General features: G+C 39.3%; 10 protein-coding genes across 20 annotated transcripts; 4 read left to right on the top strand and 6 right to left on the bottom strand.

Annotated features, from left to right (window-relative positions):
- Nucleotides 1–2,287: 2,287 nt before the first annotated feature.
- Nucleotides 2,288–25,337, bottom strand: usp53b (ubiquitin specific peptidase 53b). Of its 4 annotated transcripts, none has more exons than XM_026171133.2 (18): nucleotides 24,872–25,337; nucleotides 23,720–23,909; nucleotides 23,017–23,177; nucleotides 22,816–22,908; nucleotides 22,539–22,673; nucleotides 22,111–22,224; nucleotides 21,802–21,884; nucleotides 18,534–18,639; nucleotides 17,219–17,365; nucleotides 16,769–16,918; nucleotides 16,499–16,667; nucleotides 9,069–9,191; nucleotides 8,205–8,928; nucleotides 5,775–5,836; nucleotides 4,451–4,529; nucleotides 2,840–3,681; nucleotides 2,627–2,713; nucleotides 2,288–2,420 (listed from the first exon to the last, which is right to left on the bottom strand). In XM_026171133.2, the coding sequence occupies exons 2-17, from the start codon at nucleotides 23,811–23,813 to the stop codon at nucleotides 2,637–2,639; spliced, it is 3,159 nt and encodes a 1,052-aa protein (XP_026026918.2). In that variant the 5' UTR covers nucleotides 23,814–23,909; nucleotides 24,872–25,337; the 3' UTR covers nucleotides 2,288–2,420; nucleotides 2,627–2,636. The 4 variants fall into 4 exon arrangements, with proteins under 4 accessions (XP_026026918.2, XP_080158603.1, XP_026026917.2 ...); XM_080302477.1 differs by having other exon boundaries at nucleotides 2,861–3,681; XM_026171132.2 differs by lacking the exon at nucleotides 2,288–2,420 and having other exon boundaries at nucleotides 2,481–2,713.
- Nucleotides 25,338–28,817: 3,480 nt separating this feature from the next.
- myoz2b (myozenin 2b) lies at nucleotides 28,818–33,045 on the bottom strand. Of its 2 annotated transcripts, XM_026171129.2 has the most exons (6): nucleotides 32,758–33,042; nucleotides 31,671–31,787; nucleotides 30,632–30,798; nucleotides 30,212–30,305; nucleotides 29,391–29,553; nucleotides 28,818–29,308 (listed from the first exon to the last, which is right to left on the bottom strand). In XM_026171129.2, the coding sequence occupies exons 2-6, from the start codon at nucleotides 31,750–31,752 to the stop codon at nucleotides 29,083–29,085; spliced, it is 732 nt and encodes a 243-aa protein (XP_026026914.2). In that variant the 5' UTR covers nucleotides 31,753–31,787; nucleotides 32,758–33,042; the 3' UTR covers nucleotides 28,818–29,082. The 2 variants fall into 2 exon arrangements, with proteins under 2 accessions (XP_026026914.2, XP_026026915.2); XM_026171130.2 differs by lacking the exon at nucleotides 31,671–31,787 and having other exon boundaries at nucleotides 32,758–33,045.
- Nucleotides 33,046–34,425: 1,380 nt separating this feature from the next.
- On the bottom strand, nucleotides 34,426–46,852 carry synpo2b (synaptopodin 2b). Of its 3 annotated transcripts, none has more exons than XM_026171128.2 (4): nucleotides 46,750–46,852; nucleotides 42,149–42,861; nucleotides 39,218–41,298; nucleotides 34,426–35,082 (listed from the first exon to the last, which is right to left on the bottom strand). In XM_026171128.2, the coding sequence occupies exons 2-4, from the start codon at nucleotides 42,816–42,818 to the stop codon at nucleotides 34,573–34,575; spliced, it is 3,261 nt and encodes a 1,086-aa protein (XP_026026913.2). In that variant the 5' UTR covers nucleotides 42,819–42,861; nucleotides 46,750–46,852; the 3' UTR covers nucleotides 34,426–34,572. The 3 variants fall into 3 exon arrangements, with proteins under 3 accessions (XP_026026913.2, XP_080158602.1, XP_080158601.1); XM_080302476.1 differs by having other exon boundaries at nucleotides 39,953–41,298; XM_080302475.1 differs by lacking the exon at nucleotides 34,426–35,082 and having other exon boundaries at nucleotides 38,769–41,298.
- Nucleotides 46,853–48,783: 1,931 nt separating this feature from the next.
- LOC113023300 (solute carrier family 22 member 7-like) lies at nucleotides 48,784–54,055 on the top strand. The gene is made up of 10 exons (XM_026169324.2): nucleotides 48,784–49,306; nucleotides 49,552–49,655; nucleotides 51,474–51,628; nucleotides 51,781–51,949; nucleotides 52,041–52,164; nucleotides 52,284–52,393; nucleotides 52,870–53,084; nucleotides 53,268–53,376; nucleotides 53,463–53,669; nucleotides 53,883–54,055. The coding sequence occupies exons 1-10, from the start codon at nucleotides 48,926–48,928 to the stop codon at nucleotides 53,911–53,913; spliced, it is 1,605 nt and encodes a 534-aa protein (XP_026025109.2). The 5' UTR covers nucleotides 48,784–48,925; the 3' UTR covers nucleotides 53,914–54,055.
- Nucleotides 54,056–57,431: 3,376 nt separating this feature from the next.
- Nucleotides 57,432–65,650, top strand: LOC113023299 (solute carrier family 22 member 7-like). The gene is made up of 10 exons (XM_026169323.2): nucleotides 57,432–57,886; nucleotides 57,978–58,081; nucleotides 61,735–61,889; nucleotides 62,067–62,235; nucleotides 62,347–62,470; nucleotides 62,562–62,671; nucleotides 63,894–64,108; nucleotides 64,646–64,754; nucleotides 64,843–65,049; nucleotides 65,160–65,650. Exons 1-10 carry the CDS (start codon nucleotides 57,506–57,508, stop codon nucleotides 65,233–65,235), a joined length of 1,650 nt encoding a protein of 549 aa, XP_026025108.1. The 5' UTR covers nucleotides 57,432–57,505; the 3' UTR covers nucleotides 65,236–65,650.
- Nucleotides 65,651–68,537: 2,887 nt separating this feature from the next.
- LOC113024242 (solute carrier family 22 member 7-like) lies at nucleotides 68,538–75,381 on the top strand. The gene is made up of 9 exons (XM_026171127.2): nucleotides 68,538–69,067; nucleotides 69,184–69,287; nucleotides 69,362–69,516; nucleotides 72,475–72,643; nucleotides 73,590–73,713; nucleotides 73,923–74,032; nucleotides 74,131–74,345; nucleotides 74,652–74,760; nucleotides 74,868–75,381. Exons 1-9 carry the CDS (start codon nucleotides 68,687–68,689, stop codon nucleotides 75,076–75,078), a joined length of 1,578 nt encoding a protein of 525 aa, XP_026026912.2. The 5' UTR covers nucleotides 68,538–68,686; the 3' UTR covers nucleotides 75,079–75,381.
- Nucleotides 75,382–75,634: 253 nt separating this feature from the next.
- LOC113024241 (ATP-dependent RNA helicase DHX15) lies at nucleotides 75,635–88,702 on the bottom strand. The gene is made up of 14 exons (XM_026171126.2): nucleotides 88,515–88,702; nucleotides 86,256–86,598; nucleotides 84,496–84,689; nucleotides 84,236–84,395; nucleotides 83,121–83,339; nucleotides 82,836–83,003; nucleotides 82,184–82,270; nucleotides 81,858–82,007; nucleotides 81,056–81,164; nucleotides 80,770–80,961; nucleotides 77,682–77,804; nucleotides 76,767–76,957; nucleotides 76,218–76,387; nucleotides 75,635–76,115 (listed from the first exon to the last, which is right to left on the bottom strand). The coding sequence occupies exons 1-14, from the start codon at nucleotides 88,577–88,579 to the stop codon at nucleotides 75,998–76,000; spliced, it is 2,289 nt and encodes a 762-aa protein (XP_026026911.1). The 5' UTR covers nucleotides 88,580–88,702; the 3' UTR covers nucleotides 75,635–75,997.
- Nucleotides 88,703–90,715: 2,013 nt separating this feature from the next.
- On the top strand, nucleotides 90,716–92,890 carry LOC113023298 (extracellular superoxide dismutase [Cu-Zn]). Its single transcript, XM_026169322.2, has 2 exons — nucleotides 90,716–90,871; nucleotides 91,417–92,890. Exons 1-2 carry the CDS (start codon nucleotides 90,858–90,860, stop codon nucleotides 92,048–92,050), a joined length of 648 nt encoding a protein of 215 aa, XP_026025107.1. The 5' UTR covers nucleotides 90,716–90,857; the 3' UTR covers nucleotides 92,051–92,890.
- Nucleotides 92,891–93,880: 990 nt separating this feature from the next.
- On the bottom strand, nucleotides 93,881–101,787 carry LOC113024240 (coiled-coil domain-containing protein 149-like). 5 transcript variants are annotated; one of them, XM_026171122.2, is made up of 13 exons: nucleotides 101,603–101,787; nucleotides 100,247–100,408; nucleotides 100,094–100,132; nucleotides 98,854–98,961; nucleotides 98,521–98,637; nucleotides 97,226–97,398; nucleotides 96,553–96,628; nucleotides 96,356–96,440; nucleotides 96,062–96,209; nucleotides 95,515–95,591; nucleotides 95,358–95,393; nucleotides 95,118–95,192; nucleotides 93,881–95,022 (listed from the first exon to the last, which is right to left on the bottom strand). In XM_026171122.2, the coding sequence occupies exons 1-13, from the start codon at nucleotides 101,651–101,653 to the stop codon at nucleotides 94,484–94,486; spliced, it is 1,686 nt and encodes a 561-aa protein (XP_026026907.2). In that variant the 5' UTR covers nucleotides 101,654–101,787; the 3' UTR covers nucleotides 93,881–94,483. The 5 variants fall into 5 exon arrangements, with proteins under 5 accessions (XP_026026907.2, XP_026026908.2, XP_026026909.2 ...); XM_026171123.2 differs by having other exon boundaries at nucleotides 96,556–96,628; XM_026171124.2 differs by lacking the exon at nucleotides 95,358–95,393.
- A 4,818-nt stretch (nucleotides 101,788–106,605) lies between these two features.
- On the bottom strand, nucleotides 106,606–111,024 carry LOC113024239 (leucine-rich repeat LGI family member 2-like). Its single transcript, XM_026171121.2, has 8 exons — nucleotides 110,702–111,024; nucleotides 110,461–110,532; nucleotides 110,185–110,256; nucleotides 109,907–109,978; nucleotides 109,696–109,767; nucleotides 109,151–109,320; nucleotides 108,473–108,637; nucleotides 106,606–107,629 (listed from the first exon to the last, which is right to left on the bottom strand). Exons 1-8 carry the CDS (start codon nucleotides 110,872–110,874, stop codon nucleotides 106,794–106,796), a joined length of 1,632 nt encoding a protein of 543 aa, XP_026026906.1. The 5' UTR covers nucleotides 110,875–111,024; the 3' UTR covers nucleotides 106,606–106,793.
- Nucleotides 111,025–114,370: the final 3,346 nt, after the last annotated feature.

Here is a 114,370-nt window from a genome sequence, read left to right as displayed (position 1 = left end):
TAAGTGACACAGGAGAAAACCAGTCTCATCAAGCAGGCCTCGAGAGCAAATTCAAACTTTAACTGAAGACTACAAACTGTGAATGCAAGACATAATCGTATTTGCACAATTGGATTAAGTACTGTTAGTTTAACAGAGGGAATAGTTTTTGAACTGCTGAGTTTGCTGCCTGCAGCTGTGATTGTTACATCGAAGCCTGAAGGAGCCACTAAGAACCCCAATCCAACCTATAAATAACATTTTCACATACAGGAGTGTCAAATACGTCACCGGTAGCATTGCCTGCTCCAAATTTAATCGCAACATCGTCTATTTCCCTTCATTCATCATTTTTATTCTCTAAATGTGGTTCACCAACAAAGAACAAAACAACAACAAAAAATGAATTCACTGAAAGTGTCAAGGCACTGTTGATACAACTGAAGACACAATGTTCAGAATGTAAAATTAAACTTGTGAGGAAAAGAGAAGAGTTTTTTAAGATGAAGGAAAAAAAAACAAACCCACAATCATTATGAAGAAAAAACACTTCACATGTGAATCAACGTTAAGGTAATCTGGTTATTATTCGTGGACTGAGCTTCAGTTTATCGGTAATTTAGTTATTTAGTTACTTTTTCCATTAAATATATAGGAAGTCTTCAAAAAATAGCAGGGATTTATAATTACTACAGCACAATCAAGTTGTTTAAAGGCAGTCTAGTGTATATCATCGTGTACTGTATCAGTGAGCGATAGACTGGACTGCCTGTGAAGTCCAAGTCTTGTTTTTCTTATATTTAAACAGTGTAAGTAAACCATGACAAATACAAGTAGAAACACCCAAAAAAACGAAATGACCAACACAAATTTCAAATGTCTGTCGGGTCAAACACGGCATACATACACAGCTAAATGTGTTCAGTAGGAGTAAATACCTGGACAAAGGTTGATGTGATAAAAATGTAAGGTGAAAAAAAATATGTGTATATGGCATGATGGTTATAAAGAGACTTGGCAATCTAGTGAGTTGAAAAAAATATATATATATTGAGATTTGAAAAATGTGCATATAAAAAAAAGGATCTAAAAACACCAAAACCTGCTCTTAAAGTAATTATTTTTTAAAGTGAATGCATAGTATGCCTCTGACAGTTTGTTTTCCAACACATTGTTTGCATTATACATTTAGATTCAAAAATGTAAGCATAACATAATATTATGTATTCTAGTGTGAGCAAGAGAACATTCAAGTGTTTAAAAGGTTACAAATTGCTATTTGATGACTTTGTTTTATTACAATTGAATAAAATCAAACAGAATGTTATGTTTGCTGGAGTCAGTCCAGGATTATCATGCTCATGCTCAGGCTGTACAAACAGCTAGTATGACTCTGTAAAGGCCACATGCAGGTTTCAGAATATTAGTCTTACTATGAACAAGGATACTTGTGTGTTATGTTAAGTAGTATGGTTAATAGTTATGTCAGTTATATCAATTACATTGGCATTATTATGAAAATACCTGGAAATACAGACCTGCATTTAAATCTGCCTACTTTAAGAGGAAGACTGGGGAAAAATGGTTTCGACATCACTGGGAATTACAAAAAAAAGGTTACAAGAATCAGCACTGAAGACAAGAAAACACAAAAAGGTTGCACGACTGTGTATGGCGGTTACTAAATAGCCTGAAGGCTGCCCTGTGACATTGCCAATAAAACCAACCAATAAAACAAGTTACACATTTTTTTTCAAGGATGACATAAAATTGACCTTTACTGGGGGTGGTTTTCTCAAGTAAATGAACAATCGATCATCTTTTTCTTTTTTTTACATCAAAAGACTGACTGGTATGGGGCAGCCCACAGTCATTCATTAACAGAATAATGTTGTAAAATAACTGATAACTGATAACACTTAGAACACCTCAGTAAATAAATAAGACTCACTGTTACAGCGTCTGTCCTCTGGTGACCTAAAGCCTCCAAAATGTGCATAAAACTCGTAAGGTGCTCAGAAATCATGAATACTTTTCCGATCTTACTCCTTTGACAGGGGTAATTAGATTAACTGCCTTTAACCTGCTATCGATGAGGCCAACCTTTGATGTTATTATGTTGTGTAGAATGACATCATAATCAGATAATGTATCTTTAGCATATCTTTTCATGATAGCATGCTCTTATTTGTGATCACACTCAATTCTTTTACCATACAGACCACAGCACATCATCTGTGATTCACCTTAATCTCTTTTGCCTTACCCTAAGTATAGTTTAATTTCTGCAGCACTAGTGCACAAATAAAATATGTGCACTAAAATACAAATATTTTAAAACAGACATACGGTGATAAAAAAGAACGATCTAACCCTAAAAAAACTTCTTAGTGCAAACTGAAAACAGGGTTTTGTTGAAACGAAATCTTCGTGCAGCAACGCTACAAAACAAATGAAGATACACGTGAACGTTGATAATCCGTCAAGTCATACACAACAGCATTTAGAAATAGGTTTTATTTATGTGACAGGCTTGCATAAATAAGTTCGTCTCGGTTTGGAGGTGCCGTGGCTTCCTGACATATTTCCATTCTGTAAACTCTTTGGCATCCAGTTAATACTGCCCATCCATGTAAACAAAACTTACCAAGTTACACTCATAAAAAACCACGTTCATCCAGTCCTTTGGCTGTCACTGGGTTCCATTTTGCAGTGGGTTTATTGCTATTATGGCCTGTGAAGGAAAAAAAAAGAGTTTCCTTTAAAAAAAAACCCTTGTTTTTACAACAGTCACGTGTCACTGACACAGCAACAAAGAAAACAATACGATATTGTCATTTTGTCCTTTCCAGTAACTTACTGGTTTTGTTTGGAGGCTTACTTGTTTCCAGTCTGGCTTTTGGCACATCTTGTGAATGTGTATCACTGTTATCTCTCCGCTCACTTGCAACCGTTGTCCGTGGCACCGTGGCAGAGAGGACAAGAGGCCTCTGGTTGTGGTACTTGAGACGGTATGTTTCCGTCATGCAGTTATCCACATTGAAGTATGTTGTCAGAGAAACCTCTTGAGCAGGCACTGCCTGTTCCATCCTGCATCCAGCTGCTCTTTCCTCACTTTCACACGATGATGGGGTACTCCTTTCTGGGTCAGACCCTGACTTGGAGCTTGCATCTGAGAAGGTTCGGAGGCCCGACATGTCGGGCTTTCTGTGAGGACTGACGTAAGATGTAGACGAAAGACGAGGACTTGATGGAAAAGGTTCTTGGAGCATCCTGGGACGAAACACTGGGTGGCCTGTTTCCCCTTGGTGAGGAGTCCGTTGGCTGGGTCGAAGGTGAGGCAACCCTGTTGTACCAAGCTGACGCTGGCTGTTCAGTTGAAGAGGTTCTGCCGTCACATTGCTGGGAGGGTGGTATGGCAGGCTTATATGGGGACACTGAGAATCAGAGGCTGTGGCCTCACTGTTACTGGAGAGGTAAGTGCTTTCTCTATCCTCTGGCTCAGAGAGAGCAAGATCATCAGAGCTGTTCCATTCTGAGCTGCTGGTTTTTGTAATGTGCCTCAGGTTTGTACTTTCTCCAGTGTGCCCTCTACAGCTTGTCATCTCCTGCTGCTCACTCTGCCTGCTGTCCGAGCCAGACGAGATCCTCTCAGAAGACCCTGCTTTTCTGGAGGTACTAGACGTGTACTTTGATTTCCGTCTACAGAAAAAGAGGAAATTAATTAAGATGTAAAAACTTAAAATTCATGTATATTGTCTTAAAGCATTTTGCTATATATTATTGCTATATTACATTTCAGTGTAATAACTTGGATTTATGCAAAACAACACATTTTGGGGTGCAAACTGAAGCAGCGCAAGTTTCCGACAACTTTTCAAACATCCAAGATCTACAACTTGCTGGCTGGCCTAATCACCGTAATCCAAACTACTCTGACATGTCACATGTATTTTTTTAAAGATATATTATACAACTGTACTTTTTCTCAGGTATCACTGATTTTCAATGAATGAAATGTCCAGAAATGTTCAGGAAGGAAGCTCAGCATCTGGTCTGGTTTGCTTTTTTTGTCAGCTGAAGTTTGGGGAGGAGAAACTAAAGTTTCCATGACAGCAGTGCTACAAAAATCTCTTCTAGTAGTTATGCACACATCTATTTTTGATGTGGAGGGCATTGATTGTAGGAACATAACAAGTTTCCAGAGGTAAACTGAGTTTTAGAATCACAGTGTTGACTTTCTGGCTCCATCCTTTAGGTCTCCTCTTCCATTTCATTTAGCTCTCTGTCTGTGTTCTCAGTTTATACTAATTATGCGATTTGTTAATTTATCCAATATGACCCATTACACACTATAACCACAGTGCAAGTCATCCCTATATATACAGGTGGATTAAGTCCATCAACTTGAACTATTTTTTAAAAACTAAAGCCATTTTTATGTAATTCAAGAGAAACAACAAGAAACAACCTCGAACATGGACTGCCCTTTTGATGTGAATGTGAAACTTGATCATGGTTCTTTCCCTGAGGTTTGGGTTGATGTTTGCCTATAAAACAAAACAAAACAAAAAAACAGGATCAAAACAAAGCAGTAAACTGAATAAAACAGGAAACATCCAAAAAAGATAAATCCATCTTTTTATAAGGTTTATTATTACTATTATTACACAAGAAGAGCAAAACAAATAGTAAGACATGGAAAATCACAGGCTAATCAAAAGTCTAAACTAAGAAGGCAGCTGGGAGAAAATCATCTGTCTGACATCAAGGCTGTTGCCCTCTCAGGACACAAGGTGGCAGCAGCAGCAAGTTAATCTCACAAGACTTTCACACAGCTGGATGAATCAGTCAGCAAGCTCCCTCCATGCACCAGCGCAGCAAGAGGCAGTGTGGTGCTGAATTCCTTCCCTTTAAAAATAGATGTGTTATTTTTTTCTTCGCTGTTGCCCTGGAGAGGTCCATGCAAGGATAAAAGCTCTAGCTGTTGGTTGGAAACACTGGCTCTGAATGCACATAGCCTTGATTAAGTATTGAGTGCAGCACACTCCTAAGTACAGCATGCAACAGAAAGATATTTATGACAATGCCGGCAGCCACGTCCAGCTGTGCTATCTGAACAAGCTTTGTGGGATTATCATCAGATTAATGCCTGTGCAGGACTGACTGGGTGAAGAGGTTAAATAAGCCAGTCCAAACTCAACATAGCCTATACAAGACAGGTTGAAGAAGATAGAACTTTATTAATCCCTCGGGTGGGTTCCTCTGGGAAATTCGGTTAAAGAAAGAAAGAAAGAAAGAAAGATGAACTTTTGAAAGATCTAATCTAAGTTTCTTTTTTCCTTGTAAATCTTTTCATGTAAGTATTGCAAATATTTTAAAACATATAACTGAGACCAAAGTCCTGTTTCAAACGTCACATTATATTACTTTAATTTTTTTTTTTTTTTTACATGTTATCCTTTTTTTGCTTCTTTTATGGCAAAATCTACATTTAAAACATCCACATCGTGTTTTTAAAGCAGATATGACTTTGTTTGTGGAGGGATAATTACATCCACCCACAACGTATGTTTCCATGCATACCTGTTATATAAAGTGGACTTGTTACATAGAATAAGGCTGTTACATACAAGTACATGCATGTTAACATTTTACCAAAAACTGAAAATTACTAATAGCAGGTTACAATTACGCACTGCGCTGTGGTTACTTCACACACTACATTTATTACCAGCTAATTATTTTACTGTGCCACGAAAACCTCAGGAAGCCTATAAAATCGTGGAACTTACCATTGTGTGGAGGTGAGGACATTATACTAGATTTTGCATCGCCTCCTTTTTGGTGCTGCTGGCTGAAAATAAAAGACAGCAACTGAGTGTGTTTCCAAGTTTAATACAGAGCCAGCATAAAAAAAACCCTGAAGCATCAAACTTTTACTCTTTTTCTGGCAATAAATACTGCACATCAATCCAGATAATACCAGTAGTATGGCAGCACCAAAGACATATTCAAGGTCTACTGAGACTCTAATGACTAGAATTGACTTTAGATGGAATTGACTGTATAACAGTTGTTTTGAATCTTGTCTAGTTGACCCAATATATTGTCGAGCCTGTAAAAACGTATGATTGCTTTTAATTCTTACATTACATTCAAACTTTCATGTAGTTCTCTAGCTATACCATATATTGTTCAACAAAATGACAAAAATGTGCATAAAAAGGCTGAAAACAGTAGTAGTCCATGGTACTCTTTCATTTAAAGTATTTTTATTTTCAAAAGACATCTAAGGTAAATAACCAACCACTGAAAATATCTATCGTTATTACCAAGTTAAAACTGATTATTAATTGCTACATTCCTTCAGACCATTACAAAAATAATGCTTTGATGAGTACCATCATCAATAACATTCATGATATTTCAAGGATACCTTTGTAATATGATAGTGACTAAATGCAGTACTCAATAGGCTGTAAAAAAATGCAGTTTTTATTAAATAATTATTATTCCTAAAGGTGCTTATTATATTATGAATCCTCTCTAAAATGTACCTGTGTGTATCGGTACTCTCTGTTTATAAACCATACTCACTGACAAAGACTTACAAACTGCAAATTGAACAATTATGGAGAAATTTTATTAAATTTTTCATAATATTAATTTACAAAAAACAGATGATTTCCTACCTTAAATACCTTTTACTCAATATAATTACATACTTAAATACAAGTACTTTAATAGTTTGCTTTTACTTGCATGAGGCACGTTCATATTTTAATATCTCCGTGTACAGACTGCAAATTTAGAGAGCATTTACACATGCATTTCTTTTTAAACTTTAAAGTCCTTTTTAACCATTCAATTTTGGGTTGAATGTGACCTTTAAACAATCAATATTCATGTCAAATAAAGTCATTAACTGATGGGTGATTTGGAGCCTTGGTGAACACAAACAAATTTAGGACCAAATTCTCACAGTGTGACTGCTTCTCCACACACACACAAAACAACCAATCAAAACATACTGAGTAATGAAAAGTGCCATCTGAACAAGATTTAGACTGAAAACCACTCAAATATGGCTTTCAGTGATTAATAATTCCTTGTTAAATATACAGCCAAAACTGTTTTATAGCTTCCAGGTCTGCTTATGTATTGTAGATATATGTGCATTTCTGTGTCTGCTGCTGGCGTCCTCCACACACTCACCCTTTAAAGTGTACATGGGAATAGAGTATTAAAATAAACCTCCCTTTTTTAGCTTCTGGGAAACTTTTATAAATATAAAATGTCAGAGAATAAAAAAATAATGGAAAAATATCCTGTGTCCTATCAAAGGTTTTTAAGGTGTCCCTTTTATAATTATGGCGCTCACTGTGGATCCAAATGGATTTAGCCAGACCTACTCCAGCTGGACTCAGTCCAGGTACACTGCAGTGAGCGGAGTCCATCTCAGTCTATGGAGAAAAAGCTTTTTTGTCCACAACACAAAACGTGACCAGTGGATAAGTGGAAAAAATTAGCAAGTGGCAGAATATATCCAGCTCTCTTAAAATAACCATAGTCGCAAAAGGAAAACAAGAGTGCGCGTGACTATGAAACTAAAATGTGCAGAGCAGCATTTTTAAAACACATAAGCTAAAAAGATGGACAACACAAGTTTGTTTGTTTTTTTCTGTTTACATTGTAACGCAAATAGAAATGCTAGTTATTGTCATTGACAAGAACTTGACATATTCTCAACATGTTTATTAATGAAGGTTTTTATCCATAGTGTATTAATGCCATGGTAACGAGCTGAATCAAGAAGAAATTGTCTTCTTAGATTCACACATAGTACACATTTCACAGTGCAGGATGAGTCATAAACCTCTTTTGGTTTTCCAGGAAAAGATAGGCCTTAAAATACATTTTGAACATATACAAAACTATTTTTTGTCATTGTTAACACAGGCTTATTGGTGCTTTTAGAAAAAGATATCTGAAAATGTGATTTCTGGGCCAAAGTGTTCTGGGTCATCAAAATGTCCTTTTGTCACATGTACTATTTTAATGAGAAAATTCATAACAAAAGATTCACTTAAATCTTACTCTATTTCTAGAGATCTTATGATGTTGCCTATTAAATAAACTATTTATGAACACAGCATGCTGGCGATTTGCCGCAGGTAAAATTAAAATGACAGTATCTGTCATAGTCATCAGCTGAGTCTTACCTTTGCAGCGGTACCTCCGCTGTTGATCTCTGGTCTTTAACAGCAAAGCCATCGACCCCAGGAGAATCAGGATTGGTGGAGCCACTGCTGAGTCTATCACTGCTCTCATAGCCAGACTCTGTCCTTTGAATGGTCCAGGTATCACTACGTAGAAGAGTCTTTGGGCCCCCCTTTAGTTTGCTGCCCCTCTGGTAATTTGCTCGGCTTTCTGACTCTACAGAGCTGTGGCTCTCAGTCTCAAGCCGCTGCTCGTCCTCATAAATTGTCATTAAACATTTCTGTTTCCGATCCTCTCTGGTTCGGACATATTCCCGCTCGCGATCTCGGTTTTGTTCTGGGTGCACCCTCTCGTGTGATGGAGGCTTACTACACCGCGGGCTGTCATGTTGCTGCTGACGCCGCTGCTCTAGTTCATTCAATACCGTGTCCACATTTAACACCTCCCGAATAGGTCTCCAAGTACACTTAGACTTATTGCGACTTCCTCCACTCCCACCTTTTTCCCATTGGTCATGGGTGCCATCCTGGTCATTGTGACCTGGGAAATTATTAGTTTTCCGACTATGTCCACCACTCTGTGCACTAAAGGACTGTCCATGTGGCTCCTGAGATCCTCTGCTTGAATGGTTTGACGGCTTCTCATTACGTGGATAGCTTTTTGATTTTTCCACAGGAGGCCCTGGACCATTCTCTGGTGGAGATGAAGGTCTTGCATGCGTCATATCTAAGAACAGTGAACACAGATTATTTGCAGAATATCGCATGTAGAGCCCATGCAGTCTGCAAATTTGTCTTTCTCCTCCCAGATTTACACTGCTACCCTTATAACTAGAGAACATGTGCTATATGCACACAGCCCTCTACCTTTGTTTTGTGATGGTTCAGTTCTTCGATGACCTCTGTCTTTTTTTGATGTTTCACCTGGCCTCTGCAAATTCTCCATGAAAGTTTCCTGAAATTTGTTAGGACTGCCAAGAGGATGTTTTACTGTTGGGGAAAATAAATTAATCAAATGACAGGACTGTGGTTTCTCTACAACACAGAAATTATACTGTTTTTGACAAAGAATTTGGAATATTTCTGGCTCTCGAACAACTAAATGAGTACTAAATATTTACTTTGAGCCATAAACTACCTTTAGCAGGGTTAGTTCCCATGGCCCAAATTTAAGAAAAGAAAGAAAGAAAGAAATAACAAGTAAAATGAAAAACTCTAAAGATTTGTATATATTTTAACTCAAGACTACAGTCTATACAAAAGACATTATTGTGCTTTTGACCAACATTATGTATGACGTAACCACAACTCTCCAGCATCACAAATATTTTGGCAAAGAGACAATAAGAGCACACACTCAAATGTGCATTCTAACTTTGAGTAATGTACTCTATCTTTTTATTTCTGCCAGGACGCTGGGGATGTAGCCAGTGGCCAGTGACTACAGATGTTTCTCATTTGACATCATGGTCACATTGATCGAACGTCCATATTGGTTGTAAAACAACCACCGACAGCGGGAGAAAAGTGTAAATCCCGGAACTGGTTAGCAAGTGGTTTCTGGATTTTGTCGGCTATTACTAGGTGAAACTGGTCGCAAGAGAGTGCTGCTTGTCAGTGGTTTGATTGTTACCAAATGGCTACAGTCGCCTGTGGAAAATGTCTGCATTGTCTGCAAGCACTCACAATCTACTAATCTACTGCAGTCTACATGTTCCAGAAGATGCAACATTGATTTTGAAAGCAAATGTTTCAATACAGCTCGAAGAGTAGCCGGGGAACATCTGCCGGTGTGTCAGTGTGCTCAATGCAAACTATGGGTAACCAAAGCAATCTTAAAGAGGTTTTTGCCAATTACTCAGGAAATACACATGGTTGCTAGGACCAGTTTTTAGGCCTGCATGATTTAGCCCTCTGGGCTATTCACTTAATCTATGATCGTCATCATGACTGTCACATGTCCAAAGTGGGCAGACAAGTCAACATGACGTAGTTAGCAGTCATGAATCTCACAAAACCTCAATATCATTTTTTGATCCATAAGATGTGAAATCCTGTGCAAACACTTATTCAACAGCAATTGGAAACTTTGTCTGGTTAAGCAAAAACTGGTTGCCTTGTGGTCTTGTTACACCCTGAATCTCATGATAAGACAGCAGTGTTAATCTGTTTGCAAAATTAGTGGCTGTAAATTCATCCATGGGCTATGATTTACTCTTAGAGTGACTCCTTTTGCATTTTTTCCTGTGCCATATACTTATAAGAATTAGTTATGAATCAAGTAAACGGTATTGCATGAGAAAATGTTAGAAGGGCTACTTTCATTATTAAATCATAGTCCATATAAAGTACACAGTAGATGCACCATTCTGCCGTTGCTTCTTGCCAACGGGGAAAGAGACAAAACAAGGAACATATGCTGCATCATTAACTTTGGTAAAATACACAATTGCTGCCATGGCTGCCCACCCTGTGGTGTTTCTTTGCCTTTTGTAGCAAACGGGTCACTGTGAGAAACAGTGCTGATGTGAACTGTGAACATCTGGCTTTTTAATGACCATGATCACCTTCCACTGTCTTTTACTTTTGTAACTCAGCTCTTCTCTTAGTTACTTTGCTTTTTGCAGAACTGTCTCTTTCTTTGTATGTGTACTGCGCTTTAAGCAGAGGTTTCATTTTTACTTTTTAAAAAGTAAAAACGGAGAAGCTGCATTCAGCTTTTATGCTCCTTATATCTGGAACAAACTCCCAGAAAGCCTCAGATCAGCTGAAACACTCAGTTTATTTAAATCCAGGTTGAAGACTCACCTGTTCTCAGCTGCATTTGAATAAAGCACCAAATCCACACTTTTAAGCTTAAACTTCAAAACTTACATTTTAACTACTGATTTTATCTATTGCTCTGATTTTATCTGTTTTGATTTTACATACTGTTTTGTTTGTTTGCTTGCTTGTTTGTTTGTTTGTTTGTTTGTTTGTTTGTTATTTAGTTTGTTTGTTTGTTTGTTTGCTTGTTTTAATCAATTTTAAATCATGCTTTTTATTTGTTTTTGTTTCTAATGTCTCTGTAAAGCACTTTGAACCACCTTGTTGTTGAATAGTGCTATACAAATAAACTTGCCTTGCCTTGCCTTGCCTTTTATTATAAGATCTACATTAAAACATAATACAATTATTACACTACAAATATTTATATGGCAGTGAAGGAAATATTGTGAGGATTATCTGAAACATGAGGTGAAATATTGTATAATGCTGTGTGTATGCAAAGCTGGATGTTACAAAAGTGGTGAGTAAGAGCAGTGAGTAAACTGTCATATACTGTTCATGCAGCCCAATGTTGGCATTGAAGGACATCGACTGTTCCAAGCATACTAAACAGTATATGCAGCAAAGTGCTGTTTAATTTAATAAAGCAAATTTTATCTTGTGTCTTGAAATGATAGAGCAAATTTGTAACGAAAGCATTAAACCACAAAACATTTCTTGGTTTGCTGCTTTAGTTTGAATGAGCATAAAGTACTGTACAGGACTGAAAACTCACTCCTAAAAACTGCACATCAAATTAACAGGACAACAGGCAAAATATGATTACATTCAATGAAAGGATAATAAATAAAAAACTGAGCCATCTGAGTGTGAAGCAAATGCATCAACGACTTACTTTGAATGTCATAAAAACAAAAATCCTGTCCCATGCCAAAGTATCTGGGCTCCACATTAAAGCAAAACAATCCATCTAAACAGGAAAGGTGCCATTGCCAAAACCCCAAGCTTAGAAATTAATGGAGGCAAATGTCAGAAATGTCCAGGGGAGGAGTGAGAACTGTGGAGCAGGGGCATGAGTGCGTTTGGCCACAGGAGCGGGGATTAGGGAGCAAGGCGTGGGTGGTAATCTGTGTGCAACAGAGGCATCATCCTCATGTCAAGTTCAAGCCAGCACATAGAGGACAATCTTTCCGCCTGAGGTTTAACGGCATCACCCTGACGGAAACCATAACTGTAATTTGTGATTGACTGAAATCACCACTGTCATACTATTGTCATACTGTTAAATTTTACCTGATGATACTTTCACAAAGACAATTCAAATGCTGAAACAGACTGGGCTTTTTGGAAAAGAAATTACTAGACAAATTGGAATGGATCAGCATTCTGATCCCTATCATGCTCTCTTATGTCGCAGCTTCATTTCACTTTAAGTTCCCGGACAAGCCAAGGATAATCTCTGTGATTGCAGCCTGGTGGACACTAAACCCTATTGTTGCACAAAACTCATTGTGTAAGTGTAAGGTTTGCTTAGATAAATCATACGCACACAGTAAAAAACACACAGTACTTTTTTAATCTAAGCTAACAGAGAGAGCACACTGCATCTTACTCTGAAAAGAACACTGAGCCCAACATTATGTAACTAAAGCAAAATTCAAAGAAACAAAATTCCTTTAGCTGGCTAAAATTATTATGTATTACTATGTCAGAGGATTATTTTACTCCTTGCTGTATGTCCAGGTAGCTTTTAGAACGCTAATGTTAGCTGTCTGTTAGCAAGCTACTGCAGTTACCGTAGTTAAGGCATTTGTAAACGTAATAACATGAATCATTGTTTTTTTTTAAATAATCCAGGGTCCACTATTATAGAGTTACATATGTGTTACCTTACTTTAAAAAAATAGCCTCACACTGGCATTTGAATATCACTGATAAAATACAAGATGCTAAAATATACACAGATCACATCAAGTGTCAGGATCCCACAATTTTTCTATTCTTTCTCCTCTTGTTTATACAAAAAAAACTGTGCATCCCACTCCACAGCATGTATTAGGCACTTATTACATTAATCAGATAGAGTTGATATGGAGGCATCTTTACACAATCAGAAGTCAGAGCCATGAATTGTTGTCTCCTGTGTGAGTGGGAATTAACTTCACTCTATGCTATATGAGAGAACATTTGAGTTTGTGAATGTGTGCGCACATGTGTGAAATTTCACATACCCCATTTTATAGTGTGAAGAATCAGTTAAGACTCATCCAGATATTAGCTGCCTAATATTACCTCATTCTTTTCACACTAGTGTTTCAGTAAAACCACCATTCCTTTTTGGAAAGTTTGTATGTCCAATCTGAAGTCACAAAAAGTTTTATGGTCATTTATCATGAATCTCCTGTGCTTTACTAGATTGAGATCTGGTGACTGTGGAGGCCATTTGAGTATAGTGAACTTAATTTACTGTTCAAGAAGCCAGTTTTCAGTGATTTGAGCTTTGGGACATGGAATGTAGCGGAGGTAGCCATAAGAGGATGGGTACAGTGATGGGTACATTTGGTGCTAAGGGGTCCAAAAAGTGTGCCACATAATATCCCCTACACTATTACACCACCACAATGATGGTTCACTGCTTTCATGTCATTTACATCAAATTCTGAGCCTACCATCTGAATGTTGCAGCCAAAATCAAGACTCGTTAGATCAGGCAAAATGTCCAATTTTGGTGAGCCTGCGCAAACTGAACCCTTGAGCTCCTGTTCTTAGATTTTTAGATACTTTTCTGCCTTGGATGAAATTTGTGATTATTTCATCGACTAATGTCTTCCTGTTAGCTTGAAACAGTCCTCTGACCTCTGATATCAACAGGGCAATTTGTCCCACAGAAGTGCTGCTCACTGTGAATTTTCTTTTATTTGTCTTTTTATGTAAACAGCAGTTTTGCACTTGAGGAAGTAAAACATAAACATTTAATGCTTTGAATAATTACAGGTAGTAATCAGGACTTAACTGTAGATTATCCCTAATCTGACTCGGGGTAGGCCATTATTTAATCTCATGGATTTATTGACAGTATTTGCCAACAATCCAATAATCATTAATACATTATTTACTTTCTCAAGTTAGTAAATGCAGGATAACTGATTTTTGGCATTAATGTATAACCAAACGATCTTGATGTAGAAAAATGAAGGAATGAACAGAAAGTAGGTCTATACTATTCAAACCATAAATACAAGCATTTCTGAGGCAGAGTTGAACATGTTTAGAGTGGGAAAATATAGTTCACAGTAAAAAGACATCACACCTGATATATATTGTGGATTATCGCCTTTATATATATGTGTGTATATATTAAATATACGCATATATATATATATATATATGAGAAGTTATCTTTTGTCTCATCCTGGACTGTGGTGCTGACACTCACCAGTCCCCGGCCCCCTTCCTTCCGCTTAGCGTACAGCCTCAGGGTGCTGGACTTGGGGTGAAACCCTCCATACATGGTAAGGAGCTTTCTTGTCTTTATGTCAGTGGCTTCTATCTCCTCCTTTGGCCAACTTATTATACCAGCTGGGTACCTGATAACGGGGAGGGCGTACGTGTTGATAGCCCGGATCTTGTTCTTACAGTTCAGCTGACTCCACAGGACTTGCCTGACCCTCTGCAGGTACTTGGTGGTTGCAGCTTTCCTAGCTGCCTCTTCATGGTTCCCATTCGCCTGCGGGATCCCCAGGTACTTGTAACTGTTTTGCGCCTCTGGTATTCTTGCCAATTCCTTTCTGTGTCCCGCTCATGTATTGACCCATGTGCCTGTTCATCTTAGCCGATATGATGCCTGACAGGAGCTTCCATGTAGTACTGAGGCAGGTTATTGGTCGGTAGTTGGAGGGGGCCGGTCCCTTCTTGGGGTCCTTGGGGATCAGGACCGTCCGACCTTCGGTTAGCCATTCTCTCTCGTCAACTAGCAGCTGGTTCATTTGTGCTGCCAGACGCTCGTGGAGTGCAGTCAGCTTCTTCAGCCAGTAGGCGTGAACCATGTTGTGGCCTGGTCCAACTCTTCATACTAGAGACCCTTGCTTGGATGTCTGCCACTGTGATGGTTACTGGACCCTGTTCAGGGAGGTTGCTATGGTCTGCCCTCAGATCCACTAGCCACTGAGCATTGCCGTTATGGGTTGCGTCCTTCTCCCATATGCTCTTCCAGTATTGCTCCTTCTCCAGCCTTGGTGGTGCTGTTCTCTTATTGTTCCCTTGCCACTGAGAGTACACCTTTGCTGGTTCTGTGGAGAAAAGCTGGTTTATTCTCCTGCCTTCTATCTCTCTGGTGTACCTCCTCAAGCGGCTGGCCAAGGCTGTGAGTCTTTGCTTGGCAGTTTCCAAGGCCTCAGGTATGGACAGCTTGCTGTATTTTTTATGCACCTTCTTTGTCGCACCTTTCTCCAACTCAGTTAGTTGGCTAACCTCCCTCCGTACTACTTTGATCTTGCCCTCTAGCCTCCTTCTCCATGGAGGGTACTGCTCCTTGTGGCTGTTCAACTTATAGACTGCTGCCGTATTGTAGATCAGCTTATGATGGCCCCAACTGACTGAGTGCTCAGTGAATACCTCAGGCAGCAAAAACCCAAGAAAGAGGAGGGAGACGAGGAACCATCATGGAAGGACAGGCCCCTGCACGGTATGTACCACCGGCAGATAGAGAAGGTGGCTGATATCCAGAAATCCTACCAGTGGCTGGACAAAGCTGGACTGAAAGACAGCACAGAGGCACTAATCATGGCAGCACAAGAACAAGCTCTGAGTACAAGATCCATTGAGGCTGGGGTCTATCACACCAAGCAAGACCCCAGGTGCAGGCTGTGTAAAGATGCCCCAGAGACAATCCACCACATAACATCAGGGTGCAAGATGCTAGCAGGCAAGGCATACATGGAACGCCATAACCAAGTGACCGGCATAGTGTACAGGAACATCTGTGCCGAGTATGGCCTGGAAGTCCCGAGGTCAAAATGGGAGATGCCCCCAAGGGTGGTGGAGAATGACCGAGCTAAGATCTTGTGGGACTTCCAGATACAGACGGACAAAATGGTGGTGGCTAACCAACCGGACATAGTGGTGGTAGACAAACAGAAGAAGACGGCCGTAGTGATCGATGTAGCGGTTCCGAATGACAGCAATATCAGGAAGAAGGAACACGAGAAGCTGGAGAAATACCAAGGGCTCAGAGAAGAGCTCGAGAAGATGTGGAGGGTGAAGGTAACGGTGGTCCCCGTGGTAATCGGAGCACTAGGTGCGGTGACTCCCAAGCTAGGCGAGTGGCTCCAGCAGATCCCGGGAACAACATCGGAGATCTCTGTCCAGAAGAGCACAGTCCTGGGAACAGCTAAGATACTGCGCAGGACCCTCAAGCTCCCAGGCCTCTGGTAGAGGACCCGAGCTTGAAGCATAAACCGCCTGCAGGGGTGAGCTGGGTGTTTTGTTTTGTTTTTTGAGAAGTTATAATAAGTGGAAGGCTGTCTTACCGTTCATGTCACCGTTTACTTGGGCTTTGTAGCGGGGACACATGGTGGTCTGCCTTGGTGCATCTTCATTAGATACAGGACTTCCCTCGGGGTTGGTGTAAAATAAAAGAAGCGGCTGGAAATGTCCTCTAATACATTTAGAAGCAACATCTTTCCATTTGGACCCAATCTGAAAAAAAGGTGAAAATAACTGAGTTAGAGCATGTAACACAGTAGTAGGTAATACACTTTTGAAAAGGGGTAAGGCGGATTAATGGCAGACATCCTAACCTCTTTCACAGTAGCATCGTCGAAAAACATCCACTTTGAAGATTTGGTGTGATAGGCAAAAGCTGAGTAATGTTTACTCGCAAAACAGATCATCCCCACCAGATGTAGCTCACTCCGTTTAGCATTTTCATCAGTGACTCGGTTGAAAAGCTGAAAGAGATCAAATTGAAGTTTGATGGTTTTGTGCCAGATTCTAAATCCTATGAAAATATCAGTTATTTGTGTGACTTCCGTGGCCAGTTTAAAGATTACAGCATGCTGACCTTCATATATATGATATTAAATGATAAAATTGACAAATATCTTTCGATATGTACATTTGTAACAAGTCTTTTAACACACTGAACAAAAGTGCAAAAAGTACAATGTTTTTTATCTATAATAATCTAATGGAATTCCATTTGTTATCAGGTTACTGGTGACTCAATTCAGCCTTTCACTTGGTCTTACCCCACACAGGTTCAAACGGGGGCTAAGGGACTTAATAACATCATCTGTAAGATCAGACTGCTCGGCGTCCCATACAAATCCAATCGTCACAATCTCTGGACAGTTCATTAGGACGCGACGGATCTTGATGCTCTGACCACAGTTACTCTGCATAACAAATAATGCATTTAAGGATAAAAACAACTGGGCATAGCAATTTTTAATTGTCCAGTAAAGTCCAGTAAAACTATATAATCTTTCTATTTGAAAAAAAAAATTATGTTTGCCTTTAAGTTATGCAGTAATGGGAAATGTGCCTTTCTAATGGGCTACTAGTTTAGGCAAATATGCTGTCTTTTCTAACTCTGAGAAAAACCCACTCTGTTGGATGTTTTGTAATTAGTTTTTTAGTGATAAAGTTGTTTATAAAACACTTTACCGAATTTGCAAAATACTTTAAAACAACAACCAATAAAAACAAAGAAGCAGACACTGGTAAGGAAAATGGCAAAGTTCTTCACTCAAAGTAATAAAGGCATTAAATAAACAAGACAACAATGAATAAACAAGACGCACAATAAAACAATGAAATGACCGTGTGTAAATAAAACACTTACAATGTGGTTGAAAGTTTTGAATTGTTTTACAATTTGATTGAGGCTAGCTGTTCTGCTTATATAACTCTCACTGAACCAATCTCACTGTTGGAAACACAGATTTAAAAAAAGCAAACGTGAACTTTTCTTACTAACTTCTTTTAAGCAAATTTCCCCAAATGTCAGAGTCATAGGTTGTGTCTTTTTGAGGTATAAACAAAAAGATGAAATAAACTGAAAGGAAATTAAAGTGACTTAAATATCATCATCAGAATATTGCAAAGGCATAAAGCAGCCAGAGAGCATGGGAAGAGTACGGGTTTAAGGGAACACAGCACTGTGCCTTAACTGATGCACACTGAAAAGAAGACAGCGGTAGCAAATACAGATGAGAGAAAAACAGTGGATAAGCCCTTACCGCTATTTATATCCTAACACTAGTCTGGCATCGTCTCCTTCCGGTCGCTTCAAGTGCAGTGTCGCAGCAGAAAGCACAGAGTGTACTCTGCACAGTTGCAACAGTCATTTTTGTGTCCATTTTAAAGTATCATACTAACTGTTAAACTGAATGCCTAAATTATTCATTTATAGCTGCGTCAAACAAATCAGCATTTGCTAAAGGTTAAATTCAGACAGATGTTCTTACTAAATAGCAAAACAGGGAAAAGGTAGTGAGCCACCGATTTTCTAAGAAATATTACCAGAGGAAAAGGAAAAGTGACAGCAAATATGGAACATACCGGGCAGCTTCGGAGGTCACCTGTGTTGTTTGCTGCCTGCAGCAACTCTCCAAACATGTCTGACCTTAGCCGCTCGCTCTTCCCCAACATGCGATCAACCTGTTGGCTGGGTACAAAAACAGAAAATGCATCAACTAATATTTTGTTCCCATTCGATGTGTAACATTAAAAAAAAGTGTGAATCAGAAAATATGATCCAAACAATAAATCTGATATAAATTTAAGCAGATAATAATAATAATTTATGCTATTTATTATTGAGGTTGTGCATTTTTATTATTTTTTGTCTTTGTAAGGTAGAGTGTGCAAAGCCCAGGAAACACCTACTGATAAAATCCAATAATAATAACAGACTACAGCTAAAAATCCCCGCTGGACACCTTTAAAGAAATATAAAAACACTTTTCCATTAAAAAACTTTGCAAACTGTGCAATTATTTAGCAGGTAACAAAGCATCTAATACATCTCTGAAAGAGTAATTGACTCTGCAAACAATTCAAAAATTCACAAATCCTGCATGAATGTACACACATCTCATACTTACATAGAGTAGAAAGAGAATGTAAAAATATCTTTCCATTAAACTGTTTATGAAGGTGTTTTGTTTTTTAACACACAAAGTGAAGGTTAAATATACAAAGGAAATCACAATAGCAACCATAGTAGGTGACACTGGACTGGACTGGAAAATGTTGAGGTCGTTACGATATTGGAATTTCAAACTTCATAGCAATAGCCAGCAAAATACTGGATACCACTTTTTTACCATTAAAAAGAAATACAAAATTAATCAATGACAACACTATTCTTAGGTTGTCTGAAACAGGACAAAAGTATATGAGGATAAAAATTACAGATATTTTAAGACTTTCGTTGGTAGTGCAAAAAAGGAAAAAACATATTTTTAAATTGTCTGAAGTAGTGCTGTGCTTCAGGTGACGGCACTATATACTGCTGATCAGGGGGGCTTTGTAAGGTAGGCTGCCAATGTTTCTATGTAACTGATGTAGACTTCTCTCAGTTTCAAATTGTGATTTTTTGTCAAATTCGTTTTTAGTGTTATCCTGATAATTAAGGTTGCCTATTAATAATAAACATAGGCAGGACTGATAAGGTTCGCTTCCTCGCTCCCACATGAATATTGCTGTTTTATCTTTAACCACAGCCGCTAGCTGCTGCCTTAGTGGTTATTGGGGGATTGCTAATAGTTAAACAGCTAACATTAATGTGTACGTTGGTTAAGTTAACAGTTATGATAACTGTTTAATATTTAATGTTGTTGAAATGGGAGCTTCACCAACCTCTGAAAGTGAGTAAAGCAAATATGGATCAAGACATATTCAGTTTTGTTATCATTAGTATATTAGTACTGATTTTAGACAAGATCAGTCACTACTAAACATTTTTTATCTTTATGGTACAACAGTTTGTAGTGGCCAGCATTAGAGTTGTGGCCACTAGGTGTATATATTCATTCACTAGGTGTATATAATTAGCAGGGTGTTATTTAGCATCCATTTTGGGGTTCTTAAGAAACAAAAAGATTAACACAGAAAATTTCAAACAGGGATAAACTGATTGTAAAAATTCTTGGGCAATGTTTGAAATTTAGCTAATATCAAGTTAATGCAGATGTCGATATCTATACGTTTTTATGCACTTATTCCCCCATTGGTGGAAAAGAAGCAAATTCATTTTCTAAACAACTATTACTTTAATAAATAACAATTTTAAGCCGTTCAGCTTTTCACCTCACTATCTTTTAAAATTAATGTGGCAATATGAGTGAGCAAAGCTGTTCAACCTTTATTGCTATATGTCTTCTATCCATCACGTTTTGTTCCATAATGATTTAAAAGCACAAAAACATTTATAATCTATTAATTTCAATTTAATAACGCTAGCTTGGAAATAAATGAAGCCAAATGGTAAATGGCCTGCATTTGTATAGCGCTTTACTCAGTCCCTAAGGACCCCAAAGCGCTTTACACTACATTCAGTCATTCACCCATTCACACACAGGCAATGGCAAGCTACATTGTAGCCACAGCTGCCCTGGGGCGCACTGACAGAGGCGAGGTTGCCGGACACTGGCGCCATCGGGCCCTCTGACCACCACCAGTAGGCAAACATGGGGTTAGTATCTTGCCCAAGGATATTTGGCATGCAGCCAGGAGGCAGCCTGGGATCGAACCACCGACCTTCTGATTAGTGGCTGACCTGCTCTGCCACCTGAGCTACAGCCAAGTCTAGTCTAGTCTAGTCTTGGAGCATAGCTGAGCCACTGTGTGAGAGCTGAGCAGCGAAAGGAAATTAAGTGAGGAGCCGGCTCTTGCTCAATGGGAGTCGACTCTTCTGATTCACTACAAAGCACTCTCTAAGCACGGCTCTTAGAGCTGATACTTTTGCGCGTGACACGTTATCAAACGTTACGTTGTGTGTCATGGATACTGTTGACTCCAAATCTCCCGAGAGACCAACACAAGACCGAGACCAAAGTACGTCAAGACCAAGACAAGACCAGTCCAAGACCACGTTAAAGTGGTCTCGAGACCGGTCTCAAGACCAGTTTTGAGACATCCAACTCTAGCAAAGACACTATTATTGATTTCTCACATCATTAAGATTGTGTGAAAAATTGATGGAAGTTTGTTTCTGCCACTGAAATGCTTCTTTTTGGCTGTCAAAGTCAAACTTTTTGGTTATTGTCTTTAAATTTCAACTTAATAATTTGAAATTATGGTTAGGTCTGAGACTCACTAATTCAAAATATTGAAAACATATGAAAAAAAATACGTTTCAATTTAGAGATAATACGCTGGATCTCCAAAAGTTGATTCTGTTCATCTGGACATAGCGTTTTGTGGGAGAAACGTTTTGTCACTCATCCAAGTGACTTCTTCAGTCTCAGCTGACTGCAGGTTTCCACAATCTTATAAACAGTACATTTGCATAATGACTGAAACCAGCCCACTGAAGGATAATAATACGCTGGAATTTCTTTTTTGTCAGGTGCAGGTGAAAAAAGTCAGAAACAATCTTGCACATATTTGAACTAAAAATTGTGACTACAATAAACCACAATAGACCTGCTGATAATAACCAGCCTTGGATTTGTAATGTGATGACTTGATTAAAACTAGTAACCACCATAGTTATTTTAGCATTGGTAGTATTTTGACATTTAAATTGGGTTTACTGCTTTGGCCTGATTTTTTTAATTTTTAATCAACCAATATCAATATTTTTTATCAATCGAGTACTTACCATAAAGCAGTAGTGGAGACATAATGTACTAATTCTGTGAATGGGTGTGGGTCTGAAGATGCACCACAACAGCGACACACGAACTGCAAAACAAAGGCTGTGCATTATTCTACTGTTTCAAGTTTACAGTCTAGCGTGTTAGATGCATATTTCTAACAAGCAACCAGCTATATGACTCTTTTTATTATTTCAATTTATTAATTGAAAAAACTGACCAACTTAAAATTATGCCCTTCTTTTGCACAAGACAACGCTATTGTGTAGTTTTTTTTTTAATAACACATAGTGGTTTTTTACAAGATTACTCACTTGTTCATAAAGCATCATTGCAAACTTCTGATGGGTGATGCAGGATTTGGATGAGCATGAATCAGTCGCCGTGTCTGAAAGTATGTGTAAATGAATTCGCTCCAAGATGTTCTCCTATTATGTGTGAGAGGAGATACAGAGGCAACGATCAAAACAAAGAACACAGCACAGGTGCGTAATTGTAAACACAAAAGTTGACGCAGTAAATGAGAACCACTGAGTAACACTTCACGTAAGCGTGTATTTAATACTCCTCAAAAACGTAACTATGGTGATCATGTACCAACATTTGTACAGTCTTTTAATGTTCCTATTTCTTCTTTCTTTTCTTCAGTAACACAGTAATACTCTGTAACACTCAGTTAGTGTGGAAAGGCGAGCTGAAGATTATTTTTGATTGTAAAGCAAAAGGCACGGTGTCAACATACAAAGCACTCAGCAGCATCATCCATCAGCCCAAGCTGGAAGCGTTGCTCATCCTTAAAAGTTTCAGCAAGGGCGTTACGCAAGCTGTCGGAGGGAAGCACCCGCTCTCTGCTCTGCTGAAACTGGCTGAATATACTCTGAAAAAGACATAATTAGTTGCATAATTAATTATTAGTTTGCGATGCAGATATTGCATGTATGATCAGACAAGAATTTAATCCTGGACAAAACTAATTTTAAAAAAAGAAGAATGACTTAATGAATTAACACTAAATGTACCTTTAAAGCGCAAAAAATGCAGGCATCACCGAGACAAAAGTGACCTGAGAGCTGCCTCAGACTTCTCCTGAAAATGTCCAGCTGCCAAAGCACCTGTGGGGGTCCAATCAACCACACACATGTGTTCACACAAGGACATAATCTAAAAAAGAGTGTTAGAGTTACCCAGAAATCTAAACCTATTTAAAACATGGTGCACACCTGAACAGCGCTGTTTAAGAAGCAGCTATTCTGGCCGGGCTCATTCAGCAGGCCTTTGGTGAGTGCGAGGGACAGCATGCTCCCAGGCTGGTAGGATTTCTTCAGGCCTCCTCCAGGTTTTTTGAACATCTTCACCCATGCCATGGAATTATTGCCTGCAGCTAAAGGAAAAGAATAACTTTTTAAATTAGAACTTCCCAAAGTTATTCTCTCTACACAAATCAACTTTTGACTTACTTTTTGTTCTTATTACCAAGTAATGATGCAACTCTAAACCATACTTTTTAATAGGTAATCAGTAATTAACAAAATACTAGATCAATTTAGCACCATACACATTCTTATCTCCTTATACTTTGTTCATCTGCCTTTGTCCCATGTACTTATAGTTGGTGCTCAGTAGGTTTAAATATAGTATATTATAATAGATATTTTATTTTATTGTATTTTTTGGTGGTGGTGTTATAAATGAAACTTTGAAAAAGAAACAACTAGTGTCAACTCAAAACACACCACCACCCAGATTTCTGTCCATTTAAATGCAGTTGCAGCTAAACTCCAGTATACCTATAGCAATAATATTTATTGCATACTGTAATGGAGGCCCTGCTTGAAAATTCTGTTGATCTTGGATACAGTGTTCATTACATCACTAATGCAAATGACTGATTTGGTCAGACGCCAGATGAATCCTGTGAACTACCTTCTCCAGAGTTGGGGGGAGACTTGCTGCAGTTGGACATGTTGGGATGAGGGAGATAGTGAGTTGGTCTGGCCATGGGCTCCAACCATTTCATCCCCACGCACCTCCTGAGCGGTTTGTGGAAAGCATTGTCAGCCACAAGGCAGCCTCAGCCATGTGCTGCCCAACATTGAATGCTACTGGACAAAGTCTGAGGACCGAGGAGGGGGGGAAAAAGGTGTAATATTTTAAATACTGAGAAAATATTTTATTATGGAATTCTCAAAAACTATGATTGTTTTTAATCTTAAACACGAAATAAAATACAGATATAAGATAAAATAAACAACAATCCAAAGACACTTTCTTGTATCTTACTTATATGATCCGACTTTACTCCTTTCATGTCTCTGGAATAGCTTAATTTCTTATGAATATAGTATGAAATTACAATGAATGGCTACAGAAGGAAAGTAGTAAATAACTCCGTGGTTGTACATTTTAAAAAGACATAACATTTAATTTTAAAGCTACATCCATACATGCATAAAAAAAAATCAAAACACAAATAAATGAATCGTGACTTGTGCAAGATCCCTCATTTGCATGTCTATACACAGGCGAATAAGTTATTATTTTAAATAGTATATTATTGGTAAATGCTATTGTAAAAGTGACATAGCCAATATGAAATACATGCTGAAACAACGTTGATTTCAGGACATTAATTTCATCCTGAAGTCAATGTTGGTAACATCAACAGTGTCATCATATATTCTAACGTTTCAGTGGCCACATGTGTTTATTGCAACCCTCTCTGACACCATGTGATGCCTGTATAGGCCTATACGTGTACATAAGCGCCCATCTTTGCTGTCGGGTTCATGAAGAGGGCATACGTCCTCCTTTATTGAACGGGATTTGTTGACCTGATCCTTGGTCCTGTGTTTCCCTGCGATAACAACCTACCGACCCTACACCCACCACCCCAATAAATAAATAAATAAATAAAGCTTCGACGTTCCCACAGTAGGAGACACGTTGCCAGTGTTACACAGCCTTACGCTGTAGATTTTACTGTATATGGGAGCAGCTCCCGGTCTGCCACTGTATTATAAATATGCCGCAACTTGCATTCATGCAGTGGGAAAACAAGCGCTCTTCTACACTCACCTTAAAGAGGAGTCGGATATCGGATAGTTGTCTCTCCTCTCCGCTGAAGGCGCAGAGCGGTCCAGCTGTCAACGCAAAACAAAAACAAACAAAAAAAAAAACAATCCACGATTGGTCGGTGAATCCTGCAAATAAAACTGCCCAGAAATGACTGCAGATAGGTCCACGTAACGCACTCTCTGTGCAGCATTCCCAACCCCTCCGACACGCACACGAGCGGCAGCCCGAGCCCCTGCTTCCCTGCTTGATAGCGCACTCAACGCAGGACAGTGTTATTTCACTGGAATTAGTCCCCCCGCCTTTTTTTTTTTTTTTTGTAAAACGGGGCCGATGATGGCCTGTGCCAGAATGTCCGACGCGGATTAGTGATGTTTTGAGACTTGAGAGGTCAAACTCCGCCCCTAGTGTAGCCTCAAGTGCACTGCTGCTGTATTGCAATCTTCAATCCCTGCATGGCAAACTGTGTGCTGGCGGAAGGTCAGACTTCCAACTTGTCATGATGATGATGAGAGAAGACATCACATGACTGCACTGGTTTCATAATCATGCAGCACTGTGGGGACTAACCCCTGCCTGCGCTGTGCAGCACAGGCTCTCATTCAAATAAATTAAAAAAAAAGAGTAGCATGTCTTTGCTGCGTTTTATGTCTTTGTTTGGAGTCCAAGTGAAATCCCAAATGCGTAAATATTCCACAAGTGTCTTTTCAAGCAACGCCAGATAAAGGCCTCCGTGCCCGTTCTTATAAAATATAAGCTAGGGGAGAAAACTGCGCCCAATATTGAACATTTTGTCAAGAGGCTTTGGAGAAATTTTAAACCCACAGTCTCTATCTGTGTGAGTGTAATGCTGCAGTAAACAGCACATGCAGTCGCTAAAAAAAAATCCGGGCAGATGGAGGGCCTAGCAGGGGAAAAACTGCCCAGCTGAGCAGGTTATAAGTGTACACAGGAAGACTCAAAGAGACTGATGGTGCATGTAAGCTGGAGTCAGCAAAAGTGCCACTAATTGGTTGTGTCTTTCCCACATAGGTTACAGTGCATCTTTCCTGCACAGGAGAAAGTTTTGGCGCTTAACCGTAAAGCAAACTAAAGGAGAAAAAAACTGACTTAAAATCTTGCCAAGTGCTCATGCTGTTTTCCTACTTTGAATATTTACATTTGTGTATGTGAGTGTATACATGTTTGTGTGTGTGCGCTTGTGTATCCACAGCATGTGGTGCCAGCCTGTGAAAAAACAAGTAAATCACTGTTTATGAGCTGTTACACTGAGGAGTCCTTGTTGATCCTGAGTCCAAGAATGAAATCTGTTCAGGAATATTAAACAGGCACTTTGTCCTGTGGCTGGCAGTCACACGCAGAACTATCCCAGTGACTCACTGTAACACTCACTGTAAGAATCGACACCTTCAAGTTTGACCCTGGATGCTGTGACGCAAATCAGGCATTACTACTATTTACACGTGATCCTGAATATATTTAGCTCCATACTCCTAAACAGATATATAGATAGAGTTGTGCAATCTTATCTGAGAATACCTTTAAGATATTATGTGTATTCTTCCAGTGAAATAAATTCTGCTGTTAGTCTTTTCCAGCATTAGCACTGAAACCTCCCGTGGGAGACATGAAAAGGTGTTATTTATAAATACATCTGAAAAAAAAAAAAAAACCAACAACATAGGCTTCAAATTTATCCTGCTGAATGTTAGTTTGCTGATTTCGGCTCAGATGTGCTGTCAAACACATCTTAAATGTTCTTAAGGTTATTTTTGGAGTTGGATGAACCTATTTTCCTTTCTTTTCCTGTTTTCTGCATGTGGTGTTATAACCCAGCCTTCCTGCAGCTCTTAACTCTGGAGCATTGCCACCACAATGAGTGGTTATTAGAGGGAGTTGCGTTTTTGCAATACTTGTAGTTTTTTCCCGTGACAGTCAGGTTTTGAGAAACATAAAGGCCGGTCAGCTGGACCAGATTTATAATTTATAATCAATGTCACGCATGCTTACACGTGTGTAACACTTTTTGTTTTGTTTGTACATGTACATACATGCTCAACCATGAAAACAAAACATCACTTTTATTTAAAACACAAAACATGCACAGCGTGTGTCATTTCAGGAATGAAACAAGACTTCAAAACTTGCTTTAACACATTCATTAGACCACCATCCAATCTAATTACCAAAAACATTTTTATGTCTCTTAATAATTACTGTTGTTATCCATTAATTTTCAATGTAATTGTTTTACAAAAGAAAAGAAAAAATAATAATATAAAGCCCTTTTTTTCTTATGTTATTAAGATGCCAAATCACAGTTATTTGCTTGCATTTCTGGACAGAAACATTTTAGTGGTTGAATGTTATCTTTGATTAATGTGTGAGCTCTCATGAAAATCCAGTGACATGAAAATGTGAAATCACAATTTTTTAGTTGTAAACAAGTTTTTGATAGATTTCTAAAATATTTGTATTTTCTTGTTTTTTATAAGAAGTGGTCTAATAAATTTGTTAAGCACTGTAAGTAAAAGCTTCTGATGTGATGAACTGCTCGCACATCATTCTGCAGACACTATTCGACCTTCTCTGGAGTTCTGAGATTTTAGAGAAATCTTGTGTGACGTTTCTTCTTGTTTTCTCACCTCGCTCTCTTCCATATATTTTGCAGCTGTCTGGAAGACACCGCTTGTTTCTGTTTCTTTTCCACTTTGAAATTAATTAATAGCACACAATAATATTATATAATATAAGGAATATTTTATAATTAAGTATTATATAATTATATAAGTATTATATAATATAAGGAATAATGGTACATGTCTGATTCTTCAGCTCAGTATCAAACACCTGTACAGTGATTCATTGTATTACTATATGTATTTGTACAGTATATGTAACGATACTGTTACAACTTCTGTCTCTACTTTCTATGATGAGAAACAATAAAACACAACAATTAAATTTTTTCCTTTAGTGGTTTTGGTTTTTTCCCTTCAGGCACGGTAGAAATAACTGTGTGTGTGTGTGTGTGTGTGTGTGTGTGTGTGTGTGTGTGTGTGTGTGTGTGTGTGTGTGTGTGTGTGTGTGTAAGAGAGAAGAACAGTGTAACTTTTATACAATAGTTACATTCACAGAAAAAATATGGGAACAGCTTAAATATTTTTATACATACACTCAGTACTTTTTTTTGGATGAAATTTTTGGATGAATTTAGTTTAGACCTCAGTTTATTTATAAATGTTGATTTATAATTGTTTCCCTAGTGGATTTTTTTTATTTTTTTACAAATCTAAATTTACACTCACTCTGGCCTTTAAACAATGCTCAACTGATACTAAGGAACCCAAAGTATGACAACAAATCCCCCACCATTACCATCCTGATCCTAACCCTGGTCCTCATAGTGTTCACACCAAATTCTGACCCTACCATTCACATGTGGAAGCAGACAACTTGTGACTATTTGAGTTATCGTTGCTTCCTATCATCTTGAAGCAGTCTGCCCATTCTCCCTTGACCTCTGGCATCAACAAGTTATTTTTCCCAGAGAACTGATGGATATCTTCTCATTTCTGGACAGTTTGCTGTGAACTCTAGAGATGGTTGTGTGGGAAAATCTCAGTAGATCGGCAGTTTCTGAAATACTCAGACCAGCTCATATGGCACCAATAACCATGTCACGTTCAAAGTCACCTCTCTTCCCCGTTCTGTTGCTCAGTTTGAACTTCACCAGGTCGTCTTCACCATGTCTATATGCTCATGTGTGCAGAGTCGCTGCCATGTGATTGGCTATTTAGATATTTGTGTTAAAAAACAAATGAACAGGTGTACCTAACAAGAAGAATTATGAATATTACCTAAATAACTTGTTGCATGGCCATTTTTTTCTTGCACCACCAATAAATATATATATTTTTTTTATTTACAATTTATATTCATCACTTCATTCATTTTTCACAATCTTTGTAATTTGCAGATATACTTCAGTATCTCTAGAGACTCCAGAACACATAGGGGTACATTCCATTTACTATTTACATTGTTTTCTTTGACACATGTCTTCAAAGGCAGTAAACATTCTAGTTTAAAGGGTGTCAAACACATGAAACCCTCTCTGTCCATTAAAATCTCTTAAAAAAAATTAGTGTTACTAATTGGCTGTTTTCTTGTCACAGGCAGCACCAAGCTGGCATCATTTTGCATAAAATCATCTACAGGTCATCAGACTCTGGCACTGAGATGGGCTCCAGGGTAATAGTGGGTAAAATCAGATGGGTGCCCTCAGATATCCATCCTTGGGCTGTCCTGTTGAAGGTGGGTCTCTTCAACCCCGCATCCTGGAGCTCTGGGTATCTGGGGGGGTTCAGGTCCACTTCAGGTAGTTTAAATGTGATTCCTCTGGAAACTTTCTCAAATCCACCAAATGGAGTGGCAACCCTGTAATTAAGATCAGTTTATGACTGTCAGTCTTTGTTGTGCTCAGCTCTAATTCATTAAAACAGACTCGTAGTTTTCTCACCGGTTGAAGCATTTGTATTCAGGAAGCTCTGACCGTGGGTCTGCTGCTGGCATTTTTAGTTTGAGAGTTTCAGCGAGGTCAGGGTCACGGAGCAGGGCCTCCTCCCATGGGGAGTGATATGACTTGTGTGTAGCTGTGGGATTTAACTTCTCAGTAGTCGTTACTGTGAAGGAGGAAACCAGAATCAGTCAAGGGCGATCATAATCTGGGTTATTGTTTGAACAGAATGATCCGTCAGCCTGCTTTGCTTTTACGTGTTAACTCTGAGCTGTTTTCTTGAGCCATTATGTTTTAGAGTGGACTGCGCTTAGACAACACTTAACACAGGCACACTGAGTTGTCCATCAATATGATCTGAGGCCTTAAAAATAGCACATAGTTGAAGCGTGTGCTCATCATGTAATGTGTCGACATGAGATGATATTGTGCTCAAGGGTTTTTAGAGGAGGCACAGGACTCTGCTGTCAAAATAATACAATTAAATAACGCTTTTAAAGCTGCCCATAAAGCTGTTGTCCTGTTCTGGAAATCGGTTGCCATAAGATAAGACCAGCTGTTATGAATCTATGATAGCAGTTGTTATTATTATGACATCATTACATAATCAGTAGCTTTTATTTGACTGTGCAGTCTTATCGGCTGAATTTCAGACTCATGTACAGAGGAGCAAATGTAAAACAGAGTAATCCATCTTAAAACTACATCTTTGATTATGATTGTTTTATTTATTTATTTATTTTTGCATTACCATATTTAGATCCTCATTTAATTCACTGTTGGATAAAACAAGAACAGCCTGACTTACTAAGCTGCATAATTACCTGAATCTTTTTTTTCAGCATTAGCAATGTTTCCATTGGCTGGCGGCTCCACTTTTATTTCCACAGAGTGTGTATTCATGTTCAAAATATCATTCTGCAAAACAGAATAAAGTGCATCATTGGGTTAAAATATCAGTTGTGTAGCTACATGTTGAACTGCTAACATCTATTGCTGCTTTTTGTGTCACGCACATTAACAGCAAAGTGCCTGAGCAGCCTCTCAGAAGACTTGCCCGCAGGATGTAAAAGGCACGAGGCACATGTCTCTGTTATCATCCATGTCTTACCACACTCTTTGTTAAGAGCAAATATCCTGATAAATGTGTGCAGGCACCTTTACAGATTTTCTTTAAACCAAATCCTGGAACTTCAGAGAGAGATAATGAATAAAAAGTAAGTAAAACAAACAAGTCGACTTACACTGAGCAGCGCATTTGCTTCGTTTTGAATACTTTCAAACGTGTATTTGTCAGATCTTCTCTGGCGCATTTTGAAAAGCCGAGAACCTCTGTTGGAAAGCAGAGATAACTCCTCCAACATGATGTCTTTAGGAGTGCTGAGCTTCTTTCCAAGGTCCATAACGTAACCTGCCCAACAACAAAGTTGAAAAGATGGGGAAAAAGCAGTCTGTTATGTAGTTTAATGTATTCATTACATTTTGCATAATAGTGATGAGGCAATATTTTTTTTGATATTCCAGTATTTTACTGTATGTACTTTAAGTTTTAACTTTGAATTTTAATTTTCACTGATAACTGATGTTTTGCTATAAATGAGAGAGTGCAGGCAAAGGTTCCTGGTTTATGTCAATGCCACAATAAAAACTACATTCATGAGTACATAAATAACAATATTAGTTTGTATCTATGTTAGATGCATATTCCTGCAGACATTTGTGTACTAAAGTAGGAATGGATGGGATTAACAGTGGCCACTGGCTTGTTTTCCCATAAACCCGTCCAGGAGATCATTGCAGCACTGGTTTTATAGGTGAAAATGTGGGACAGTAAGTATAAATATACACAACGTAATGTCAGTTTATCGGCCTGGCTAGGTTTAGGCAAGCTCATAAGATAGCATTATATGAGTCACAAAATGTATAATTTCAATTCTGTGAGCTCTGCCATGGAAAACAAATTGTCCCCATTGTACTTGTACTTGTACAATCGTTTTGGCTGTACGTGATGCTCCGTTATCCACGTGTACAGACAGAATGTACCCCAGCTGTCACAGACCTTCACGTTTCCCAAGCAGCAGTTGGCCCTCACAACCTCCCTCCCTGACACCCACCCAAAAATAGACCTTTGGAAATGACAAAAACATAGCCACCATAGGTATAAATCATCCCATTAGCTGATTTATGGTAGTCGCTGGAGAGCAGCCTTGACATTTTGAACTCTGATAACAACGAATTTTCTCTTGTGTTTTTGTCTGCCGAGCCTCAGCTCTAATATCATACCGCTGGTACCCTGGACCTCTCGGCATATAGCTGTGGCACACTTCTTCCTCTCTCCAGCAGGCATTGTACAGAATTGTGACATTGTGGCTTTGGCGAGATGAGAAGAACTCAGGAGGACTGGAAACACATACAGGACACAGGATGTAGTTGTTCTGCCAGAATCATAAAGTTTTATTTTCTGCTCATAGGTTGATGAGTTTATAAATATAAGGCCATGTATGAAATGGAGAGTATTTAAAGATCTCTAAATAAAACTCAAAATATATTCATTCAGTGTTCGTTCTGTTCCTGTTTTGGTACATAATAAAATTCACAGACATGAGACATGTATAGTTTTTGAGTCTCTAACGTCTGTGTCCCATTTGCTGTTTGCATATCGATGATTTGAACAGTATACTGCTCATGTCATTTTATAATAAACTCTGAAGGTGCCACATTTAAAGATTGCAGCATATTGCATAACCTATAAAGCTCCATTGTACATGCATTAGTGCCATACACGCAATTCTTAAATCTCTGGTGGTCACTGCACCAGTTTTTCAGTATGTGAGCTAACATTAGTGGCATCGCTTTTAATGCTGCATAAAGGTCAAGGATGAATATGTGTCCTAAGTTTGCATGCGTAGCTGGACACAATCATTGTCCTGCAGAGCCAAATAAAACTGCTCAAGCATGAGACCAAAAATATTTTTCTCTGTAGCTGGTGTTTTGTGTATTTTTAGGTTTACTTTGTTGCTAAATTCAGAATGAGATCAAAGATGGTACAGCTCTAAAAATGCTTTTTAGAAACTCTGAAATGTTGAATAACTCTGCTGTGCCCTATGCCGTTGACTTTGGAAGAACTGTATTAAAAAAAATGTTAAAAGTAAAAAGAAAGACGATCAATGGGATTCTCAATGCAAAAATATATCCAATGCTCTGATAAACTCCTAAACACACATGCAGCCATTTAGAAAACATAAATGTTAGATGGTGTCAAATTTAATTGTTTTTAAATTTTAAAAGAAGTGCTGTGTTAACGTTATTAGAGCATAATTAAAAATACATCACATATTCACAAAATAAGCTTGATAAGGCTTGTCCATACCTGTGATGGTCGTCCTGTATCCTTGAAGAGGAGACACGGAGGCTCAGGGGTCAACCTACAGTAGGTAGTTTGATCTTCCCTGATCTTCACACTCCTGGACACTAAAGCCAAACTGTGAGTGTGTCTCTGGGTCTGTTGTGACTGGAATGCAGCTTACATCAATAGGCTAAATTTAACCTGCCAAACACTCAAAACCAATCTCAAACACCATGGGGCAAGGATCGCTATCATAGAGAGAGGGGGGAGGATGGACAGCACACACACCCACTCAGTGAGATTTTGTTTGGTGCCTCTCCTGTCTCTCGACGCCTTATATTCGACATGTCTCTGTGGGCTGACATAACCTCTGAGGTACCATGCCTTCATGTTAGGGAAGCTGTTAATGTTGCGTGCGCACTTCTGTCTCCAAACTGAGTTGTGTTACTATTGTTATGTGTAATTACTGACTCTGGATAATGATAAACAGATAAGAGAGGGGTGTTAAAGGGGTGATGGAGTATTGCCAAGAAGAGTTTTATATCAAAGTCATTATCCTCGCAGTTGAAGCTGTTGCAGTGCTGAAGATATTCTGACCGTTAAATTTTTTTCAAAGTCTGTGAAGTTTAAAATAGGAATAAGGCTGAAACCCTGTCAACTCAGTATTTTAACCCTTTAAAGCCTGAACCATGAAATAATTGCCAGAAAATTCTAATCTAAAAATGGAGCGTTTATTGAACCATCTGACAAAATTGTTAAAAAAATTAATTACATTTTATTTTCTATATATAAATTTGCATCATATTTGCTACATCCGCCATTAAAAAAAAAAGCTTAAAAATGTATCCTGCAATTTATATCATTTTTTCAGGGGGAAAACCGGCATCAGCTGCATGTGATATTATCCTATAATCTGAATTTAAAAAGGCAAAACAGAGAAATGAAAAAGACTATATCTACTCTTCAAGAGTCAAATTTTACAATAAAAGATTGATATCAGGAACTTCTGAGAAACAAATTAAATTCAAATAACAACACTAAAAGTGTGTTTTAATCTGTTTTATTTCTTGTGTTTCAAAAGTGAAAACAGTGATATTGTACACGGTAAGAGCCCAACTTTAAATTTGCACGCGTCACGTGGAAACTCTGGCACTCAAGGACAGCATCTGCTTCTGTTAACACTTAAACACCACACAGTGTCTGATCAAAGGTGGGAAACTTTGCATTTATTCATGCAGGATTCATTCCTATTAAAAGATCAACAAAATAAAAGCAAATAAGCCAACACACAGTTTGTCACTTTAAATAACACTTTCCTTAAGGCACACACACTGATTGTAAGCTTACAACTTTTCTGGCAATGCATTGCAAAAGATAAAATAGGAACCATATGATGTCTGAAAAACACAAAAGTCAATAAAGTGAATGGTTACTTGTGTAATCGCCACTGCATTACTACTGAGAAAAAATCTGATTATTATAGGATGAGTGATATAATACTGTTTGGATGACACTCTGGTGGCACAATAGCAACATTTCCCATGAAAGCTGAGCTCATATCTCACACAATCGTCACAGTATGTTCTTGCTTTAAACCAAATGATTTTTTCATGCAATCAACATAATTATCCATCCCGTCATAAATGCAAAACCAACATAACAAATGGCTTAAACTGTGCCAAAGCCTTACCCTCATTTTTCGACATACAGTACTCCATCTCCTAGTGACAAATAACAATTCTCTGCATTTCATGTTTTCTATACTCTGAAGGAAAATCTGTGCCTTACAATGTTAATATCATTTATTATTTCTCTTTCTCTGATATCTGACTTCATCTATTAACTTCGCTGAAATGCACTGTACACAGGAGAGCACTTTGTTGGACTGAAGCCTTGTGCCATTTGCCCAATACTGGCCCTAAGAGGCTGGGCAGGTCTGAAGGGAGGCCCATAGAAGGCTGGTTTCTCAGGTGAGAATGTCCTGCTCTTGGTAAGAATGTGAAAAGCTGGGGCCTCATGATGATAATGACTCTTACTGACAGGTGCAGGATCAAGAGATACCCTGCGTTTCCATTCTTCTGGAGGCTCTGGCAGAGATCCCCGGTGCTTTGCAGCTTTGGCATTAGTAGCTGCAGATGAGGGGAGAAACAAAAAGGCTTCATCCACAGAGCCAATAGGGCTTCTTGATGCTGCCTCCCATGGTGTAAGTGGTTTGTGGACTTTTTCTTGGAATGATGTTTGCCTCTGTATTGGCAGTACCCCGGGTGTGCTCACTGGTGACAGATGTCCAGGAGAAGGCATTGAACTCAGTCTCTGAGGCAGGCTCAGCGAACGACTTCTACCAAATCCCTAAAAGAAAAGCACAAACTTGTTGGCTGGAGTGACAGCAGCATTGCAGACTCTGCTGCCACCATCTGGCTTCTCTGAAACCTGGAGAGCTAATGCTTTTGAAGTGTATTCATATTTTAAGTGTAATAAAATGTGTGTTACTCTTCTCTAAAATAAAAAAAGACTTACTGAATAAAGATTATCCTTGAATTGTCCTATGACAAAACATTACCATTATGTGAATGTTTGAGCCCTAAGAGTGTCAGGTATTGAAACTATTAGTTTCGATGCTAGGGGTGGGAATACTATCAAATGCCTCAAATAAAGAACAGCATGTAGGATTGAGTTGCACCAGTTACCCTGGTATAAAAGTCTAAATAAGGACTTAGACCTCTGATATTTCTTAAGTCATTACCTTTGCTCGAAATTAGGAACCCTGTTTTTGTGATTGACTTGAGTTGACCTATAATGCTGTCTTTCTTGTCAAGCATTGTTGTATATTTGATATTGTTGTGGCTTCACTCTAGCTGTTCTGTTCTGAGTCTTTTTAAACTTTTTATTTCTTGCATCTGTCCTTGCTTAGAAAAGTGTTTTAACAGCCCACGAGAGCACTTTGTACTTCGTGGGTGATGCCTCAACAGAAATGGTTTACTCAATATTGCCTGCAGAAGCTAAAGAAACCAATGCATGTATTTGATGTTGCACACCTGTGGTAAGTGTAGCTATAATTGCTCTGCTGGTATACTTGTGTCTCTGCACACAGAAGAAGGAATACATTGATGCATTTGAAATCTTGTTCATGTTTATGTCTTTAGCTCTGTGAAATAAATTAACGTAAAGATACTTTATTACTTTACCAAATCCATCTTGACTGTCTGTTCTTTGATAGTTTTTTTATGTCATTTTTTGGTCATTTTATTACATTTTCCTTTTTACACTTCCACAGAGCAAGGGCAGAAGTAGTGTTAATGTTTTGAGGTCCCCCCCGTTTTTCCGTCTTTTTTTGATTGATTAAATATGCCTTATATTGTCTTTTAAAAAGTGCAGATTCCACATTACAAAGCAATTTCAGATTTGTAGAATATTTTGAGGTTTTATTTGTTTTTTCTATGAATCCTGTTAAAATGTTTTAGTGAAAACAAATGGATATGGTTAATATCAATATTAGTAGCAAATGGACAATTTCACTTGTGTAAAAGTCATATATATCTGAATTTTAGGAATTATTCAGACTAAATGAAGAAGATTTCCGAACTTACCTGCTGCTGGTTCAAGCACCTTGAAACAAGTACAGTGTTAATGCCATTGAAAAGACAGGGGAAAAAACTTGGAACTACTGGAACTATTTCCTCTGCCTCTAGAATTTGCATAAGAATTACAATTTTTTTAAATTACTTATTTTTTTTTTTTTATTATTTTTTTTAGTTTGAACAAGTATTTATGTTATGGGTCTATTTCTAAAGGCACTCTAATAGGGTTTTTAATGCAATAAAAACAAACAAAACATTTAGCTACACGTAAGTATGTCAAAATTTTAATTTAATAACTTTTCTGGAAAAAAACCAACAACTTGAAACTGAGAAAATAACTTGAAATTTTAAGTTATAAAATCAAAATTTTGAGATGATAACCTGTAATTGGAACTATAAATGTTTTTTTGAAAAAAAAAAGTAAAACTATTTTGTTTTTGCTTTTTTCAGTGGCAGAAACAAGCTTCTATATAGCTCTCATCAGATTAAAGGTAGACAGAGTCATGCTGTAAACTGTGTGACTGGATAACTCTCTAACTCTCTTTTTCATTGTCACAAACTCCTGAAGTCAACTGAATGTAGCATTTTTCATATTGCCTGTAATCTGCATACTATAGTATTTAGCAAGTTTGTTAGCTTATCCAAATACACTTTCCCTCTCACACACACAGGACAAGGAAAAAGACAATTCTTAAGAGAAAGAAATGTAAACTTAAATGTGCAATTTTACATGTGACCTGTAGAGGTCCACAGAATTGGGATGAGCTTGGAAGCACTTTAAAACATCAATATTTTTCAGTATTTAAAAGAACTTATATACAACAGCTGCTACTAAAATATGTTTGATTTTGAACCCTGTATAGCAAAGATCTTTCAAAATCTGCAATAGCACTATATTTTAAGTTCATACTTTAATAAACTACTTACTTTATATACTTTAATACTATTATCATGTGCTAACACTATTATCACTGCCTACGTGTGTTAGATTAGTGTTATTAATATGACGATATTTGAATTAATAAGACATTGTATGTTAGAAGGTTGTGTTTGTTTTTCATGATCTTTTATTTATCCAGGTAAAAGTCTCATTGAGATTAAAATCTCTTTTCCAAGTGAGACTTGGCCAAGAGGACAAATGTATATAATTGAATGAATAGTGGAATTGTAAAAATGCCTCTTTGCTGTATACAGATAATATATTATTTATCATGACGGAAGCTAATGACTTGCTGTCCATGAATGTTTAGAATAGCAAAATCAAATTCTGCTTTTGAGGGGGCTGAGATTATAGTTCCAGACTTTCAACATTCAGAGATTAAGATCGAAAAGCTGTAACACACAAATACAGTTAAGTTTGAAAGATTAGGTCGTAATTGCTAAAAGTGCAACAAGATTGAGCCACTTATGTGCAAAAGTGTGAGGCAGTGAGAAAGACAAAGGAGAAAGGAAATAGGGAAATTGTTCACAACACACATATGAAGTACACAAGTAGGAGGAAAGAGAAATTTAATAGCATGATAGTGCCGAGTACAAGAAGTGCAAACACTGACATGTCAGAAAGATGAGGGGATAAAGATTTGCAGTAGATGTTTTCGTGAAACCGTAGCAGAACATTCAAATTTCTATGATATTTTGCTCATTTTTTCCATCAAGGATGAGGATATAGAATTTCTGATGAAATTTCTGACAGTTGAATAACTGGCCATGTTGAAAAATACCCACATAAAAAACATTTTTAGAATATTTTAGTCATCAGGTCACAACCAAAATGAATGCTTTTTGCTGCTCTAATGCCATCAAAGTCTGGAATGAGACTGAAGCAAATGCAAATTGTTTCCCCAAACACACATGAGTATTATAAGTATAAGTTGTAAAAATCAGTTATCATTAACTTGAATAAAAGATTAAACAATCTAATTTGATAGGGGTAAATATCTATCTATCTATCTATCTATCTATCTATCTATCTATCTATCTATCTATCTATCTATATATATATATATATATATATATATATAGCGAGAGAGAGAGAGAGAGAGAGAGAGAGAGAGAGAGAGAGAGAGAGAGAGAGAGAGAGAGAGAGAGAGAGAGAGAGAGATAATAAACATTATGTGTTTGTTTTGTATTGTCTGGGGTTTCATGGGTTCCTATCTCAGCATGCAAATTTGCAGGTGATCTATTTTCTTAAAAAAACCAAAAAAAACCCAAAATAAGATATTGTAGCAGAACAGGACTCTCTGCACACATTATTGCACATCACAAGAATCTACATTATTTTGTTTTGCTTTTCCCTTTTTCTCCAATTGTCAGGGACATTATGTTATGTGCTAATGTGTTTATTTGTTGTACTTTATGTTGAATTTATCTGTCACAGATTTAAAAGAGCTTAACTGTACCTTAAGTTGTTTCCTTACATTGCCAGCTAAACAGATCTCTATAGCTGCAAATTATTCCAGTTGAGGCCTACGTTTAGTGCAAAGGACTCTATATTTCCACCTGTTAAGACACATTAGAGGCTGCCAAGTTGCAGATAACTATGTAATTACTGTCTCAGTGTTGACTATACCAAAACAAGACCATATACAGTACAAGAATTAATGTAGCATGGCTACAGGTTTCCAGTGTTTGCTTGTCACCACTGGCTTCTTAGCAGAAAACTTTGGCCAAGGAGCCAATTGACGTGCGCCTCTAGCAATAAGAGATGCAGGAGAGAAAGCTGAAGCTATGCTGTCAGCAGCAGATGGCTGCTGGGAAGATGTGCTTGCAGGTCTGGCGCTGTGTGCTGGCTTTTTGGTTAAGCGATGGGCTGCAGGTGCTGCAGTGTGCTTTTTATCCACGTGCTTGTCAATTGCAAGAGGCTCAGCCAATCTTGTGTTTTGGGCAGAAGAACTTTGGGAACTTACCGATCCAGGTGACTTAGTTGGGACTTCTGCCTTGCTTTCAACAGCAAGCTCAGAGGCATTATAAGGAGAAGTGGCAGAGGCAACTCTAAGTTTAAGGTTTTTGGTAACCTCGAACTTTGACACTGGGGCTGGTTTGGGACTGGGGGTGGGGCTGGGGGTGGGGCTTTTGGTTCCAGGCACCACATTATATTTGAACAGTGATGAGTTCAACTGATAAGGCTGATGTTTCATTATATCTAAAGAGTTGAGTTGCTTGGGGGCTGATTTAGATTTCTCTTTGGTCTTGACATTGACTTTTGGGCTTGTGGAAGGGGGTTGTTTGGCTGCAGCATAGAAAGGAGAAAGAAGGGGATTGTAGGATAATGGAGGTGGGGCTCGAATATTCGATGAATACCTCCAAGAGTTCGGGAGGGATGAGGTCAGGGAGGGGGATCTGATTTTGTTTGCTTGCACTGTTTCAGCATCAACAATGAACTTCTCCATACGGGACTGTCTTTTGGCAAACAATTCTGCACCTTTTCCAGTCATAGCTGGGCCATCACCAGCCCAACTGGTACCTCTGTCTGAGATCCGACCCTTTGGAGAAAACTGTGGTGCTTTTGACAAGTGGATATATGACTTCCCTGCTTGTGGTGGGCAAGAGGCAATTGAGTGTGAAGTGCTGTCTGCCTTGTTCTTTGAGCGTGAAGTTGGATACTGTGGTCTGTAAGTAGGACTGTGGGCCTGCATACTCACAGGGGATCGTTGCTGCTGTTGACTCCAGCTATTTGTGGTTGGCTGCAGATGAAGCTGAGAAGAGCTGTCCGGAGCCCAGGCATTAGTAGGTGTTTGAAGTGTTGCCTGAGTTTGATCTGGTGCCCAGCGGTTGGCCATCTGTTGAAGCTGAGCCCAGTCTTGTTGCTGTAAGTAATTCTGACTATGAGGACCCACGGGACTGTGCGAAGGTTGTGAAACCGGACTTCTTGGCGGAATATTGGGCTCGCTGGAGGGGCTCCTTCTCATCCATGGTGGACAGTTTGGGTTGAGGGTGGGTTTTGGGGCTACTGGAGGGGGATTCTTGAGTTTTATTGTTCTGGGTTGCATGAAATTACAAGCTTCAGCACCTAGACTAAAACAGTCCTCCTCCGAATCAATATAAGACCTCCTTTCCCCTTTGTTTTGAGTGTGAAGATCTGAATATTGTGCCCGCACAGATGACTGTTTATTAGTGGCTTTCTGTTTTGATTCTGGTAGGATGCCAGTTTTGATGGCTGGCACAGATATTCGCTCATCTCTTGAGGCTATTATGTCTCCAGTTGGAGACCAAACCTGTGGGTTAGTGTTAATAGGCACAGGTACTTTAAATCTTGTTTCGTGTTTCTTTGTAACTGGAACAACACTCCCAGGTATGGGGGTAGAACTTGGGCTATCTTGAAATCCTAGAAAAGGCCTTGCAGTTCTGTTTGGTACCAAGGGTTTTGGTACATTGGACAGATGGTTCATGTCCTGGAAATCTTCTTGGTATTCTCCATGCTGCTTGAGATTTGCATTCATATAACTCTGATCTGCCTGATCAGCATGCGCGTACATTTCCTCAGTGTCGTAAATTTGCTGTGCTTGTTCACAGGCAGGTTCTGTTAATACTTCCACAGGTAATCCTTCACTCCTCAGTTTTTCATGCTCGGTAACAATTTCATCTATTCGTTTGCGCCGCTGAGCAAACATCAAAACTCCCTTCCCTTTTGTCTCTGGTAGAGCATCCATTTCTTGAACACTTCCCCAATTCAGACTCAAATTGTGCTGCTGCTGATAAAGAGAATACTGCTCCTCTAACTCTGAATCACTGGTGGCCACAAAGTTATACCCGGCTGATCTAACTTCTTCAGCCCCCTCCTCTATTTGGTCTTCACTGTCAACCTTGTTGTCACCAGTTCCGTAACTCACAAGCGTAAACTTCTTGACTCTCTGCCGGCGTTTTTTGAACAGCAGGGCTCCCTTATTTTGGGGGTTTGGCGCATCGGTTAGAAGCCGAGCAATTCTCTTGCATTTAGACTTGGTCTCCTTGACATGCCTTTCTGACTGGCTCTCGCTGCGACTGAGCCCTGAGACAAAGAAAAAAATGAAGGGAGGGACAGAAAGAGAACGAGGGTGAGAGGAGAAGGAGGAGGAGGAAGGAGAGAGATTAAAACAAGAAGAAGCTGAACCATAAAACATAGGAAAATGTGGATTGTAATGTTTTTTGTTTACACTGTACTCAATTGGTCAATTTTCAGTAAAGTAAAAAAAAAAAAAGCTATGGGACTGATAATGCCATTAGTATAAGCAACTAATGGAAGCATGACAGGTAAGACACAATTTCAGATCCCCCTGCTGAAGCAAGCACACTAATAAAAGCATCATATTTACTTACAGCTAACTTAGGGGGCATCCATAAGGCAAGAAAAGTGAGGAGCTCATTTTCCACTGCAGTCAAGGCTTACGATCGGAAAAGGGATCGGGTGACAGGCCAGGGTGACACATGCTGGTGTCTGTCAAATTTGTTTCTGCCAGCCTCATCATATGGTCATATTTTATTCTTATCCTGCTCTGACTAATAAAGCCATGGGTATTCTCCCAGTAAGTCCACTTCAAATAGACCCTGTGTTACAGCATGAAAAAACAGCAGCACCCATTGTGCTTTGTCAAAGTTATTTATCAATTAAGTTAGGTCTTTTGATTCACATACCAGCTACAGTAAATACAGCCAAAGGTAACTTTTTAAAAACTTTATTCACTGACTGTAATGTGTGCCTCAGCTGGCTGAATTTAAAGTAACTAAATAATATCTTAACTGTTCACAAATCTTATTAAATCATTTTAAATCTTAGAAAAAAAACAACCTTTCTGCTGCTGTGCAGTTTGCAGTACTACCTTGACTGACACATAAAAGGAGGGTAGAAGATCGATACTTACGTGTGTACTTTGCCCTCTGCCTGTCTGGTCTGCACAGATCTGTGTCAGACTCCGAGTTCCACTTCTCTGCCTGCTCAGCACCCTCATCTGAAATTCCAAAGGAGACAGAAGCAGGAGGTGCTTCACTGCTCCCTCCTTCCTCTGAAGATTCAAGCTTGCTGTTTCCAGTCTCTGGGCCTTTTCTATTACTGGCTCCCGTGGGCTGTCCTGTGGTCAGGGTCAAGGCCATGGTCATATCAGCAGCACAGCCAAGAGAGGAGAAAGAAGACTGGGAATGTGGCCGTGATATCTTGCCAGCATGATCCTCTGAGTCTGTGCACTCTGGATGCAGGGATGTTTGTGAGGTTTGGATGTGAGGAGACTCTCTCGACTCACTAAGGTAGATGTCATCCTCTTCCTGATATGATACTTCTTCTTCACTTCCACTAAGTTCAGGCGGGGACTGTTGCTCACCTGCAGATTCCCATTCTTGAAGGTGTTCTGGGGAGTCAGGGTCATACTTGGAGATATAAGTACTTTCTGGCTCTAACAGGTACTCTGCTTCGCTGACTTCATCTTCATTGTGGGACTCTACCACAGACCCAGACACATAAATCTCCTGGGACCCATCTGAACCTGACCAGGGGGCCAAGTTACCACTCTGCTCTTGGTCTTCCGTTTCTGGTTCCATCTCTAGTAGTGTTTCACAATATCCCGGGTTTCACCAGCAATACCTTCATTAAGACAAGGACAAACAACTTAAGGCTAATTAATCTTTTCCCTTTAGGTATATATATCTCAATATAACAAACTATTTCAGCACACATATAACTATATAGCATGCCCCTGAAGGTCCACCCTTGGCTACAATTCATGTTTTCTGTTCAGCTCAAGAGATTTTTAGCATTCAGTGACCTTTGTGACATTAGTGGTTACCATGTTATTTCCTAAATTATTCCTATCCCCAATAGGAAGTGCAGCTCTGCTTTGGCAGTTTCAACAGGGCTGCCATTGCTGTAAATGGAATGGTATGTATTATCATGAGGGAAACAGCATTCACATCCAAGAGCATAAGCAAAACAATTGGTGGCTGTTTTCCGAACTTGTGTTTATACAGAGATTTCTTTTCCCTCCGCTGCCGTCATCTGTCACAACAACCGAAATCTCTGTCAGCCTCTCCATGTAAGAACTAAATCCAAGACACCAGTCCTCCTTCCCTTCCTTCAAAGACATTGTTTATTTTGTCACATGCTTTTTTTGTTTGTTTCTTAGCTTGTTTTTTGGTAATCAGTTGTTATATCACAACTGAGAAAATGACTATGAAGAAAAATCTGTCCTTTTCAAAACAGCTGTAAAAGACAGTCAGAGCAGGGCTCAGACAGGGGGAGAGCTGTTTGTAGAGCAGGAGGGAGCACTAAAAATAGTTTTTTACTGACAATATAAATCTTTTATTGTAAATTAAAACATTTCCTGACATTCACCAAGAGGTGGCACTCTAACACTGTGACTCAACATCCAAATTAAAGTCAGTACGAGCTGTAGAAACTTCACACTGTGTAGTCCCACGCTGTACACTATGCATACAGTAAGTGGAGTGTTCATCTAAAACAAACAAACAAACAAAAAACACCCAGGTTCATCTATAATAATCTCGTTACCATATATGTCACTATAAGGAACCCAACTTTCTCTTATACACAGGAAGAGTTTATATGAAAACCAAAGACATGTTTTGTTGAAGCCATATTTTCTAAAAAGCAACCAAACACATACACCTCCTAATAGGTCTTGGAAACACGCTCTTTCTATAGAGTACCACTTTGTTTATGTACATTTAAGTGGACTGGGAAAACCAGAGTTTTTGCCTCTATTAAAATATGGTGTTAGAGGAGATAAATGTCTTGCTTAGTACAAGAGAAGGTTCTCCCAGGAGGATAAGGTCAGTAAATCTTACATCAGTCAGTTAATATTACCATAATGACCCGAGGATGACACCAGAGAAAAAATTATATAGTCTCCAAAAAGAATTAACTCTTTCATCTTTTTTGGTTTTGTGGGTTCTTTGCTTGTTTGTTTTTCAAATACTACTCTACACTTTTGATTTTAAATAAATGTATATTTTGGTTTGATAGCAGCTGTGTAGAAATGATCAAGTCATAACTAAAAAAAACATCAGTATCAAAAGATATTAAATGTCCGACTCAAAGTCTTTTGGAGCTGGCTAAGAGGCCAGGTAAGTCTATTACCTGATATGATAATGACAATGACATTAACCCGCAGCTGTGTTTGAATTGTGTTTGTATACAGTGTTTAAACTTTAGCTCATTTTTACAGTGATGTGACAAAGATCATATCTTTTGATTTTTCAGTTGATTAGCTTTGAATTGCTTTAGACATATTTTAGGTACACCCTCTGCTATAAAGACAATACAAGCTGAAAATTGATGATTCACTACTGTCATTAATTATTACTTTTTCTTGGGCATTTGTACGTGTTAGGGGGGACCTTTATCGTTTCTTCTGTTTACTATAACATTTTATTGCTTGTGGTTGCTAGTAAGTACAAATGGAAATTCTGGAGGAGGCCCCAAAACATGCTGGAAATTATGTTTCTCAAATGGCTTGGGAACACCTCTGTGACCGACTCGATGAGCTAAGGGAGGTGACTCTGGAGAAGGGAGGTCTGGGTATCTCTGTTTAAACAGCCGCCTCCATGACTCAGCAGAAAATGGACAGACAGCTGGATGGAACTGCACCATCCATCCATCCACAATTGGTTCTATCAGAGTTTAGTTTAGTTCTCAGATACAGTACACATACACTAATCATTGCTTTAAACTTACTTAAACTTTAAACTTACTTACTTTGTAAGTTTAAAGTAATTATTTAAAAAACACAAAATTGGGTGCACAAGCTTGAATTTATTTTGTTTTTTCTCCAATTCATACAGGCTCAAATATAAACATATACTCATTTAAATCTGCTTTTAACCTTGACATGACCATGGCCTCCTAAATTCTCAGCAGTCATCAAGATTGATGACAACTTGTAGTTTCTCTTTGCCAGCATAAAAGCTGCAAGCAGGAATTCAGTGAAGGTCTAAGAAGGGATTTTAGCTACTTCAAACAGTTGTACATTAGTACCAATTATTCAGATGTGTCTACACTTTCCCAGCTTCTCTAAGAGGACCCTAACTGTCACCATCAGATGAGAGGGAATTGATTCGGATGTTCAGGAAAAACCTAGCAACAATCAAGACTCAAGTGTGCCATGAACTGGAAACTGCTGGAACACCAGTGTCACTGTTCACATGTTTTACATCGCCATGGACTGAGAGTGTGCCAACCAAGAAACACAACCTGTCCCAAAATCAACACCTTCAATCTCAACTGAGATTTATTTTAGCAGACCAACCTGGATGAGCCAGAGGCCTTCTGGATAAAAGCTTTATGATCCAATGAGACAAAGATTGAGCTATTTGTTCACACTGACAGGAGGAATAATTGGAGGAGTAAAGGTGAGGCTTTCAAACCTAAGAACACTGTACGAGCTTTCAGGCATGGTGGTGGTATCATCAAGCTCTGGGACTGTTTTGCTGCCTGTGGTAATGGTGCATTGCATAAAGTGGATGAAACAATGAAGAATAAATACTTGCAATTTCTTCAACTTCACCTTAAATCAACTTACATGAAAACTGGAGCCTTGGAATGATAAAGCTATAACATTAGGGTCTGCAATGGCTTTCCCACTTTAAACTCCCTTTCTTGTCCATGATTGAAAGCTGGCTCTGCAAATACGACTGGTCAAATATCGAGCTAGAACAATTCAAAGAAATCATTAAAAGCCCCAAATTATTACAACATTCATGCTCATAATGAGTGGATGTAATCCTCTGACCACATATGCAGCTGTGGGATTACTAAAACTGAAAGACCTCTTGCACACTAGCCACGTTTTGTACAAACACTGTCGCATGCCACCGGCTTATCTTCACCCTTGGTTCCACTCTACCACCAGCAAATCTGACTGTGCTGCAGCAGGGGTTTCTTTTTCCAAGTATGGCAGTAACCTCAGTCTGTTGACTTATTGCCATGGAAACAGAGAGTCAGCATCCTTGACAAAGGAGTGAACTCTTGTTCTGAAGGGCAACCCAAATGAGAACTGAGCTCTAGCGGATTAGATGTTTCCATGTTCTTACATAATTAGACCGTTTAAGCTCAACCATAAGAAACATGTGGACACATTTTCAGCAGTCTCTGCACACAAAGTTTTATTGCGCATTTCAGTGGCCTCATGGCAGAACAAACCCACAGAACCCACAAAAATCAAAATCAACGTGAAAATATATATTTATTAAGTCACATATATATTTTAAACTCATGCCACTGAATTTAGGAAACCAGGTTTCTCGAGCAGTTTCTGGTGCAGAAAAGCACAGAAATTCAAGCAAAGGGTAAAACACTTCATGACATGATAATAAATTACACTTTTTGTATTGTTATCAATAGAGATGTTAATTAAAGTCAAAGCTAAAAATGAAATTAATGAAATCAAATCAGAAAGAGTTAAACATCTGTAAGAGACCCTAAAAGAAAATAATTTTCCAAACATCAGGTACTTACATTATACATCTCTGCACTTGATATCCAGCACAGGCATCTTCACATCCTGTCTGTTAAAAAAAATGATCCTGAGTGTTATCCCACTAACTGCTCATATGTAGCCTTGGGCATTCATGTATGCAGCTGTATTTAAAGAGGGAGAAGAAGAGGTGTTCCTAACCCATCCCCATGTGCCACCTACACAGTTCAGTTGATGCAGGGGCAGTGAGGTGACATAATGAACATGTCAATTGAGAAGCTTCAAAATATTTTTAGATTCATTTGAAACAAGCTTTGAATTTAGTATCTGTGTTTGGTTTTGATTAATTATATAATTAAAATAATTCACCACTTGAAAGAAACTAACTGCAATAATAGTAACAGACTCTTATATTCAGATTCGAGCAGATATATACTACATAGTGTTTTAAAATACCTATACATTTATGGTGATTTGCTCATCATAATGTACCTTTAATTAGGGTTAATATAATAATAATCTCAGCAGAATGGTAAACCGGTTATGTAAGACTGCTGTTCTCTTTGAGGGGATGACCGTAAATGGAATTCAATCTAGTTTTGAAAGTGTGGTTTGCTGAAGTAAAGTAAAAAGGGATAACGCATCACTCGGTTAATCTTTAAGAAAACAGTGTTTATTATTAGAAGTAAAAAAACATATTAAGATCTTAAACTCTGTTGGAAAGCAAGTCAGGTATCACAGTATCTTTTTTGTGCTTATTTTTTGTTTATTTATACAGTCATGTGACAGTTTCTCCATTTATACTGTCAGGTGGGGAAAAAAGAGTTTTAACACAAAGCTATGCAGCCCTGTGAAGTTATCATGTTAAATGTTTTTGAAGGGTTGCCAGGAGAAAGCCTCTTCTTTCTAAAAAAAATAATAATAATAATTAAAAAAATATGGGGCAGCATGAAAAGGGGTTACCGACATTTTTATATGTAGTCCCCATTTTGGGAGGATCAAACAAATTGGACAAACTACTGTAATATAAATTACTTGGATACTGAAAATTCTTTACAGAATATAAAACTGTCAGTAATTTCTAAGCAGTTAATACAATAATTTTATTGAACCCTCTTTTAAAATCCACTTCGGTGGTATGTAGAGGAAAAAAAATGTTTTCCTAGAAATGCGTCGCACTCACTTATGGTTCATTTTTGTGCTACTCAGCATACTCTTTGTTTCTTGTCTCCATTAAAACACAAACACTGAAGTCTTATGTGTCACTTGGTGTCACAGTTAGCGCTGGCAGACCGTGGGGATGTGGGGAAAGGAGGACCTAAATGCTGGACTCCATGTGGTGAACAGTGCATTTATTTACAGTGCAGTAAATATTCACACAAACAATCCCCATGCGTTCCCCTGACTCCCATGCCGTGTCTTCCTTAAATAGCTCCCCCGACAAGGCTGATCAGCAGCAGGTGTGTGGCAATGGTCTTCAGCTGTTGTATTGAAAAATGTTGTAATTAGGTTGGTTCTGCTGTAAAGGGAGCTCTTGCTTTTGGCTGCCAAATTTTCAGAGATGTTTTTATTTGTTATGTTCTCATCCAAGTTTTTATTGTGCAGATTGTAGCAGATCGGTTTAATCTTCCTATAGTTGATCTCATTTTTGTGGCTGGTTTTATCTTGGTGCAGTTGCTACATGAAGAAATCCTGTGTGACTGTATATTTCTTTGGGCTGTGTACATAATATGGTGCTAAAATATTAAGTTGCCTGTGGGTGTGATGTGTTTGTTATAAAATTTAAGCCCTGCCAGAGCTGATATCTTAGAACTTACTACCATTGTAAAATAAAACATTACAAAACCATCTGATTCCTTTGCATATTGCACTGCAGCTGCATTGTGGGATAAGAGTGCTTTCTTGAGAACTGAGATCAATTTTAGCTCACATTCTTGCTTTCTCTACTGTGAGTGCTAATTTTCAATTATAAATCCTGACTATTATAGCATTTGAATAAACATATCAGCCTTACAACTGATCAAAGCAAAGCCAGTGTTTGACTGAGTAACTGTATCGTACTGGGTACAGTTAAGTTACATTATTAATACATGTTTTTGGTATTCATTTTAATTATTAACATTGTGCTGGTGAATGTGTCTTTTATAGTGAGTGATACTCTACTTCACTTGACTTTTAGAGCATTTGTCCTCCCGGAGATACAGGAAGCACAGCAAAATGAAATTTGACAGCATTCTTGCAGAAATTAATGGATTTGGAAAATTCCAAATTGCTCTAGTCTTGATTCAGATCCTGTCTCGAATTACTTTGCCATGTCACTTTCTGCTGAATAATTTCATGGCAGCTGTTCCTTCGCATCACTGCAACATCGATGCTTTGGATACTGGAGCTGTCTTTGGAAATTTAACTTTAGATCAGAAATTAGCCGTTGGTATTCCAGCAGAGCGGGATGGGACTCCAAGCTCCTGTCAGATGTTTTCAGAGCCCCAATATGAATATCTGTTAGGTTCAAACAGCAGCAAAGGCTCATTTACTGTTCAGTGTCAAAATGGATGGGTATATGACAAAAGCACTTTCAAGTCTACTTTGGCAACAGAGGTAAGTGAGAATTAGTTATGTTGAACAGAGACATTTTACACAGTCATTTGGATTTTTTTTTTAAAGAACAAATTTTCTTTTGCTAACATTAAGGATATCATTTTCTATCCATTTTATTATCTACAGAAAATAATCCAACTAGCTAAATGTAATTTCCCCAGGCATCATTCATTTAATTATTGTTTATTTTCCAGAAGACGCAACTGTAAAATCACATATTGTAATATTTTAACGATTATTTGCAGTGGGATCTCGTGTGCAGCAGAAAAGGTATGAACAAGGCAACTGCAACCATTTTCTTTATTGGTGTTATGGTTGGAGCCCCAGTTTTTGGGTTTCTCAGTGACAGGTAAGGGTTAAATGGTCAAAAATACTAGTTCTTCTCATATACACGCTACATTGTGAAATATTTTAAATCATTTTTTGCGATAATTTTGATGATTAAGGCACCGTAGAGGTGTAAAACCGTAAAGGGACCTCTGGCTAATACATCCGGTTCCGTGTCGGGCTCGTAGCCGAAAACTAGCTTTACTTCGTTGTCTGGGTCAACTTTGCTAGCGAGAGACAGAGAGAGGCGTTGAAAGGCTCCAGCGGAACTTGTTGTTTCAGAGGAAAACACGAACACGGTGTACAGTCGTCTTAATAGCGTACTTACAACTGGGCTCGTCAGGCACTCTTCTTGGCTGCAGGGGTTATTATTAACAAATTTCCCACGTGTGGGACTAATAAAGGTTATCTTATCTTATCTTATTATATTTACATGCTTCCATCTCCCGTTTCTGCTCGATGACAACTCGTACTTTTCCACTCTCCTTTTTCTCCCTCCCTCGCTCACAGACACATAACGGGTACGGCAGTCCATTCTCCCTGCAGCACGGACTAGCTGCCCAGGAGGCTACATTCTTTAGGGCGATGCCTGTAAGACTCTGCCTATTGCCTTCATATTAAATCATTTTAAAAAATATTTCTTCACGTCATTATGAGATGTGAGATTGAGACACAGGCATTTGAGCCTCTTAATGCGTGTTTTGTTTGGGTTTACACCGGCGTGGAATTACCAAAAATAGAGAGAGCATAGCCTAACATATGAAACAGGAAAGTACCGCCGTGTAATCCCTTTATTTCAACAAAGTAACTGTATTCTGAATACCACCTTTTTAAACGGTAACTGTAACGGAATACAGTTACTCGTATTTTGTATTTTAAATATGTAACTGCGGTAAATGTATTCCGTTACTCCCCAACACTGCACACCTGTTTTATATACGCGCCGGATAGTTTTCTATATGGGATCACTGAAAAAAGTGCAGCCTTACCTAATATCAACCCTGTTACTCATTTTATATTAAGATTTAAAAATCTAGTTGGCATTGCTATGACGAATAACCTTCAGTAAAAGCAATAAATCACACAGCAATAGTACATTAGTGTAGTTGTAAAAAGCATGATAATATATTAAGTAATCCAAAGTATTCAGAATACATTACTCTCATTGAATAACGTAACGGAATCCCTTACAAAATACATTTTGGGGCATGTATTCTGTAATCTGTAGTGGAATACATTTTTAAAGTAACCTTCCCAACACTGATAATATCACACATAACAAAAAAAATAAAGAAAAGAGGAAGACTTGAAATATTTCACATCGCCTGTAATGGATATAGAACATGGTTGATTTAATTCAAAAATTTTACTGCTTTAAATGAAATTATATTCCATAATATTCCAGTTTTTTTAATGTACTAGTATATTCGACAAAATGACCAGAAATGTATTATTTTATTTTTATTTTCCAGGTCTGACTTGTTTCAATCTCTACCAGTACCATTACCAATGCCAACTTGGATACAGACATATATGTATATAACTGAAAAAAAAAATAACAATAAGATCAATAAGAGAGATGTTGAAGTGTTGCAAAATTAAACCGTCTTGCGAATTATAAATATATTAGTGCTGTCAGCGTTAACGGCGCCGTGCTGCCCCACGCACGGGGCGATCCGTGCTAACTCGCTAAAGGAGATTTGCTGCGTTAATGCGGTTATGGCGCTAACATCATTTTAACGAGATTAACACCGACAGCACTAAAATATATACATGTGAGAGGTTTACCCCACAGCTGTGAGCACAGTCATTACTTCATGCTTTTTCTGTCCATGACCAGGTTTGGGCGACGTCCTCTTCTGCTCGTGTCTTATCTGGCATCCTTGATATTTGCAGTGCTGAGTGCATTCTCCACCTCGTATGTAATGTTTGTCATCTTGAGATTTTTTACGGGCATGTCACTCGCAGGAATAAGCATCATGGCCATTGTTTTGAGTAAGCAGGATATTGTTAAAGCTGTGCTAACCTATGACTGAGACATTATAGCCTGGTTCATGTTTACAGGCATATTCTGTTTCTCTTTCAAGAATTTGCACAATTTTTTTTATAAATTTTTTTTTTATATACTTGTGCTAATGTTTCTGCAGATGTTGAATGGTTTAGCATTGAACACAGGACTTTTTCTGGTGTGATCATAAGCCTGGATTGGACAATTGGGAACTGGATCCTGGTTGGCACTGCATATTTTGTAAACGAGTGGAGGAAGCTGATTCTAGCAGTTACCTCCCCCCTGATTCTGTCTATCATTGCTTGGAGGTATTTAAGTTTTATTTGCTGACTTTGCAAAGTATCCTTAATCTCATTGGATTTTGATCAGATGCTAAACTCACCATGTTTGTTGATTTAGGTGGCTTCCAGAGTCTGCTAGGTGGCTTGTAGCCAAAGGAAAGACAGATGCTGCTCATCATTACATAATGAAATGTGCCAAGATGAACAACACATCCAAGTGCATGGCCACCATCACACCAGCGGTACATCTCAAAATGTTTTTGGGGTTTTTTTTATTAGCCGACAGTCTTACTGTAAAATAAGACAAAAAGGGGGCTTTGTAAATGAACATTCACATTATGTTTCCCTGACTTTCTCACAGACATTACTGGAATGTGCAGAAACTGAACATGGCGCTAAGAAGTACACTTTTGTAGATCTTTTCAGAACCCCAAATATTAGAAAACTTGCTATATACTCAGGAATGCTATGGTAAGTTTCGGTATAATGGTTTGGAGTTAGGAGATAGTTCAGCTTTTTGGGAAAAGGCAAATTGATTTCTTCCAGATATTCATCATATGTGTGCATTTTCTACCAAACGCACTTTAAAAAGAGTTAACTGACTTTTCTCTGTGTGTGTGTTTGTGTGTGTATTTTTGCTATCTTAAGTGACAGTTATGGGTGGATTATTAAATAGACAAATGGGGCAAATTGTACTTGGGACAAAGATGTTAAAGCCTTTGAGCTATCTTACGGAAATAAAGCAATTGTTATTTTTATAGCTATCATTTTTGACACTGGGAAATTTACACAGCTTTTGATTTTGTTCTAGCATACAGTGTAAAAAATATTTTAAAAAAATATTTAAATGAGAGTTGCAATCATGTTTGGGTTTTCTTTGAGGAAATTTGTATTTACCCCTTTATTTATCAGCCTAAGTTTAAGTGTTTCTTCTCCCTCTTTTCTAGGTTTGGCGTTGCATTTACATACTATGGAATAACTCTGAATATCACAGGATTTGGACTGAACCCATACCTAACACAGTTCATATTTGCATCCATTGAAATGCCCATGAAGATTGGCGTCTATTACTTCCTGGAGAAAGTTGGGAGAAAGCATGGCCAGATGGGTTCCATGCTATTAACTGGTCTCTGTCTCTTCATCAACATCTTTGTTCCAAAAGGTCATTTCTCTTTCATTTCTCGTACATTTAGCGGTTTATTTCTGCCACCGAGAGTTGATATGAATGTATGCGTTCATTTCCGGTGGTAAGCAGGATCAATCTTTAGAAATTAAAAGATAGAGCATTGGTCTTGGGTGGATGTGTTCTCTCACCTGAAAATTTTCTCTCTCCTGTTCTCCTTAGATAAATGGACTGTTCGTACTGTTGTGGCAGTTCTTGGAAAATCTATGTCAGAGGCCTCGTTCACTATCATGTATCTTTACACAACTGAGCTTTACCCTACGGTCGTACGGTTAGTCCACAAAAAACGTTCTTCTGCCTTGCTTTGATTATTCATATGAAAGGTTTATATTAACCTCAGTGGTTTGATCTTTTTAGACAAAATGGCTTAGGCTACACCTCATTTCTTGCACGACTTGGCGTGTCCATTTCTCCACTCATTGTACTATTGGAAGATCTGTGGCATCTCCTCCCTGCAGCCACTTACTGTGCAGTGGCAGTTGGAACTGGTTTAGTTGCTTCACTTCTGCCCGAAACATTAAACACCCGACTGCCAGAGTTCATCGAAGATATTGAGAAACCAAGGTAAAGAGAAGAGAGTGTTAAAGCATCACAGCATGCAATTCAGTATCCAAACTAAAGCTAAAAGATTAACCATTCACAGAAACTCCCCACGAAACAATAATCCAGTAAACTGCAGTTTACTGTTTATCAAAGTCCAAAATACACATTACATTCTATGTCCTGATGTCTGCATGTAAGGTCAAATGACTAACTGAAGTCTTATTTATATTGCAGGAGACAGTCACCAAGGAAGGAGATTCAATAAGAAAAACACAGTCATCAATAATAAGACTTATAATGATTGGATCTTAACTGATTTTTAAATAGTAAAGTTACCATGTTACAACTTCAAAGATCATCATTGTTGAAATGCTCAACAAGTGTCAATAAACGTAATGTTAACACCACTATTATTCACTTGTCATTCACTAGTCTTGTCATGTTTCACTGTATACAACACATTTCATTAGCAAATGAAAAGATAGGCTGGTATTGATAGTGAATCGATGGTGATGCTTACTTTACTTTATTGAGTTTATTTACTTCCATGCTTTATTGACTTCCACTTTCCATGCATGCTTTTTTTTTTAAATTAGGAAATTTCCATCCTACCATCCTCAGTATAAAGTAAATGTTTGGCCTGTTAGGTGCACACAAGTTATTGTTTTCCACCACCTTCAAATCTACTCTGGCTACAGAGGTGAGATTCAATATTTCCATTTAAAAAGCAGGAAATGAATACCAGTCCTAAATCAGCTAAAGTTCTTCTTTCGGCCATCCTCCCTTCATAGTGGGATCTGGTTTGTGATAAGACAAAAACTAACAGAAAAACACAGCTACCATTGTCTTCATTGGGGTCATGGTTGGAGCAGCAGTTTTTGACCATCTTACTGACAAAATAGGTTGAAGATGGACTCGAGGCAGGTTGTTCCTGGTGACTGGGATGTTCATGTTCTGCAGCATGTTTATCCATCTAGTTATATGATCCTTTCAAGCACCTTTGATGAAATTAAGAACTATTATTTTTAGTTTTCTATTATTATTATTATTATTATTGTTGTTGTTGTTGTTGTTGTTGTTATTATTATTATTATATTTTTGTTTTGTTTTTGCTTCTGTTTAGCTTTGCTGGTTGTCTAAATATATTCTAACATTAGGCCATTTTTCAGGTCATGTGTGTTTTGGAAGTTGTGCAGCTATCGCAATATCCAGCTCAATACACAAACAGTATATACGTTGATGTGAACAAACTAACAAAGAATAGAGATAAAATTATGTGTTAGTACACAGCATCATTTCATAGTAATTTTAATTCATGTCTAGTCTAGTTTCGTTTATTATATCAGTGCTATTACATCATTTTTTCACACTTTTTAGATACATGCAATAACCTTGTAAAAATGGCATACATTTCCATTGTTTATTTCTAAAAAGAATGAAGCACATTTCAAAGCAGCCTTAACTCTGTTCTACTTGTATGCAATATGTTACACCAGACTTGTTAGAATTATAGTTTCTACGTAATACAGCTTTTTGTCAGGTCATTCACATAACTGAAGAAGACTCTCCAGGTGGGTAAAGTCTGTACATAAGCATATTAGGTCATGATAGGTGCACTGCTACAAATGCCTACATGCCTGAGAATGATCTGTATGTCACAAGTAATTTGCATTATCACAAACTATTCATTGTCAGTTGGCCTTAGATTGTAACCAGTCATTCTCATTATAATTAATAACATGACTTCATGTCTGTATATGTGTGCAAGTGTCATTTGGGCAACTTTCACTGATTGAGTTGCTGAATAATTTATCAGTCTAGAAGAAAGAGGCCTACAAGCAGCTGGAAACAAACAAAATGTCAGCTCTGTATCAAGTTTTGTCAAAAGTGTATATGTAATTTTAGACCTTCTGTTCTGTGAGTTTGTTGAGAAGGGTTAGGGAATGTATGTATTCAGCCAATTACAGTAAAACCCAAAGCTATATACAAGCCCTGGTATCTGTCAATTTGTAAAAATATGAGCTAATTAAAAAAAAAAAAAAAAACCAAAAATACAAGGCATTAAATAATACAGATTTGAGGGTTTTTTTAAAATGAAAATTCTAGTTTGGCTTTATATCATTTAGGAAAAATATGATTTGTGGATATAAAATTATATAGTAGGTAATAGTTGGTAATTAAACTGTCTCAATAAATGACTGAAACATTAATGAGCTTTTGTTTCATATATCTCTGTTCACATTAAATTAAGAGGTCTCTTAGGCATCTTCTCTTGTAATATTTTTCAATAATCTTCAGGAATAGTTCTCCAGGCTTCTTGAAGGACATTTCAAGGCTTTTCCTTGGATGTTGGCTTCATTTATTTTATTTATTTATTTTTTAGAAAGAGGGGCAATACATATTAATGAACATTTTAACAAATGTAAATATGCCAGATTATAGCCTTGGGCTAATTTCCATCTGCAGACCCTCTGGTCTGCAGACCCATTTTGTTTCATTCTCTGTTAATTCAGTTCAATATAGATTTATTTATATCACGCCAAATCACAACAACAGTTGCCTCAAGGCACCTTATACTGTAAAGTAAAGACCCTACAATAATACAAAGAAAAGAGAGAAAAACCCCAATAATCATATGACCCCCTGTTGATGAGCAAGCGATTTGGTAACAGTAGGAAGGAAAAACTCTTGAGTCAATTAAGACAGGAAATAAGGCATGCTGTGGGAGGAAGGCAGAGATTAATAATAATTCATGATTAAATGCAGAGTGGCATATAACACAGTAAAAAAGGTGAGTGAAGAAGAAACACTTCATCATGGGAATCTCCCAGCAGCCTAGACCTATTCTACCGAAACTAAGGGAGGATCCAGGGTCATCTGATCCAGCCCCGACTAAATGTTTTAGCAAAAAGGAAAGTTTTAAGCCTAATTTTAAAAGTGGAGATAGTGTCTGTCTCCCGAATCCAAACTGGAAGCTGGTTCCATAGAAGAGGGGCCTGAAAACTGAAGGCTCTGCCTCCCACTCTACTTTTAAATACTGTAGGAACCACAAGTAAGCCTGCAGTCTAATGGGGTGAAACAGTACCATAAGGTCATTAAGATGTGATGGGGCAAGATTCTTCAAGACCTTGTATGTGAGGAGGAGGATTTTAAATTCAATTCTGGATTTAACAGGGAGCCAATGATTCAATATCAATATAGCAAAAATATGCTTTCTCTTTCTAGCCCCTGTCAGTACTCTTCCTTCAGTTTGGATCAACTGAAGTGTTTATCAGGACATCCTGATAATAACAAATTACAGTAGTCCCGTCTAGAAGTAACAAATGTATGAACTAGTTTTTCAGGGTCACTCTGAGACAGCATGTTTCTAATTTTAGAGCTATTGTGCAAAGAATGTGCTCCACATCATTTTTTCTCCTTGACCCAAACAAATTCACTTCTTAACTTTAAATTCTGGTTAAAAAATAGAAATGTTCTTAAAAGCTAGATCAACAGACATAAAGATGTTACAGGTATTGACAAAAAGGGAAAAAAAGAATGACTTTTTCCCCACTGGAAATTTCTTGTATTAAACTCAGCCAATACACATTTGTTTAAACTTTGGACCTTGGTACTTTATCACTAAAGTTACAGCTTTCTTGGAAAATTATTTATTTACTTCTACGGTTCACTGAGTTCAGTTTATTTTGTTCATACTGCCTAACAACAAATTAACACATTGAACATCAGCTGACCGTTAACCAAGAACGCTTAATGGAATAAAAGCGGCTTGTGGCTCACTATGAAAATCTATTTTGTGCTCCTGAAGGTATTTGCTTCAGGTTATTCTCTAGTTTGTGTCTCTTTTGTTTTCCAAGATGAGGTTTGACAATGTGCTGGCAGAGATCAATGGCTTTGGAAGATTCCAACTAAGAACATTCCTCTTGTTAATAATTCCACGGCTGACTTTACCATTTAACTTCCTGCTGAATAATTTTATTACATTTATTCCCTCTCACCACTGTGATATCAGGTCTCAGAATAATGGAGGTGTTTTCAGGAATTTATCTTTGGAAGAGAGGCTCAATGTTAATATCCCTTTTGAGCAGGATGGGAGTTTGAGCTCCTGTCAGATGTTTGCAGAGCCTCAGTACCAACTGCTGTCAAACTCTTCCAACTTAACCTACATACCCACAATGCCATGCCAGAATGGTTGGATATATGACACCACCATCTTCAGATCTACTCTGGCTACAGAGGTGAGGATCAATATTTCCATTTAACAAGCAGGAAATTAATACCAGTTGTGAATTAGCCTATGTTTTCCTTTTGTCTCTGTTCCCTTTATAGTGGGATCTGGTTTGTGACAAGAAAAAAATGAACAGAGCCACGGCCACCATATTCTTTGTGGGGGTCATGTTAGGATCAGGAATATTTGGCTTCCTTAGTGACAGGTGAGTCCATGTCATCACCTTTAAAATCGAGCACAAACACACTGAATAATAAAATCAACTATGCTTAACATTTTTTTGTACAACTATGGTGACAAGTCTGTATTGATCTGGGTGTGCATTGCCAAATATTATGATGAGCAAAGAACAAAATTGTATTGCCAAAAGTAATCATTCACAGGTACTTTGCAAGTAGGGTGGAGTAAGCCCCTCTATTAGGTATTTTAGTATTTTTAGTATTTATTTATTTATTGTCATTGTCAAGAACAATGAAATTGCGTTTGGGGCTTCCATACAACCCAAAAAAAAGAAGAAAATAATAAATACCCCTTAAAACCCAAGTGTACATATTTAACCCAGTGTGACTCCAATGCAATAAGACAATCCTTAGCAATAATGTTCGTAGAAATTCAGACAAAGACCTGAGAAACATGACAAAATACAACAATGCAACCCATTCAATATTATTGTACTGTGAGATATGATATCAGATATGATAGTTATCTATTTAAGAAAGAGGGGGGGGGGGGGGCAGGAGGGGGAAGAGAATAAAGATATGATGCACCAATGCAGACCAGTTCATTGCTATTAAGAAGTTGGATATGGTTATTGTCCGTGAGAGGGGGGCAGAGAGTTCAGGAGCCTCACAGCCTGTGGATACAGGCTGTTGGCCAGTCTGGATGTTCTGGCCTGTATAGACCTGTACCTTCTCCCTGAGGGCAGCAGATGGAAAAGGTGGCGCGCAGGGTGATGTTGGTCCCGCAGGATACTGTGCACCCTCCTCAGACAGCGAGTGGGGAAGATATTACTGATCTCTGGCAGACTTGTTCCAATAATTCTGCCAGCTTCTTTCACCACCCGCTGGAGTGCTTGCTGATCGGCCTTGGTGCAGCTGGGGAACCACACTAGAAATCCATACGTCAGAACGCTGCTGATGGCACAGTTGTAGAAGTTCAACATCAGAGATCTGGGAATGTGTGTGCTCCGCAGTCTCCTCAGGTAGTAGAGGCGCTGTTGGGCCTTCCGTACAACTGAGGTGATATGGTTGCCCCAGGACAGGTCCTCGGTCACAGTTACCCCCAAGAATTTAAAACTGCTCACCCTCTCCACCGCCTCACTGCCAATGAAGAGAGGCAGATGGTTGTTATGACCCCTCTTCCGGAAATCTACAATGATCTCCTTAGTCTTTTTGGTGTTTAAGACCAAGTTATTGTCGTGGCACCATGACTCTAGTTGTTGCACCTCTGTCCTATAGTTTGTCTCATCATTGTTGGATATAAGTCCGAGCACTGTAGTGTCATCTGCAAACTTAACAATGAGATTGGACGCGCAGGAGGAAATACAGTCATGGGTGAAGAGAGTGTATAGCAGAGGGCTCAGAACACACCCCTGAGGGGCACCGGTGTTGACCACAAGGGTGGAAGAGGTGTTCTTACCCACTCTGACACTCTGTCTACGGTTAGTGAGGAAGTCCACAATCCAGTTGCACAGAGAGGAGTTAAGTCCCAGTTGGTGGAGTTTGGGACCGAGTTTGTATGGCCGGATGGTATTAAAAGCCAAGCTGTAGTCTACAAAGAGGAGCCGTGCATAGGTGTTCCTGTGTTCCAAGTGCTTCAGTAATGTGTGCAGCACTGTGGCGATCGCATCCTCAGTTGACCGGTTCTCCCTGTATGCAAACTGGTGCGAGTCCAGGGATGGTGGAAAAGCAGCTCTGATGTGTTTAATGACCAGTCTCTCCAGGCATTTGGCGGGAATGGGGGTGAGTGCCACAGGTCTGAAATCGTTCAGACATGTGACATTTGACTGTTTTGGGATGGGAACGATGGTTGCTGCTTTGAAACAGGATGGTACCAGTGAACAGGACAACGAGGTGTTATATATAGAGGTGAAGACGTCCGCCAGGTCCGCAGCACAGTCTTTTAGCACCCGGCCCAGCACTCCATCCGGCCCGGCCGCCTTCCTGGTGTTAATGCTCCGGAACACACGCCTCAGCTCATGAGTGCTCAGGACCGGAGCAGGGTCGGTTGAGGGGAGAGGGGACAGGACAGGGTCGGTGTTCTCCCTGTCAAAACGGGCATAAAAGAGATTTAGATCCTCAGCCAGAGTAGAACTGTCGGCTGAGGGTGATGGTGTTCTTCTTTTGTAGTCCGTGATAGCCCTGATGCCCTCCCAGACCTGCCTTGGGTTTGTGTTGTTCTCAAACCTGGCCTCGATACGCCTCCTGTGCTGCTGCTTGGCAGTCTTGATGCCTCTTCTCAGGTTGGCCCTGGCAGCACTGTATGCCTCCTGGTCCCCGGATTTGAAAGCGTTGTTCCTTGTTCGAATAAGTTGTTGAACTCCGTGTGTCATCCAGGGTGGATTATTAGGGAACACACGGAATCGTTTCCAAGTTGTTACATTGTCCACACAGAAACAGATGTAGTCCAAGACAGTGGAGGTGTAACTGTCCAATGCGACACGATTGTCAGTGTCCTGCACCTTGAATACATCCCAGTCTGTGCAGTGGAAACAGTGAGTAGGTGAGTTTGGATGCTTCCATAGAGGCCTCAAAGACAGAACAGTGGAGAACATCACTAAGGTCCTTTATCTAGAGTACTGTTTATATTTAAAACAACCTTTTTTGAAATACTTCAGGTCAGAGGGATTTCACTTTTTTCTTTATAAGAAATATTTCAATTATGTAAAAGTACACTATACTGACAAGGCATTAAGCCCACCCAAACATTACCCATACAGGAACTGCCCAAAAGGCAAAGCCGTAAAGTTCCAGCTCCAGGTTGATGCTGGAGAAAGTTTGGATCTCTGCAGTTCTTCTATCAATAGTGTCCCTTTTTTTCATGTGCTATGGCCCTCGGCACTTGGTGCTCTGGAACCTTGTGTGGTGTGTGGTCACTTCACGGCTGACTTGTTGCAACAGTGGCATCCCATTACATCACACTCAAAATCAAAGAGGTCTTCTGAATGCCCCGTTCATTCACAAATGTTTGAAAAGGCAGACCGCATGGCTAGGTCTGCCTTTTTTTAACATCTGTGACAATGGGACCAGAATTATTTTAACGTTTTTTTATTTTCTCATTAATTTTTATTTTATTTCATTTTGACATTTAGTTTTTAATTCAATGTATTTTCAGTTAGTTTCTACAGAGGATTTTTTTTTGTTTCAGTTTAGTTTGTCTTGTTGGAAAATGTTTAGTTTTAGTCTTTTTAATTATTACTACATGGTTGGTATAAGCCAAAGGCAAGATTTAGGATAGCCATTGCAGGTAGTACAATTAAAATTACACAATTTTTTGAAAGCAGTTGACTCACAGTCTTGTAGACATCCAGAGTCTTAATAAAAAATGTCCATCAATACCTCATTGGTATGTAATAAAGGTTTTGCCAAATTAAGAAATACTGAAACAAATATTATTTCCTTACTTCCCTCCTTTATTTTATTTTAGTTATTTTTCCAAGTGCAAAGGATTTTTTTTTTTGTTTTTCCATTTTTTTTCAAAAGTCTAACATTTATTTTGATTTTAGTGAGCTAAAAAAAACATTCAACTTCAAAAATTAGGAGAAAAGAAATTGTTCTTAACAGTTGTAATCTAGGCTTTTTTTCATTTAAGTGTTCCGTAGATTATTTGACTGTAATTTTTAAAAAATTTGTTTTACAGGTTTGGCCGGAAAAAAACACTTCTATTGTCTTACATGGCAAGTTTCATTTTTGGGATTGCGACCGCTTTGTCCTATAATTTCCTAATGTTTGCCACAATGAGATTTTGTACTGGACTCGGACTCTCTGGAATTAGTATAAGCTCCTTCGTCCTCTGTGAGTTGCCTGTCATTCACATCGAACAAAAAATAAATGAAACATCACACTGACACAATTAAATTTTTTTGAGATGATGCCCATACAGGTGTGGTTTGCTCAAAATCCTTATTTTTATCAGTAACCTCAATCAGTGTCATTATTAATAAAAAAAATACATAAAATTCCTCCACATAGGTCTTGAATGGGTGGAAATCAGGCATCGGACTACAGTGGCTGTTTTAATGAGCTTGGACTGGAGTGTTGGTTGTGTTATTCTACCTGGAGTGGCCTATTTGATCAATGATTGGAGATTCCTGACTGCTGCTGTAATCTCCCCACTGTTTCCAGCTATGCTCTGTTGGTGGTAAAGACAAATTAATATCATTATTCAGTTTTCATGCAGGGAAAACTAGTTCCTGTCTTTCTAAAAGTATTTAAAAGACCTTCTAAACCTTCTCATTGCTCTTTCTCATAGGTGGCTCCCTGAGTCTGCCAGGTGGCTGATGAGTAATGGAAAAACGGATGACGCTCATTTTTACCTGAGTAGATGTGCAACAGTTAACGGCAGAGAGGATGTCATGGCTGACTTAAAACCTGAGGTACAACATTTTCATTATCAGCTAACTTCAAGACAGAACTGTACACTTCACAGCTCCTTTCTCTGAATAAAGTTTCCTTTTTACTCTACAGGTTCTGTCTACAGTAATACTTGTAGAAGATGAAAACAGAAAGTATTCCTATTTGGACCTCGTGAAGACACCCAAAATGAGAAGGCGCGCTCTACTTAGTGGCATTGTGTGGTATTTATCTTGAACATTTAAAACATTATACATAAGTATATAAACTATTTGCTCATTAGTACATATTTAATGGTTAAAACTGTGGACAAAGGTGTCCATGTCCGTGATTGGGAGGTTCATTGAATAATTATTAATAACCGAGAAATGCATATTTGATCTTCAACCTTAGAAGATCCACCTTTAAAATTTGGAGACAGCTGTCTATATCCATGATAGGGATGCACCAGTATGTTTATTCAGTCCAAAAATTAAAACAATGCCCAGTTAGGGCCTTGCATTGTTAAGGCCCACTTGCCCACGATGTGGGCGATCGTGGCTCAAGAGTTGGGCATTCGTCTTGTAATCGGAAGGTTGCCGGTTCGAGCCCCCGGCTCCGACAGTCTCGGTCGCTGTGTCCTTGGGCAAGCCACTTCACCCGGGCCCGGTGGCGCCAGTGTACGGCAGCCTCGTCTCTGTCAGTGCGCCCCAGGGTGGCTGTGGCTACACTGTAGCTGCCATCACCAGTGTGTGAATGTGTGTGTGAATGGGTGGATGACCGTGTATAGTGTAAAGCGCTATACAAATATTTACCAGTGTCTCTTAGCTACAACCAGTAAACTTGGCTGAAATGGTGGCATTATCCCCCAGGTTAAAACCACTGGCCGTTATGATGGCAAAAACGGAACTGTAGAAAGCCAGATGTTGATGTTGTTTTCTTCTTCTCTGAGGTGCATTTAGAAAAAGTAAAAAATATCACCACCATAATTTTGTATTAAGGAAATTTACAGCTACATTGAGAACATATATTCCAAAGACAACACTACATCTAAATTATTTCTGGAGTCTTCGTTTTTGAGCAATTCAGCTCTTGAAGTTATTAAACCTCAGCCTAGTTGGTTAGCTCAGTGGCAGAAGCACTGTGCCCCCACCCCTCCTTACCTACTCCACCTTTTGCTGGAAAGTCTAACAAGGACATCCAGGCAACCTTCAAAAGGTCAACAGCAAAATTGCGTCGAAAACATTGGCCCAAATCTCATGTCTAAACAAATTTTTAACTAGACTAGACTAGATTAAACTGCCAAGAACAGGTTATTCAACATCATGTTTGCTGAACTCCAACACTGTTTCGATAACAATGGTTTTACTATTATCCATGTCAGATACCAGGTAGCTAATGAGAAACTACTGTTCTTTGGGGCAACTGTTTAACTTTAAAATGACAAAAGTCTGGTCTTGCTCGCAGGTTTGGAGTGGCCTTCGCTTATTACGGGATCAGCTTGAATATCAGCGGATTTGGTGTGAACATTTATCTCACACAGTTCATCTATGGTGTCATAGAGATTCCAGCCAAAGGATTCGTCTTTTTCACCGTAGACAAAATAGGTCGAAGGTGGAATCAAGCCGGGATGCTCATTTTGACTGGGCTGCTTATATTCAGCAGTGTGTTTATCCATGCAGGTATATGATCCATTCAAATGTGTAGATGTATTCATTTTAGTTTATTAGCTTACTTTCTAGTATTATATTATTTGTCACATGCACCAAGCCATGATTCTTTGACCAGACTGACAAAGACTACACATAATTCACTCTTGTTCTGGAGTAGTTTTGCATGATTCAAGCTGCTAGTTCATAAAAATTCATTGTTCTAGTCTTGGCGCAGCCCAGTTCATCCAGTGTCTGAAGTAAACCATGTTAGCTCCTCTTCAATGTAGTTCTTCCCGTGAAACGGTTTTCTTTAAACAGTAGATTGTTGAATTAGTAATTACCCCCATATCTGACATAATAAATTAGAAACAAAACATCTAAGATGTTCAGTGTTTAGTCTGAAGGTTGAACTTTTAGCTCATTATAATTAGTTGAATATGGGATGACCCCATTATCTGTATGAGCTAAATTAAATGTCCTTATGCGTTTGTAGTATTTAATCTTCTAATAAATTCAGTGAAAAGTCTTAACTAGAACACAAGGTGAATTATAGTGTTTTCTTTTCAGATAGGGGGGATCTTCGGACAGCTGTGGGAGCTTTGGGCAAGATGTTTTCAGAGGGCTCTTTTACAATCGTTTTTCTGTACACAACGGAGCTTTATCCCACAGTAATGAGGTCAGTAAAATGCACATTGTCTTTTATTTTGCTGCCTGATAATCAGAGCACAACATTTGTTTTATTTTTTCTTCTTTTTGTAATTCAGGCAAAATGGATTGGGATACTGTTCCTTTATGGCCCGTGTAGGTGTGGCTGTATCCCCCTTGATCATGCTCCTTGAAGACGTGTGGGTGAATCTGCCAAGTTTTGTTTTTTCCCTGGTGGCTTTAGGCTCCGGACTGTCAGCTTCTTTGCTCCCTGAGACGTACAATGTGCGTTTGCCGGAGACTATTGAGGACGTGGAACAGACAACGTACTGCGCTTTAATGTAGAAAAATCATCCAAACATGAGACATTATAAACATTGTAAAATGTATATAAAATGATGTACATTTTAAAATGAAAATGTCTTTTGTATTTCAGAAGACGATCAGTCTCCGCCTCTGATGAGAAATCTCCTGCCTGTGCGTTTTTGTCAGTGCAATCAAAATCCCCATAGGACTACACTAAATCACCACAGCAACTTGATGGGAGCAAACAGTTTAAACATATGTAAAACAGTGTCTTTTACACATGTTCAATCCATGTTGAATATGAAGTCATTTTACCTCCTCGTGGGGGAAATATCCAAATTTAGCTGTAGTAGAATTCTTATTTGTTGTTGCAGAGGGTACAAATGCAGTGCCTTTCACATGTGTGATCTAAGTACATACCGCTGTGTAGCTATAAATTTATAAAAAACACAAATACCTCAGTCCTTTCATTAGATTGAGTATGTTAGGAAACTTGAGCTAATGAAGAAGCACGGTTTGTTAGATTCAGTTATATATTTTTTGCTCTAAATCTGATTGTCTTGTGAGTCATACGTCTGTGTTCTTTAGTAAAAATAAATCTAAATAAATCTTGAAACCCAATTTCAAATACTGTATGACATATTTGTGTTTGAGGTGTTGATTTTATGCTCGATAAATGAGGAGATCCACAGTTATTATAAATTAAATTCTATCTATAAGTGCAAGAGCGAGTGTGGTAACTTGCTGTAAACAGAGACAAACTGATACAGGGAGTGCAGAATTATTAGGCAAGTTGTATTTTTGAGGAATAATTTTATTATTGAACAACAACCATGTTCTCAATGAACCCAAAAAACTCATTAATATCAAAGCTGAATGTTTTTGGAAGTAGTTTTTAGTTTGTTTTTAGTTTTAGCTATTTTAGGGGGATATCTGTGTGTGCAGGTGACTATTACTGTGCATAATTATTAGGCAACTTAACAAAAAACAAATATATACCCATTTCAATTATTTATTTTTACCAGTGAAACCAATATAACATCTCCACATTCACAAATATACATTTCTGACATTCAAAAACAAATCAGCGACCAATATAGCCACCTTTCTTTGCAAGGACACTCAAAAGCCTGCCATCCATGGATTCTGTCAGTGTTTTGATCTGTTCACCATCAACATTGCGTGCAGCAGCAACCACAGCCTCCCAGACACTGTTCAGAGAGGTGCACTGTTTTCCCTCCTTGTAAATCTCACATTTGATGATGGACCACAGGTTCTCAATGGGGTTCAGATCAGGTGAACAAGGTGGCCATGTCATTAGTTTTTCTTCTTTTATACCCTTTCTTGCCAGCCACGCTGTGGAGTACTTGGACGCGTGTGATGGAGCATTGTCCTGCATGAAAATCATGTTTTTCTTGAAGGATGCAGACTTCTTCCTGTATCACTGCTTGAAGAAGGTGTCTTCCAGAAACTGGCAGTAGGACTGGGAGTTGAGCTTGACTCCATCCTCAAGCCGAAAAGGCCCCACAAGCTCATCTTTCATGATACCAGCCCAAACCAGTACTCCACCTCCACCTTGCTGGTGTCTGAGTCGGACTGGAGCTCTCTGCCCTTTACCAATCCAGCCACGGGCCCATCCATCTGGCCCATCAAGACTCACTCTCATTTCATCAGTCCATAAAACCTTAAAATAATCAGTCTTGAGATATTTCTTGGCCCAGTCTTGACGTTTCAGCTTGTGTGTCTTGTTCAGTGGTGGTCGTCTTTCAGCCTTTCATACCTTGGCCATGTCTCTGAGTATTGCACACCTTGTGCTTTTGGGCACTCCAGTGATGTTGCAGCTCTGAAATATGGCCAAACTGGTGGCAAGTGGCATCTTGGCAGCTGCACGCTTGACTTTTCTCAGTTCATGGGCAGTTATTTTGCGCCTTGGTTTTTCCACACGCTTCTTGCGACCCTGTTGACTATTTTGAATGAAACGCTTGATTGTTCGATGATCACGCTTCAGAAGCTTTGCAATTTTGAGACTGCTGCATCCCTCTGCAAGATATCTCACTATTTTTGACTTTTCTGAGCCTGTCAAGTCCTTCTTTTGACCCATTTTGCCAAAGGAAAGGACGTTGCCTAATAATTATGCACACCTGATATAGGGTGTTGATGTCATTAGACCACACCCCTTCTCATTACAGAGATGCACATCACCTAATATGCTTAATTGGTAGTAGGCTTTCGAGCCTATAAAGCTTGGAGTAAGACAACATGCATGAAGAGGATGATGTGGATACTCATTTGCCTAATAATTCTGCACTCCCTGTACATGATAGCTGCCATGAATCCTGTGGTTTAAAATACAATAGGAATAACCACATTTCTATTGCTCTGACAAACTGCCCTTTGACCTTAAAGATCTGCATATAAGACAAACACATCAGTCCTACAGCACTAAATAATAAAAACACACAAGATTTAAAATTTCCTCATTCCTCAATATATGGACAAAAGTGTGTCTTTTGCCACAACTCCTAATCTTTGAATTCAGATGTTTTCACCAGTTGCCACAGGTGTGTAAAATCAAGAACCTAGCCATGTGGCCTGTTTTTAAAAAGATGACCTTGGTCTTTCCTCCTAGATTTTCCATGATCAGCTGTAAGCGGCATTATTGTAAAGTGGAAGCGTTTACGAACTGCAGCAACTCACAGCCATAAAGTGGCAGACCATGTAAAGGTACAGAGCAGGGTCACCAAGTTGGCATAAAAATCACCTGCACTCTGTGGTTGACTCAGCAGCTGCAGAGCTCCAAACCTCCACTGGCATTATCATCAGCACAAAAACTGCAGCAGCTCCTGTATGTGGCCCACATTTGCCACATTTTGCTACAGTTTGAATTTACTTCAAATCACCTTAAAAGTTTCAGATGTTGCCAGCAAGAGCCGGTCATACCATACGGTGTAGTTAGTAATTTATTAGGTGACATTTTGGTTTAAAAATATACCGGTATATATGCTATTATTTGGCGTGCCTTCAACAGATCACAGTATTACCTCATAGAACTTTAGTCTTAGCGCACTGATCAGTCCTAACTGCTGCTGGTCCCTTACAAAATAAGAAACAGAGATGCTATTTAAAAAAAAGATAAAATGATGTAATAGAGCTTGATGTCTTTAAAATGCTTTCCATCAGCTTTTTTCATTTATTCCTATTGTTTTTGCTCATGTCCTGCTGTAACAGGACTTTGAACCCTGTCTCACATTTTTGTAACAGCAATAGCCTTTTTTTTCATTGCTACTTTTGCTATTTTGTTATATTATTTAAAGGAAATAAATAAAAAGTGGTCAAAAACCACTAAATGCAAATTGTCTTTTTCCCATGTTTGCCCATACATTTCCACTGAATCGCAGTTTCTTTATTATGATGAGTCATTCCGCTGTGTCAACAATGGAGAGCCTGCAGTAGACTAGAGCGAGCTTCTATTTACAGTCACATAGATAAACATTAGTTAACTTGTTAAGACAGGTAAAACACTGACTTATTACAGATAGTCCAGAAGCAAATCAAACAAAGATTTGCTAGTTTTGGATATAGGCTACAAGCAACTGAGGACTTTCCTTTTCTTTTTAACCTTAAAGGAAGACATTTCGTTTACAGCAGGAGGCCACAATGAAGTTTGAGAATGTTCTTGCTGATATTAACGGATTTGGAAGATTTCAGATAATGATCATTGTGATCAGTTTCATCGGCCGCTTCACTCTGCCTTGCCACTTCATGCTCAACAATTTCATTGCAGCTGTTCCCTCTCATCACTGTGACATCAGCTCTCTGGATGATGTGGGTATTTTTATGAATTTATCCCAGACAGAGAGGCTTCTTGTTACTATTCCAGTTCAGCAGGATGGGACTCCAAGCTCCTGTCAGATGTTCCAGGAGCCTCAATATCATCTGCTATTTAACACTTCCCACATCACTGATGCGCGTAAAGTGCCATGCCAGAATGGATGGGTGTACGATAACACTACTTTCAAGTCTACTCTGACCTCAGAGGTGATTCTTTTGTACTTTTTTTTCTATTGTGAAATAAATTAAAATGTATTTGTTCCTAATTATTAAATAATCCCACAACCAAATGTAGAATAGCATCTTTTTTTTCTTTGTACAAGTGGGACTTGGTGTGTGATAGAAGAGGGAAAAACAAAGCAACTGCTACCATCTTCTTTGTTGGAGTCATGTTTGGAGCGATGGCCTTTGGCAGCCTGAGCGACAGGTATCAGCGATTTCCAGTGTTCCAGCTACTGAAAAAAACAAAACAAAGATTGAGACTTTCTGATTTTTCCATAGGTATGGCAGAAGGATCATGCTGCTGGTATCATACGTGTCTGGGATGGTGTTTGCTGTTGCAAGCGCCTTTTCTACTTCCTACGTGATGTTCATGGTCCTGAGGTTCCTTACTGGCTTCTGCATCACAGGCATCGTCATCGTTTCAGCAGTCCTCAGTGATTATTTCATTTCATCATCTAAACATACACTGTATCCGTTCTTATATCAGCTTCACTTCAGAAGCCACAGAGGAGAAAATATATAATACTATTTCAATGCCATGTTGACTGCTGTGAGCAAGCTTTAAATGTAATCGCAAAAAAAATCTTAAATCTATTTTTTTTTTTCTAGAACAGAGGAGCTTTGCACACATTGATTACACGTAACAGGTCATGATAGCAGGCAGTGTTTAGTCAGTAGCAATGTTCCCTCTAATTTTTCATGTGTCTAAGCAAACGCACAAACTCCCTGAGCGGTCCCTTGGACCACTGTGAGCGACATCAGACGTGTGCACTGTGGTCACGCCGGCATCTAATCCATCCAAGTTACATGGTTTATTAAAATAATCAAATTACAGCATTTACATTTACGTTAGACTACTTTTAATTAACTGCTTTAGCCCACTTACAATGAAATTATTTAAAAAGAAATCTTGTTCATGATCTGTGTAGTATGTTAAAACTATTGGAAGTAAAAATAACTTGAACTCCAATTTTGAAAACACAACTTTCTAAAAAAATTTTTTTATAAAGCTCTGACTTGTATTATGAGTCTGAGTCTGTGGTCTGGGAGAGAGTCCTGTAACTCTCTGTCTGCAAAATACAGTATATAATGACCAATGTTGGGCAATTAATTATATAGTTACTTCTTCAAAAAAGTAACTGAGTTATGCAAACAACAACATTTTTTGCTGCTGTTTACCTAAAAATGCAGCCAAGGCGTTTTTTTAAATAAACATTTCAAGCTATTTACAGAACAATCAGCTGTTCTGCATCAAATTTGATGCCACACAAATTATTTGTGCCACTCCAAAACATAATTTCTGTCCACTATGAGATAAAGGAGCCTGATTCCTGCAGGCCTGACAACAGGAGATGTATCACTCCTGTAACACCTGTAACATTCAGCAGTCGCCTCATTGTTCTGACACACACAACAAAACTATTGACTACACTACACACTAACTACACAAGATTTGCGCTAAACGTCGCAAATCTCTCACATCTCAAAACACCGCCGTCACTCCTAAAACTTCCATCCATCCATCCATTCGCTTCCGCTTATCCTTTTCAGGGTCGCGGGGGGCGCTGGAGCCTATCCCAGCTGTCATAGGGCGAAAGGCGGGGTACACCCTGGACAGGTCGCCAGTCTGTCGCAGGGCCAACACACAGGGACAGACAACCATTCACACTCACATTCACTCGCACATTCACACCTAGTGACAATTTGGATTAATCAATTAACCTATCCCCACAAGCTGCATGTCTTTGGACGGTGGGAGGAAGCCGGAGTACCCGGAGAGAACCCACGCAAACACGGGGAGAACATGCAAACTCCACACAGAAAGACCCCGGCCTGATGGTGGAATTGAACTCAGGACCTTCTTGCTGTGCAGCAACAGTGCTAACCACTGTGCCACCGTGCTGCCCTCCTAAAACTTCCCCCTTCCTAAACAACTGTTGCCATATCATTTTTTTGATTGGTCGACATGGTACATTTTTCCACCAATGGGAAAGGGTGGGGTTTTTTCGTTTTCCTTATAAAACGCTGTTTTTACCGTTTCTTCCCGCAGTAAGTATAAACAACGATAGTATTCAGGAAGAAAACCAAACATTGCATTTTTTTTTTATCACAATTCTGGTTTTACGTGGCCTATCAACACGATTTAAACGCTGGTATAAAGTCCACACTTTTTCCGTCAATTGTTCTGTCTGTCCTGCTCACATCTCCAATGGTTGTCCACGTTGTCATTTAACGTGGCTTCACTCCACATCAGCCACGCCGCTTTGTTAGCTAAAACACCGGTGTCGGCACATAAGGACGCTGTCATAGCCTGTCAATAACGTTGATTAGCTGCGTATATATGAATGTGAATCGCATTATTGGCTGGACTATGGGATAAGGTGGCATCGTTCTAATCCCATACGGGAGCAGCCAGTCACTCACTGACTAACACTGCAAAACAGAATTGTTAAAGTATTAATTTTAATTTCAATTCAGGTCAGATTTTTTTTCCGTGCGCAACGCAGATTTACTGTGCGCAGACACCGTGCCAGCAGTGCGCAATTGCGCACGCGTGCAGCTTAGGTCAAGGTCAAGGTCAAGGTCAGATTTATTTATATAGCACATTTCCAACAGCCGATGCTGCACAAAGTGCTTAACAATAACAATAAAATTAAAAACTACAGTGTAATACAATAATAACAATAGAAACAATAAAATAGAAGAGTTAAAACAATACTAACTAATTCAGATAAATCCAAAATGCTTGGGTCATAATGTGTTAAAAGCCAGAGCGAAAAAGTGCGTCTTTAGTAAAGATTTAAATTGCTCAAGAGTTTGAGCAGATCTAATATTAAAGGGGAGACTATTCCAAAGTCTGGGACCTGCCACAGAGAAGGATCTATCACCACGAGATTTGAGGTTAGTCCGTGGAATGGACAACAATAGTTTTGAACTAGATCTCGTGGGTTTTCCTGGAGCATAGGCAGAGAGGAGTTCTGACAAGTAGGGGGAACATTGGTCAGTAGTCCTGTGAACTTTTGACTTGCAGTACGAGTAGTGCCGTATGCTTAGTAATGTAATTTAAAAATGAGGAAAAAAAAAGATCAAAATGAGCTGCTGCAGACGCCTGTTCAGCTTCAACTCTGTGGGGGGGACGCAGAGAGAGCACACTGTATTGCAAATGTTTGCATAAAAGACAGAAACTCGTTCCCAAATTACAGTATTATATTGCATTATAGAGGATAGAGGCACCCACTCTCTTTTGGCTTGTGTGCGCGCAACAACATTTTTTCAGCTCATGTAAAAGTTCTTTGAATTGTGTCCCCTCTAAGGCTGCTGATAAGCATCATACTAAAAGCTTTCTTTAATTAAGCTACTTAAGAAATGAATCGACTGCTTGTTTATTTCAGGTGTGGAGTGGGTGGACATTGAACACAGGAAGATTGTGGGAGTGATCGACAGTTTATCCTGGACGTTTGGAAATACAGTGTTTTCACTTATTGCCTATTTTGTGAATGATTGGAGGAGGCTGATAATCAGTGTTACATTACCTTTAATCTTGGCCATCTTCACTTGGAGGTATGACTAAGGCATGTTATCAAACAGAGGCTCATTTCAGTACACTTTAATCGCTTTCACCTGGAAGTCTGTAACTGGTTAACATCCAGCATCGATCTAGTCATGCATGAGTTGAAGGACAAACACAGATTAAAAATATTTTGCGCACCGATTTAATAACATAATACTAATGTTGTAATAGTAAAATTTTAAGCACCCCAATTTCTGCCTTTTACAACAAAGCTTAATTTAGAAAATTTAAGCATTGAAATAATTTGATGATTCCTCCGTAACTAAACACTTGCTTGCCACTGCATATATGAAACAAAAAATGGCATGCATATCCTTGCTTGTCCTTGTCCTGATAGATTAGTTATGAAATTAGTTATGAAATTTTAACAAAACTCTGGGATTGTGGCCTTCAAGGGAAGTGATTTTGGGTAAGTGTAGACACTTGACTCTTGAAGGAAGAATAATTAACTGAATACAAAGACTACGTATCTGATGCTTTACAAAACTTGGGACTCAAGGATAAACTGAATAGATCTTGGTGGTCAAAGGTCAAGCTCCCTGAAACCTCACAAGTGAAGTTTTGAACTCCTGAAAACTGACAAAACTTGACAAAAATTTAAAATGAAGCAGTGTGATGACCACAGGGACAGTGAACTGATAAATTTTAGCTGAACCATAATTCTTTATAGTCTGTGACATTTAGATTCTGAATGTATGGTTTCTTATTATTATCATCCATGTTTGAACCATTGTCTGTTGTCATGGCTTTTGCAATCTGTTTTATTAAAACCAGCTTCATTGGTCAACTATTAGCTCAAAATCTTCTATCAAGTCTTCACTATGTCTCTCAATCTGAACAGATATTTGAGATTTGTTTTTATTTTAAATGCTGCATTGCAATAGGCCTACATATGGGTTAAAAATGATAATAATAATAATTCCCCCCTAACATTAGGTGGATGCCAGAGTCAGCTAGGTGGCTGATTGCCAATGGAAAGCTGGAGCAAGCTCAGATGTATCTGAAAAACTGTGCCAACATGAATCGGACAGAAGAGTCGATCCACACACTGGAAATAGAGGTTTGTAAGCTCCAGATGGTTAAGTCAAGGGAGCCAAGTAGAGTCCATTATGGTGTTATTATAGGCACTAATTACACACAAAGAAGGTGAACAAAGGCACTAAAGAATACAGTGTATTCTTATTTAAATGTAATCGTAGGTTTTGTTCTGATCTTCACAGCATTGTTGCAAATGGAAGCTTGCCCTCAAATGGCTTTGAATTCTTTCAGACACTATCCACCATTGTTAGGACGGAGAAACGAGATCGAACCTACTCTTACCTCGACCTGATTCGGACACCTGAGATGAGGAAACTGGCCCTGCGTACTGGTATATTATGGTCTGCATTCCCAGGGCTTTACAGTGTATTGAATCTTGTGTATAAATTGTAAACCAACAGATTGTTCACTAACGAGCCGCTTCCTTCTCCGTCCCTAGGTTTTGCGTTGCAACTACATTTTACGGCATCAGCTTCAAGATCACAGGTTTCGGGCTCAACATCTATCTCACTCAGTTTACCTATGCATTAATTGAACTTCCTGCCAAGCTGGCAGTCCTCTACTTACTGGAAAAGATAGGCAGGCGACACACTATGGTGGGAACTTTGCTGATGGCTGCCATTTGTCTTGGAATCAATATTGTGATACCAAAAGGTAGGCACTTCTTGATCACAGGCTTGATCTAAGATTTGGGTTGTTTTAAAAAAATATTTTTCAAGAAGACACTGCTGTCACTACCAACGTAGGGAATGGTGGTAATGTTGTATGTTTTACAGCTTTGAAATAAACTACATGTGATAAATCAAAAGAAAATGGAAAATCAAAAAGAAATGAGGGATCACTCAATATTGTTGCACAGTATTTTAAATCTTTTTTTTCCTTTTTGTACCGTTACACTAACACACCATCTTCGTTTGTGTTCAAATTTGGCGGTAATCGTGATTCTGATGCTCTTTGTAGAAATGTCGGTCGCCACGACTGTGGTAGCCATCATTGGAAAAGGGTTTTCTTCAGCATCCTTTGCCACTCTAGTGCTATACAGCTCTGAGCTGTACCCGACTGTAGTAAGGTAACTCTACACGCCTAATTCCAATCTTCTGCTTTTGAATAAACTCTTCAGGACATCGCTTTTTCTGCAAGATCCTCTGATTAAAACTAATATGTTTATGTTTTCAGGCAGAATGGTATGGGTTACAACTCGTTCATGGCTCGGTTTGGCGTAGCTGTGGCTCCTATGATCCTCTTACTGGATGAGGTCTGGACGGAGCTGCCACAGGTCATCTTTTGCTTTGTGGCTGTACTCGGGGGAATAGTAGCAAGGACCCTTTCAGAGACCCGCAACAGGTGCCTGCCAGAGACCATAGAAGACATTGAACAGAAGCAGTAGTAAAGAATCTCTGACATGAACTCGTTCGGCCCGTCAGATATTCTACAGCCAAAGTGCAGTCTATTCTGTGAACTCAAGTGCAGTTTACTCTAGAAACTGCATAACTTTAAAGGATTTCAAATAACCAAATCAAATAATTACACTACCACTACTACTATGATTGCATAAAGCAGCAGTTTCATTAAAATGCGCACAACTTTTACATTTTTCTGTTTTAGTCCTACTAATGTCTACTTTGAGAACCATTTCCAGGTGAGAAATTATTGTTAGTGTTATATTTCCAATAAACTGAGTTTCATTAAATCTGTTACATTTTACTTTCCTTTTGTTCCTAAAAAAATATATTGTGGCCGAGTCGAAGTCCAAACCGTTTATTGGATTTTCCCAGAATTTCTAAAGTCATGTTATGCATAAACATAACGCTGCACTGAAGTAGATCATTCTTTTTTAAACAGCAGGTGTTCAAGTACTGATTCACTTTACCCAACCTTCATTTCCATATTTAGTCAACCAAAAGCACCTAGACAAAAGCACAAAAACCACGGATCAAACTGTCTTTCGGATAACTGACTTTACTAATTAATTTATACAGAGAAATGAAGTCAAAGCTCATTGTTTTAAAGAAACAAAGCAAGCACAAACGTTTATGACTCAGCAGTTTCCTAAACAAAATTCAACCACATCTAAATAACACATTTGTTATTCCGTTTCAGTAATTACGACCGGGTCTAACCACTGTTGTTGACATTTTATCTGACGGTACACGTAGTTACAGAATTAACATTGATTTGGGGGGGGGCAAAGAAAATATTTTTTAAAAATAATCAAAAAGTCAAATTTGAAACATTAAGATAGAATGAGAGAAAGATCTAAAACTAAAGTAAGCAGTTGTTTTTCCAGGACACTTGTTGGCTGTTGTTCAGTACTGGGAATACTCTTTGCTCTCTAGTTTGGCAATGATTCGCTCCAGCTGTCGCTTAGCTTCACATTGTGGGAAGTTACTCATTTCGTAGTACTGAGGTGCAATCTTCACCAGCCTGTAACAGAGACAGGAGAACATGGATGACCCCGTCATTCAGCTAACGCAACACATGTTAAAATAACAGCTTTTAGTGAGATCTTATTGTCTGTACACGTACCACTCTGGCTTGATGTCTGTGCATGTGCGGATGTAGTTCTTGGTGGTGAGGACAAACTCGTTGTAGAGCACCCACTCTGGTTTGTGGTCCAGGACTGTAGATGGGTGCAGCTGGACCACTTGGTTGTCTTTCACTGTGAGGTAATGGCCTGTGCGCTCCAAATGAGCCACCTGCAGGGAGGTCCAAAAGAATAATTTGAAAAAGGATAACAATAAAATCCTTTTCAACACTAAGCCCACTAACAGGCTGATAGCAGACTTCAGTTTACTGCCAGAGAGGAACACTGACCACATTATCTGTTTTACCTGGGCTGAAAAGATAAATCAATCATTAGAAAATTGGGGTAACAGAATAATTTAGATCCATTCAAAATCAAAAGCAGCTTTCCTAATATACACGTTTTTCGCTGTACTGTGTCTCGGTTTATGGCTGCAAAGGTTTTAACAAAACTCATGTGCGTTTGATTCCAAACTGAACAACAGACCGTCCTCAAAGCATCCCAAAGCTCCTTCTTCTTCCTCCTCCTCCAAATCTATTATGTCTGCTCACCTGCATGAAGAAGCCGGTGCAGAGCGCCCGTCGGATGTTGATGTAGTAATCTCTGCTTGTGAACTCCGTGCTCCGACGAGGCAAGTTGAAGCGGTCCATGATCCTGGACAGCTGCTGCCGCACATTGTCGGCAGACATCAGCGAGCGGTAGTTGACAAAGTTGTCATAGCACCACTGGTTAGACTCATGGTCTGGAAAAAGGCATGAGACACATTCAAGTCTAAGGTGCTAACTAGATCATCAAAATTGAACTAATCCCCAAATGAGTTGTTAATAAAAAATAGATCATGACTCTTTATCTTTAAAATATGTCAGATGAAACATGTTTTCAAGCATAAATGTCTACAAATCATGTACTGAATTAGTCATTTTAAACCAAAATGATGCATGAGGACACAAAAACGCATATTCCTGTCACCTCAGTAGCTCTCAATAGATTATACATTTGAGTCTTGTCACACAACACCTCAAACCTCTCTGTTGCATACTAGCCTGTATGTAACAGAGAGGTTCAGCTGTTTCCAGGAACATTCACAGTCAGATCCCTGAAGCATTGGAATAAACTGCCTGAGGAAATCTGGTCAGCAGAGTCAGTGCTGTCTTTGAAATCTCTGCTCAGGCTGGTTATCCAGAAGCCACCTGTGACTGTTTTAACAACTCTCATTGTATTCATCTACTGTATTTTTCTGTACGAATGCTCACATATCATATAACATTCAACCACTCTACTGCTCCATTATAAACACATCTTTCTTCAGCACGTTTTCTTTAGCTTTAAAAGCTCATATGTTGCACTTTCATCTTATTCTGCTGACCATAAAGTGTGTGTAAAAAAAACAACAACAAAAAAAACAAATTAATGCAGGTTTAACTTCATCATGCAGAAATCCAAATAAAACGTGGACTGATGCTCACTTTGTTTGAAGGCGTGATAGACGTTGAGCAGCGTCAAGTGGTCTCCATCAATGTGAGCAAACCTCATCTTGGACTCGTCTGCTGCCTTCTTAGCCTCCGTAGGACGGACAAAACACTGTGGGACTAAACAAGGTTGGTATGGGCCCCAACAAAGCCGCCCATAGGGATGAGTCAAACATTCACAGAAAAATGCAGCAAAGCCTATGATGCTAGGGCACTCGACACTGCTTGGGACAGGGCAGGACCACAAGCTCTATAAGAGGGAGCTGCAGTCTGTTCTCATGGTCATTCCCAACTGTAATGGTTACTAGCTCGTAGAGAGGGGTCATTTAACCACATCTGTAAAACAAGAGTTTTCACACAGCTGCAGAGTGTTAGGGACACCAACAAAGTTGAACCTTTCCAAAACTCACAGATCTTACTTTAGCTACATGAGTGTTAGGCCTTTTAGTAAGTGGAAGACTGAAACACATCTGAGCTACATGTTACTCTACAGTGCAACATTAATTTTTAAAGTGTTACTTCAAAAAAGAAAATTCAATAAATATGAAAAACGTCCAAGTGGTGCCTGCCCTATCCACTTTCTTTAATGATGAAGCACTCGTGAAAAACTTGCTTTCTATTAACAAAAATGCAAGAAAAAAAAAAACCAAACAAAAACCTGAGATTTAAAGTTAAGACTTAATATATGAAGTCGTATTGACCTACATGCCTGTGGCAAAAAAACAAAACAGAAATATGAGTATTTTATTGTCTTTTTCCAACTGATTCATTATTTCCTTATTTGTACTAAAATCAAAAATAAACTCTCCAACAAACCACCCTGATGAATATATGATTCAATATAAATAACATCAGTTGTGACTAATACTGGCATGAAATGTGTCATATATGTACTGACAAGCATCTGAAATATCAGCCTGTTCAGTTGTCATAATCCTGGACAAGGCACTACAAACGATCTGCACTTGTTTTCTGAGTACTTCCGTAAACATTAAGTCAGCGCTTAGTTGTTAAATCTTAAAAGGGGCATAAGTGACCCCCAGATCTCTTTTTTTGGTCTCTACAAGAGCAGCTTTGCATGAGTCAGTTTATTATTCATTTGTTACCCCTCAATTCTGATGGGGGCTGATGTCCTCACAGCCAGAGCTACGTGGCTTAGATAATCATATTAACGTTATCTGCTCTCATTGAAATCAAACAAAGCCAGGAGTAGGGGAAAAACCTCAGAAATCAAGAGGAAATCATTTAGAGCAGTCTGAAGTTCAAGATTGTGTCTCACAAGGTTTGTTCACACAAATGTGGATCTTTGCTTTTAAAACTTTAGCCTATTCAATATGAGCATCTAGAGCTGGGCGATAGAACGATAACGATATGTATCGCGATATAACTTTTACTCGATAGAGAAATTAAGCTATCGCGATAGACCTCGCCGCTCTTGTCCTAAAAAAAAAAAGAAAAAAAAAAGAAAAGGTCAGCCAATCCAAATTAAGTAGCGCAGAGCCGAACCAATCACAGCCGCAACGTCACGTCACGTCACGTGACTTGTTAGGTACAGCACAAGTGCCAAGCCGCACGTGTGTTTGTTTGGGAAGCAGCCAGCGGGTAATGGAGCCAGCGCGTAATGGAGGAAATGAGTGTGCCGACTAGAAAAATCAACCGAGCGTGACCGAAGAGAAAACAGATGATGGTTCCAACGCCGGAGAGATTGTCAAACGGAAGAGCCATAGAAGTTCTGTAGTTTGAAGGTATTTCGGCTATTTCAAGTCTGACAAAAAACAGAGTAGCGTGCACTGTAAATTGTGCCGAAAGCAAGTCTGGAAATACAATAAACTGGTGCATGCGTCACACTGTGCGCCACGTTATTGTTTCGGTGAAATGAATTTCTACAATACTGTTACTGTTAATTCTACTCTGCAGTGTTTAAATGCTTACATATACACACAGTTACTGTCCCTCCACACATACGACTCGGTTCTGCTTCTATGCCCCAGCTTTGTTTACTTTTTCCCACCGAGGCTTCTAGACTTCTGATTGGCCAACATTTCGGCACGGTTAGGAATCTAGCGCCACCTGCTGCTTTGGCATGTTCATAGCAGCGTTTTCCTTCATTTCTGCCTTTATGTGTGGACGGGATTATTTTTTAAAACGAAAACGGAAAATCTCAGTTTTCAAAAATACCCGTGTACGTGTGGACGTAGCCTCAGTCTCTGACTGGAAGCGCTAATTCGTCATTCGGCTTTTGTCAGACTAAAGTAACTGTTAAAACTGTTTGAAAAGCTCAGCTATACAACAAGGAGAGATTGAGAATTTCCTTTTAGTTCTCAGTTTATTTGATATTGACAAAAGTTAGTCAGTTTTGTCTGTTCTTCTGTAAAACAAACTAAGATTTATTTTTAGAATTAATATTTTGTTTCTAAGTGGAATTGACAATTTAGTCTGTTTTGTTTGTTCTATTTTGAAACTTAAACGCTTTAGCGGCTGCCTTTTGTGTAGTTTGCAATATTTGCCTTTATTTATCTGAAAAAGTCTCATGTTCCTTAAGTACATCTACCCTGTTGAACTTATTATGGAAAATAAATATTTAAATAAAAACAAGCTGCTGATTATTTCACATTTTATTGTGAGCAACGGCACATTTAAATCTTACAAATATAGTTATTTGGCTTATATCGTGATAGATATCGTTATCGCCTGAAATGAAAAAAACATATCGTGATATGAAAAAATCTCATATCGCCCAGCTCTATGAGCATCCCTCAGTTTGACAGTACCTTTTATACATGAGACAGAATAAAGAAAAGGATAATAGCACCTCTTTAATAAGCTTTCTATACATCTCATCATTATTCAGTAAATTTATTATGCAAGAGATAGATAAGACTTGGTGGGCCCCGTGGGATATTCTGTGTTTTAAATGGGCCGCAGCACTCTTGACTTTGGGAATGGCTGGTTTAGAGTAGAAAATGTGCACAAACTGGACGTACATTGGGATTATTTTTAACACTACCTGTAATCAGAAGTGTTAACCCAAAGGGACTTGGCCTACAACAGGCAAGTAAGATGTCAGCCCAGTCCTGGGCATTACCTGACAGCATGGCAGTAATGGAAAGGATCTCGTTGGAGCAGTTAAACTCGCAGCTCGCAATGACCATCTTTGCCAGTTGGGGGTCCAGAGGAAATTCTGCCATCATGGAGCCCAGCTCCGTCAGGTCACCGTCATCGTTGAGAGCTGCCAGGTAGTTAAGCAGCTCAAGGGCCCTCATCAACGTCTCAGGAGCTGCATGGAGGAGAGACTGTGAGGTCAGCTAGCCATGGCTAACTAGCATAAAAGGACTACTTACAGTTCACAATAAGACTGCAGGCTGACTTACCAGGTGGATCCATGAAGTCAAAGTGGACAAGGTCATCAATACCCAGCTTTTTAAGCTGAAGCACTACAGATCCCAAGTTTGAGCGAAGAATCTCAGGGTATGTGTTATCCTAAAAAGGGACGATAATAAAGTCAAATATAATGAATGTTGTTATCCTGAAGAAGGAGCGAGCAGCACAAAGATTAACCTGATGTGGTGAAGTGAGGGGATATGAGGTGCTAACAAGGGCAGAGCTCTTAGCATAATGTCTGAGAGGCTTTGTCACACAACATGAGCGACCTATGTACAAGGGCAAACTGTGGAGAAGACATAACGCTGAATTTATATGGCAGATTGTTCACTTCGAAGGCAGCAAAGAGTTTAAATCTTTGTGCTTGAGTGATCACCATTCAAGCAATCCGCGTGATCTACAAATGATCATGAATGTGAAGTGACGTCTGCAGTATTTACACTGTGTAAACTCTTACTTCTTGACACTGCTGCATCCATATGAAGGCAGCAGTCTGATGGCATGCCTCTAATTTAGGAAAGTTTACTACAATATAACTTTATTTCAATGTTTCAGGAATCAGGTTAGTCCAGCATAACTCAGTATTCGGTATAAAGTTTCCTTTCATTTGATGAGCTGATGTCATTTTGGGCTTCTGTGACTCACACTGCCGCTTCTTTGCAAAAGCCTCCAAACCAAAATTTCAGGTGCATTTGAAAATCTGTGTGTCCCCTGTGAAGGACATACAAGGTCCTTCACAGTTTACGATGCCTTTATCCAAACCTCAACAACAACAACAACAAAATCACTTGCCTGCATCTCTGTTTTGTAGGCCTTCTCTGTGTAGAGACGGAAGCATTTCCCTGGACGTGTTCTTCCAGCTCGTCCTGCCCTCTGCTGGGCAGAAGCTTTACTGATGGCTGTAACGAGCAGAGACTCCACTCTGATTCGAGGATTGTACACCTAGACACACGTGGCAAAGCATGTTTAGGTACAACAGCTCTCATGATAGATTACTACAATGAGATGAAAAAAACAAAAAACAAAATCATAAACATCTACATTTCAGTCACTTTCACATCACTTGAGACCAAACTAATCATAAAGCTGAGCAATCAGGTGAGTCACTTTTGGTCTACCTTTTGTTTGGCAAATCCAGGGTCAATGACAAACACCACGCCATCAATTGTTAGAGAAGTCTCAGCGATGTTTGTCGACACCACAACCTGAGGGAAGAAGCAAAGTGATGTAAAATATTTGAAACCTGATAGGTGAGAATCTGTTTGTTTGTTTAAAAGGGGTTTCTGCACACAAAAGCAAAACTCATCCATTATATTTAGGCCACAGCACAGTATTGGCACTTTTTATTTGCCACAAATGGCCTGAATGTGCATTTTTCTTAAAGACATAAGAATTCTGTTATATATTATCCTTGGTCTGATCTACTGTGCATTATCAGAAATCAGTTTCTTTTCTTTCCATTTGTAATACACACAGGGTAACATTTGCATCCCAGAATCAGACTTCAGGAATACTTTAGTGCCCCCTAGTGTCAGTCAAAAAACAACAACAACCTACATCTTACAATGCAGGCTATTGAGATAATAAAGACAACTATGTAAATGACGTGAAACTGCAATAACTTTAAAACCGATGTACAAAATGAATATTATTGGTCATCATTATTCTCCACTAGCCTTAAAAACCATCTGCGAATGTAATACCTTCAGCAAATTTACAGGAAATGCATTTTAAAACCTTAATCTCCTTGACTTTATTTCAAACTTGTACCTTTCTTCCTATTGCACCATTTGGCTTCCTTGGAGGAGGAGGCTCAAAGATTCTTTGTTGCTGCTGTGGAGGCAACGTGGAATACAGTGGAATGATTTTGATGTCTCCGACCTCAGGACCCAGGTCATCTACCTCACGCTTGATCCGTTTGCATGCCTCATCAATTTCCTGAAAGAAAAAAAAAAAAAAAAAAAGTATTATAACCTTGCATTTTGAATCAGTGGAGGGTGTGCTGCTTCAAATTAAAGTCTACTGGAACTGTAACCTGAGAATTATGAGCTTTACCTCTTGACCGGTGAGGAAGAGAAGACAATCACCTTCCTCTTCCTCACACATATGAATCTGGATGACAGTACGGATTGCTGCCTCAAGGTAGTCCCGCTCTGGCTCCGGAGTGTAAAAGATCTCAACAGGATGTGTACGTCCAGGAATAGTTAGAAGAGGACAGCTGTCAAAGTACACCTGGAACTTCCCAGCATCTAGTGTGGCACTCATGACAATCACCTGCACACAAAGTTTATATGTGGGTATATAAAATAGTTAAATCTTACAAATATCTGCAATGGTATCATCTCTGTATGATATTAGCTGTATAGTGCTCTTAATGTTATTACATGGTAACAAAAGATGGAGCTTTTATGAAAATTCCTATGTATGCAATCATCCTTCTCTATACATTAAATACCCCATCTGCATTTTCTTCTGTCATTCACACAACTTCACATCACACCAGAAACCTCTAAAAGTGGAGGTTTTAGCCTACCCCAGGTTTCTTTTTTGTTTTGTTTTTTTACATTGACCAGATTCTCCACACTGTCCCAATTTCTGACTTCCTGTCTCTTCTGGTCTTTGTCCCTGGTTGGAATTCTAACCAGCGTCTTTAGTGGCCACATCCAATCCAGCTTTGTGTGCAAAATTACATTTTCTGGGGATAACTAAAGTGATAACAAATTACAACCATGGCAAGCATCAAAGGCCACCTCCAGTAGACACTGCTTAATTTAACATGGCTAATGACCATTGACATGCTCCATTAGTGATATTTCCTACTGAACTGTCCATTTCCTACTGATGCATGAATGGCTAATCAAATCCTGCTGCTCGTTGCGTTTCTAACTTTACTACTGGAACATACTCAACTTGTGAGTGGTGTCACTCCTAAATCCAACATCCAACTTCTGAGGCAACTAGAAAGAAGCATAATTCACCTGGCACACCTGCTTTTGTTTTCCTTACTAAATGTTTTAAATATTCTGAGTAGAAATTAAATCTTGTTTTTAAATCAGCTAGATTAGTTGGGGTTTTTTTTTTGGTTTTTTTTAATCTAGGAAGCACCTGTTTGTAAAGACATAGATACATTAAAATTACATCCCACTTGGGTGAAGAAAAAAAAAAAATACCTTCAGATCTGATCTCTGACGAACCACTTCTTTCAGTACTCCCATCAGGATGTCTGTGGCCAGAGTTCTCTCATGAGCCTCATCCAGAATGATCACACCATATCGTTCCAGCAGTGGGTCATTCATGGCCTCTCTTAACAACATACCGTCTGTCATGTACCTGAAGAAACAACAATGCTTTGTTAGGCTGGGCTGCTCTGTGCCAGTGAAAAGCAGATTCTCTGAATCAAACCATCTCATTCACTCACAGCACCACTTACTTTAATATAGTCTTGGCAGAGCTACAATCCTCAAATCGGATGGAGTAGCCAACTTCCTGTCCAAGCATGACGTCGATTTCGTCCGCCACCCTCTGAGCCACACTCATGGCTGCTACTCTTCTGGGCTGAGTACAGGCTACTGCCCGCTTAGGACCAGGCAAGCTTCTAACCATATCCACACACCACTGTGGGATCTGCAGATTTAATCAAAGGTTGCAGAGAATCTAATAAAACCAAATCAATTTTAAAAAAAAAAAGATATGCATTTACACTGTGCCATCACACTAGAGCTGGGCGATATGAGATTTTTTCATATCACGATATGTTTTTTTCATTTCAGGCGATAACGATATCTATCACGATATAAGCCAAATAACTATATTTGTAAGATTTAAATGTGCCGTTGCTCACAAGTAAAATGTGAAATAATCAGCAGCTTGTTTTTATTTAAATATTTATTTCCCATAATAAGTTCAACAGGGTAGATGTACTTAAGGAACATGAGACTTTTTCAGATAAATAAAGGCAAATATTGCAAACTACACAAAAGGCAGCCGCTAAAGCGTTTAAGTTTCAAAATAGAACAAACGAAACAGACTAAATTGTCAATTCCACTTAGAAACAAAATATTAATTCTAAAAATAAATCTTAGTTCGTTTTACAGAAGAACAGACAAAACTGACTAACTTTTGTCAATATCAAATAAACTGAGAACTAAAAGGAAATTCTCAATCTCTCCTTGTTGTATAGCTGAGCTTTTCAAACAGCTTTAACAGTTACTTTAGTCTGACAAAAGCCGAATGACGAATTAGCGCTTCCAGTCAGAGACTGAGGCTACGTCCACACGTACACGGGTATTTTTGAAAACTGAGATTTTCCGTTTTCGTTTTAAAAAATAATCCCGTCCACACATAAAGGGAGAAATGAAGGAAAACGCTGCTATGAACATGCCAAAGCAGCAGGTGGCGCTAGATTCCTAACCGTGCCGAAATGTTGGCCAATCAGAAGTCTAGAAGCCTCGGTGGGAAAAAGTAAACAAAGCTGGGGCATAGAAGCAGAACCGAGTCGTATGTGTGGAGGGACAGTAACTGTGTGTATATGTAAGCATTTAAACACTGCAGAGTAGAATTAACAGTAACAGTATTGTAGAAATTCATTTCACCGAAACAATAACGTGGCGCACAGTGTGACGCATGCACCAGTTTATTGTATTTCCAGACTTGCTTTCGGCACAATTTACAGTGCACGCTACTCTATTTTTGTCAGACTTGAAATAGCCGAAATACCTTCAAACTACGGAACTTCTATGGCTCTTCCGTTCGACAATCTCTCCGGCATTGGAACCATCATCTGTTTTCTCTTCGGTCACGCTCGGTTGATTTTTCTAGTCGGCACACTCATTTCCTCCATTACGCACTGGCTCCATTACCCGCTGGCTGCTTCCCAAACAAACACACGTGCGGCTTGGCACTTGTGCTGTACGTAACAAGTCACGCGACGTGACGCTGCGGCTGTGATTGGTTCGGCTCTGCGCTACTTAATTTGGATTGGCTGACCTTTTTTTTTTTTTTTTTTTTGAGGACAAGAGCGGCGAGGTCTATCGCGATAGCTTAATTTCTCTATCGAGTAAAAGTTATATCGCGATACATATCGTTATCGTTCTATCGCCCAGCTCTACATCACACTGTTGGCTTTTTTCAGTAAGGGTAGCACAAGATTACTGACACATAAGAGACGCACCAATGCACTTGACTTCATACCTGTGTTGTCTTGCCGGAGCCAGTCTCTCCAACAAGCACAAAGCTTTGGTGACGTGTGATGATGTCGGTGAAGCTTTCCTTGTACTCCCACACTGGAAGCTGTAGCCTCTTCTTCAGGATCTCATAGTAGCGGGGAGTATGGGGCAGGTTGGTGAATGGGTTGATCTGCTGTTGTAGGACCATTTGCTTGAGCGGTGGTAAGGCTGAAGCAGCGGGTGTGCTGTTAGATGGGGCACTAGATGGCTTTGGTTCTCTGTCCCGGTCTCTGTCCCGATCACGGTCTCTGTCTCGGTCCCTATCCCTCGAACGGTCCTCACGGTCTCTGTCACGGTCCCGGTCTCTCCTGTCAACATTAGAACAGCACATCATTGTCAACATTCTAATTGTAAAAGAAATAATCAGGTTACAGTTTGCAATCTCAGGGCAATGAGAGTAAAGTTGGGACATTGTCCAATGTTTCCCATATTCAAGCATGCTTGATGCGTTCAACATGTTTAAACTGTCTACCGACCTTTTCACCACTTTAATTGATAGGCACTAAATGACAGCCTATTGCAAATTTATTTGCCATAGTGAGCCTCCATCTCACCCTATCCCTTGCATCCTCCTCTATCGCACCCACTACACTACCCATGGATGTAATGAAGTCCTCCTTCACTACATCCATGAACCTCGTCTGGGGTCCTCCTGATTCCCTCATGCTTGGAAACATCATACTCAACATCGTTTGTGCAATATATCTACTATCCCTCCTCTTTCTGCCTCGTCTCCAAACTGCTTAACCTGAGCTGTCCCTCTAATGCACTGCCTATTCTGGTCACTCTTAATAAAAACCTGACATCACCAGCTCAGCCACCTACCTTTCTGTCAGTGCCACCATGTCCAAATCAGAGTCATAGCAGGTTACACAACTGTCTCATAAATGTCCCCTTTCACTCTTGCTTCCATCCTTCTGTCTCACACCACCCCTGACACTGGTCTCCACCCACACCACTCTACCTGCACTCTCTTCTTCACATTTCTTTTCCTCAGTTCATAGCTATTTAAACTCATCCATCTTTACCATCTCTACTACTTGTAACTCCACCTTTCCACTTGTCTCCCTCTCATTCACGCACACATGTATTCTGTCTTAGTTCTACTGACTTTCATTCTTTTTCTATCCAGACTCTCCTCCACCTGCTCTCTGCAGATCCATCCTCTGTTATCATAGTCCACAGAGGATCCTGCCTGAACTCATCTGTCAGTCTGTCCATCACCATGGCAGGAGCTCAGAACCGATCCCTGGTGTAATCCCACGCCCACCTTGAACCCAACTGTCACTCCTTTGCATTCTACATCGCTGTCCTCATACTTATGATTTTGTGTTGTGATATTTTAAAGTTATAATACGAACCTGACACTAGTCTGTTTAAATTATGATCTTATAGCAGTGCCACTTCTAAACTACCTGACGTTTACTTTTGCATTTAGACAGATACTGACATATCTGCAGTGGGTGCACACTGTCAGTTTAACAAGCACACACAGCTACAGCAAATGTTTCTAACATCACATCAAATACTTTGAGGGCTTTGAAGTTTATATATATATATAAAAATGGGTCACAATTTACTTATTTGCAAACTGTCAATATTTAGCCTACTTTTACTGGTAGTTTGAACAGTCAATCTCAATGAAATCCTGCAAATTTAAAAAGAATTGCCACGATTTCTTTCGCATCTGTAAGTCTGTTGTGGAGGTTTTCACTGAAATAAACACACACGAGCACAACGTAAAACATGTGAGTGCTAAGAGACGCTAAAGTTTCTGCTAGCTTAATCGGCGCCAAGGACAATTTTAATTCGCAGCTAGTATAGTACAACATTAGATGGCTATTTTAAGAACCAAATCACAGTCTTTTAAATCGAAGCCACGGCTGGCTAGATGAACCAACACGGGTTAGATAAGGAGCTATGTTAACGTTAGCCAAACACACGTGCCCCCGCTACGATGAAGGTAACGTTGATGCTTCGTTTGTTAGCCCAACGTCTACGGTATTTTTTTTTTTTAATACAAGCACTTAGCACGTTTCTGTTCGCGCTGCACGATCATTCAGGTGCTATCAAGAAACAGCGAATAAAGCAGAGCTGCAGCATGAGCAGCTTAGGGTTATATTTTCTCAGCTCCCATCTTCCATCCATGGTGACCGAGAGCGGCAGCTAGCAGTTAGCTTGTACCCGACTAGTTTGAGAGCGATAACTGTGGGACTTCACTCACCCGTCGGACCTCTTCTTGCTGGAGGAGTAGTCATCACCCAAATCCAAACGATGTCTTTTTGACATCTTAAAGGTAAAATGTGGCTTTCTGTGAAACAATTAACGCGGGCACAGGTCTACCCGGCAGGTTATATTTCCTGATTCCTGTGCTGCAAGTTCTCCGACCGAAGTGTTTTCTTCTTTTCGTATTTGTGTAACACAATTTCAGCAAGCGCCACCTACTGTTGTGGAGTCTTCACTGGTGTTTCCACGGCAATCTCTTTCAAATGGATTTTCACTTATTATTATTAATGCTCTATATATAGTCATATAACCATATAATACTTTTTATTTTCTATTGGATTTCAAAGAAATTTGGCACATTAAAAATAAGCAAATAAAAACACGTTTTTTGCCCATTTGTTTGAGCTACTGGTCCTTAAACAATGAATTTGATAATCGTATCACACAGAAAATCAGGCACATCTATTTATTATTACGAAAACAGATGTTTTAGAAGTGGTGGTAGGGGCTTATAGTGTGTCACTGGGGGAAAATTCTAGGCCTAATCTATTACAGTTAACAAAATTATATATATATATATTTTAGTGTTCATATGGATGTAACGTTTTCAGTGGGAGAAACATTTTGTCACTCATCCACCGAAACCTTATAAACAGTACAGATTTACTTACCTGGATGATTGAGCATAGATCAAAAATATTTTTTATTCTACTTTAAAGTCATATGAAAGGTTTTCCCATGGGTTCTATAAAGTCCTAGTGTCATATATCACTGTGGAGGAATTATGGCCGACTCTGCAGAGTGCTTCATTTCATTGAGGTTTGCATTCATTGGTTCATGCACAGCTCTCGTAACGCCCCACCACACCTGTTGTATGCTCACCTTATTACTAAATTAGGCAGAGCACTCTGAATTGAATCAGGACATAAAGCACGGTCTTTACGTTGCTTTATTGAACACTGTCCATCTTACAACTAGCCACTTAACGGGGCTTCCCTCGGACAACAACATCCGGTTCAAAGGTCATCACCTTAAGACATAGCTATATCAGTACATGACACACCGGCCATTGCAACACTACAATTCTTTACTTTGTCAGACATTCTACTGTAGATTTGCAGGTCTCCTTGGATTCATTGTCCTGTTGCATGATCAGTTTTTTGGCTAAGATGGGCTCACATTTGACTACTGAATACTTTGGTATACAGAGGACTTTATGGTCAACTGACTGCAAGGTGCCCAGGCCCTGTGGCTGCAAACTACTGCAAATCATCACCCCTGAAGTGTTTGTGCTGATATGCTATGTTTGGTTTTCACCAAATGTGGCACTTTGCATTATTGCCTAACATCTCCACTCTGCTCCAATCTGTCCAAAGGACATTGTTCTACAGGAGTTGTGATTTGTTCAGCTTTGTAAACCTAAGTTGTGCTGTCATGGTTTTCCTGGAAAGAAGACACTTTGTCCTTGACACCCTTCCAAACAAGCCATACTTGTTCAGGCTTTTTCTATTTGTATTGCCATGAATGTAAACATTTAACATGCTAACTGCTCTTGTTTTATTTAGCTATTTATTCTTAATACATTTATGAACTTATGTATACATTTGCTGGGATATCCACTCCTGGGAAGACTGCGGCACCTGAATGCTCCAGACCAACAAACTGGCTTTTATGGAGGTGCTCACACTTTCTGACGATTGACTATCAAGTGTATTTGATTAGGAACATCTGGCTGCTCTTAATTCCTGTGGGAGCAGTAATAGATGTACTTAGTTTTTCATAGGACTCTGTGCTGCCCTTTCATTTTAAATAATAATAATAATAATAATAATAATAATAATAATAATAATAATAATAATAATAATAATGGGCACAAGTGCGACACAAGCAACATCAGGCTGACCCTGTCAGTTTGCGCCCTCTCCCAAATCACGGACAAACGTGGTTGGAGAACGTGGTACATTGAGCGTTAAGGTTTCTATGAATCGAGTTTACACAGACGTGATTATGCTCTTATCAGGCAAAACGTCCTGGGTTTGTTAAAATGACTCCGTGTGATACCACGTGAGAACAATAAAATATTTCATTTTCTGTTGTTACCCACAAACTGAACGGTAATGTAACGGGGTCGAATATTTCGAGATTTACTCATCAAATCATCAAAAGACTTGTCAAGTCCCTTGCTCCACCCTCGCCAAACAGCAACGCCCATTTGTTCACAAGAGTTTATACAACATTGTTTGAAAACGCTTTGCATCCTCACCCTGCAGACTGCAGCGCTCGGCTTGTGAAAACCATTACGTTTAATTTACAGCCTTTTCTGCGCCTTTTACAGGTGACCATGCATCGATACGCGTAAGTGGACTTTGTTTGGCACTGTGTACTTAACTTTATTTGCATTCCTGCGACATTTAGTCTGTAGTTAACCACTTGTACTTTTGGGCGATGTTGTGTGCGCCTAAAAACATCGTCAGAAAAACATTAACTGAGAAGCTTTTGAGTGCCACTTTGTCCTCAGACTTAGAAACACTGAAGTTTTACATTAATGTAAATTAAAGTACACCTTATACCTAGATGCAGATGGAGGTTGTAAATAAAAATTATGTAAAATTGTTCTATGATATAAGAGAGGCTCGTTTAAACCCTGTGTAGAGTTGAGTTTTAGCAGTTACATAACATGTTAGCGATAATAATTACATAATTATAGCTTCCCCAGTGTGGATTCTTAACAATAACAATATTTCTGAATGTACTGCTGTATTGTGAAATGCAATAGCAGGACGTTTTTTTTTTTTTTACCAAGGTGAACAATCTAGATATTGCCTTAATTGGTCTATAGTCACTAATTGTCCTTCATGCCAGAGGGGTCTTGTCCTAATTTTTTTTTTAATATCTTACAGGTCAGTGGGTATACTGGAAGCTGCTTTGTTGGTTTTGCTGGCAGGCTGTCAACAATGTGTCTTAGCATCCAGCGACACATTGGCTCCAGAGGTCTTGCAGAACAACGGCACCCTGTATGCAGTCTGCAAGGTGAGACCCAGCACCTCTCTCCCGGAGGACCTGCCCAAAGTGTACGGCCATGTGTTGTTCAAGCAGGATCATCCTCAGGAGAAAGTCAAGGTCCTTCTCCGGTTTAGTGGCTTCCCCAGAGACGGCAGTCCGGAGCCCAGAGCGGTGCACATCCATCAGTATGGAGACCTGAGCCGGGGATGTGACTCCACCGGTGGCCACTACAATCCATATGGTGTAAATCACCCTAACCACCCTGGAGACTTTGGAAACTTTGAGCCCCAGCAAGGGAAGATTAATACAATGCTAGAATCTGATGCAACACTGTTTGGAAGCCTGTCTGTGTTTGGGAGAGCAGTGGTGATTCATGAAAAGATAGACGACTTAGGGCGTGGTGGAGACGCTGGGAGCCTGCTGCATGGAAACGCAGGCCGAAGGCTCGCATGCTGTATTATTGGGGTTTCGTCCCCCAATCTCTGGAATATGAACTTTAAGCAGTACTCCAGGCGGCTGAGGAGGAATTAACCTACAGTAGTGTGCTATACTCTACTTCCAGTTTGATACCAAGAAAAAAAATAACGAGGTGGTTAAACCCACATCCTGCCAAAATGCATAGTAGCTTCTTAGAAGTATTAGAAACATGCTTTAATAATTGTTCAAGAGTTTTCTTACTACAAATTAGCATAATTATGGTGTTCAATATTAGTAATGGTACAGTTGGTTGGTTGGAGTATCAACAAACCAAATATATGATTGGACTGCTTTTCCTTTGGCTCCATCATCAGATTCACCTCTCAGCTTATCCTGGTCCTTAAGTTGTGACCAAAATTATTGAAATAAATTTCAGTACCATCAGCCTCAGCTGTGCTGTCTTTGTAGCTCGAAGTTAGTTAGTCGTAGCTGTGGTCTTGTGTAAAAATAAATAAATACAGAATACATAAAAATGCATACAAATACAATGGTTTTTAAAGTCAAAAACAAAAGGTAATTTGTACAAATTTTCTAATAAAAAAAATAAGATCAAGATGTCAGTGTGTTATATTTCAGGAGGAGCTTCGAGAAATGACTCTTGTAATTATCAAATGTCTGTCAATAAATTAGGTCAGATAAAAGAAACAACCGAGACTGTCTTAATTTACACAGTAGCATGCTGTCGTATAGCATTTAACACATGGTGTGTTGATATCTGTGCATTCCTGTATTATCCTTTTGTGTTACACATTTCGATGTTTTTTTTCCTCGCTACCTAGCCTGACCTGTCTCCCCAATGTGATGTTTGTGTATTGTATGTACGGTCGGCAAGGTCTGTCATCTCGGTTGTGGGCAAAAGACCTGCAACTGACAAATAAAGGCTATCTCATCATCTCTCTCATCTCATATTTGAATGAATAAAAGGAATGAAATCTTTATTTCCAACATATAAGTAACAAATGTTAATAAATATTAAAAAATGGGTATGAAATAAAGAAGCCATTATATTAAATAAACTCCACAGACTGATCCCCCATAAAATACTGACCATTTCCTGTTCGAAAAGGAGTAGAAGGAAGCAAATGCTTTCCAATTCCTACTTCCTGTTTAAATCATATGTCTGTTTTTGGTTAGAGAGCATAATATATACCTGTATCTATAAATAAATGTACCTATACAACAATCTAAAAATATTTTTATATCTTTATGCACAGTATAACCATCATATCACCTCACAGTGTTCAACCCAAATATCCATGCAGAGTTTAATATTTAATACTCTGCTTCCATATACTGATTTATAAGTGTTTTTTTTTCCATGTATAATTTCTTAAGACTGATTTATATTTGTGCACATTTTCAAAACCCTTCTCCATATTATTCCACAAATTCACTGCACAGGTTAATTTGAACCAGCTCTTCTTTGTTGTTCACCCTATTTTTTTTCTTTTTTAGCTCTCCTCTCAGATCATAACCACATTTTTTATTATACTTTCTGATAACATATTGCTTGTTCTGTACATTATCTGACCGTTTCGTAATATTTGATGTGATGAGCACTACTAGAACATGTAGTCTCTGAATGTTAACCATTTGTTAGCTTTTACACATTGTTGACATATCACATCATCATACGGTCTCATGAACTCATAGCGTTGTCATATGCGGCTTTGCTGATTATACGCTGCGAATGTTAAGTAAAGCAGAAGGTCTGTTTGTGCTTGGTTCACGTTGGGCACATCGTATTTAGAACAAGCACACAGTGCTTCCTGTCATCTTTGTCAAATTGCTTTTATCCTCGTGGTGACTGAATTAAATCATGCCAGGGCTGAATTCTTGACAGTAAGGAGCCGGTTCATGACCTAACAAAGGTCATTTAAAAGATCATCATTAACTCCTTTTTATTATGTGATTTAATAAGGAAAAGAATTCATACGCCTAAAGCAGACAACTCTGTAAATGTTACCTTCAAAAAGCAGAAAGAAACCTTTAAGTATAACACATACAGCACTGATGCATGCATCTTTTCTGGTGTTAATAAAGAGAAATCACTGTTTTGCCACATTAGATATGCAGACTACATGAAACGTGCGAGTGAATGAATGAACGTTTTAAAACTCTCAGAGAAACTCTCACAGGAGCGAATATTGTTACTCCTGCGAGTATGGTTTGGGGATGACGAATCACCGGTGTCCAGTTACTTTAGGTCACATTGACATCAGTTCAAAAGGTGGTGCAGAACTCAGACAATGCACCGAGTGAAAGCAGAGATACAATAGAGCATCTGAAGAGTATCGTTAATACTCTTCAGTTTGGTAGGAGTCACTGTTGATTCATTCACACTCATCTGAAATCTAATATGCTGTTTTCCAAAGATTCGTTTATCAGTTTTTTTGATTTTTGAATTATTTAAAAAATAATTAAAGAGCTTTATGGATTTTGTAAATACTTTAATTAGTTTTGGTTTTTTCCTAATGCTGTGCGACATCACAACTCCTCCTGACTACTGCAAACATCCGCGGTAGTCAGGACGTCCTCCTGCTGCTCTTCGGAGGCTGCAGTAGACACAGTAGTAGATGATGTAACGTGACTATTTCTCTCTATTACATTACACTCTGTTTCAACACTTTCCCCCCCTACAGTGCATTCATCTGACTCCTCCTCTCCTCCAGCTGTTGGGACTGAGTTCTCTGAGAGTTGCTGTGAGTGGCCGGGGTCTGAGGGATCAGGTCTGTTCAAGTATTTCACATCAGCACTGGAGTCACTCAGACCCTCTTCTGTTGCAAACCTGGTAAAAACTGCAGTGCTTTGTGATTGGCCACTTTCCTGGCACTCCTCACTAGCTGGCATTTCTGTTTGAGGCCTTGAGGACTCTTGCTCATCCAACTGTGGTGAGCAGTTTTGGTTCGAGGCCTCGACACACGATGATGGTGTTGGTGCGTCATCTTGAAAATCTGACGCAGCTGGTGTTACACTGTCTTCTGGAGAGCTCTCGTGCTCAGCTGGTTTGTTTGACCTTTTGTCACCTTTAAGAACAAATCAGAAAAATAACATTCAAGAAATGCAGCTCCTATTTTAACTGCTGTTGACCAAGAGAGGAATAACTCCACTGAATAATCACCGTTCTGTCCCGGAGAATCAGATGGATCGGTCGAATCCACTAGCTGCGTGTTCAGGATGATGGCGTCTCTTCCCCCTGTTATCACAAAACAGTCAAAGTAAGCTTTCAGAAAAGTGGTTCACATAAACAGCTACTTAAAAAAGGTTGGATTAGATAGCGATAAGAAGTGTTGGTAGATATGAGAAGAAGATTAAGTTGAGCGTTTATGACGTAGATGACATCGTTTTTGGAGAAACATACTTCCGCATATTCCCAGAGACACATTATAAGTCAGGCCTCCAGGTTGCAAGAAGCAAAAGGGCAGAAAAAGGAAGAGGAATTATTGTAAAAACAGTATTCTTAGCACAGGTTAGAGTGATATGCACATGTCTCAGTATATTGAGACAATTATAATAACCTGGAAGGCTCCATAATCCGGACATCTCCAGTGTTTTTAGTTTCTTCTCCAGCTCGGCTACTCGATTTCCAAGAATCCTAATGGGGGAAAAAAAAAAAAAAGGATATTGCAGTTGACCCATCATTACATCAAGAAGTGAAGTGGCTAAAAATCTACAGCTGGGGTGTCAAATAAAAGGCCTAGGGGGCAGAATCAGCCTGGCAGTCTTGGAAAATGTGAAGGAGGGCATACATTATGAACTATTAACTTCATTTTCATAAATTTTGCAGGCTTTATTAATAGCAAAGACTCCAAGGCCATTTATACTAAGAACAAAACAAAAAGTTTTCTGTGACTTAACAAAAATGTTCTGCAGAACAGTCTGGGCAACGGCACGCCAGAGCTTTTTCTGTAATTTTACACATTTATTTCTTACAATTTAAGTCCACCAACTCATGCTAACAGATTTCTTTCATTTACTACAGGAGCATTTATTTATAATGCAGTTTGACACCCGTGATCTATGGAGCACATAATAAGAGTGCGAGTGAAGTCTGAATTTTAGTACTTGTTGATTTGGCGCTGGTGCTGAATCACCATGTTTTTCTCGTGGATGGTTTCCAGCAGGGCTGTGGCGAGAGATTTGAGGTCTGAGATGGACTGAGGAGTCACCGGCAAACTGCAGCCGTTTTCTTCAGACAGCAGCAGTTCCTTCACTGCAAGCACGTCACGAGGCACGGTTAAAAGAAACAGCAGTCATCATTTCCCACGAGACACTGAATAAAACTGAACTCACACATTTAAAGGGTAATATGTGCATAATAGAAAGTGTAGATGTTTGAACTAGCATGATTCCTCTGACCTTGTTTAGCAGAAAGCACCCCAGTCAGAGCACTGCTGTTGGGCTTTCCACTGATTTTAGAGGTCTTCCTACACTCCAGGGCACTCTGACATCAGCAGGAAACAGTTTGGAGAAAAGAAAGAGTTTAAAAAAAAAAAAAAAAAAAAAAGGATAACATACAATAAATATATATGAAATTACAGAAAAAAAACTACAACTACCTTGTACTTCAGCAGATTTGTCTTGAGCAAGTTGACCTCTTCTTGAAGTTGATTAAGTCGCTCATGCAAATACCTGAAATGTCAGAAACCACAAATGCTGTTCAGTTTAACCTGTTTCAACAGTAGAGAAGAATTTCTCAGTAAATCTTTATCTAAATTCTGTATATATAGATCAAGCACAGCATTATGACCCCATTTGTCCCTAGACTCATTATTTGTCCAGCACAACCCACAGATGCTTGATTGGATTGAGATCTGGGGGAATATGGAGACCAAGTCAACACTTTAAACTTGTTGTTGTGATCCTCAAACCATTCCTGAACTATTTTTGCTTTTGTGTCAGGGTGCATCATCCTGGTGAAAGAGGCCAGAGCCTGAACTATCCTTATGCTTGCGTATTTTTCCTACTTCCAACACATCAACTCTGTGGACAAAATGTTCACTTGCTTTCTAATACGTCCCACTCACTAACAGGTACCACGATGAAGAGATAATTAGTCTTGTTCAGTTGATCTGTCAGTGGTCATAATGTTATGTCTGATCAGTGTATGTAACTATATATTGCAAGACAGCACGTGTACATGAATAGACTTTTGAAAATCACTGCTTCAACATGCCAGCCAATCACAGAGGTACTACTTAAAATGATCTTTTTAAAAGAGCAACAAACCTGTTCTCCATGCAGAGCGCGTCGATGTCTAAGATGCGGACATCATCATTCCCTACAATGTGGTTCATCTCCACATTGAGACGATGAGCCTTCTGTTGAAACACGTCCCGCTCTGCTCGAACATCCTGCAGCTCATCCGTGAGCGACTTCACGCTGTTCTCCAGCACCTCGTTCTGCACCCAAACAAGATTCAAGATGTAGGACAATTTTATCTAGCAATACAAGTCTCTTCTTGTCAAATATATATCATCTTCTCATTAAAAGTGGAACTAACTAATGCGAGGACCTCCTTGAAACTCCAAATTTTATTACCGGTATTATTTCCTGAAATTAATCCATTGTTGAGGGATTTGACGTACTCAAAAAACAAATTAAACTTTGAACAACCAGCAGAATTGCTTAAAGTTGATGACACTTGTGGCTATGCATAAAAGCTTTACTAGCACCCCGTTCCTGCATTTTTGTGTTCTCTTTTCCCCCCCATTTACAGTTGTACACTAAATAATGCCGATCCTTCAGAATCAAACTGGCTTTTTATTTGGTCAGTTTAATCAAAATGCTAAATAATGTGAATTTTGATATTTTGTCAGCCATTTCATCTATAACTCAGACGAACATCATCGGATCTCCCCCAAGCTTTACGTTATTGCTAAGAGAAGAGGTCTGCAAGCAAATATTCGGTTATAATCCTAGCGCCACCTTCCACCTTCTGGCAACAGGAAATCTGACCTAAGGGACAGATTCAATCCAATTTGGATGAAATGTACATGTTGTGCTTGACATATATTTACATCTATCTAAAGTATAATTACTGGTTGACAGAAAGGGATATGCAACCTCGCTGCACAGCATCTAATAAGTGTCACAGCTTAAAGAAATCTAATTGCCACCAGTGTTAGCAGCTTTAATATTCACCTACATTTAAAGAAAACTGCTAATCGCTTCCATTTTTTTCCTGCACAACACTTTTATTTCTCATGTGATATTTTAAACTATCATACTTTTTAAATCATATTCATCTGATACTGATATGGTGACCTTGTGACAGCTAAGGGTGAAAACACTGGGTTTGCTGAAATGGAAATAGGGTTCATGTGGTTGCTTTTAAAATAAATTAAAAAAAAAATACTTACAAATAAAATATAAATAAATATAAACTTTCTTTTTCTAATGCAAGAACCAATTAGAACTATTAAATGGCAGTATATAATGTATATAATAAATGTAAATCATAAAAAAGTGAACCATTATGTGAATATCAGCTGAATAGTCAAAATCAAGCAGGGGGCTCTCACCTGCTCTCTCGCCCTTTCTAACTGTTTGACCAGATCTTCTCGCTCATGCGCGGGAAAGTGTCGGGCGCCGACCTCTTCGTCTCCCAGCCTCTGTTTGGTGATGGTCATCCGTAGAAGCTGTGATAGCACAAAGTAAGAAAAGTCTCAACTAAGCTACAATTATACACCTTTGGTGTGTTTGTACAGTACAATTTGAAACCTGTCCTTAAAATAAACAAGGCTCATCCACTTGATCGTTACTTAGACTGACAAATAAGTGTACAAAGGTATGTTGGAAATGTATTTATGAATAATGAGAGGCAAAGATTCAGCAAATATACATTAGAAACATACCTTGTTATCACCCTGAGCTTCCAGTAGTCGCTGTTTCAGCTCCTTCACCTCCTCGGACAGATGAGAGTTTCGCTCTCTGGAGTCTGTCAGTAGCTGGGCTAAATTCACCTGATCATGAAGTAAATACAGAGACATGTTAGCCCCATTTGTCAAGTTGGTTTGTGAATATATATATATAGAATAGAAGTCTTCCAGGTACAGCGCCCGACAGATAATGTACTTGAAAAAAATGAGCTTCTATCATTCCAATTTGAAACATTAGGTTCAAACAAGCAAACGTAAAATTCTTTAAAAAAAGAAAAGAAAAGAAAGAAATTGTGGTTAAATGTGTTTCCCAAATCTTTTTCTTCTTCTGTGTGATCTTTGAGAGAAAACAGGTTAAATTCTTTTAAGGTTTTATTTTCTTGTTCTTCTTGTTTTTTCAGTTTTTATTGTTGATCTTAAGCACACTGAGTTTGAATGTAAACAAATGCATCATAAAAATAAAATCGTCATTACATTTTTTTTTTTTTTAAATCTGTGATTCATTCAGTGGTGACTTTGTTACTGTGTCATTAACCAACAGTTTTATATCAGAGAGCAACTTGTGAGAACATTGTGTGTGTCATGCTATGACACATTATGATAAGTAGTACACACCCATGCTACAGCACTGTTTGGGCCGTTCATGCTGTTGACTGTGAAATGAAAATGATACCATCCCATTAGAAGGTGCTGTACTGTAGGCGCATAAACACTAAAACTGGGTGATTTGAGCTTGTTGCTAAGTGGTTTCTAGGTAACGCGATAAATATATAATACAAAACTCAACTTTTGTTGATATAAATCAGACGTTACCATCGTAAAAATAAAACGATACAATGACTTTATAAAGTTTTAGAGGAACATAGATAAAAATGGATCATTTTAGGATGTTGGCACTTCATGCTAAGAAGCATGATGAGATCTTAACATCAGATACGGATAAGAAGTTTGTGGACAAATAGACAGGCAAAGATCTGATGTATTATTCTAAGATAAAGCTGCTGTAATTGTCAAACAAAGAGCGCCGTAGAGATGTTAATAGTTAGGAGTAAATATTAGTAGTAAAGTGTTAAGCATCCCATCCAAAGAGATCTCCAACTTGTGACCACATTACTGACTTTGCTGAAAGTCTCCAGCATCACTGTGAAATGCCAGTGTATCAAAGTACAGTTAAGACAGTTCTGCGTGCAGTGATTAGCATTTTTAAATCTCTTACTTGATTCCTTTTCTCTGGAGGCAGAGAAGGATCTCCATCCTGTCAGTGACACAAAGACAAAGGAAGTTGTCATTAGATGCCACAAAGTTTAATAGCAGTAGTTTTTATCCTCTGCTCTGATGCAGCTTTTAAAACGGAGTCAGATCAGCTTACAATGAGCTCTCTGTACTTCTTCTTGAGTCCCTGGTGTCGCTCACGGAGCTGGTTGGCCATCAGTTCGTACTGATCCCTCTCCTGCTGACAGGTGTCCAGCTCTTTAGACAGAATCAGAAGAGCTTCTTTCTTACTCTCCAACTTCCGCTTACAAACCAGGAACTGCAGAGAAAGCAAGGTTTTGAGGAAAAACAAAAGCTTCTGGCATGTAGTCAATATAACGTTATTTGATTATTTGAGGGCTAAAGAGTTCTCTGGTCATCATTAAAGACCAAATGCACTGTGAAACATGTAAAAGAAAAACAAACAAACAAAACAACCCACATATATACACTACTATAGTGGCACAAAAACGTTTTCTGATGGTAAAAAAAATACCAACGGTTTGCGTTGCAGCTCCTTGTTATTTTAACTGCTTGTCCATCTGATGTATTGGTTAAACATTTTCAAAAGCAGAAGAGCATCTCTGAATGCACAATACATGAGATCTTGAAGCAGATGGGCTACAGCCACAGAAGACCACACAGGGTGCTACTCCTGTCAACTATGAACAGGAAACCGAGGCTACAATGCCCTCTGACCCTTTGTGAAAACTAGTTTCTTGAGCAGGGGTTCACTGTACTCAAATGGCCTCCACATTCACCGGATTTAAGTCAAATAGAGAGAGATGGTGGGACAGGAGCTTTACATCATGGATGTGTGATGCTAGCATGTAAATATGGACCAAAATGTTTCCAGTACTCTGTCGAATTAATGTCATGAAGAATTAAGGCACTTCTGAAAGGAAAGGGGTTCAACCCAGTGCAGGGTGTATCTAATAAAGTGGCTAATGAGTGTATGTCTGCAAAGTATTGCACAACCAAAGCTGTGGACAAAAATAGTAGCATGAAGCATAGACTAGGATAAAACTACTCCAGTAGCTTAAATGCAAAGCAGTTCAACACTGACTGCACTCAAGTGAAATACTCGAGCAAACGCGTTGATATGCAGCCATCTGAACGTGTTTCTTCATTAAAGCTGCAACTCGCAGTGTGGTGCAAGTCAGTAACTTTTCAAGGCAACGGGCTCAGCAGGCACAAGGAAACTCAAATCTTCTTCCTCATACATGTGCAGTCCTTGCAGGTAAGAGAAACCACAGCAGCTGAGATTTAATCCCGTGAGCTCGGATTAATTTGGACACAAGTGTTTCAGTGGATCCGAACAAGCGACAGCAGACAGAACTAAAACAGTGAAACGATCATGTACGCCACAGTATTTTAGCCGGTCAGGACACCTGTCCCACAATTATTGTGCGTCAGTGAAGGTTTTTTACGCTCTTTCCTCATTCTCGTCCTTTCTGCGTCTTCGCAGTCTCACCTCACTGACCAGCCCCTGCCAGTCACTTTCGCTCCTCCTGGACGGATCCATCGCGTCCTGCGGCGGAACAAAGGTTACCCAAGCACAGTGAGTTTCACAGAAGCATCACCCCTCTGCATCTGCAGAAATCAGAGTCAAACCCGATTAAAGCGATCGAGAAACGCGATTTGCATCACTTCCGTCCGTCTCGACGTCAGAAAAGCGTCACGTCGCATTTACAGAACCTCGTAAAACAGAAAGAGACTAAAACAAAAATAACCAAAACGGAACGAGATGCCTAACAGCTGAGCTGTTGTGTGTGTTTATTATAGTAATCACCCCTAAACAAGTAAGAGAGCGTGACAAATGATGTATTAGGCCAGGGGTGGGCAATTCCAGGCCCCGAGGGCCGGTGTCCCTGCAGGTTTTAGATGTGTCCTCGAACCAACACAGCTGATTTAAATGGCTAAATTAGCTCCTCAACGTGTCCTGAAGTTCTCCAGAGGCCTGGAAACGAACTAATCATGTGATTCAGGTGAGTTGACCCAAGGTGAGATCTGAAACCTGCAGGACACCGGCCCTCGGGACCTGGAATTGCCCACCCCTGTATTAGGCAATAAATGTCCCTCTATTTGTAAAATAGTCAATAAGAATTGGGGTAAAAATACTTGTTTCTCTGTTTTGTTTGTTTGTTTTTTATTGCTTAACTAGTGCCAAATCATGAAAATAAGATGGTTTAACTTTATTAAAACGAAGGCAGGCATTAACGCTGTCAGCATACAGCTGATCTCTATATTTTATTTCAAAATATGACATTTTATCAGATGTCGTCAAGATTAAAGTATTATTGTTGTTGTTGTTGATGATAATGATTATGATGATGGTGATGCTGTAAGACTAAAAGTAACTGCACTGTTGAACTGAATAAATATGCAATAGCCATTTGAGCTTCCTGTGTCCCAAAATTCTACCATACAGGTCAAATAAACAGTATTTTTGAGCCTGATGTGATTTACCGTGGAAAACCTTTAAATTACTTTTTCTTTTTCTTTGTCAAATGTGACTAAACCTTAAACCTTTTTATACTAGTGCTGTTGTTGTTATATGGTTGTTTGGTGTGAGTTTTCCCCTTTTTTTTGGCTTGAAGTTGTATTTATGACGCTCTTGTGTAAAGCACAAACCCCTAAGATTGGTCAGTGAATAATCATTTATACAGTTGATGGCATGCTGTAGACAAGTGGCGAGCAATTTAAGTCAGGGTTATAAAAGGAACCATAATCACTACTACTAGGGAAAACTGTCCCACACTATCACAATACTTTATCCATCTTCTTGTTTCCTAAAATCAACAAAACATGAGATTCTGTCTTTGTCCTTATGCTAATCAAAAAACACGGACAGTACATTCAGTTTAAGACATGCTGTCTGCAACACTTTATCTTTACTTTAATGGTTTCATGTTTACATCAGCAAAACATGATGGAAAAACAATTTAATACAACATGTGTGGTTAAATGTTCTTTAATCCATTTCCACAAACTGTTCTTACATGGGATTCAAGATCTGAAAAACATGATTATTTTTCAGCATTACTTTTTAATGACGTGGGAAAAAATATGTATACATCACTGTTGGTAGTGCATTAGGAATAATTAAAGGAGAAACTTGTTATCAAAGCTATCAAAACACATTGATTATACTAGTTGGCATTTTGTCATTTTTATCTAACTGTCAATTTTCAAAAATCAGGCTCCAATATTGTTTAATGTGTGAAAAAAAAATCTTTACAATATATGACAAATATCAAACGTTCTGTAAAGAAAAGGGAACGCTTGTTTTTTGACTGAATGAAAAGGCCTCCTACAAAGGCTTTAAAGGTACATAGTAGCACACAATAGACATTATGGTTATTATTCCATATTAACACTTAGTATCATACATTTTGCATAGGAATCAAAACTAAATAATGTATGTTATGTTGCTATTAAATAGGCACTCAGTAGCATGGCCATAAAGTAGTTTGATATAAATCTAGTGGAGTTAGGTTAAAGCTAGTAATATTCTGTTTTCAAGCCGAGGGTAGATTAGATCTAATCTCCCCTCAACATACCCCAACGTACCGGCAGCAAGCCGACAGCATTCCGAGGGAGACTGGGGACATTGTTCAGCATCTCCATTGCCGAAGATGCTGCATTGAGCTGTGGCAGCAAGGTGGTTGGTCCCTGTCGTGGTGGTAATCCCCAAACCAAATGGTGGACACCAGAGGTGAAGGGAGCCACCAGGCTGAAGGAGGAGTCCTATCAGGCTTGGTTAGCCTGTGGGACTTCAGAGGCAGCTGACAGGTACCGACAGGCCAAGCGGAATGCGGCTCAGGCAGTGGCTGAAGCATAAACTCGGGTGTGGGAGGAGTTCGGAGAAGCCATGGAAAAAGACTTTCGGACTGCCTCAAAGAGATTCTGGCAAACCGTCAGGCGTCTCAGGAGGGGAAAGCGGTGCTCTACCTGCACTGTGTATAGTGCTGGCGGAGCGCTGCTGACTTCGACTGAGAAAATTGTCAGGCGGTGAAAGGAATACTTCGAGGAACTCCTTAATCCCACTAACACGTCTTCCGAGGAGGAAGCAGAGTCTGGGGATGAGGGGGATGACCCGCCAATTTCCGGGGGCGAGGTCACTGAGGCAGTTAAACAACTCCTTGGTGGCAGAGCCCCTGGTGTTGATGAGGTCTGCCCCGAGTTCCTGAAAACTCTGGACGTTGTAGGGCTGTCCTGGTTGACACGCCTCTACAATGTTGCGTGGAGATCAGGGGCAGTACCTGTGGACTGGCAGACCGGGGTGGTGGTCCCCATCTTTAAGAAAGGGGACCGGAGGGTGTGTTCCAACTACAAGGGGATCAAACTCCTCAGCCTCCCTGGGAAAGTCTATGCCAGGGTGCTGGAAAGGAGAGTTCGTCCGCTAGTCGAACCTTGGATACAGGAGGAACAATGCGGTTTTCGTCCTGGTCGCGGAACACTGGACCAGCTCTTTATCCTCTCAAGGATACTTGAGGGTGCATGGGAGTTTGCCCAACCAGTCTACGTGTGTTTTGTGGACTTGGAGAAGGCATTCGACCGTGTCCCTCGGGGTGTCCTGTGGGAGGTGTTGCGGGAGTATGGGGTGTCTGGCCCATTGCTACGGGCCATTCAATCCCTATACAACCGTTGCAAGAGCTTGGTTCGCATTGCCGGCAATAAGTCGGACTCGTTCCCGGTGGGTGATGGGCTCCGCCAGGGCTGCCCTTTGTCTCCGGTTGTGTTCATAATTTTTATGGACAGGATTTCTAGGCGCAGCCAAGTGGCGGAGGGCTTTCACTTTGGTGGCCTCAAAATCTCATCTCTGCTTTTTGCGGATGATGTGGTTCTGTTGGCTTCATCGGGTGAGGGCCTCCAGCTCGCCCTGGAACGGTTCGCAGCCGAGTGTGAAGCAGCGGGAATGAGGATCAGCACCTCCAAATCTGAGGCCATGGTTCTCAGCCGGAAAAGGGTGGAGTGCCCACTCCGGGTCGGGGATGAGTTCCTGCCCCAAGTGGAGGAGTTCAAGTATCTCAGGGTCTTGTTCGCGAGTGATGGGAGAAGGGAGCCGGAGATCGACAGACGGATTGGTGCGGCGGCTGCAGTGATGCGGACGCTGCACCGGTCCGTCGTGGTGAAGAGGGAGCTGAGTGTAAAAGCGAAGCTCTCAATTTACCGGTTGATCTACGTCCCTACCCTCACCTATGGCCACGAGCTGTGGGTAGTGACCGAAAGAATGAGATCGCGGATACAAGCGGCGGAAATGAGCTTCCTCCAAAGGGTGGCTGGCCTCTCCCTTAGAGATAGGGTGAGAAGTTCGGCCATCCGGGAGGGGCTCAGAGTAGAGCCGCTGCTGCTCCACATCGAAAGGAGCCAGCTGAGGTGGTTCGGGCATCTGAAAAGGATGCCTCCTGGGCGCCTCCTGGGGTTGGTGTTCCGTGCATGTCCCACCGGGAGGAGGCCCCGGGGCAAACCCAGGACACGTTGGAGAGATTATATCTCTCGGCTGGCCTGGGAACACCTTGGTGTTCCCCCGGATAAGATGGAGGAGGTGGCTGGGGAGAGGAAGGTCTGGGCTTCTCTGCTTAGGCTGCTGCCCCCGCGACTCGGCCCCGGATAAAGCGGAAGAAGATGGATGGATGGATGGATGGATATTCTGTTTTCAGGTAAGGAAGAAAACTGTGCATCATGCACTTTTATCTTTGCAGTCATAACACTTACTGCAATGAAATGGCTTCAAAATTTTTGATGGCTTCTCAGAGAAAGTGTCCATTTTTTTACTCCCCATGACTTTCTGACTAACATTCAGCATTTTACTTCCAAGCGTAAACCCTCAAAAATGCACACTTTTTTCAAATACCAAAATTTTGAGGGCTACATGTCACAGTTTTTGTAATTTTTTGAAACTACAAAAACCGTGACATCTGTGCAATACCAATGTCGATAACGGTGGTCATTTTTTCCTTCAGACGTGGCAAATTAAACAGAGTATACAACACCATACAACATGATTTGCTTCTGCCAGTGTTCATTTTGACGTGACATACAAAGTTTGTTTTGCTTGCACAGCTACACCATCAGCTGTAGGGTGTAAATGGTCACGCTTCTCACTAACTTCCTGTGTAGGGCAGGAGGGTAATAGTCTGTGATATCTTTGGCTAGTGTGGACAGTGTCTGGCTTGTTGGCTTGACAGAATTATGATAAAAGCCAAGCCTTTTTAAGGATGTATTGGTATTGCCATAACATTTTCTTAATGCAGTTGCATTGTCATATTATATTTCTGTCAGCCTTTAGTTACTTTGGTCTAACATTAACCTAGCCTTCATAATTTTCTGAATCCATATCACATTATTTGCAGAAAACTTGATTAAATTTAGTTTCAAACCAAGAACGATAAATCTAGTTGCATAAGTACAATACACAGCATTTGACACTTCTTTGACAGCATACACTCATTATGAAGCGACTAACCAACATGCAGTACTTAACAAATTTATTTGACCACCACCATGAGGTTCATCCCACAGCTGTCCTAAATTATCAGTACTGGTAATTGCCAAGTCATTTTTAAATGTTTCTGCAAGGTTAATCCGCCAGCATTTACAATGGTCTCATAATTTCTTTTAAGCACTGTATATTTTGATCAGTACTGCTTTTGTAGTTATTATAAGCTTAAATCTACAAATATATGCTCAAAGACCATCGATTTCCCTTTGAAGCTGGAGGAGAAAATAAAACTCCTTCGGTCAGTGGTCACCACAGTAAATGACCGGGGTGACTGCACGTAAATGTCCTTGAACTTGTGAAATGTTTTTGACTCTGCATCCCAGAGGTAGATCTGTGTGAAAGAGTAATCGCTGCCAAGAGCAAGATAGTGCCTGTCTGCGAAGGTGAACGGCTGGAGGATCATCGCCCCTCGAGAGGGAAGAGGCAGCACGTCAATGAACTGCTTGTTGGTCCACTTGAGGACTTTGGAGTCACCGATGTAGCAAGCCATGGCCAGATACAAGTCACCCTCCACCCGGAAAGCTTTGACAGCCACTACATCATCAACGTTTGTGATTTCACTATGAAGTATAAACTTTAAGGTACTCCTGTTCCACAGGTAGATGATTGGTGACTGAGAGCGACTGGCTAAGATCAGGTAGGACTTACCGTCCACCTCAACATACTCAGCATCTGTATCACGAAACCATTCATGGAGAAACTGGTAGGAGTAGAAACCAGTTTCATTGCGTTCTGGTTGGTCAGTCCACTTGTAGAGAGTAGACATGCCTGCCTTGGAGCTGTCCACAATCACAAAGTACCAGTGACCTTCCATCTGAAAGACTTCAATATCATTTGGCTTCGAGATGTTGAACACCTCAATAGTTTGAAAGTTGATGAATTTGTTTTGTTGACCATCAAACTTGTAAATGTGGGAACCCCCAAAGAGCTGGGTGACTATTATTAGGACATGGTCTTCAATTAGAACCGACTTGCATCCAACAACAGACTTCCCTGTGAAGAAAAGTTGGTCATTAATAATACAACACAGAAAATGAAAGTATTAGTTGAAAATTAACGTACTCTGAAGGATCTGTGAATTCTATCTGTGAATTCTATGACTTCTATGATGACAGTATTAAAATCATTATGGTCAAGCATGAAAAGACCAAAGTTCAGACCAAGACAAGACCAAGGACAAAGTTGGATTTTTGTTTCTTTCAGCTGTTGATGAATGTAATGGACTTTAGGGATTCTGGCCTCACTTTTTTATACAACTAGTGTTTAGTTATCAGCTAACTTTAGCATATAGCAGGCGTCGTTGTCAGGTGAGTTGGAAGATGAACCTAAGCAGTGGCTCCCCTGGTTACCTTCTTTCTTTTTATGCAGGAGGTTGCTGGGAGATGATGTTTGATCAGACATTTCCTGTCTTACTGCAATAAAGTGTTCAGTGAGGATCAGTGGGGTGCACGGTTAAAAGCTTCACACAGAGTTGGTGGAAGAACTGTATCTGATTACCCACATGTAACAGAGACTACAGCTGCCGGGGTTATTACTTTTATATACCAAAAAAGTATTTTGCACAAAAATATTCTTTAAATGTTCTTCTGTAAAGTTGGGTATTTTAAATATATGGCAACTGTCTCAAATTGTCAGATCAAGTCTCAGTTGGCCATTTGATTATCAACTGTTACTTCATTTTTCAGACCTGGAGGATGTCAGTTAGTCAATATCCATGATTCGGATGTGCAGTTAAAATGTATGCAGGACCATTCATTGATCTATTTTGGTCTTTTCATGAAATCTACTGACACTGAAAAAAAAATAACATTACCAGCTTCATGGATGTTATCAAACCTGTTATATTATCAAATTTTCTGAAGTTCAGTTCAATGTGATCCCACTCCATGACTATGCAGCTGTTGGAGTTTGGGGCGGCCATCGCTACAAAGATGTCGTCTTTGAAGGAGAAGATGTCCGCTGATATGGACTGAATGGGGATGGACTGATGACGCACAAAGTCTGTGAGATGCGGACAAAAACAGAAACTGCTGGTTTGCTGATTAAGTGAAAACACCAAAATTTACATACTCACAGCTTCAGTTACATTTCAGTGCTTTGAGAAGCCTCATTCATGTACTCAGGGCTATTAAATTTGGCTTTCAGCTTAGTAATATTTTATTTTTGAGATTGTATGTTTTTTAACAGTCATTTGCAGTGACCATAAGGTTTTGCACAAAATATTTCAGCAACTGCTGCATGGATTGTTGTGAGATTTGGAACAGGCATTTGGCTCTCAGTTTCATTCTTATATCTGCAAATATAAACGTATTGTGATTTTTTTTTGTGTGTGTGTGTTGTTGGTTTTTTTTGCAAAGGTTATGCAGCATGTGTGGATATGTATATGTTTTCAGGAGGAAACATGTTAGCAAACCTTGAATCTGTTTCTTTTTGAGAGCAAATGATTAATTATTCAACATTTTTATTGATTTTAGAATGACAGAAATGCCTTTCATCGTGCCCTTGTTATTTCACCTGTGGAAATACATTCGCCCGGTGGAATAGGAAGGTCATTGAGCCGCTTGCTCTTCATGTCACTGGGGCCTGCGCAGAAGACATCTGATGCTGTGGCATTCGTGTTTTTCAGCCATGTCATCAGCCACTTGTTCTCACAGCCACACTGGAAAGAGTTGCCTCGCAGATCTCTGATGCATCACAGAGGGAATGATCAACAACAAAGGATTAAGACAAGAGAGAAGAATGACTGGAAGATAGATAGATAGATAGATAGATAGATAGATAGATAGATAGATAGATAGATAGATAGATAGATAGATAGATAGATAGATAGATAGATAGATAGATAGATAGATAGATAGATAGATAGATAGATAGATAGATAGATAGATAGATAGATAGATAGATAGATAGATAGATATCATACCACTCGGAGGATTTAATGCTGAACACTGCCAAGTGCAGTCTGAGTCAGCTTCAGTTAGAAAAACACACACACACTCTCTCTCTCTCTCTTAAACACACCCACATACACACTGCTGACACAACAACTGCTTACTCACATTTCCAGCAAGGAATCCAAGTCAAAAAAGAGATCCCTCGGCAGAAACCTTATCTTGTTATTTGCAAGGGAGCTAAACCAGAAACACAAAGAATGAGAAGGGGGAAAAAAACACAATTCTGGTTTTTTGGGGGTTTTTTTTTTCACTTTAACTGCGAAATGTTGCTGTTTCAGCTGTCATGATTAGGAGAGAAGATGACAGCAAAACTTACAGATAAGTCAACCCTCGTAGACCACGAAAGGCATTTTTGGTGATGGTTTCTATCTTGTTCCCTTCAATGAACCTGTTCCATGAATAGTAATAGAACAGATTTATCAATGACGAGAGAGATAAATATATTTTGTCATGTCTGAAAAGCACATGTGCACTGTTTATTATTTTTGATTTTCTGCTCCACTGGTGTGGGCATTGGGTATTGGGATAAGTTTAAAAGTTGTTGGTGACTGAGATTTTTTTAGATTAAGAAAGAATTTGTTTAATAATACTCACAAATATTCTAGATGAGGCAGACCAGAGAAAGCATCATCTTTGATTGCAGTCAAAGAATTTGCATTAAGAAGCCTGTAAAGGTAAAAAACAACAACAAAAAAAGCTCTACAGCTTAAAATATTAAAACTTTCCTTTAAAAAACAACTTTTAGTTGTCTGGTTTCCAGTATAAAGCAACCAAAAACAACTTAACCAATAATAAATCCGTGTGCCTTATTTGTTTGGGTGTGACTGCTCTAAGACGTCAATAATCACCAAGTAATCAGTGGGTACTTACAGCAGCTGAAGAGAAGGCATAAGTGAAAACATCCCCTCTGTAATTTCCGCAATTGATCCATTAACCATGCTCCTGTTGAGTGAAACACATTAGGGACATGTTAACAGTCTGTACCAGACACGTCAGGCACGAAATCCCACTACAGGCAGTCAATTATTCTTCTGAATGCGGTATTAATATTATCTCGTGACTCACTGACGGATTTTAATAACCCTCTTCATAGCCAAAGAAATGTACTTACAGGGAGTTGATCTCTTTCGGTATAGTGTGGGGGATCTGTGAAATGCCGACGCAGATGATGGTCTCCTTTGTGCAGGAGCATCCTGAAGGGCATTTGAAATTCTTTTTCGATTCAGCTGCAACATAAATGCACAGGAGCGCGAATCCGGCCAGCCACTGCTTAGCAAGTGTCATGATGCTTCGTAGACATTAAAAACAGCGACTGAACGCGAGGTCTGAGCGTGTCGTTTGTGTATCCGCTGGGCTACATCAGAATGCAGCACTACAGTGGAAAGCCCTGACACAGGCTGATACGGCTGCAGCTGCGTCCTGGAGGGCTGCTGCTTTGGTGTCGGACGTCAGTGATCAGAGGTGATTTGTGTCGAAAGACTTCAAGGCAGCGTTTGTGTATATATGCATTTAATAAGTGCTCGACTTAAAGACGCATTCAAAGTGGGGCAATCAATAGCAAACACAAACAGACCTCGGTTTTTCAGCACCATGGAGAGTATTAATACTGTCATAATAGTTGCCCGCGTCTGTCGTGGATTTCATCACGTGATACATTCTGCATAACTATGCAGAAAGTACCAAATCCAATGAAAATAGCCTAATAAAGTCCCTCCACATACCAGGAAGAGATTTAATTGCACTTTTTAACCTGGTAGATGAATTATCCTCTCAGCTGTAGTTACCAACTGGTACAGAGGCATTTCAGAGGCTCAATTCATTTCCTATATTAAAAAAGAAACAGAAAAGTCATCAGTTCACCAAATGCACCCTCCTGGTGATTTAAAATTTTTATTATTATTATTATTATTATTATTATTATTATTATTATTATTATTATTATTATTATTATTATTCTCATAAGCTTTATTTAAAAAGTCTGAGACTAAAAGTCTGTTTTTAATAATAAGTTAACAAAAAAAGAAATACTAAAAGTCAAAAATCAGGGTAAAATTAAAATAAATCACAGTAACAAATGGAAGTTTGTTTATCATATTAAAATGAACTAAACTCCACCTGGGAGGAAAGGCAAGTGACTTTATAACTAATTTTTGCTAATATAGTTCTGACTCTGGAGAGCAAAGGGATGAAAAAAAAACCAAGCAAAAAAAAAAAGTGAAGTATGGTGAGACGTCAGGCCATGAACCAATTTATGAATTTCAGCCTTCTAACTGTTCAAGATTGCTGTATGTGATTGTTTTCTACAAGTACATCATGGTGGATTTGAAATATTACTTGGATCATGTTAGTTTATAGGAGCTTTTTTTTTTTTTAATTTGCCTTATTAAAAGTTTTCTTCTTTTATTGTTTTTTTTTTTCTTGGAGTATTTTCATGACCCCATGTAATCCTAATATTTACTTTGTTAGTTGTTTTTAAGTTACTTAGGTGAGTCTCTTTGGTTTCAGTGACTTTTCCCACATATCTTGAGTGCTAATAGGGTAAGTAAGACTTACAGACCCCTGTCATGTTACACACACAATGCCTGACCTTTAATATTAAGTTTATAGGACAAAAGGCAGTACAAAGCTTTAACATGAGAAGATACATTTTTTATTCATGTTTTCTTTTTTCAGAAATAAACAAAGTGTGATTTGCCTAAGGGTAACCAGACTTTTGTTTACCAGTCAGTAGTGTAGTGTGTCAGTTCAGATAGTGCACCACTAGAGGGCAGCTGCTGATAAAGAAAGAGGAACCACACTGTGGCAACTGTTTTGCTAACATGGGGGGAAAGCATCTGTCGTGCTGCTATAGTTGTTCTGTTTAATTTTTGATATTTTTAAAATCCAAAATGTCATAGAAAGTGTTAATTTAATTTTCAATTCAATTCAATTTTATTTATATAGCGCCAAATCACAACAAAAGTCGCCTCAAGGCGCTTCATAGGTACAGAGAAAAACCCAACAATCATATGACCCCCTATGAGGAAGCACTTTGACGACAGTGGGAAGGAAAAACTCCCTTTTATCAGGAAGAAACCTCCGGCAGAACCAGGCTCAGGGAGGGGCGGCCATCTGCTGCGACCGGTTGGGGTGAGAGAAGTGTTACAAACTTGTATGTCCGTGTGTTTGTTTGTGCAGGTGCTGTGTTTTTGTCTATGTTAATTTAGCTGTGCCAGGTCCCTGTTCCGATTGGTGCGTGGACTTACTGCCCCGGCGTGATTGGATCCAGCTGGAGGACCCGCCCATTAAAAGGAGGCTGGAGTGCTACAGCGGGAGAGGTCCTCGCATTTCTCCTCATCACCCAGCAGTAGTCCTGTGGTAGCCGCTGGCTGCAGTATACGCTTGAAAGTTGTGGAAGTGGAGTGGGTAGGGGTGAGCTGCCATTTCTTTTGATCACCCGTTTTCTCCTGTTTTGAGTTAGTTAAGGAGGTCAGACTCTGTCTTTATTTTTGACTTTGTTTTGGTAAGGTCAGGGGTGCGGGATTTGTGTAGGTTTGTTTTGTTTATTGTTTTGGCCTTGGCTCACCCTGAAGTGTTGACACTCCCGTTTTGGTTCTCTTTATTCACATTGTAAATAAATCACCTCATATCTAACGGATTGGTTTCGTGTGACTGCTTGGGTCTTGGGGAGGGAAGCGAGTGCCTCGCTCATGTTATGGCCTGGCCCTAGACGGGTCGTAACAGAAGGAAAACAGGATAAAAGACATGCTGTGGAAGAGAGACAGAAGTTAATAACAGATATGATTCAATGCAGAGAGGTCTGTTAATACATAGTGAGTGAGAAAGGTGACTGGAAAGAAAAAACTCAATGCATCATGGGAATCCCCGGCAGCCTACGTCTATTGCAGCATAACTAAGGCCTAACTATATGCTTTAGCAAAAAGGAAAGTTTTAAGCCTAATCTTGAAAGTGGAGATAGTGTCTGTCTCCCGAATCCAAACTGGAAGCTGGTTCCACAGAAGAGGGGCCTGAAAACTGAAGGCTCTGCCTCCCATTCTACTTTTAAATACTCTAGGAACAACAAGTAGGCCTGCAGAGCGAGAGCGAAGTGCTCTAATAGGGTGATATGGTACTACAAGGTCATTAAGATAAGATGGGGCCTGATTATTTAAGACCTTGTATGTGAGGAGCAGGATTTTGAATTCAATTCTGGATTTAACAGGAAGCCAATGAAGGGAAGCCAAAACAGGAGAAATCTGCTCTCTCTTTCTAGTCCCTGTCAGCACTCTTGCTGCACTAATTATTTGGGTTGGTGAAGTAAAAACTAACACAGTATCAGGTTTGTAAAGTTTGTTCATTCATTCTTGTTTCTGTCTTGAGTGAAAATGACTTCAAAGTTTTCAAAATGAGTTTTTTAAAAGAAGGTTTTGAGAATTTCTGAGAACTGTGATTGCCCTGAATCTTTATTTACTATTTCATATTCTTCTCCTCATTTTTTCTTTACAACCATCTGATTTAAAATATACAAATTTTATTAGGTACACCTGTTCTTCTGCTCCTTAACACAAATATCTAATCAGCAGCAGCTCAATGCATTTAGGTATGCAAACGTGGTCAAGATGACCTGCTGAAGTTCAAAACAAACATCAGAATGGGGAAGAAAGGTGATTTGAGAGCTTTTGAACAACTCATTACAACCAAGGTATGTAGAAAAGCATTTCTGAAGACAGAAGACTTCAAGCCCTGAAGCAGATGAACACGCCACATCCTGAGGCTACAAGTTACACTGCATCACCAAAAC

The sequence above is a fragment of the Astatotilapia calliptera genome, chromosome 6 (genome assembly GCF_964374335.1).
Source record: "Astatotilapia calliptera chromosome 6, fAstCal68.1, whole genome shotgun sequence".
In the NCBI taxonomy this organism is placed as follows: domain Eukaryota; kingdom Metazoa; phylum Chordata; class Actinopteri; order Cichliformes; family Cichlidae; genus Astatotilapia; species Astatotilapia calliptera.
The sequence above is the reverse complement of the archived record's forward strand: the minus strand, read 5'-3'. Positions and strand labels throughout refer to the sequence as shown.

What these genes read in the sequence shown, in the direction of transcription:
- usp53b (XM_026171133.2), bottom strand. Translation starts at nt 23,813, where the DNA reads ATGAAATGGTTGGAGCCCATGGCCAGACCAACTCACTATCTCCCTCAT. An exon ending in TGAACCATCACAAAACAAAG is followed by an intron (nt 8,929 to 9,068) that starts GTAGAGGGCTGT and finishes CACTGTTCTTAG; the next exon opens with ATATGACGCATGCAAGACCT. An exon ending in AAGGGCAGTCCATGTTCGAG is followed by an intron (nt 3,682 to 4,450) that starts GTTGTTTCTTGT and finishes CTTTTTCTGTAG; the next exon opens with ACGGAAATCAAAGTACACGT.
- myoz2b (XM_026171129.2), bottom strand. Translation starts at nt 31,752, where the DNA reads ATGTCACAATTCTGTACAATGCCTGCTGGAGAGAGGAAGAAGTGTGCC. An exon ending in AAGCAAATGCGCTGCTCAGT is followed by an intron (nt 30,306 to 30,631) that starts GTAAGTCGACTT and finishes TCTGTTTTGCAG; the next exon opens with AATGATATTTTGAACATGAA. An exon ending in TGCTGAAAAAAAAGATTCAG is followed by an intron (nt 29,554 to 30,211) that starts GTAATTATGCAG and finishes CCTCCTTCACAG; the next exon opens with TAACGACTACTGAGAAGTTA.
- synpo2b (XM_026171128.2), bottom strand. Translation starts at nt 42,818, where the DNA reads ATGGAACCAGAAACGGAAGACCAAGAGCAGAGTGGTAACTTGGCCCCC. An exon ending in GCAGAGGGCAAAGTACACAC is followed by an intron (nt 41,299 to 42,148) that starts GTAAGTATCGAT and finishes TCTTTGTCTCAG; the next exon opens with GGCTCAGTCGCAGCGAGAGC. An exon ending in CAACTAAGTCACCTGGATCG is followed by an intron (nt 35,083 to 39,217) that starts GTAAGTTCCCAA and finishes CTTTTCTTTTAG; the next exon opens with GGATTTGGTAGAAGTCGTTC.
- LOC113023300 (XM_026169324.2), top strand. Translation starts at nt 48,926, where the DNA reads ATGAAATTTGACAGCATTCTTGCAGAAATTAATGGATTTGGAAAATTC. An exon ending in CTGTCTATCATTGCTTGGAG is followed by an intron (nt 51,950 to 52,040) that starts GTATTTAAGTTT and finishes TTGTTGATTTAG; the next exon opens with GTGGCTTCCAGAGTCTGCTA. An exon ending in ATATACTCAGGAATGCTATG is followed by an intron (nt 52,394 to 52,869) that starts GTAAGTTTCGGT and finishes CCTCTTTTCTAG; the next exon opens with GTTTGGCGTTGCATTTACAT.
- LOC113023299 (XM_026169323.2), top strand. Translation starts at nt 57,506, where the DNA reads ATGAGGTTTGACAATGTGCTGGCAGAGATCAATGGCTTTGGAAGATTC. An exon ending in CCAGCTATGCTCTGTTGGTG is followed by an intron (nt 62,236 to 62,346) that starts GTAAAGACAAAT and finishes TCTTTCTCATAG; the next exon opens with GTGGCTCCCTGAGTCTGCCA. An exon ending in CTTTATCCCACAGTAATGAG is followed by an intron (nt 64,755 to 64,842) that starts GTCAGTAAAATG and finishes TTTGTAATTCAG; the next exon opens with GCAAAATGGATTGGGATACT.
- LOC113024242 (XM_026171127.2), top strand. Translation starts at nt 68,687, where the DNA reads ATGAAGTTTGAGAATGTTCTTGCTGATATTAACGGATTTGGAAGATTT. An exon ending in TTTGGCAGCCTGAGCGACAG is followed by an intron (nt 69,288 to 69,361) that starts GTATCAGCGATT and finishes ATTTTTCCATAG; the next exon opens with GTATGGCAGAAGGATCATGC. An exon ending in TCCACACACTGGAAATAGAG is followed by an intron (nt 73,714 to 73,922) that starts GTTTGTAAGCTC and finishes GAATTCTTTCAG; the next exon opens with ACACTATCCACCATTGTTAG.
- LOC113024241 (XM_026171126.2), bottom strand. Translation starts at nt 88,579, where the DNA reads ATGTCAAAAAGACATCGTTTGGATTTGGGTGATGACTACTCCTCCAGC. An exon ending in AGCAAGAAGAGGTCCGACGG is followed by an intron (nt 86,599 to 88,514) that starts GTGAGTGAAGTC and finishes TAATGTTGACAG; the next exon opens with GAGAGACCGGGACCGTGACA. An exon ending in CTGGATTTGCCAAACAAAAG is followed by an intron (nt 82,008 to 82,183) that starts GTAGACCAAAAG and finishes ACGTGTGTCTAG; the next exon opens with GTGTACAATCCTCGAATCAG.
- LOC113024240 (XM_026171122.2), bottom strand. Translation starts at nt 101,653, where the DNA reads ATGGATCCGTCCAGGAGGAGCGAAAGTGACTGGCAGGGGCTGGTCAGT. An exon ending in AGAAGTACAGAGAGCTCATT is followed by an intron (nt 100,133 to 100,246) that starts GTAAGCTGATCT and finishes TGTCACTGACAG; the next exon opens with GATGGAGATCCTTCTCTGCC. An exon ending in TGATTCTCCGGGACAGAACG is followed by an intron (nt 95,023 to 95,117) that starts GTGATTATTCAG and finishes TTGTTCTTAAAG; the next exon opens with GTGACAAAAGGTCAAACAAA.
- LOC113024239 (XM_026171121.2), bottom strand. Translation starts at nt 110,874, where the DNA reads ATGACACTTGCTAAGCAGTGGCTGGCCGGATTCGCGCTCCTGTGCATT. An exon ending in CCGAAAGAGATCAACTCCCT is followed by an intron (nt 110,533 to 110,701) that starts GTAAGTACATTT and finishes TTCACTCAACAG; the next exon opens with GAGCATGGTTAATGGATCAA. An exon ending in AAAATTTGATAATATAACAG is followed by an intron (nt 107,630 to 108,472) that starts GTTTGATAACAT and finishes TTTTCTTCACAG; the next exon opens with GGAAGTCTGTTGTTGGATGC.